This window comes from Gossypium arboreum, chromosome 3 (genome assembly GCF_025698485.1).
Source record: "Gossypium arboreum isolate Shixiya-1 chromosome 3, ASM2569848v2, whole genome shotgun sequence".
Classification (NCBI taxonomy): Eukaryota; Viridiplantae; Streptophyta; class Magnoliopsida; order Malvales; family Malvaceae; genus Gossypium; species Gossypium arboreum.
In genome coordinates this window covers 136,507,762-136,651,940 of record NC_069072.1, presented here as the reverse complement: position 1 = coordinate 136,651,940, position 144,179 = coordinate 136,507,762, and the positions used below count along the sequence as shown (strand labels likewise).

The 144,179-nt window shown below is 31.8% G+C and overlaps 12 protein-coding genes, 2 long non-coding RNA genes and 1 pseudogene across 20 annotated transcripts; 10 read left to right on the top strand and 5 right to left on the bottom strand.

Annotated features, from left to right (window-relative positions):
* Positions 1 to 6,240: 6,240 nt before the first annotated feature.
* LOC108475342 (receptor-like protein 7) lies at positions 6,241 to 9,642 on the top strand. The gene has a single exon (XM_017777305.1). It carries the CDS (start codon positions 6,241 to 6,243, stop codon positions 9,640 to 9,642), a length of 3,402 nt encoding a protein of 1,133 aa, XP_017632794.1.
* Positions 9,643 to 19,866: 10,224 nt separating this feature from the next.
* On the bottom strand, positions 19,867 to 21,702 carry LOC108475341 (cytochrome P450 CYP749A22-like). Its single transcript, XM_017777304.1, has 5 exons — positions 21,510 to 21,702; positions 21,202 to 21,425; positions 20,876 to 21,108; positions 20,387 to 20,765; positions 19,867 to 20,316 (listed from the first exon to the last, which is right to left on the bottom strand). Exons 1-5 carry the CDS (start codon positions 21,700 to 21,702, stop codon positions 19,867 to 19,869), a joined length of 1,479 nt encoding a protein of 492 aa, XP_017632793.1.
* Positions 21,703 to 38,919: 17,217 nt separating this feature from the next.
* LOC128290664 (ATP synthase subunit a, chloroplastic-like) lies at positions 38,920 to 39,727 on the top strand (annotated as a pseudogene).
* Positions 39,728 to 48,107: 8,380 nt separating this feature from the next.
* Positions 48,108 to 50,366, top strand: LOC108475340 (uncharacterized). Its single transcript, XM_053026346.1, has 2 exons — positions 48,108 to 49,344; positions 49,726 to 50,366. The coding sequence occupies exons 1-2, from the start codon at positions 48,108 to 48,110 to the stop codon at positions 50,364 to 50,366; spliced, it is 1,878 nt and encodes a 625-aa protein (XP_052882306.1).
* Positions 50,367 to 62,557: 12,191 nt separating this feature from the next.
* On the bottom strand, positions 62,558 to 63,833 carry LOC108475574 (uncharacterized). The gene is made up of 2 exons (XR_001869989.2): positions 63,625 to 63,833; positions 62,558 to 62,874 (listed from the first exon to the last, which is right to left on the bottom strand). It is a non-coding gene; the product is annotated as an uncharacterized LOC108475574 (long non-coding RNA).
* A 15,991-nt stretch (positions 63,834 to 79,824) lies between these two features.
* LOC108475339 (probable inorganic phosphate transporter 1-5) lies at positions 79,825 to 81,414 on the top strand. Its single transcript, XM_017777302.1, has one exon. The coding sequence runs from the start codon at positions 79,825 to 79,827 to the stop codon at positions 81,412 to 81,414; it is 1,590 nt and encodes a 529-aa protein (XP_017632791.1).
* Positions 81,415 to 86,929: 5,515 nt separating this feature from the next.
* LOC108475338 (probable inorganic phosphate transporter 1-5) lies at positions 86,930 to 88,528 on the top strand. Its single transcript, XM_017777300.2, has one exon. The coding sequence runs from the start codon at positions 86,939 to 86,941 to the stop codon at positions 88,526 to 88,528; it is 1,590 nt and encodes a 529-aa protein (XP_017632789.2). The 5' UTR covers positions 86,930 to 86,938.
* A 5,210-nt stretch (positions 88,529 to 93,738) lies between these two features.
* On the top strand, positions 93,739 to 95,392 carry LOC108475583 (probable inorganic phosphate transporter 1-5). The gene has a single exon (XM_017777566.2). It carries the CDS (start codon positions 93,739 to 93,741, stop codon positions 95,332 to 95,334), a length of 1,596 nt encoding a protein of 531 aa, XP_017633055.2. The 3' UTR covers positions 95,335 to 95,392.
* Positions 95,393 to 98,143: 2,751 nt separating this feature from the next.
* LOC108475488 (uncharacterized) lies at positions 98,144 to 98,829 on the top strand. The gene has a single exon (XM_017777460.2). The coding sequence runs from the start codon at positions 98,334 to 98,336 to the stop codon at positions 98,676 to 98,678; it is 345 nt and encodes a 114-aa protein (XP_017632949.1). The 5' UTR covers positions 98,144 to 98,333; the 3' UTR covers positions 98,679 to 98,829.
* A 2,952-nt stretch (positions 98,830 to 101,781) lies between these two features.
* Positions 101,782 to 102,732, top strand: LOC108475822 (uncharacterized). The gene has a single exon (XM_017777798.2). It carries the CDS (start codon positions 101,956 to 101,958, stop codon positions 102,610 to 102,612), a length of 657 nt encoding a protein of 218 aa, XP_017633287.1. The 5' UTR covers positions 101,782 to 101,955; the 3' UTR covers positions 102,613 to 102,732.
* A 7,386-nt stretch (positions 102,733 to 110,118) lies between these two features.
* On the bottom strand, positions 110,119 to 111,159 carry LOC128290667 (uncharacterized). The gene is made up of 2 exons (XR_008280454.1): positions 110,889 to 111,159; positions 110,119 to 110,424 (listed from the first exon to the last, which is right to left on the bottom strand). It is a non-coding gene; the product is annotated as an uncharacterized LOC128290667 (long non-coding RNA).
* A 2,215-nt stretch (positions 111,160 to 113,374) lies between these two features.
* LOC108476365 (uncharacterized) lies at positions 113,375 to 121,371 on the bottom strand. The gene is made up of 16 exons (XM_017778563.2): positions 120,839 to 121,371; positions 120,174 to 120,275; positions 120,006 to 120,072; positions 119,627 to 119,808; positions 119,103 to 119,363; positions 118,652 to 118,735; positions 118,502 to 118,549; positions 118,354 to 118,418; positions 118,135 to 118,183; positions 117,084 to 117,327; positions 115,971 to 116,092; positions 115,584 to 115,664; positions 115,365 to 115,439; positions 114,631 to 114,797; positions 114,384 to 114,534; positions 113,375 to 113,954 (listed from the first exon to the last, which is right to left on the bottom strand). Exons 1-16 carry the CDS (start codon positions 121,241 to 121,243, stop codon positions 113,757 to 113,759), a joined length of 2,301 nt encoding a protein of 766 aa, XP_017634052.1. The 5' UTR covers positions 121,244 to 121,371; the 3' UTR covers positions 113,375 to 113,756.
* A 1,734-nt stretch (positions 121,372 to 123,105) lies between these two features.
* Positions 123,106 to 127,269, top strand: LOC108474602 (alkaline ceramidase-like). 2 transcript variants are annotated; one of them, XM_017776580.2, is made up of 3 exons: positions 123,106 to 123,471; positions 125,221 to 125,551; positions 126,462 to 127,269. In XM_017776580.2, exons 2-3 carry the CDS (start codon positions 125,301 to 125,303, stop codon positions 126,973 to 126,975), a joined length of 765 nt encoding a protein of 254 aa, XP_017632069.1. In that variant the 5' UTR covers positions 123,106 to 123,471; positions 125,221 to 125,300; the 3' UTR covers positions 126,976 to 127,269. The 2 variants fall into 2 exon arrangements, with proteins under 2 accessions (XP_017632069.1, XP_052882008.1); XM_053026048.1 differs by having other exon boundaries at positions 123,106 to 123,609.
* A 947-nt stretch (positions 127,270 to 128,216) lies between these two features.
* Positions 128,217 to 130,012, top strand: LOC108475425 (uncharacterized). Of its 2 annotated transcripts, none has more exons than XM_017777385.2 (3): positions 128,217 to 128,540; positions 129,436 to 129,515; positions 129,584 to 130,012. In XM_017777385.2, the coding sequence occupies exons 1-3, from the start codon at positions 128,472 to 128,474 to the stop codon at positions 129,840 to 129,842; spliced, it is 408 nt and encodes a 135-aa protein (XP_017632874.1). In that variant the 5' UTR covers positions 128,217 to 128,471; the 3' UTR covers positions 129,843 to 130,012. The 2 variants fall into 2 exon arrangements, with proteins under 2 accessions (XP_017632874.1, XP_052882007.1); XM_053026047.1 differs by having other exon boundaries at positions 129,426 to 129,515.
* A 705-nt stretch (positions 130,013 to 130,717) lies between these two features.
* LOC108476201 (uncharacterized) lies at positions 130,718 to 136,425 on the bottom strand. 5 transcript variants are annotated; one of them, XM_017778331.2, is made up of 6 exons: positions 135,456 to 136,425; positions 134,617 to 134,840; positions 132,793 to 134,445; positions 132,543 to 132,715; positions 132,089 to 132,257; positions 130,718 to 131,982 (listed from the first exon to the last, which is right to left on the bottom strand). In XM_017778331.2, exons 2-6 carry the CDS (start codon positions 134,765 to 134,767, stop codon positions 131,363 to 131,365), a joined length of 2,766 nt encoding a protein of 921 aa, XP_017633820.1. In that variant the 5' UTR covers positions 134,768 to 134,840; positions 135,456 to 136,425; the 3' UTR covers positions 130,718 to 131,362. The 5 variants fall into 5 exon arrangements, with proteins under 5 accessions (XP_017633820.1, XP_017633823.1, XP_017633821.1 ...); XM_017778334.2 differs by having other exon boundaries at positions 132,543 to 132,706; XM_017778332.2 differs by lacking the exon at positions 135,456 to 136,425 and adding an exon at positions 135,264 to 135,428.
* Between the last annotated feature and the right edge of the window lie 7,754 nt (positions 136,426 to 144,179).

Genomic DNA, 144,179 nt, shown 5'->3' with positions numbered 1-144,179 from the left:
CTGGAAAAGCACAACACTTCAAAAGAAAAAATTAAGCAAACCTCACCTATATGCACTCAAAAAAAAATTCTCAATGAGGTAAGAATTAATCTTGTGAGTCTTTTAAAAGTGTCTATATCAATCAATCAAGATGTTTTAGAATCAAACTATCAAAGCAAACCTAATAGCACTATGAGTCCAAAATTTGCTTAGACATCAAAGAATTTTGTTGCACGGATGAAGGAATATGCAACGTGCTTTAACCTACTAACACAAGAAACAAGAAAGTGTTAGAATGCGTAAGGAACAAATAAAAAGGAAAACAAATGAATACTTAAAGCTAAGAGTCAATGAAAATTGTTAAAACCGAAAACTCAAAAAGCTCATGAAGCAACTTGACAAACTTCGTTCAAGGTGTTCCCGATTTCCAAAATCACAAAATTTAAACTGAAGCCTCCTCATATAATGTAGATTTGACCTGGAAAGTTTAGGCACAAAATTCAACCCACAGAATTTTTTTTATTTATTTTTTTTTCGTATTTTATTTTTTGTACTTTTTTTTATCACTTTTTTTTGTGGGAAATATTTTTTTATACTTTAAAATAGTGCCAAGAAATAGTATGCAAAATTTTAGATCATTTGAAAATCGTTTACCCACTGAAAAATATTTTTTTTGAAAACTGTAGGGGTAAAATTTGTTTTGAAGCTGTTTTCGAGAAATCAATTTAAAAAAGAACACCTAAAACGCCCAAATCTGATAACAAATGATAAAGGTTGAGAAGGATGAATGCGAAAGCAGATCGTAAAGTTTGTCAAAGTCGCGGATTTGACTTAGGGCTCTAGACGTTTAGAAAGAAACTTGGATTTTTCTTGACACAACCTGAAATGAAATTAAATCCAAGTTAGATAAAATAATTAAAACAAATAATAAATCAAGGATTTAGGAAGTGAATAAAGAAGATAAATGGAAAGATAGAACGTGGCGTGTAGAAGTCCTAAGAAGCCTTGGAAATACGAAGAATCCACAACTCCCTTTAAGCGGCTCTAATTTCCCCTCCAAGATAAAAACCTTGGCAAGAAAAAGTTTGAAGATGATCCCCACAATCTAAAAAGATTGTTAAAACTCTTCTAAAAGAAACTCAAGAGAAATTCTTGAAAAGAAAAAAACTCAAAGAGAATTTATTAAGTCAAAAGAGAAATAGAATAATAATCAATTGTCTCCCTGTGTACAATGCAAAAGCCTATATATAGGCTAGATAAATAAATCTAAATAAAACTCCTAGGTATACTAAACTCTAATTTAATCTAAACAAGAAGTAGTTTTAAACTAAACTTTCTTGTTAATATAAAATTCCTAAATAACTTAAAATACTTAATAATTATCAAAAATTCAGAATAAAATAATAATAAAATAATAAGAGCTAATAAACAAAATATTGTGCTTATATATAATAAAAATTAAGCCTAAAACTTAAACCCAATATGAAATGTCTAAGCTTGTAAGATCAATTGGGGTTCTTGAAGTGAAATGCTTAAGCTTGTTAGCATTTTCCACATGGGCTTGTCGTCATAGATTGAGAGTTTAGGCCCACAAACATAATTAGTCTCTTCTAATTCATCATTACTCCAGAATTTATTGTCTTGAAACTTCAACTTTTCTTCTTGAATTTTTTTTGTGATAAAGTCTTGAACCACTAAGTTGAGTTTTGACTTTATTTGTTTGGATTTGGATCTCGTAATTGGGCCTTGAGGAAAACTAAACTCATTTCTATTATGGCCTTTGAATTGGGCTGAGTTACTCGTATCAAATTTGGTTAAGGAAAATCATGACAGACATGAACTTGCACCAAAGAGAAGCAACAGAGATCAGATGTGATAACCAATCTGTTGTTGCAATTGAAAAGAATCCGGTATTTCGTGGGAAAACAAAGCATTTTAAGATAAAGTTTCATTTTGTTAGGGAAATGGAACAATCTCAAGAAATCAAACTAGTTCATTGCAATTCTGAAGATCAGTTAGCTGATATCTTGACAAAGCCTCTTTGTGTGTCAAGGTTCAAGAATTTGAGAGCCAAGCTAGGAGTTTGTAGCATGCAAGCCAATGAGAAGTGTTGAAGATGGTTTCTATGCAGACCAAGGCAGTTTGAGGTATGCAAGTTGCATTTCGAGCATATGCTACTGTTTTGTTATTTCAGCTAATGTTTTGTTGCTTAGTTAGATTTGAACTAAGTTAGTGACATTCTTGATGTAATTAGGTGTTGATAGATTGATAAATCAGCTTTACCAAGAGTGCAAGCAAGGTTTTATAAGTTTCAAGATTCAAGACTTAGTTAGTGGAGTTAGGTATGTGTTTAGGTAACATTTCTCATTTTGACAAGCTGATTGCTTGGTATACGTAATGCCGTTGTGCTTTCATTGAAATGTAACGAAATCTTTCAGAAAAATTCTTCTTCTTTTGGTCTTTACTTAAGCATTTTGTTCACAAAGATTTGGCTGAATTTTCTTGTTTGTTCAGCAAGACATCGAAGCTTAAAGCTTAAGTTTCTGTCAAATTCTCTTATTTTGTTTTCTTAGTTCTTACAGTTTTCTTTTTTGTTATATGTTCATTTTACATAATCAAGACATGATTTTATTTTCCCAATTTTGTTGCAGGGACCAAACTCGCTACTGTTATGGCTGCCAATCTTCTTATTTAATTTGAACGAACTACAATCATGGTAAAGATTAGTTTTGGAATGTTCTATGAATATTGTAAATATCCCCTATGAGATTCACTTTTTCCTTTCCAAACTGCAGTGATCAATCTGCACAGACTCAAAATTATAATGGTTTTATGTAAATGACATGTTTTTGGTACTGATTATAGTAGGCAACGACTTCAACCATCATTCCAAGTGAAGTTTGAACAAAAACTATCAGAAAATTGAGAGCTAATATCATTTGAGGCAATCTTTCTCTATAAACGAGGATCATGGTTATCATAGCCTTCTTTAATATGCAATTTTCTTTATTACTTCATAATTTATTTCTGCAGCTGAGAAGATATTTGATGAGTTGATGCAGATGAAAGCCATAATTGACAGAGTGGTTATGCAAAGAGACACCGCTGCTGCCAAATACATCTCTTTGAAATAAAATACTCATAAAGGGAATGATTTCAATGCATTGAACAGTACAAAACTTAGATTCCTAATGTAACTGTCATTGATACTCCATGCATATTAAAAGGTGGCTTCATAAGAGATGAAGACTTTACCGAAAAGTTGGAATCAAGAATATGGTTGTACCCAACATAGATGAGAAACTTTTTCTTCTTTATTTTCTTAGTGTAGGAAGCATCAAATAGTTGATTGCTCATCATTTTCTCACTGATGGAGCCATAACAGAAATTCAATTGGATTTTAAGGTCAGCAAATTGAACGTTAATAAATGTACAGATGAAGAAATTGGATTGAGGTTCTCCTTTCATTTTTATGTCCCTCTTCCTTATCTAATTTCAACTCTCTGTTGTTGGTTGTTTTAACCTTATTTCTATCCACTCTTTTTCCTTTTTTTTTTCAGCCATTAAAAGAAAATGGCAGGAGCTTTAGGAACATGAAGGAACAAAATTTTGATACCTACTGAATATCGAAACAAAGATGAAATATGTTTAAGAAGATAATAGAAACGAAGAGATTGATTTAATGGATTTTCTTATACGTTCTTCTTAGGAATTAAGATTCTAATTAGGATTTTTATGGTCCGTTGTCATAATTTCCATCAAACATTGCTTTATGGAGTTTATTCATTTTTCTTGCAAGATTCATGTTCTAACACTTATGTTGAACCATGTCTTTGAAGAGTTTATCCCATACACGAGTCTATACATATTAATATTATATATATATATGACATGAGTATTTTAATAAAATTAAGTGTTTTATACATTCTGACATTATTAGTTATTTGGATGTCAAATTTGTATGTTATTTATTATTAGGATTAAAGGGGAATAAATGTGATTTTTTTAAATAATTTCTTTCAAGCTTTTATTCTTAATTTAGTATGATGATTGACTCTAAACTAATGTTATTTTTAATGGTACTAAAAGCATAAAATTTTGCAGGATTTAGACACCTTTAATACTGCTGTTGTATGTCCTGTTTACTATGTCATGTTATTCTTAATGGTTATATGGTATGTGTACTTGGAAAATTGGGCTGATACTCGACTGGTAGTTGGGTTATGTATTGGATATACAGTGCTGAATGAGTTGGGCAACAAATGGGTTGACAAGTTCAAAAAGTGTGGGAAAAGAAATAGAAGAAGATGTAGGTGACTCCATCAGAATTCTTATTTCAGAATTACTCGGTAAGCCTTAGTCTTTCTAATTTGAAAAGATAGTTGTTGATATATATATATATTGATTTTCATAACCTGATTTTTTTCTGTCTTAACCAAGTTCACTATCATATCGTACTTGTAATTTTATGTTACCATTTAGCGATGCAGGAGGTACTTGAAGCAGGACATGAATTGTACAGTTCTGAGGTACATGAAGAATCTAGGCAATGATCCTAACAAGATCAATCTATTTTGCTTTTATATGCACTTTTTTCCTTTTGTAGTTTTCCATGAGTATATATAACTGTTTATTCATTTTGCATCCAGGTCCTGTGGATTTGGGGTATGCAATGTTTCACTGCTACTGAATTTCCATGCTAATAATGATATTATAAACAAGGAAATGGTTGTCCAAGCTTTCTTTTATATGCGATTTACTTTTAGTTCAATTTTTTTTCTTCAGAATATTTGTACAGCTGAGGAGATTTCATGGCATGATGTTGATGAAAGCCATATCTGATGGACATTGGACTGATTGTGTAAAGAGACGCAGATGCTGCTACTCCCATCCTTTGCTCTTCCAAACAAACATTAGCTTTATATTTTATCAATCACGTGTTGGGCTTTAGGTCCGGGTGTAAAGGGTGGACCTGTTGGTCCGGGTTTTAGTTCAGCCTACATTTGTTGTTATACTAGTCTATTTATTCTTTCTATGATAGTTTTAGTTCAGCCTACATCTTTTGTATTTTTATTGGATCCTGCTATATAGGAGCTTGGAGAGAAAGAGTATGTGCTCCTCATAGAGCTGCGGTGCCATGACTGTGCTGGCCTTGTGCGGAATGGTGCGGGGGAAGGTACTGCTGCAGGCGGTTATTTGCCAGTGTCCTTGTACAGGTGGCTGGCCATTTGTGGAGACCAACTGTCTTAAAGTTGTGTGAAATTTGGGCTGTAATTGTAAATCTTATGAAATTTAGGGGCTTTTTATTAATTTTCAATTATATATATATTGAAAAGAATATATAAAAACATTATACATGGAAAATCCCTAAATGTTCTAAAAAAAACTGTCCAAATCAAATTTATTAAGTCCAATTAACCAAGGTTATGTCAAATTTGCAAGTTTACCACTTCAATTTTTTTCAACATAACTCCAAATATCTCAATTTAACGAACATTATATGAAACGTTTAATAAGTTAGTGGTTTCCTAAATTTTTAAACTCCACAATTAAAATTGAAATGTTTAAATAATTATATAATTTTTTCAAAGAATTGAAAAGTTGCTAATAATATAAGATATCTCGTCAATCTCATTTGTCTTTGAAAGAAGTTTCTTTCAAAGAAATTGCTAAGAAGAGAAGAATTGTAAACATTGTATCATAAAAAATTCCACTACTTTTTGACCATTAATCCATCTCAACTACCTAAGAAATTTAGATTATTCATGTAAAACAAAGATGGAGCAAAAAGAGGAAAAGGTTGGAATTAATATGACTCATAAGAAGAATAAAATCTCATAATTCAAAATGAGAAAAGAAAGATGTAAAGCAAATTAAGTGTGAATGGAACATAAGACTAAGAATAAATGATTATTATCCCTTGCTTTAATATGTTGATAAAGTTTCATCACTTTTCATTCTTTAGGAATTGAATGTGATTTTACAAACATCATTGAAAAGTCCACAAAGTAGTGAGAAAATTCAGCCATCAATCTACCTCAAGTTTCAACCAGTTAAGAAAAATACCATCCTTTCATTTTTTTTATGATTGAGCTAAAACAAAGATTGAATCTTTAACATATGAATAATATTTAATTACCTTTGTTAGTCATTCTTTACATTTTATTTTTCTCGAAAATAAACCATGAATGTGTAGCTTAATGGTTAAATTTGTGTATAAATAACTAGTATGCAAACAATCTTCCTTCATAGCCAGCAAACATGAAGACTCTTCATTTCCTAATTTCACTCTTTTTACCTTCCTTCGTTTTCATTTCTCTTGTGTTGTCCTTTCCCCTTCCTCAAGTTGATCTCTCAAAGCAATGCCTTGATGACCAAAAATCTCCTCTGATGCAATTGCAACATCATCTTTACTATGCCCCTAATTTTACTTTCTCTTCAAATTTTGACCTTTGGGATCTCAACACTGATTATTGCTCTTGGGAAGGAGTCACTTGTGATGCTTATGGTCATGTCGTTGGCATTGATCTTAGCTACAAAAACCTTTCAGGCAGCTTTCACTCCATATTCAATCTCCATCATCTTCAACACCTTAATCTTGCTGGAAACAACTTTAATACCACTCTGTTTTCATATGGGTTTGATAAACTCCAAAATCTAACCCATCTCGACCTTTCAAGTTCATGTTTCTACGGCCAAATTCCAATGAAGATCTCACACTTAACAAGGTTAGTCTCTCTTGACCTATCTTATCAAGATGATTGCTATTGGAGATATTACAAAGTTCTCTACCCTGGCTTCTACAACTATTTTTCATTGCCTTACGAACTTCAACGGCCCCTCAAATTAGAGAAACCAAACTTCAAGACATTAATCAAGAATTTGAGGTTTCTCACGGAGCTTTATTTGGATAGTGTTGACATTTCAACTCAAAGTACTAAATGGTGTGAAACCACATCTCTTGTACTATCCAACCTGCGTGTGTTGAGCCTGTCAAACTGTGGTTTGAAAGGTCCATTATGTTCTTCACTCTCAAGACTTCCTTTTCTTTCCAAACTTATCCTTGATGGGAACCCAATCTCTTATTTACCTCCCAATTTCTTGGTAAATTCCTCTCGTTTGGTTTCTCTCAGTTTAGTGAATTGCAATTTGAGTGGCCATTTTCCAACTCACATTCTCTTATTGCCAAAAGTTCAAAGCATTGACATTTCAAGCAATGATCGACTTATAGGTCATTTGCCAGAATTTTCATCGAACAATTCATTACAGAGTTTGTCGCTTTTGTATACAAAATTTAGTGGAAAACTACCTCAATCAATTGGAAATCTTAAGTTCTTGACAGACCTAACTATTACTTTTTGCAATTTTTTTGGACCCATTCCATCATCAATTGCAAATCTTAGTTCCCTGGTCAACCTAGATCTAGCAGGAAACAAGCTTTCTGGATCAATACATTCTTCTTTATTTACTCTTCCATCATTAAAGTCCTTATCACTTTCAGAAAATCAATTGGTTGGGAAAATTGATGAGTTCCCCAATGCATCTTCTTCTTTGATTCAAGAATTATATATAGGCAATAATTATTTAACAGGACCAATCCCGAAGTCAATCCTTCAACTTCCATGGCTTGAACGGCTTTTTATTAGAGGCAATAGCTTTAGTTCCGTGAAGCTTGACATGTTTATCCAACTCAAGAACTTAAGGTATCTCAACCTAAACAATATAAGCTTGTTAAGTGAAAGTGGCAACGGAAGTCTTCCTTTTCCCCAATTAGAGAGCCTAAGGCTAAGGTCATGCAATCTTACTGAATTTCCAGAATTCATCCAAACACAAGACAAGTTGGTTGAGTTAGATCTTTCTGGCAATCATATCCATGGTGTTGTGCCTAATTGGTTGTGGAAGAGCACTCTTTTATCCTTACACCTTTCTTTCAATGTGATTGATTTTCCAAAACAGCTTCCTTTAAATGATGCAAACTTCTTTTTCCCAATGTTAACGGAATTGTTTCTGGAATCCTGTAATGTAAGTGCGTTTCCAGAGTTCTTAAAGAGTCAAGAAAATTTAGAATATCTCGTCCTTTCAAATAATAAAATAAGTGATGCAATACCAAACTGGGTGTGGAAGAAACGTTTGCGTTATCTGAATCTTGCAAATAACCATCTCTCATCTTTGGACCAACTTTTACCTGACCAGAGTTCAACTTCTTCACAAACCTCCTTACCTAGACCAATTTGCAATTCAAGTCAACTTATGTTTTTCAACGCATCTCATAACAATTTGGGCGGCCTGATTCCAAATTGCTTAGGCAAAATGAATGCTCTTAATTTGTTGGATCTGCAAAGGAATAACTTCAGTGGAATGTTACCAAAATTTTCAAAAGCAACCCAACTACAAATTCTCAAAGTCAGTGAGAATAGATTGGAGGGGAAGTTGCCCAGATCATTAGCGGAATGCACTCAGCTTGAAGTTTTGGATGTGGGGAACAACATGATGAATGATACATTCCCTTTTTGGTTGGAGAAATTGCCTGCGCTAAAGGTTCTCATTTTGCGGGAAAACAGATTTTATGGTCAAATGAAACATTTCAAGCATAAATCTCTTTTCCCAAGTTTGGATGTGTTGGACATTGCGTCAAACCAGTTTTCTGGTGAACTATCCATCGATTTCCTTCAATCCACTCAACTAAGGTCACTCAAAATAGGTGGAAATAAATTGGTAGGGAGGTTGTCGAGATCATTAGCCAATTGCACAGCACTTGAGGTTCTGGACCTTGGAAATAATATGGTTCATGATACATTCCCATTTTGGTTAGAGAAGCTGCCTTCCTTGCAGGTTCTCATTTTGCGAGCAAACAGATTCTACGGTACAATTACAAAATTTGACACGGAACGTGGGTTCCCAAAGCTACGCATATTGGACATTGCTTCCAACAATTTTTCAGGTGACTTGTCCATTGAATTTGTGCAAAGCTTGAAGGCAATGATGCAGATAACAAATGACGACAAAGCTAAGCTGGATTACATTGGAGAGAATTATTATCAAGATTCTGTAACAATTTTCAACAAAGGGATTGAGCTGTTTTACCAGAAAATCTTAACCACTCTTACTTGTCTTGACCTTTCCAACAATAGTTTCCATGGGAGAATACCAGAAGAAATACAAATGCTGAGGTCACTCAGAGTGATGAACTTATCCAACAACGGCTTCTCTGGTGAAATCCCATTAGCACTTCAAAATCTAAAAGATCTCGAATCTTTGGATCTCTCACAAAACAAACTTTCAGGGAAGATTCCTCCACAGCTTACAACTCTAACTTTCCTAGAGGCACTGAACTTGTCTTACAACCCACTTGAAGGGAGCATCCCGCAAGGCAACCAATTCAGTACATTTTCAGATGATTCTTACCGTGGGAATCCAAAATTATGCGGTCCGCCATTGTCCATGAAATGCAATGAAGTCGGTCTTCCAGTGCCTGCGGCTCCAGGGGAAGAGAAACAATCATGGTTATATGCTATGTCTACTTGGAAAATTGTTTTGATAGGTTATGGTAGTGGTTTGGTGGTTGGGCTATGTATCGGATATACAGTGCTGAATGAGTTGGGAAACAAATGGGTTGACAAGTTCAAAAAACATGGGAAAAGAAACAAAAGAAGAGCTAGGTGACTGTGTCAGAATTCAAGTTTCAAAATCAGCTGGTAAGCATTAGTCTTTCTAATTTGAAAAGATAGTTGTTTATATATATATTGGTTTTCATAACCTCGTTTTTTTCTGTCTTTACCAAGTTCACTATCATATCGTACTTGTACATTGATATTCATTTTTCAGACTCTATTGTAATTTTATGTTACCATTTAGCCATGCAGGAGGTACTTGAAGCAGGACATGGAAAGTACAGACAGAAGGTACTAGTTTCTTTTGACTATGAGCATTTTTTCGCTTAATATATATTGACAAAGTTCACCATCATATCGTACTGTATATGTTCTTGTAGCAACGACAAAGTTACCTTGATGAAGTGCATAGGTACTTGATCCATGACATGGAATGAACAGATATGAGCTACATGAAGAATCTAGGCAATGATCCTAACAAGATCAATGCACTGGTTTGTAATTTTGCTTTTATATGCACTTTTTTCCTTCTGTAGCTTGGCATGATTATATAACTGTTAATTCATTTTGCATCCAGGTCCCTGTGGGTTTTGTTGTTGATCACTCAGTCCAGGTTAATGTGACAAGATCTAAAAATTCTGTTCTAGCAACCATGGAATTTGAATTCCAAAGGAACAAAGAGAGATTTTCTTTGATTAAATGGGGTTCATCTGCTTCAAAAACGTGCTTGTTGAATTATAGGAGAGGGTGTGGTTGTTGAATTACCATTGGGTTTCTATAAATTGCAGAAGTTATATCCTTGGTGGTTTGACTTTTGTATCATATTCTGTCATAGGTAAATGACCTCTATCCCCCTAAGCTTCAAGTGATTGCATGTAAGTGGTGGCATTTGAAATAGAAACAACCCAAGTATGATATGAGAATTGTAACAGGTGTCTAAAATCAGAGATGGCGGTTCACTGTGTTCGCATCACCAAAAGAGTCTTTGAACAGATAGATGCAAGAGGTGACAAAGGGTCCTTGGTTGGTTATTGTTCCTTCTGGTTCTGAAATTCTTCACCAGGTAAATATATATACATACAAACAAACATACTTACATGTTTTCAATTATTTGTTCAAATGAATGAGACTTGGGCACTGAGTTTGTCTCTGAATAAATTTGAAGGTCAAACTGCAGTACCTCGAATGTTTCGTCTTTCAGAATGTTGGAATATTATTTCCTGATAGTGAGGTTAGTTCTGATTCACATACAACACTAAGTTGGGGGATTTTAAGCAAAGGCAGCAATGCTAGCTGAAGCCTCTTTTTTCCTCCTGGGAATTGCTATGTAGTTGAAAAGCTTATTTTGCAATTTATGCAGCCCCTGAGCATGGTATTGCTTGGTGTTGGTAGATTCACATTGTCCAAGAACCTACTAGATGTTATGTTATAAGATGGTAATGCTTTATTTTGTATCTGGTTTTGATTCTGACGCAGACGTTGGAAAGCATCGTCTTAAATCTTGACAATGGAATGTTTTACTATCAATAGTATTGTTGGATCTTGAAGCAAAGCAGCAATCAAAAACGTGAAGCTTGTGCAGCAAGCCTCGTGGCTTGTGGAAGAAACAAAGCAGGATTTAAAGAAGAAAACAAGAACAGAAATGAAACAAAGAAAAAAAATGGAGCATAAAAGATGAATGAAATCTAATAATTTTCATTAACTTGAACAATGGCATAATGCCAATACATAAACCAAGCTTTTTGCTTGTCAAAATCAGCATAAAGTCAACTAATCTATATGTTGAGCGGAAGCGTGTGAAAGAGTAAAATTATTGTACTGAAAAATCACACTAAGTTCAATTCCCAGGAAAGAGAGGTAGATCACGAAGATCACTTAAATACCAAGTCTTTCCTAGCCAGAATATCCCTCTATCGTAATTTAATAGCACAATAAATCACTACAATCACATTCACAAAATATGCAAAACAAATAATAAAGAACACCAGAATTTTAACGAGGTTCAGCAAATTTTGCCTACATCTTCGGGCATTACCAAATATATTTCACTCCAAAAATTACAAGTGAAATTTACAAATAGAGAGAGAATAATGCCTTAAGTAGAGAATGGCAATTATGGGATGAAGAAAGTAAGCAATGGTTAGGCCTATTTATAGTTGAGGTTCAAGGATCAACTTGCAATGTCCTTATACAATTAGGGACCAAAATTGCAATTATCCCATGCCAACTTTTAACCCAACTTGCCAACCAATATTACTTTCTACTTTCGGTGCCCACCCCATTTGACTTTTCAAACAATGGTGGGTTCCAATAATCTCCACCTTGAAGATTTGATTATGATAATCTTATCTTCACACAATTCTTTCTGCTTTTGACAACAATACTTGATAGTGCCTTCTTCAACTATTAAACTTGCAGGATATTAATCAAGTTCAAACAATGTTCGAACTTGGTTGCTGTTACCACCTTGGTCATCATATCTGCGGGATTATCTGCAGTCTTGATCTTCTGAAGACAAATTTTCCCCTCTTCAATAATTTCCCGCACAAAATGGAATCGTACGTCGATATGTTTTGTACGTGCATGATAGACTTGATTCTTTGCTAAATGAATAGCACTTTGACTATCACAATACACGTTAATATGCTCCTGAACCAACCCCAAGGTTTTAGCCATACCTTGTAACCAAATAGCCTCCTTTACAGCCTCTGTTACAGCCATGTACTCGGCTTCTGTGGTTGACAATGCAACTGTAGACTGTAGTGTAGACTTCCAACTTATTGGTCCTCCAGCAAGTGTAAACACATAACCGGTGGTTGATCTTCGCTTGTCCAAATCACCGGCATAGTCAGAATCAACGTACCCAATAACACCTTTACCAAGTGTATTATCCCGCTGAACAAGAATCCAACATCCACGGTCTTTCGAATATACCGTAGAATCCATTTCACGACTTGCCAATATCCTTTTCTAGGATTATGCATATACCGCTCACTATACTAACCGCTCGTGAAATGTCGGGTCTTGTACACACTATTGCATACATCAAGCTACCATCGCATTAGAATACGGAACTTGCAACATGTATTATCGTTCCGTATTCGTCAAGGAGATAGTTGTGCGTAAAGCTTGAAATGAGAAGCCAACGGGTACTTACAGTGTTTTGTCCGCTTCGCTCATGCCAAACTGTTGTAGTACCTTTTTCAAATCGCTTCGAGACAAGCTAACTCTATCATGAGCTCTATCTCTCCATATTTCCATGCCGAGAATCTTTTAGCTTCTCCTAGATCTTTCATCTCAAACTCGAGATTGAGTTGAGTCTTCAATCTTTCAATCTCAACTTTGCTCTTAGATGCTATTAGCATATCATCAACATATAAGAGCAAGTATATGAAAGTTCCTTCTTGTAGCTTCTGAAAATACACGCAATGATCAAATTTACTTCTTGTGTACCTTTGCCCTTTCATGAACTCGATCAAATCGCTTGTACCATCGCCTCGTAGATTGCTTCAATCCATAAAGCGACTTTGTCGGTTTGCAAACCCAATTTTCTTTTCCAAGAACCTTGAATCTATCTGGCCGAGTCATATAGATTTCCTCTTCCAAATCACCGTGTAAAAACGCGGTCTTCACATCAAGCTGAACTAGTTCAAGATCATATTGCGCAATCAAGGCTAGCAAAATCCGAATAGACGAATGCTTCACAACTGGAGAAAACACTTCATTGTAGTCTATTCCTTCTTTCTGAGCGTAACCCTTTGCTACTAATCTAGCCTTGTATCGAATTTCATTTTTATCAGGAAATCCTTCCTTCTTTGCATATACCCATTTGCATCCAATTGCCTTCTTTCCCTTGGGTAGTGTCACCAACTCCCAGGTCTTATTTTTATGAAGAGACTGCATTTCTTCATTCATTGCTTGCTTCCACTTTACACCATCAGGGTTACTTATTACTTCTGTGTAAGTAGAAGGAACATCATCATCTGTAATTGGAAGTGCATAGGCCACTATATCATCAAAGCGAGCAGGCTTACGAATCTCTCTTCTTAGCCTTCTATATGCAATTGAATCTTGTTGCTGTAGAGGTTCTTGGGTAGGAACCTCTTCATCATTTGTCCCTTCAATATTAGCTGGATCATCGTTAACCTTTTCAAGCTCCACCGCCGCAAAGTACTCTGGTTTTGTCATCCTTTGTGAATCCTTGTACTTCAACATGGTTGATTCATCAAAAGTCACATCTCTATCGAAAACAATCTTCCTTGTATCAGGAAACCAGAGACGATATCCTTTTACTCCATCGTTATACCCAAGAATAATGCTTTCTTTGCTCTTGGGTCTAACTTAGATTCTTTACATGATAATATGCAAGTGGAACCAAATACATGCAAAGAATCATAATCGAGTGCATTTACCATCCACATCTTCATAGGAGTTTTTCCATTTATTGCGGTGATGGCAAACGGTTAATTAGATGGCACGCATATGTAATCGCCTCATTTCAAAATTCTTTGCCCAATCCAAGATTGGACAACATACATCGAACTTTCTCCAAGATAGTTTGATTCATGCGTTCGCCACCCCATTCTCATTGTGGTGTATCCCGAATAAATGAAATGTTGCACAATGCCCTCATCTTGGCATACTTGTAGAAATGGATCGTTTTTGTACTCAGTACCATTATCTGATCGAAGTCGTTTGACCTTTCGACCAGTTTGAGTCTCCACCATCTTCTTCCATTTCAGAAATGCATCCAAAACTTCACTTTTTGTTTTCATTAGATACACCCATACTTTTCTTGAATAATCATAAACAAAAGTAAAAAAACAGTGCATACCTCCTAAAGAAGCTACTTTGGTAGGTCCCCACACATCACTGTGAACGTAGTCCAGAATTCCTTTTGTATTGTGAATTGCTGGACCAAATTTTACCCTCTTCTGCTTGCCCAAAACACAATGTTCACAGAATTCCATTTTGCAAGAATTTGCACCTTTCAATAAGCCTTGCTTCACCAATGTCTGCAAAGCTTTTTCACCAGCATGTCCCAATCGCATATGCCATAATCTGGTAGCCTCTGAATCTACATCTATTGTAGAAACTGTTGATGTTGATCCAATAACTGTACTTCCATTTAAAAAATACAAGTTATTTCTTCTTGTGCCTTTCATCACCTTCAGTTGCCCAGCTACTACTTTTAGTAATCCATCTCTCAAAGTGATTGTAAGCCCTTTAGATTCTAGGGCCCCTAATGAGATGAGATTTTTCTTCTGGCTAGGTACGTAGCGAACATCTGTCAAGACTTGGATTGAGCCGTCGTGATTCTTCAATTGACTGTATCCACTCCCATTGTCTTACAAGCACTATCATTGCCCATAAGAACAATTCCACCTTCTAGCTCTTTAAGACTAGAAAACCGGTCCTTATTAGGACATATATGGTAAGTACATCCCGAATCCAAAATCCACTCATCCGCTTGACATGCCATTGCCATGCCAACCAAGCTAAAGTCGACTCCTCATCATGCTCGCTACACATGCATTAGAAATAGCCTTGCCCTTTTGTAACTTAGGACAATTCTTTTTCCAATGCCCTTTTCACAAGAAAAGGCACATTCATCTTTGGCGGGTCTCCTTTGGACTTTCCCTTCTACCGTTTTTCTTGTGTGAACGACCTCTTCATCGTTAAGACTTCTGCGGTTGTATCTCGTGATCTCTTTTATCTTTCTTTCGAGTCTCAGATCTATACAACGACTACTGATCGCATCAAATGTGATCGTGTCCTTCCCATGAAGCAATGTGGTGGTAAGATGATCGTATTCATCGGAAGGAATTCAACAATAATAATGCCTTGTCTTCATCTTCAAATTTCTCATCCAAATTTAGCAAGTCTGCTAAAATTTTATTGAATGAGTTCACATGGTCATTCATCGACATACCGGTGCATACGTGAATCGATAAAGTTTCTTTTTCATATAAAGCCTATTTTCAAGACTTTTCGTTAGAAACTTTTCTTCCAGTGTATCCCATAACTTCTTCACGATGTCTCCCTCATGATGAGTACTTCGCTCTTTGGCCAAACATAGGCGGATTGTACCACACACTGTCTATTGATCTTGGCCCTCCTTGTCATCCATCTTGTCGTTTTTCTTCAAGGGCTATATCTAGCTCTTGCGACATAAGACATCCAGATCTCACATTGCCACATACCAAAATTATTGGTACCGTCAAATTTCTCTACTTCAAATTTTGCATTTGTCACAAGAGTCCTTGCCGATGACGATCTGTCTGCCATTTTCTCCTCAATCCCAACTCATCAGATATCGTGAACAGATCAGTATACATGAATAGTGTCAGATACGTGAATAGTACCGTAAATGTCGTATTCCCCAAGTACGAATCGCTCTGGTACCAATTGTTGCGGAAGCGTGTGAAAGAGTAAAATTATTGTATTGAAAAATCACACTAAGTTCAATTCCCGGAAAGAGAGGTAGATCACGAAGATCACTTAAATACCAAGTCTTTCCTAGCCGAATATCCTCTATCGTAATTTAATAGCACAATAAATCACTACAATCACATTCACAAAATATGCAAAACAAATAATAAAGAACACGAATTTTAACGAGGTTCAAAGAAATTTTGCCTACGTCCTCGAGCACTACCAAATATATTTCACTCCAAAATTACAAGTGAAATTTACAAATAGAGAGAGAATAATGCCTTAAGTAGAGAATGGCAATTATGGGATGAAGAAAGTAAGTAATGGTTAGGCCTATTTATAGTTGAGGTTCAAGGATCAACTTGCAATGTCCCTATACAATTAGGGACCAAAATTGCAATTATCCCATGCCAACTTTTAACCCAACTTGCCAACCAATATTACTTTCTACTTTCGGTGCCCACCCCATTTGACTTTTCAAACAATGGTGGGTTCCAATACTATACCAACTACCACTAATACATTGGAACTTACAAAACTAAACTTGTACACTTAAGTAAAGTTGGTCATCAGCTCCTACATCATCAAATTACATCAAATGTAAACTAATCTAAGTTTAAAATGAACTAGAACACATTACACAAACTATGGTTGCAAAAGAAACAAAATAAACAGCTTCAGCACAGTGGCTTGGCAGCTTCTGGTCTTGGCCTGCTCTGCTAGGTCTGATGACTGGTGCATGAGCTGCATGGAGGGCCACATTCTAACAAGTATCAGGTTTATAGGACTTTAATGTGCATATAGTAGAGGATGTGGTTGAATTATCATTGGGCGATCCTGATTGAGCCACAGTTGCAGATATTTGAAGACATACAGGATGATGGAATGCCATGCTTCAATTCACAAGCCATTTGGGGTATGTAATGTTTCACTACTACTGAATTTCCAAGCTTTCTTTTATATGCAATTTACTTTTACTTCAATTTTTTCTTCTTCAGAATGTCCGTACAGCTGAGGAGATTTGATGACATGATGTTGATGAACACCATATCTGATGTGTAAAGAGACGCAGATGCTGCTACTCCCATCTTTTGCTCTTCCAGAGAGACATTGACTTTATATTTGATCAAACACGTATTGGGTTATAGGTCCGGGTGTAAAGGGTGGACCTGTTGGTCCGGGTTTTAGTGCAGCCCGGCATTTATTTTTATACTAATTTATTTATCCTTTCAATGATAATTTTATTAGTTTAAAAATACCGTCCAATTAAACCTTGTATGTAATAATATGATAAAATAATAATTAAAATATCATGAAAGAGATGAGGTCTTACAATCTAATATTATTTTCTTTGTTAGTCCAAAATTAAAATTTTCAAATTAGAATATTATTTAAAATTCGATGATTTAAATATTTTTTAAAGTTTAGATATTAATTTAAAATTTAATCTATAATTTAGGGACATCAAGTGAATAAACCTTTTGATAAATCTTAATCTATTTATAAATTCGATACTCATTAATAAATTAGGCCTAAAAAACTCATTGGTAAATTGATTTCATATATAAGTTAATTTGTTCTTTTGGTGCAATACCAAACTTTAGAATGAGTGTCAAAAAATGACAGTGGGAGAAATAAAAAAACACTAGAAATGTAAATAAAAATCAATGCAAGAATTAACTCAAAATAATAATAAAAACAAATATCCAGAAGAAAATGTGTTAAGGTTAGAGGATCCAATTTTGGTATCATATTAAGATTAAATTTTAATACCTAATGTTATTCCTCAATTAGCATCCACACAAAATGGAGGTTTCAATCGGATAATTTAGCAATATATGTCTAATAATTAAGCATATGAATCTATAAGCAAAGATATGCCATCAAATGAGTGTCCAATATGATTGTCCGATATATAAGCCCAAGAGTTCAGCGAATGAATCCATAAACAAAGTATGGTGCAATATGAAAGTTCAGCTATTTAAGTGCAGTCCAAAAATATGGTGTTATAATAACTTAATAACTTCAAAATTTATAAAAAAGATTTCAAATATTTATTATATCAATTTTTATATGTCTTTAACAAACCAAAGTTAATTTATCCAATCATTCATTGTTCCATCTATTGTCTATAACAAATAAAAAAAAATCTTACTTTACAAGTATGATTATAGCAAGTTATTGATAATTAATTTTAGCTCAAATAATAATGAAATTTACCTTAATATTTGCCAAGAGTCTCACCCTTTCACCTCAGCATTGAAAACTTAAAATAACGTAACAAAATTAAACAACTCAAACTTAGATAGAAAGACATAATAGATATAAGAAACTTGAGATTTTACAAGGATAAAGAAACAAACAAAAATTAACAGGAAAATGTTCTTGATATCAATTCCAAGATGCCTCCTATTTTGAAACTAAAGGTTGTTTATAAAGATTTGGGAAGAGGAAAATGACAATGCAAAAGAGTTGCTAGTAATAAATTGCCAGGCTCACTTCTTTGTCATCTTTTGGAATCATTTTTTACATATTATTCGATGACTTCTTTTGTTCAAGTTAACGACTCCAAAAGCTAAAAATCAAAGAAAGTTGATTGAATATCTGCATCTTGTACATTCATTATAGAAATTTCAACTCCAAACTCCAAGTATGTTAAAGAGATATGACCCAAACATGAAAATGCGTCAAAATTGTCCATCAATGTGAAGCTTATAAATTTTTCTTTACTTTTGGATTCTCCTTGATGCATTTTAGCATTGGTGTTCCGATATTTGAATAGATCTTCAAAATCCCTTTCCAATGATATAAAGTATACTAGAGTCTTGGAGCTCGAGAAATGATTGGAACACTAAGTAGTGTTCTGATTAGAAGTTCTGAATGTGTCCAAATTACAAATTTTGAATCTTTGAGCATTGAATTGCCAATCATCACATTGGATCAACTTTAGGCTAAGTGTATTTAATTTCATGGTTCCATGTATTGACATATTTCCAAACCTATTTTACTTGCAAATGCCACATGAAATATTTTATTAAAACTAAATGTGTGAAAAACACCACCATGTTTACAATGCAAACATAAACAAGAAAGTCAAATCAACTAAAATGAATTTAAAACATATAAAAACACTAAAAAAAAAAAACTAAGCAAATGTAAGCAAGATATGGTCCAAAATAATCATATGATAAAGAGTCATTAAATTTCATACTAAAATGAATTTATTGTGTGTTTCTTTAAACACACATTTGTGTTTTAAATTTGTGACTTTTACATGCAAACACGTGTGATAAGATTTTTAGTATTCCTTAATCTCATTGAATTTCAATTGATTTGATAAAATTTGAAGGAAAAAAAGAGAGAAAATTTTGGAATTGGAGTGCATTTTCTAAAGAAATGAAAAATTTATAATATTGTAAGACATCTTCATTGATGACCAAAATTCAAATAGGAAATTTAAATATGATTCTTTCAACGAAATTGTGTACAAGATCTTTTTGGCTTGTAAAAGGGGCTTTGTAGAAGGATAAGTCCTATATGTGCTGCTAGAATCTAGTGTATTCGTCTTTGTATACTTAAACATTTTTAACGAATTAGTGTAATAAAATATCAATTAAATACATTAATATCTTTTTGTGTATTATCCTCAATGCTTTTTACGTGTAAAATAAAAGAGGAGTAAATATTGGCTCATTTATTATTAAACTTTTAACTAATACTAGGTATTATTATGTGGTCGAATTACGGAAAGACACTTGAATTAATAGATAACTTAAACATGTCTTTAATCTAATCAGAAACAAACATAAACCAATTATGCTAAACCCCTGTTTCTTAACAGCTATGTACTACAAGCATTATTATGCAGTGACTCAAGAATTACTTGAATTCCATGTTGTGGTACAAGGGAGATAATAGGTATTGGTGAGTGGACATAGGTGGGGGAGAGGGAAACGCTGTAACGTTGTAGAATCATGGAGAGAACAATCTTGGTTTCTATCATTGCAAAGGTCATACCAACACAAGATCGAAGTCCCAATCCGAAAGGGGAAAATGCAGCAGCGTTGTAGTTGGTAGCTTTGGCAATCCCTTCGGAGAATCTCTCCGGTTTAAAAAGATGTGCATCATCACCCCACAAATAAGGGTCACGATGAAGTCTGCTGTTTAGAACCAGAATATCTATATTAGCAGGCAAGACTAGCTTTTCTAACTGAACTTCTCTTGCAACTTCTCTTGGCAGGCCATTTGTTGGACCATACAATCTTAGAGTTTCGTTGATGATCATAGACATCTGTTTGAAAAATAGAAATGTGTTAGTGTAGCGATCACAATTTAAATTCTTGGTTTTATAGTTTACTTACCGTTTTGAGTTTGGGGATGCCTTCAAGATGCGGATTTTGGTTACCAAATATGTCAATCACCTCTCTTCTTGCTTTTTCTTGCCAATCTCCATGGATTGCCAAATGTAGGACTATCCATGAAAGCAATGAATTAAGAGTTGATTGACCAGCAAAGTAGATTGTTTTGCATTCACCTACCAAGTCTTCTAATGAAAGCTTGTTTTTATCGTTCAAATCATGATAAGCATTTACAAGTAATCCCAAATAATCATCACCGAAGCTGTCAGCTTCTCCACCCACAACTTTGTCTTCTCTTTTCTTAATTATCTCCATCACACAATCTTGTATGCCTTTTTCAAGTTTTTCAGACTCTAGCAAATCAGCAGATTTCCATAATTTGCTGTGAAAGCAAACCAAGGTCAGCCATATATAAGGAGAAAACTATATCCATGGGGATTGAGAACACAATCAAGGAAAAACATGGGATTAACAGATTTAGAGGGAACATACTTAATGAAAGGAATCGTAGTCTTGGAAATATTTCGGCTCACAAGTATGTTCAACTTTTTGAGCATGACAAAAATATTCTCCCCTTCCAAGTAATTGCTACCGAAAGCTGTTTTTGATATCACTTCTGAAGTCAATAATCTGAATTCTTCGAATACTTCAATCTCTTTGCTTTCTTGAGCTTTCCACTTTTCTAGCATTGTTTCAACACTAGCAATTATTGTTGGAGTCATGTTCTGCCCAAACAATCCTCCAATATGTTAGTGCTCTGATTATATTGCAGTACTCTATGTATAATTACAACTAATTTATATATTTCAAGGATTTACCTTTAGCCTTTCCCCATGGAAAGCTTTATCGGCCAGCTTTCGATGCTTTGCCCATTTTCCCCCCTCAATGAACGCAAGCCCATTTCCCAACAGCTTCTCACCAATATCTGAAAGCTTCCTTTTTGGAAATTTTTTTTCACTATTTCTTAGAACCTTTTTGACAAGTTCGGGGTCTGAAATCACCAGTTCAGCTCGAACACCGCTCCAAGAAAGATAATTCTTCCCTAATCACATAAAAGAAAAAAGGATCTATCTTTTCTTGGAGCCATAAAATAGAAACCATGATGAAAAACATGCATGGATCTTACCATATCTGTTGATCCAGGTGTAAAAATGTGGCTGTACTTTGGGAAATATATCATCTGTTAAGGCCAAACATTTGCTTGATGCTTCCATTCTCATTTTGGTAACTTGTTTGTTGTTTCCATAGATGAATTTGTAAGGAGGTCCTTTGATTCCCTGCGAATTCATCATATGTTCTATACGGAGAGGTATCCACATGTACTCATAAAGGAACTTTATTAAAGCTATGAGGAAGAAACAACATGGGACAAGAATTACAAGCTCCATCAAGCCACTCTTTTTTTTCTTCTCTTACCCCTGAATCCAGATGTTCCATTTGTATTTATATTGTGATTTCCATTTTGAACGAATACACATGAATTATGAGGATATCATATTTTAAAATTTAATGTTTTACTTAGTATTTACATTAAAATAATAATATTTTTTAAAAAATTGATGGTTAAATTATATTTTTTTAAAGGTTAAAACTAAATTTAGCTAAAATTAATGACTAAAGAGAAAAGATTTTATGAAACAGGGTGTCATGCACGTCATCGTATATCTCTTTCCAATTACTTAATGACATTTCAACAATTTTTTATATCTCATTAATACATAATTTTGGTAAATTTTAACCTGAACCTTGCACTTAAATCCTGAATCCCGAACCCCGAACCTCAAACTCAAAACTCTGAACCTTAAATTAAAATGCCAAATTCAAGATTCAGGGTTCAAGATTCAAGTTTAGGATTTAAGGGTCGAGTTTAAGGTTTAAGGTTTGAGTTTGAGAGTTTATAGTTCAAAGTTTAAGTTTAACAAATTACTAAAATTATATATAAATAATATAAAAAATATTAAAATATTAGTTAATAATTAGAAAATGAAACAAAATGACGTGACCATCTTAATTGATAGGGTTTTTTATTAAAATAGGACAAAAAAATAAAAAAAAATGTCAAAATAATACAAAGCAAAAACTATGTACCAAAATGGTACATTTGGGGTGGTGCCGCCTATGGCAGAGGCGTGACCACCCCATGTCAAATCAAAAATTACTGTTGCTGTCTGTCAAATTGTGGCACAGGACTGAAATGTAATAATATAAAATATTTAGGGACCTGTTATGAATTGTTTCATTTAGAATGGCTGCTGAAAAAAAGGAGAAAGGGTGCTGCCTAACATTGTGGCGGCACCAAACTTTAAATATGGCTAATTGCCTTGTTAGCCCTCCTTATTTATTATTTTCTTTTTATTCCCCTTCAACTCACTATATTGTTTTTAAACAAGCCCTTAACCTATTTTTGTAGTTAAATAAGCCATTAACTTATGGTTTTTACTCATATTAGCCATATTTAAAGTTTGGTGCCGCCACACTGTTAGGCGACACCCTTTCTCCTTTTTTTCAGTAGCCATTCTAAATGAAACAATTCATAACAGGTCCCTAAATATTTTATATTATTACATTTCAGTCCTGTGTCACAATTTGACAGGCAGCAACAGTAATTTTTGATTTGACATGGGGTGGTCACGCCTCTGCCATAGGCGGCACCACCCCAAATGTACCATTTTGATACATAATTTTTGCTTTATATTATTTTGACATTTTTTTTATTTTTTTGTCCCATTTTAGTAAAAAACCCTAATTGATACAATTTTTTCTCCTTTGCGTTTAACACGTTGAAGTAAAAACTTGCCAAATAATCTGTATCCGATTGCAGCCCCACATAAAGTGGGAAACATTATTGCAAGGAACTTTGACAAAAGAGCAACTTTACCAAGTGGGCTTATTTTAAGAATTTTATTTTAAAATTTTTAAATATAATTTAATATTAAATTGAAAAATAATAATAAATATATTTATAAAAATATTAAAATTAAATAAAACTTTAATTGAAATGATAAATATATTAAATTTATAATATTTTAGTTCAAATATAATGAAGCATATTTTTCTAGATTTTATATTATTCAAATAACAAAAATCCCTACAATAATTTTAGGATGTATTTCTATCTTGTTTATTTTCTAATAAAAATCAATAAAAAGTTACAATTGTTTAGATTTGAACAAATGTTAGTAACATTTATAAAATTATCTTTTACTAGTTCAAACAAAGTTTTATTTTGATATATTTATACTTTTCAATGTTAAGGTAAACTGTATTAGTAGTTACCCAATTATTAGTAAATTTCTTTTTCATCACTTAATTATAAAAAGTTACAAAATTATTACCCAACTATTTAATTTTGTCCTTTTTAGTCACTGGTTGGGGTGACATCTTTTAAAATTCACATAATAGAAACTTTAACCTTCAACATTTCTACATTGTGTTTATTTAGTCTTGATTCTGAAAAATCTAGCCCTCCATACTTATGCATTATGTAATTTGATTTTTTCTTTACAATTTTACTTTTCTTTGTGCCCATTTCACTTAAAAAGTAAAAATATATATATTTGCTAAATTTGATAAAAGAAATACAAAAATAGAAACACCTAAAAATTTAAGGTAATTATAACTTTCATACTATCATTTGTAAATGTTGAGGGTTGAATTTTTTAGATTCAATACTAAATTGACATCATTTATAAAGGTTGAGGTTAAAGTTGCTATTGTACCAAATTTTAAAAGCTACCACAGTTACCCAACTAGTGGCAAAAATGATAAAATTGAATTTGTAAATGTCTTATTGATGTAAATAATATAGGTTCAAATTCAATCACATGCAAATTTTTTATTAAATTTTATTAAAAATTAAAAGACTAAATATAATTTATTTTAATTATAAAAGATATTTCTATAATTTTACTAACTAAATTGATGCCCGATTGATTCGTAATAGTAATTCAATCATGAACTTAAATTATTGTATAAATATAGTAAAAACACTCTTACAATATAATAACTTTGTATGTAAAAAATATTTTAATCACTTTCTGTACATAATCTACTACTAACAAAATCAAACCCATCAGTCCCTCTACCCTGTAATCTAATTTGGACAACTCTTTTTACATTTATAACAATTAGTTGCTCATTTTAATATTATATATCTTATAATTTTGAAAGGGTTAAATCAAAATTTTATCATTTTCAAAGAAATTAAAGTATAATTTTATCATTATTAATTTAAAATTTTATAAATTATAAAGGATTTAAATTACAATTTTACTATTTTAGGGCATCCACTACGCTTCACCACTGTAGTTGCTCATTACTAGACAGTCCCCTAAATTGCCTTTGGTTCCTTTCCTTCCAAACCAAATAAACAAAAGAAGTACAAGCTAGATTCAAGATACGGTAAGTAAACTCTTCTCTTTCAACTTGGTTCAAGCCCATTGAAGTTCTTGATTTTGTCCATAACATCCTTCTGAATATGATAGAGATCAACGGTACTTTTCCAAACTATCTTTCAGAAACTACATCCATAGAACAAGTGAACTCTTGTTTCCATCTCCTTGCAACAAAGTTCGACATTCCTTTAGCATCTAGAACAACAAGTAAACACTCCCAATTAAGAGACTTATAGGCTTTTTGAAGGTCGATCTTAAAAGCACATCTGGGGGAGAGAGTACTTCTACCATAGGCTTTGACTAATTCATGTGCCAATAACTTGTTATCAATGATGCTTCTACCTTGTACAAATGTACTCTAACGAGAAGAGATCATGGGAAATATGGAGAGAGTCTTTTAACCATTATCTTGGTAATTCACTTGTAAACCATTGAACAACAAGAAATAGGTCTAAAGACTTTAATAGAATTAGGACTTTGACACTTGGGAACAAGAACAGCAATGGTAGAATTGAAAGCAGGGAGAATTTTTATGTTTGGAAGAAGTATCTTACAATGAAATCTTGCCCAACAATAGACCAAGCTGCTTTGGAAAATAGGGATGAATATCCATCAAGGCCTAGAGCCTTGTTATTACCTTGCTCAAATATAACATCTTTAATCTCCTCATTAGTAATTTCCTTTACCAAATTTTCCCGAGCCTCAGCTGGGAGAACATACTGTAACAATTCTTCTACCACTGCCTTTGAAATTCCGAGGTAACATGCTAATCCAATGCGGATTCACCAACACCCAGTCCAACTTTTTTTGCTACAAACCTCTCCTACTGATTTTTAGTCCATGTAAAACCAGACCTACTACTACAAGCATGATCTTGAACTTCCAAATTGTCTAGGCAAATTTGAAAACCCTCATACCAAAGGTAATCGAATGGGCACCATCAAAATTAGAGCTCTCCTCAGGTCTGGCAATTACATTGAAATCTCCACCCCCCCCCCCCCTCCCCCCAAGCAACCAGAGACTAGAACCAATTAATTATTTACTTCTCTCCAAGTGAGCCCACAAATTCCTTCTCAATCTACCATCATTGTTTCCATAAACAGCAATGAAAAAGATCTTTCTATTCTTGTAAAGAGTACTACAAGATAAAACATTGGTTAGTAACAGCTACCAAAACTAGACGAATACCCTCCATCCAGAGAATCCAAAGCCTACCAAATATTAGGAGTTGCCAAATATAGTGCTGATATTTGATAACTTTTGTCTTGTTAATTAAAATGATTAAATTTGTAATTGTTTAATGATTTTAATACTTATGGAAAATAGTATGAAAGGGTATAAGCTACGTTTTCAGTTCATATTATGAGGATATCTTACATAATTTAAATAAATTTTGTTTGTATATTCATTAACTATTATTGTCTCTCTTTCATTCTTAACGTTATTGACAAATTAAATTTTAGGCGTTTGTTACAGGATTATTCATCGATAAAAGAATTAATCAATAGTGATTATTTTGATTATCCAAAAGTATGAAAAGATTGGTTGTTATGCATTCGTTAATAATTATAACCAATTTATAATAAAATATTAAAATTATTTTTACATCAATGATTAAACCTATAAATCGAAACTGAAATTTTGCATTCAACTAAATTTTCAACGTATCGATTTTTCTTAAATTCTAATTGTGATTTTCTTTTTACATAGTTTTAGTTTTAGTTTTAGTTTTAGTTTTAATTTTAATTTTAATTTTCATTTTCAGTTAAGACTTAACCCTAATCATTGCTATTTAAAAAAATTATTTTTAAATAAAAATTATTTTTGTTAGTTTCAACACCAATTCTTATTGAGCATAACATTTATAAACCTAAGACTAAATTTGCAAAAACCACAACATAAACATTAGCATATGCCAACCTCTGTTTAAAAACAATAAGCCCATACATGTATAAGGGAATGCCACAAACACTTGCAATGTAACTCAATCCATTCTTAATAAACAGTTCTACAGGAACCTGCTTGAGATGAATCCATACAGGGAACTTTTTCCAAACCAAAATCCAATCATTTCATATTAGTTTCCCATTCTCACAAAATAACAGGCTTATTCTGAAGATGCCAGGGACCATGCTCCAAAAGTAGTCTCCGGCTTCAGCATTAGAAAATTTGAACAATAAAAGATTATTCCCGTCAAGACTCACACAAACATTTGGAGACCTTCTAAGAAATTGCCCCATTAAAGAGTACTGCCAAACTCGAATCCCTTCCTCAATTACCCCAGTTGGAGGTTTAACCATTGATTGATCTATCATGACTCCCTGGTGGAAAAAATTCAAGGGTTTGATCCGACATGACCCCGAAAAGACCTCTCTAACGTGTCAAGTTTGTTTGAACAGATTGTTCCATGTTCTCAGAATTACCAAAAAACAATCAATGTAAGAAATCTACAAAAAATAAAAATTTAAAGAAACAATGGAGAAATTTAAAGACCTCTCCAATCTGTCAAATTTGTTGGAACAGATTCTTTTTACTTGATCAAGATTTTGGCAAATTTTCTTCGTTTCCAAGAAAGGCTCTATTAGAGCTACTAGTTGAGTTTGTAAAAATTTTATTCTTAAAGGGTTAAATTGTACACTCCTTCAAACAAATCAAAATTAATCTGAAGACCAAAGAGGCCATAAAGCAAACCCCAAAAACTCCATAAACACAAGCAGCGTTTGCAGCTTCAAAAAGCACAACAAATCAACCTCTCCCCCCTATCTCAACAACACACCACACCAAAAAATTCACTCATTAAGTCATTTGATCTTCAGCAAAAGACCATCTTGAACAAAATAATACACCAACGTTAAAGAGCATCCATCACCATCAAGCCAAGATCACACCTTCAATTGGTAAAAAATAAGAACTCAAGACCATCTAGTTAAGACTTATGACCAGAAAGCCACTTAAATGGAAGATTCAGTCCCCATCAAAAATAAAAGAAGGAAACCTTAAAAGTAACAATGGAAAACAATTTCAACCAAAACCAAAAGCAAATTTTATCATTGAACGACTCAGTACATATAATAAAATGAAAATCACACTGACACAAACATTGCGAAAGGGAAACACAACCCATCAACATTTATTGAATTAAACATAACATTTTGCTGCAGATGTCACTCAAGCTGGCTCATTTTTTTATCTTCATCTTCATGTTCTTCTCCAAAATGAAACTAGCTTTGGCCTTCTTTCTTCATGTTTTCCTCAAACTCCTGTCAAACAATGATATATACAAATGAATAATGAGCCAAACTACATTTTAAACATATGTGTAAATAATCATAATAAATAAATATGTATGCATTTAACATTTTCTAAACAGGTTCACAAGCCAGGTCTTGTTAAGTCAAATCAACCTAAATTCATAAAATTTTTCGATCAATATTAATCGAGCTACTTCAAAAGAATATTATTTATAGGTAAACAGTTTAATTATTTATTATTGATTCAGGTTTATTCAAATTTGAAAATCTCTTATCCAAGGCGTTTCTAGTTAATTATTTTGAACCCATTTTATTAATTAAAATTTTAAAAAATAATAATAAGGAAAATAAGAAGTAAAGACTTACAGGACTGTAGATGGAAAGCTTGGCAGCTTTGGCATACCTCACGTATCTCATAAGATCTTCATAAGTGTAGAATTCTTGCTCAGTGGCTGGACATAAGTAGGTCTGCAATTTTCTCAATAATTGTTATTGTTAATTAATCCAAACAAACTGTTAAAATTAATTAATCCAAAAAAAATTTATATTATTTAAGGACAACTCACATTCCGACACATATTATTAAACTACCGTACGGGCTATGATGTCGCATCTAATAGATGAGATGAACAACATATCCAATGCTGAGTTCATTAATCCAAATTATTTGATGACTCAAATATACCATATTTTTCTGTAAGAACTATCAAATATAAATATACATATACTTATATTTTATACCATATTTTTCAATATATACCTTGACTTCAATACCATTTTTGAACTTGGTATGCGAAACCCAACCTTCAGGGATAGGACCAGGTGAGTCCTTGATGTCCTTGTTGTCTTTCTGGTCAGCCATTTCCTGCAAAATTTCAAAACCCCAAAAATAAAACTCTCTGAATAAACCTTTTGTCTGCACTGTGCATCTAAAAGAGGTAACCAAAGGGGATTATATAGCAGTCTAGAAAAAAGAGAAAAACATGGGTTAGAACACACGTGCACTGTGTTGTTTTGTCAAAGAAATAAGAATTGGGTTTGCAGGGAAGCGAGTATAATGTGATGTTTCTGTTTCATTTTCCTTTGCTTGGCTGGTTTTTCTGGGTTCATGCAAGAAATGACAAAATTAAATAATAGCAGACCTTTGGAGTTTGGTAAGAAGAAAAGACAGCCGTTTATTATAAAATAAAATAACAGTCATTTTATCTTGAAACAAGAGAAAAAGGAAAAACAGCCGTTTCAATATTTGAGAGTTAATTAGGTTGGCTAAATTAATTCTATATATGGTAAAAATACTGAAGGTTTCCTAGTTGGCAACTTTAATTCTTCAAATTTTTTTCCTAATGTTTTCAAGTGGTATTTAAAAAATTAAAATATGAATAAATAGGATATGTTGGAGATTTTTAACACTATTTTTGAAATTAAAAATCATCAATCAAGCATCAATTGAGTCTTAATTTGATTGGCATAAGCATTGTTGTTAATGTTGGATTATAGATAATTTTAGGCATTGTGTCAAAAAAGAAAAAAAAATTATTTCTAAGGGATAGCTAGTCCAAGATACTAAAAAACAAAGTTTGATTTTAGAAAAACACCATCATTTTGGGAATGTACACGCGGTAGAAAAATTAGGATTACTGACATGTTTAACTCAGTCCATATAATGTCTTTTTCAGGAGGTAAAGAAAATGCATCTCACGTGCGCCAATTAGTGGGAATGAGAGGACTAACGTCTGATCCCCAAGGAAAAATGATCGATGCGGTAGAAAAATTACCCCAATCTATTGAGATATGGTTTGCAACAAGAAATGAATCTTAATTTTAGGATGATTGACCTGTTTAACCCAGTCAATATAATGTCTTTTTAGGAGCTAAAGGAAATGCATCTCACGTGCACCAATTAGTGGGAACGAAAGGATTAATGTCGGATCCCCAAGGACAAATGATCGATGCGGTAGAAAAATTACGCCAATCTATTGAGATGTGGTTTGCGACAAGAAATTAATCCTAATTTTAGGATGACTGACCTATTTAACCCACTACATATAATGTCTTTTTCACGAGCTAAAAGAAATGCGTCTCATGTGCACCAATTAGTGGGAATGAGAGGACTAATGTCTGATCCCTAAGGACAAATGATCAATGCGATAGAAAAATTACGCCAATCTATTGAGATATGGTTTGCGATAAGAAATGAATCCTGATTTTAGGATGACTGACTTGTTTAACCCAGTCCATATAATGTCTTTTTCAGGAGCTAAAGGAAATGCATCTCGCGTGCACCAATTAGTGGCAATGAGAGGATTAATGTCGGATTGTGATTTTCTTTACATAGTTTTAGTTTTGATTTTAATTTCCCTTTTCAGTTAAGACTTAACCCTAATCATTGCTATTTAAAATTTTTTTTATTTTTGAATAAAAAATTATTTTTATTAGTTTCTACACCAATTCTTATTGAGCATAACATTTATAAATCTAGATAAGACTAAATTTGCTAACACAACAACATAAACATTAGCATATGCCAACCTTTGTTTAAAAGTAATAACCCCATCCATGTATAAAGGAGTGCCACAAACACTTGCAATGTAACTCAATCCATTCTTAATAAACAGTTCTAGAGGAACCTGCTTGAGATGAATCCATACTGGGAACTTTTTCCAAATCAAAATCCAATCATTTCATATTAAATTTCCATTCTCGCAAAATAACAGGCTTATTCTGAATATGCCAGGGACCATGCGCCAAAACTAGTCGCCGGCTTCAGCATTAGAAAATTTGAACAATAAAAGATTATCCCCGTCAAGACCCACACCAACATTTGGAGACCTTCTAAGAAATTGCCCCATTAAAGAGTACTGCCAAACTCGAATCCCTTCCTCAATTACCCCAGTTGGAGGTTTAACCATTGATTGATCTCCCTGGTGGAAAAACTTCAAGGGTTTGATCCGACATGACCCCAAAAAGACCTCTCTAATGTGTCAAGTTTGTTTGAACAGGTTGTTCCACGTTCTTAGAATTACCAAACAACAATCAATGCAAGAATTCAACAAGAAAGAAAAATTTAAAGAAACAATGGAGAAATTTAAAGACCTCTCCAATCTGTCAAATTTGTTGGAACAGATTCTTTTTACTTGTTCAAGATTTTGGCAAAATTTCTTCGTTGCCAAGAAAGGCTCTATTAGAGCTACTTGTCAAAGTTTTATTGTTAAAGGGTTCAATTACACACTCATTCAAACAAATCAAAATTAATCTAAAAACCAAAGATGCCATAAAGCAAATCCCAGAAACTCCATAAACACAAGCAGCGTTTGAAGCTTCAAAAAGCACAACAAATCAACCACTCTCCCCAACAACACACCACATCAAAAAATTCACTCATCATGTCATTTGATCTTCAGAAAAAGACCATCTTGAACAAAATAATACACCAACGTTAAAGAGCATCCATCACCATCAAGCCAAGATTAAACCTTCAATTGGTAAAAAATAAAGACTCAAGACGATCTAGTTAGGATTTATGACCAGAGAGCCACTTAAATGGAAGATTCAGTCCCCATCAAAAATAAAAGAAGGAAACCTTAAAAGTAACAATGGAAAACAATTTCAACCAAAACCAAAAGCAAATTTTATCATTGAACTCAGTACATATAATAAAATGAAAATCACACTGACACAAACATTGCGAAATGGAAACACAACCCATCAACATTTATTGAATTAAACATAACATTTTGCTGCAGATTTCACTCAAGCTGGCTCATTTTTTTATCTTCATCTTCATGTTCTTCTCCAAAATGAAACTAGCTTTGGCCTTCTTTCTTCATGTTTTCCACATACTCCTGTCAAACAATGATATATACAAATGAATAATTAGCCAAAATACATTTTAAACATATGTGAAAATAATCATAATAAATAAATATGTATGCATTTAACATTTTCTAAACAGGTTCACAAGCCAAGTCTTGTTAAGTCAAATCAACCTAAATTCATAAAATTTTATCGATCAATATTAATCGAGCTACTTCAAAAGAATATTATTTATAGGTAAAAACAGTTTAATTATTTATTATTGATTCAGGTTAATTCAAATTTGAAAATCTCTTATCCAAGGCATTTCTTGTTAATTATTTTGAACCCATTTTATTAATTAAAATTTTAAAAAATAATAATAAGGAAAAGAAGAAGAAGTAAAGACTTACAGGAGTATAGATGGAAAGCTTGGCAGCTTTGGCATACCTCACGTATCTCATAAGATCTTCATAAGTGTAGAATTCTTGCTCAGTGACTGGACATAAGTAGGTCTGCAAATTTCTCGATAATTGTTATTGTTAATTAATCCAAACAAACTGTTAAAATTAATTAATCCAAAAAAAATTTATATTATTTAAGGACAACTCACATACCGACACATATTATTAAACTGATGTCGCATCTAATAGATGAGATGAACAACATATCCAATGCTGAGTTCATTCATCCAAATTATTTGATGACTCAAATATACCATATTTTTCTGTAAGAACTATTAAATATAAATATACATATACTTATATTTTATACCATATTTTTCAATATATACCTTGACTTCAATACCATTTTTGAACTTGGTATGCGAAACCCAACCTTCAGGGATAGGACCAGGTGAGTCCTTGATGTCCTTGTTGTCTTTCTGGTCAGCCATTTCCTGCAAAATTTCAAAACCCCAAAAATAAAACTCTCTGAATAAACCTTTTATCTGCACTGCGCATCTAAAAGATGTAACCAAAGGGGATTATATAGCAGTCTAGAAAAAGAGAAAAACATGGGTTAGAACACACGTGCACTGTGTTGTTTTGTCAAAGAAATAAGAATTGGGTTTGCAGGGAAGCGAGTATAATGTGATGCTTCTGTTTCTGTTTCCTTTGCTTGGCTGGTTTTTCTGGGTTCATGCAAGAAATGACAAATTAAATAATAGCAGACCTTTGGAGTTTGGTAAGAAGAAAAGACAGCCGTTTATTATAAAATAAAATAACAGTCATTTTATCTTGAAAAAAGAGAAAAAGGAAAAAAACAGCCGTTTCAATATTTGAGAGTTAATTAGGTTGGCTAAATTAATTCTATATATGGTAAAAATACTTAAGGTTTCCTAGTTGGCAACTTTAATCCTTCAAATTTTTTTCCTAATGTTTTCAAGTGGTATTTAAAAAATTAAAATATAAATAAATAGGATATGTTGGAAATTTTTAACACTATTTTTGAAATTAAAAATCATCAATCAAGTGTTGATTGAGTCTTAATTTGATTGGCATAAGTATTGTTATCAATGCAGGAAGACATGAGTTCGAGTGTGTTGAAGTGTATTATCCTCTAATTTATAAGTTGGGGAGGGGTTATAGATAGTTTTAGGCATTGTGTCAAAAAGAGAAAAAAATTATTTCTAAGGGATGGCTAGTCCAAGATGTTGAAAAACAAAGTTTGATTTTGGAAAAACACCATCATTTTGGGAATGTACATGCGGTAGAAAAATTACGCCAATCTATTGAGATATGGTTTGTGACAAGAAATGAATCCTAATTTTAAGGTTATTGACCTATTTAATCCAGTCCATAAATGTCTTTTTCAGGAGCTAAAGGAAATGCATCTCACGTGCGCCAATTAGTGGGAATAAGAGGATTAATGTCGGATCCCCAAGGACAAATGATCGATACGGTAGAAAAATTATGCCAATCTAGTGAGATATGGTTTGCAACAAGAAATGAATCCTAATTTTAGGATTATTGACATGTTTAACCCAGTCCATATAATATCTTTTTCAGGAGCTAAAGGAAATACATCTCACGTGTGCAATTAGTGGGAATGAGAGTATTAATGTCAGATCCCCAAGGACAAATGATCGATGCGGTAGAAAATTTACGCCAATCTATTGAGATATGGTTTGCGACAAGAAATGAATCATAATTTTAGGATGATTAACCTGTTTAACCCAGTCAATATAATGTCTTTTTCAGGAGCTAAAGGAAATGCATCTCACGTGCACCAATTAGTGGGAATGAGAGGATTAATATCGGATACCCAAGGACAAATGATCGATGCGGTAGAAAAATTACGTCAATCTATTGAAATGTGGTTTGCAACAAGAAATGAATCCTAATGTCTTTTTCACAAGCTAAAGGAAATGCATCTCACGTGCACCAATTAGTGGGAACGAGAGGATTAATGTCGGATCCCCAAGGACAAATGACCGATTTACCCATTCAAAGCAATTTACGTGAAGGATTGTCTTTAACAGAATATATCATTTCTTGTTACGTAGCCTGAAAAGGGGTTGTGGATACCACCATACGAACATCAAATGCTGGATATCTTGCGCGCAGGCTTGTTGAATTAGTTCAACACATTATTGTACGCAGAATAAATTGTGGCATCATCCAAGAGATTTCTGTGAGTCCTCAAAAGAGGACGCTTCTAGAAAGAATTTTTCTCCAAACATTAATTGGTCGTGTGTTAACAGACAATATGTATATGGGTCCGCGGTGCATTGCCATTCGAAATCGAGATATTAGGCTTGAGCTTGTCGATCGATTTAGAGCCTTTCGGACACAGCCAATAAATATTTGAACTCCTTTTACTTGTAGGGGTACATATTGGATTTTTCGATTATGTTATGGTCGGAACCCCACTCATGGTGACCTGATTAAATTGGGAGAAGTTGTAGGTATTATTATGAGGCAATCTATTGGAGATCCGGGAATGCAACTAACATTAAGAACTTTTCATACCAGCGGAGTATTTATAAAGGGTACTGAAGAACATGTACGAGCCCCTTTTAATGGAAAAATAAAATTCAATGACGATTTGGTTCGTGCTACACGCACACGTCACGAGCATCCTGCTTTTTTATGTTATATGGGCCTGTATGTAATTATTAAGAGCGAAGATATTATATATAAGTTGACTATTCCACCAATAGTTTTTTTTAGTCCAAAACGATCAATATGTAAAATCAGAACAAGTGATTGCTGAGATTTGCGCTGTAACATACACTTTAAATTTGAAAGAGAAAGTTCGAAAACATATTTATTCTAACTTAGAGGGGGAAATGCAATGGAATACTGATGTGTACCATTCTCCCGAATTTACATGTAGTAATGTCCATCTCTTACCAAAAACAAGCAATTTGTGGATATTCTCAAGGGATTCGTACAAATTCAGTGTAGTTCCTTTTTCGTTCCACAAGGATTAAGATCAGATAAACATTCATTATCTTTCTACCGAACGAAGATATATTTCTAGATTCTCAATCAATAATGATAAAGTGAGAGACAATTTATTTAGTTCAGATTTTTCTGATAAAAAAGAAGATAGGATTTATGATTATTCAGAATTGAATCGAATAATAGGTATTAGGTATTGTGATTTCAGATATTTTGCTATTCTCCACGAGAATGCTGATTTATTGGCAAAGAGGTGAAGAAATAGATTTATTATTCCATTTTAATTTATTCAACACCAAGAGAAAGAACTAATGTTGCATTCCCATTCTGGCATCTCGATGGAAATACCCATAAATGGTATTTTTCGTAGAAAAAATATTCTTGCTTTTTTTTTATGATACTCGATACAAAATAAAGAGATCAGGAATTACTAAGTATGGGACTCTAACTGCGTATTCAATCGTCAAAAAGGAGGATGTGATTGAGTAGGTTAAGCCAAAATACCAAATGAAAGTAGATTGATTTTTTTCATTCTCTAGGAAGTGCATATTTTATCTAAATCTTCTTCCATAATGGTACGAAACAATAGTATCACTGGAGTAGATACCCAATTCACTTTAAATACAAGAAGCTAAGTGGGCGAATTGGTCCAAATGGAGAGAAAAAAAAAGATTGAACTGAAATTTTTTTTGGGTAATATTTATTTTCCCGAGAAATAAGGTAAGATATCTCGTCACAGTGGCATCTTGATTCCACCAAGAACGGGCAAAACAAACTCTAAAGAATAAAAAAAATTAAAAAAATTGGATCTATGTCCAACATATCACAAATTGGATCTATGTCCAACATATCACACCTACCAAGAAAAAGTATTTTGTTTTCATCTGACCTGTAACTCCATATGAAATACCGGATGGTCTAAATTTAGCAACACTCTTCCCCTAAGATCCATTTCGGGAAAAAGATAATATGCAACTTCAAGCTGTCAATTATATCCTTTATGGAAATGGCAAACCAACTCGAAGAATTTCTGACACAAGTATTAAACTAGTTCGGACTTGTTTAGTGTTGAGTTGGGACCAAGACAATAAAAGTTATTCCACTAAAGAGGTATGTGCTTCATTTTTTGAAGTAAGGACAAATGGTTTGATTCAAGATTTCTTAAAAATGGACTGAGTGAAATCTCATTTTTTATATTATAAAAAGAAATGAACTATTAGGTTTATGATTAATTTCTGATCATAGGTCAGATCGTACCAATAAAAATCCATTGTATTCCATTTATTCCAACGCAAGGATTCAACAATCCTTTAGCCAAAATCACAAAACTGTTAATACGTTATTGAACAGAAATAAGGAATCCCAATCTTTGATAATTTTGTCATCATCTAATTTTTTTCACATGGGCCCATTCAACGATGTAAAATATCACAATGTGATAAAACAGTCCAACTAAGAATTTATTGGGTCCTTTAGGAACAACCCCCAAAATTGTGAATTTTTATTCATCATTTTACCCTTTAATAACTCATAATCATACATCAATAGTGAAATATTTAAGGCTTGACAATTTAAAACAGGCTTTTCAAGTACTTAACTATTATTTAATAGCTGAAAATGGCCAAATTTATAATTTCGATCCATGCCATAACATCTTTTTGGGTTCAGTCAATTTGAATTGGTATTTTTCCCATCATCATTATCATCATAATTATTGTGAAGAATCGTCCACAATAATTAGTCTTGGGTAATTTATTTGTGAAAATGTATGTATAGCCAAAAGCGGACTACACCTAAAATTGGGTCAAGTTTTTATTGTTCAAGTTGATTCTATAGTAATAAGATCAACTAAGCCTTATATGGTGACTTTAGGAGCAACTGTACATGGGCATTATGGAGAAATCCTTTACGAAGGAGATATGTTAGTTACATTTATATATGAAAAATCAAGATCTGGTGATATAACGCAAGGTCTTCCAAAAGTGGAACAAGTGTTAGAAGTGCATTCGATTGATTCAAAATAGATGAACCTAGAAAAGACAATTAAAGGCTGGAACAAATGTATAACAAGAATTCTTGGAATTCTTTGGGATTTGTGATTGGTGCTGAGTTAACCATAGTGCAAAGTCGGCTCTCTTTGGTTAATAAGTTCCAAAAGCGTTTATCGATCTCAGGGGGTACAGATCCATAATAGGCATATAGAAATTATTATACGTCAAATAACATCAAAAGTATAGATTTCAAAAGATAGAATATCTAGTGTTTTTTTTTTACCCGAGGAACTGATTGGATTATTGCGATTTGTTATCGATCGTTTTATTGGGAATAACGAGAGCATCTCTGAACACTCAAAGTTTCATATCTTAAGCAAGTTTTCAAGAAACTATTCGAGTTTTAGCAAAAGCTACTCTTCGAGGTCATATTGATTGGTTGAAAGGCTTGAAAGAAAACGTTGTGCTTAGGGGTATGATACCCACCGATACTGAATTTAAAGGATTAGTGCTCCGATCACGGCAACATAACAACGTTCTTTTGGAAACAAAATAAAAAAAATTATTCAGGGGAGAAATGAGAGATATTTTCTTCCACCATTGAGAATTATTTGACTCCTGCATTTCAAACAATTTACATGATACATTAGGTCACTCTTTTATAGGTATAGAATTTCATGATTCTTAAGATAATTTGTTGTGGTTATTTAAGTTGTTAATTTGTTAATAGTGTTAAAGAGAATAATGAATAGAAAGTAATGGCTTGGCTAGTGGATAAATGACTAATCCCCAGTAGAAGAGAGAGAGAGAGAGAGAGAGAGAGGAAGTGCAAAGAGAAATGGAAAGAAGATATTAGAACATAAATTTGGAAGAGATGTTGGAAGCAGGAGTTTGTTTTGGTCATGGTACTAGGAAATAGAATCCTAGAATGGCGCCATATATCTCTGCAAAATGTAAGGCTATTCATATTAAAAATCTTAGTAGAACTGCTCTCTTTTTTTTTTATCAGAAGCTTGTGATTTAGTTTTTGATGTAGCAAGGGCAAACAATTCTAAATTTTTGGTACAAAAAATAAAGCCGTTGATTCAGCCGCATAAGCTACAATAAGGGCTTGATGTCATTATGTTAATAAAAAATTGCTCAGTGATATTTTAACAAATTAGCCCACTACAGAAACGATGCTCCATAATTTCAAGGGCTTGAGAATAGAACAAAAGACGGGGGACTCAATCGTCTTCCGAAAAGAGATGCAACTATGTGGAAGAGACACAATTATCTCACTTGGAAACATATATGGGCAAGATTAAAAATATGACAAGATTGCCTGATATTGTAATCATCGTTGATCAGCAAGAAGGATATACGACTCTTCGAGAATGTATCACTTTGGGAATTCCAATAATTCATTTAATAGATACAAATAGCGATCTCAATCTCGCAGATATTCTGATTCCAACAAATGATGATGTTATAACTTCAATTTGATTAATTTTTAACAAATTAGTAGTCATAATTTGTAAGGGTCGTTCTAGCTATATACGAAATCCTTGATTAATAATAAGATAAGTAAATTATTTTTTGGAACTACATAAATCTATGGAATCAATTACTATATCCTGAATCACACAAAAGAGATAAAAGAAATTGTGAATATTGTGTGATTAGTTTCCTCGGTGTAAAAAATATTGCATTTGAGTAGGCAAGAGAAGATTGAATCAAAATAATTCATTTTTTAAAGTAAATTTCTATTTTTGTGAAAGGACAATATGAATGTTATATCATGTTCCATCAACGCACTAAATGGGTTATACGATATCTCTGGTGTAGAAGTAGACCAACATTTCTATTGTTAATAGTAGGTTTCCAAGTCCATGCCCAAGTACTTATTACTTCTTGGATTATAATTGCTATCTTATTAGGTTCCGTCGTTATCATTATTCAGAATCCACAAACCATCCCAATTGTTGGTCAAAATTTCTTCGAATATATTCTTGAATTCATTCGAGATGTAAGAAAAACTTAAATTGGAGAAGAATATGGTCCATGTGTTCCCTTTATTGGAACTATGTTTCTATTAATTATTGTTTCTAAATAGTTTGGTGTTTTGTTACCTTGGGAAATCATTCAATTACCTCATGGAGAGTTAGCCCACCGCCACGAATGATATAAATACTACTGTTGCTTTAGCTTTACTCACGTCAGTAACATATTTCTATGCGGGTCTTTCAAAAAAAGGATTGACGTATTTTAGTAAATACATTAAACACACTCCAATTCTTTTACCTAATAACATTTTAGAAGATTTCACAAAACCCTTATCACTTAGTTTTCAACGTTTGGCAACATATTAGCTGATGAATTAGTGGTTGTTGTTCTTGTTTGTTTAGTACCTTCAGTTGTCCTTATACATGTCATGTTTCTTGGATTATTTACAAGTGGGAATTAAGCTCTTATTTTTGCAACTTTAGATGTGACTTATATAGGTGAATCCATAAAGGCTTATCATTGACTAGTTTTTATTTTTGAAATAGTGTAGCCCTTTTCTAGCTTAGCAAGTAATATATTTATATCTTTATTAGAAATATGGAGTTAGTTTACAAGTGTGTTGGAAGCATGTGGATAATTAATAACTGAAATTAATTTTATTACACATAAATATTACACAATACACTTCTAGTTTTCTACCACACACATGCTACTATTTTCTTTTTCTCTCAACATACACACTTTAATTTTTCTTCTCTATATATTACTAACCTCAGGCCTATTTATAGTTAATTAAACCAATTTAAAGGTTGCCTCCACACTCCATTCTTATCCCTTTAATTTCATGAAATCCAGTTGTTACACATCCATTATTATGGATAATGCTTCCAATCATGCCTAGCCAACTCATCATGTTTAGCCTTTAAGTAATTATTAGCAAGCTGCCACGTTACAAATTTTTCAAAGTTACAGGCTAATATTTTCCAACTTATCATGACCATGTTTAGCTGACCTTGAGAAATTGGATTGGCGTCTAACACTCCCCCTCAAACCGAGCTTTTCAATTCGAGCTTTTCTTTGAGTTTATGGAATACATCCATTTTCAAAGGTTTTTATAAAAATATCTATCAATTAATCTTTCCTTCTGCAGTAAATTAACTTCATATTTTTATTTCACTTGCTCTCAAATAAAATGATACTTTGTATCAATATGTTTGCTTTGATTATGAGACACTGGATTCCTTGCAAGAGATATTATAGACTTGTTGTCAACACAAATTGTAATTGGACCTTCTTGTATGGTAGATAATTCACCCAAAATATTCTTCAACCAAATTACTTAACACATGCACGTAGCAACAGCCATATATTCTACTTAATATGTTGAGAGGGCTACTATTTGTTATTTTTTGATGAATGTGAAAATGTTATGGAGCCAATCTGAAATAAATATCCAAATGTACTTTTGTGATCATCCAAGTCACTACTATAACCGCTATCTAAATAACCGACCAATTTTGAACTTTGGAAGTGTGTATAAAATAAATTGTGATCCATTGTACCTTTGAAATATCTCAAAATTCTCTTTACTGCAATCATGTGATCTTGTTTTAGCTTCTCCATGTATCTATTAACTAATCCCACTACATACATGATGTCTAGCCATGTGATAGTCAAGTACCTTAAACTTCCAACGATATTTTTAAAAAAGTCAGATTTATCGGCTCTCTAGTTGAACCAACACTTATTTTCATGTCTAGTTTTGCTGGTGTGGCTACTGGCTTGTAATCTTTCGTTCTAAATTTACTTAATATATGTTCTGCATATGTAACACCCCCTACCCGTAATTATTGCCGGAATAGGGTACGAGGCATTACCAGAGTTTACTGAACATTTTCAAATAATTTTGAATTATTTATTATTCATATTTTGAAATAATCATAACGTCTCTCTATTGAGCCCTCGAAGCCCAAAGCATACATTAGAAACCAGCTGGAATAAAATCGAGATCATAGAAATTTTTTTTGCAAAATCTTAAATTATATTTTCATCTAAGTACTTACCATTTCAATGCTCCTTATAATTAAACATGTTACCATTCAATCAATAGCTTGGCACTTGTCTAAGCGTCAAACAACAACGTTGTTAGTATACTTGCACATATTTCATATAAATTCAACATTGATATACCTATTTTCTCAACATATCACACTTGAGTTTAATAATAGTCTCAACTTACATAATTTCCTTGTATCAACATACCAAAGATAATTATATATGTACATGTCACAAAATATATTATTCTCTTCCTGTTTCTTCATAAGCATATATCATTCATTTCGTTATATCAATATTTCATGCACCATCATTTCCTTATATCTTATATATATTTATTTTGGTAATAGTTCGTATTAAACTTAACATAAATTAAATTCCATGTACCTATACTTATTTCATTTATCTATCTTCTTAATTATTTCATATAACTATTTTGTACATATATTTCCATATGACCAATTCCTATAAACATTTCACACAACCATTCCATATAACCATTCCGTCTGATACATATTACCTGAATATCAATTGTTTAATAGATATCTTGGCGTCTCTCTTCCACGATCTTATTTATCTTCGACATGATGCCATAGTATCTTTCAACTATGGTTTTACTCGTTTTCTGTCATGTTGCCATGGTATCTTTCAACCATGGTCTTATTCATTTTCCCGTCATGTTGCCATGGTATCTTTCAACCATGGTCTTACTCATTTCATGTCAGGTTGCCATGGTATCTTTCAACCATGGTCTTATTCATTTCATATCACGTTGCCATGGTATCTTTCAACCATGGTCTTATTCATTTCATATCACGTTGCCATGGTATCTTTCAACCATGGTCTTACACATTTCATATCACGTTGCCATGGTATCTTTCAACCATGGTCTTACACATTTCATATCAACTTGCCATGGTATCTTTCAACCATGGTCTTACACATTCCATATCAGAGAGCACATTCCCGCGAACCTCATCCTTATAGTGGGATTACCAGTCCAAGCTAAATCCCTTGTAATATAAACTCATAGAGTATTGTCGGGATTACCAGTCCAGACTAAATCCCCTTCAACGACAATTACTCTAATGAGCTTGGATCTAAATTACCAGTCCAAGCTAAATTCAGACCCTAATTCGATTACCCGTCCGGGGTAAATCCATTTTACACATATTCTTTGGAACGGCTATATCAGGTTAGGATCACCCGTCCGGGCTAGATCCTTTTTACCGTCAATTCCTTTTCAGAGATCCATCGAATTTTCCTTTCATTCAACCGGGATTTCTTCCTCTTTTATCAAATATGTCAATGTTTCATAAAATTTCATACAATGAACATTCAAATCATATTCACATCAATAACATACAATCTCAAGCATTTAAGAATATAATTCAAGGTACACGAACTTACTTGGCGAAATTGCAGAAATATTAAGATTAAGGGGCATTTAGGTAATTTACCATTTTCCTAATTTTCACCTGATCTTAAATTGACAATTTCATTCAATTTATTAGTTTAGATAATAAAACAATTCATTCCCTTCAATTTGGTCATTTTTGACATTTTTACAAAATTACCCCTGAAGTTTTACTTTTATTCAATTTAGTCCCTAAGCCTAAAGCATGCAAATTAGCCATGCTAGGTGGATATTCATATATATTTTCCTCCTCCTCCTCTCCATTCCACATCCTTAATGTATATAACACACTTGTAAGTAACATTATCTATAATCTTTATTATTTACTTTTATGAATATTCAAGTTGTCCATCTGTGTCATAGTCACTAAATTATTTATATCTGGAGCTATATAACTCTAAATTAAGATCCGATAATTTTCCCTGAAACTAGACTCATATATCTTCTTACCATAAAATTTTCAGAATTTTTGGTTTATCAAATAAGTACAGTTTATTCTTTAAAGTTACCCCTGTTCTGCTGTCTAACAGTTCCGACTCTTCTTCACTAAAAATTAATTATATCCTCGTAAAAAATTCGAATGATGTTATCGTTTGTTTATCTTGAAAATAGGCTCATTAAGGATTCTAAACATATAAATTTACGCCCCTAATTATTTTTCTCCAACTTTTTATGATTTTCCAAAGTCAAAACAGGGGAACCCGAAATCATTCTGACCTTGTCTCATAAAATTTATTATATCTCACAATTCACAATTCCATTGCTTACATCGTTTCTTTTATAAGAAACTAGACTCAATAAGCTTTAATTTCATATTTTATTTATCCCCATTCGATTTATACAACTTTTGGTGATTTTTCAAAGTTACACTACTGCTGCTGTCCAAAACAGTTTTAGTGAAAAAAGTTGATTTCCATTTTGCCCCAAATTTCACAGTTTATACAATTCAGTCCTTGCTCAATTAACCCCTCAATTGAGCTAATTTTTCTAAATTGATACTTTATTCTATCATTTTAAACTTCTTCATAACCCCTAAAAATCAGAACTTTAGCACTAGACCTTCATTCCAAACTTTTTCTTAATTAGGTCCTAAAATGAATTTCCATCAATTTTACTTGATAAAATCATCATATACCAAAATTAAAGCTTCAATTCTATGATTATTCATCATATTATTTCAGCACTCATCCATAAAAACTTTAAAAATTAGCCATGGAATCAAAAACTAATGAAATAGTAAGTTGGACCCACTTGTAAAATTCCAAAAACATAGAAATTTCAAGGAGAAAGCAAGAATTAAACTTACATGAAGCTAGAGCATGAAAACCAGCTTGAACCCCCTTCCATGGCTGTTTTTCAGCTGATGAATATGAAGAGAAAATGAAGAGAATTCTAGATATTCCAATTTAGTCCTATTTTTATTTAGCTAATTTTGGTAATTTTCCAATTTTGCCCTTATTTTACCCATTTCTTGATTTTTCTCAGCTATTGCCGCCCAAAATATCTCCTTTCGACTTATTTTCACTTTAGGTCCTTCCTCATTTGACAATTGAGCTATTTAATCCTTTTAGCAACTTTTACACATTTTCCAATTTAATCCTTTTTATTTAATTGACCACCCAAACGTCAAAATTTTCTAACGAAATTTTAATACTTCCTTATTGACATTTCGTAAATATTTATAAAAATATTTATGGCTCAGTTTATAACATCGAGATATCGATACCTCTTTTTCTCAATTTCTTGACCAAATAAATCTTTATAAAACACAATTTACTATTCCAAAAATCTTTTAAAAACTACATTTGGCTCGTAAATATTAAATAATATAATCTACGAGTTCATTTGTCTGATTTGATGGTCTCGAACCACTATTTTCGACATCGTTGAAATTTAGGCTATTACAGCATACTTCTTTTAAGACACAAATATTCTATCTTTCATTTGTTTCACTTCGGCTCCAAGAAAGTATGACATTTCATCAATATTTGTCATTTCAAATTCTTAAATTCATTGAACATACTTGGATTGTTTCCTATAAAAATCAAACCATCCACATATAAGCACACAATCATGATATCACCAACTCCATTTTTCTTCCTATGTAAGGCGTGCTTATATAGACTTTTCACCAATTCCATGCTCTCAAGGCTTGATTTAGTCTATATAAAACTTTCTTCAAGTTATAGACTTTGTCTTCCTGTCATTGTTTGCTATATTTATGTGGTTGTTCGATGTAAACTTCTTCTTCTAGAAAGTCATTAAGGAATGCTAACTTCACATCCATCTGATAAATCTTTCATTTATTTTCTACTGCAATTGCCATGAGAAGCCTTATAGTGCCAACTAGCGATTGGAGCAAATACTTCATCATAGTCCATTCCATGTCTTTGCTTGTAGCCTCTGGCAACTAGTCTTTCTTTTTATTTCTTCACTTTTCCTTATTTGTTGGTCTTCATTTTGTCCACTCATTTGACTTCAATTGGATTATGTCCTTCTGGCAGATTTGTTAACTCCCATGTGCCAAATTTTCTTATTGCTGCAATTTTTTCACCCATTGCCTTCTATCATTTGACATCTTCATTTGCTTCTTCATATGTTATTAGATCACATTCTATCATTAAACAGAATAAGAAATATTCAAGTGTTGTTTCTATTAGTTTTGTGACATCATAAATATCGTGTAAAGTACACATTGTTGCAGGTGCTTCCTCTGAGCTGTTCATATTACTATTGGTTGATGATGACGATGTTGTAGGAGTTGTTGCAACAAGACTTGGCTGAATAAGTTGATCATCACCTTGTTTATCTTGATTGATGTAACCATCGTCTTTATCATCACTGAAAAACAATGATTCAATTTTCTTTTCTTCTTCACTCCATCTCTAGTAATCAACTTCACCATATTCAGCATCTCTTGAAATAATAACTTTATTGGTGAAAGAGTTGTATAGCCTATATGCCTTATTTCTTTTTTCATAACCAATGAAAATGCATTTCACTTCTTTTTTGCCGAGCTTCTTTCTCATCTGGTCAAGAACATGAGCATATATGATGCATCCAAAAATCTTGAGATGTCTAACTCCTGGCTTTTGATTGCTCAAACCTTCATTTGGTATCTTGTATTTCACAAGTTTTGTTGGACATCAGTTTAACAAATAAACAACACATTGTGATACGAGTAACTCAGCCCAATTCAAAGGCCATAATAGAGATGAGTTTAGTTTTCCTCAATGCCCAATTACGAGATCCAAATCCAAACAGATAAAGTCAAAACTTAACTTAGTGGTTCAAGATTTTATCACGAAAAAAATTCGAGAAGAAGAGTTGAAGTTTCAAGACAATAAATTCTTGAGTAATGATGAATTAGAAGAGACTAATTATGTTTGTGGGCCTAAACTCTCAATCTATGACGATAAGCCCATGTGGAAAATGCTAACAAGCTTAAGCATTTCACTTCAAGAACCCCAATTTATCTTACAAGTTTAGACGTTTCATATTGGGTTTAAGTTTTAGGCTTAATTTTTATTAGATATGAGCATAATATTTTATTTATTAGCTCTTATTATTTTATTATTATTTTATTCCGAATTTTGATAATTATTAAGTATTTTAAGTTATTTAGAATTTTATGTTAACAAGAAAGTTTAGTTTAAAACTACTTCTTGTTTAGATAAAATTAGAGTTCTAGTATACTTAGGAGTTTTATTTAGATTTATTTATCTAGCCTATATATAGGCCTTTGCATTGTACACAAGGAGACAATTGATTATTATTCTATTTCTCTTTTGAGTTAATAAATTCTCTTTGAGTTTTTTTTTTCAAGAATTTCTCTTGAGTTTTTTTTAGAAGAGTTTTAACAATCTTTTTAGATTGTGGGGATCATCTTCAAACTTTTTCTTGCCAAGGTTTTTATCTTGGAGGGAAAATTAGAGCCGCTTAAAGGGGGTTGTGGATTCTTCGTGTTTCCAAGGCTTCTTAGGACTTCTACACGCCACGTTCTATCTTTCCATTATCTTTCCATTTATCTTCTTTATTCACTTCCTGAATCCTTGATTTATTATTTGTTTTAATTATTTTATCTAACTTGGATTTAATTTCGTTTCAGGTTGTGTCAAAAAAAAATCCAAGTTTCTTTCCGAACGTCTAGAGCCCTAAGTCAAATCTGCGACTTTGACAAACTTTACGATCCGCTTCGATTCATCCTTCTCACCCTTTATCATTTGGTATCAGATTTGGGCGTTTTAGGTTTTTTTTAAACCGATTTCTAAAATGACCTCAAGATAAATTTTACCCCTACAGTTTTCAAAAAAAACATTTTTCAGTGGGTAAACGATTTTCAAATGATCTGAAATTTTTCATATTATTTCTTGGCACTATTTTAAAGTATAAAAAAATATTTCCCACAAAAAAAAGTGATAAAAAAAGTACAAAAAAATAAAATACGAAAAAAAAAATAAAAAAATTATGTGGGTTGAATTTTGTGTCGAAACTTTCCACATCAAATCTACATTATTTAAGGAGGCTCCAGTTTAAATTTTGTGATTTTTGGAAATCAGGAACACCTTGAACGAAGTTTGTCAATTTGCTTCGCAGTTTTTCGGGTTTTCGGGTTTCAACAATTTTCATTGACTCTTAGCTTTAAGTTTTCATTTGTTTTCCTTTTTATTTTTTCCTTACGCATTCTAAAATTTCTTGTTTAATTCTTCTGTTAGTAGGTTAAAGCACGTTGCATATTCCTTCCTCCGTGCAACAAAATTCTTTGATGTCTAAGCCAATTTTGGACTCATAGTGCTATTAGGTTTGTTTTGATAGTTTGATTCTAAAACATCTTGATTGATTGATATAGACACTTTTAAAAGACTCACAAGATTAATTTTTACCTCATTGAGAATTTTTTTTTTTGAGTGCATATAGGTGAGGTTTGCTTAATTTTTTCTTTTGAAGTGTTGTGCTTTTCCAGGCTTTCACTATGACTCGTGACACTCGTGCCCGTAAAAACCATGATGAGATACCATCTGACGACAAAGAACAAGATGTTACATTGGAGAATATTGTGGGGATGGTAAAATTGCAACATCAACAATTGAACGAGGTACGTGATACATTTGAGGCCAATTTGACTACGTGTCGAATGGAACTACAAGAGAACATTAATCAGCTTTCCAATCATATTCAATTGCTCACTCAAGCTGTTGCTCGTTTGGAGACTTCTTTGAATCGACGATCTCGTGCTCGTGATAGTGATCATGATAGGGATAATGAACAACTTCGTATTCGTTTTAATCCAGGTAGACACGAATATCGTCACATTGATGAAACTTTGGGTATTTCTAATCAAGGCCATCTTTCTGTCGCTAAACCAAAGTTCAATATTCCACCATTCCAAGGAAAGTAGGATCCAGATGCATATTGTGATTGGGAGGATAAAATGGAGATCATGTTCAGATGTTATAAGTGTCCAGAAGAGGAGAAAGTTCCATTAGCTATATTGGCATTTTCTGATTATGCATTGAGTTGGTGGACTCAACTTGTGTTGAACCGCCAAAGGAATCGTGAACGATATGTTGATTCATGGGAACAGTTGACACAAATCATGCGAAAACATTTTATCCCACCTCATTATTATAGGGATATTAAACGAAGACTTCAATGCCTTGTTCAAGGTAATCGATCTGTTGATGAGTACTTTAAGGAGATGGAGATGCTTATGCATAGAGCAAATATCCAAGAAGATGAGGAGACTACCATGGTGCGATTTGTAGATGGTTTGAACGTTTCGATAGCCAATGTTCTTGATCTTCAAACCTACATTGATCTTGAAGATACGGTACGCAAGGAAATTGAGATTGAGAGACAGTTTCAACAACGTCAATCTCGTCCATTTAGTACTTCACAATATCATAGAGGTACGAGTTCTAATTCTACTTTCAAGAATTCGAAATTTCCTTTTGCTACTAATAAGTTGCTGCCAAAACATGATGAGGCTAAATCTTTTGAGGGGAAAAGTGGGGCTCCTACAAAACCTTCTTCTTCATCTTCTAAGCAGCTCACTTCTACTACTTCACAAAAAAAAGAACGAGCTCGTGAAATTGAATGTTTTAAGTGCAAAGGGCGTGGGCACTATAGCCGTGATTGTGCCAACACAAGACTTTTGTTGATCAAAGAAGATGGTGATTATACTTCTGATTCTGATAAAACAGACCCAGATATGCCCGAATTAATTGATAATGTCAACGATTGTGGTAAATTTTATGGTGAAGAAGAGTTGGTGGAACCACTAACTCATCACCGTTGTTTAGTTGTGAGGCGCACACTCAACATCCAATTGAAGGATGATCATGATCTTCAACGGAGTAATATATTCCATTCGAGGTGTTTGATTAAAGGTACACTTTGCTCATTTATCATTGATAGTGGAAGTTATGCTAACATTGTGAGCAGCTACCTTGTGGATTCTCTTGCTTTGCCATGTAGCAAACACCCTACACCATACCATCTTCAATGGCTTAACGAAGGTTCGAAGGTCCGTGTGGTAAAACAGTGCTTGATCACTTTTAAACTTGGGACTTACATTGATGTTGTTTGGGGTGATGTCGTTCCCATGCATGCCGCCCACTTGTTACTTGGTAGACCATGGCAGTATGATCGTGATGTTATTCATCATGGTAAATTAAATTGATATTCTTTTATTTTCCATGGGAAGAAGTACACTTTCACCCCTTTGAATCCGAAAGATATTCACAATGATCAAATCGACATGATGAAGTTTTGTAAAGAGGTTATGGGAAGTAAGACACAAAATTCAAAAAAGGCTGAGAGAAAAGAGGTCTCTAGTGAAAAAATCCAAATTAATGATGACCCAATGGTGAGTGCATCCTCTTGTGAGAAAAAAAGAGTGGTTCATAATTTTTATGTGAGTGGAAAAGATGTGTGACGAGCCTTACTCACTAAACAACCTTGCATCATTATCCGATTTAGGCAAAACTATTTATCTTTGACTAACCTTCATAACTCTTTGCCTAGTGTTTTTGTGTCTCTTTTACAAGAATATGAAGATATTTTTGAAGAAGCACCTAAAGAATTGCCACCTTTGAGGGGCATTGAGCATCAAATTGACTTAATACCTGGGTCAACAATTCCAAATCGACCAGCTTATAGAAGCAATCCTGAGGAGATGAAGGAGTTACAAAAGCAAGTAGATGAACTTTTGGCGAAGGGTCACATTCGTGAAAGTTTAAGTCCTTGTGCAGTGCCGGTAATTCCGGTGCCAAAGAAAAATGGTTTTATAGTAAGTGCTCAAGGTATTCATGTCGATGAGGATAAAGTAAAGGCAATTAGAAAATTGCCCACTCCTAAATTAATTACTGAGGTGAGATCTTTCCATGGTTTAGCAAGTTTTTATAGACGTTTTGTGAAGGATTTCTCCACTATTGCTGCTCCATTAACTGAGATTATTAAAAAATATGTGGGTTTTAAATGGGGAGAAGTTCAGAAAAAGGCTTTTCAAACTTTAAAGGGTAAGTTATGCTCTGCTCCGATTCTTAAATTACCTGATTTTTCTAATACTTTTGAACTTGAATGTGATGCTTCAGGTATTGGAATTGGTGCCGTGTTGATGCAAGAAAAACGGCCAATCGCATATTTTAGTGAAAAACTGACAGGGGCAATTAAACTACTCAACTTATGATAAGGAGTTGTTGGCATTAGTTCGAGCTCTACAAGTTTGGCAACATTACTTGATGCCAAATGAGTTCATTATCCATACAGATCATGAATCCCTAAAATGGTTAAAGGGACAAGGTAAGTTAAGCAAGAGACACGCTCGATGGGTGGAATTCATAGAGACATTTCCATATACAATTAAGTATAAAACAGGTAGAGAAAATGTATTTGCTGATGCCTTATCTCGTAGATATTCTTTGATAACTACATTAAATGCTAAAGTCTTAGGGTTTAAACATATAAAAGATTTATACTTAAATGATATTGATTTTGAAAATGTTTTTTCTAATTGTGGGAATGGTGCCTTTAACAAGTTTTATCTTGTAGATGGGTTTCTTTTTCGCCTAAACAGGTTATGTGTTCCACAATGCTCTATGAGAAAGTTATTAATTCGTGAAGCACATAGTGGAGGCCTAATGGGACACTTTGGTGTCGCCAAAACACTAGATATTCTACATGAACATTTTTATTGGCAGCACATGAAAAAGGACGTTAAAAAGGTCTGTTCTAATTGTATTACTTGTAAACAAGCAAAATCTAAGGTAATGCCTCATGGACTTTATACTCCTTTACCGATCCCTTCTTCGCCATGGGTAGACTTATCCATGGATTTCATTCTTGGTTTACCACGAACAAAAAAAGGTCGAGATAGTATCTTTGTTGTTGTTGATAGGTTTTCAAAGATGGCTCACTTCATTCCTTGTCACAAAACGGACGACGCTACACATGTGGCTGACTTGTTCTTTCGAGAGGTAGTGCGCCTACACGGGATACCCCGCACCATTGTATCGGACAGAGACGTAAAGTTCCTAAGCCACTTTTGGAAAGTATTGTGGGGTAAGCTTGGTACTAAATTATTATATTCTACTACATGTCACCCCCAAACAGATGGACAAACTGAGGTAGTTAATCGAGTCTTAGGTGCTTTACTACGAACTGTTGTGGGTAAGAACCTTAAAAGTTGGGAAGAATGTTTACCATTTGTTGAGTTTGCATATAACCGATCTATTCACTCTACAACTGCATATTCCCCATTTGAACTTGTTTATGGTTTTAATCCACTAACTGTACTTGATCTTGCACCATTGCCTATAGAAAACATTTCTAGTTTAGATGGTGAGAAGAAAGCTAAATTGGTGAAATCCATGCATGCGAAAGCAAGACAACGAATCACCAAAACAAATGAAACAACTGCCAACAAAGCTAACAAGGGGCGCAAGCAAATTATCTTTGAGCCCGGTGACTGGGTTTGGGTCCACATGAGAAAAGAGCGATTTCCAACTAAACGTAAAATAAAATTGAACCCACGTGGTGATGGACCTTTTCAAGTACTCAAGCGCATTAATGACAATGCATATCAAATCGACCTCCCCGGTGAGTATAATGTTAGTGCCACTTTTAATGTCGCTGACCTTTCTCCTTTTGATATTGCAGATTCGAGAACGAATCCTTTTGTGGAAGGGGGGACTGATACAAGTAACTCAGCCCAATTCAAAGGCCATAATAGAGATGAGTTTAGTTTTCCTCGAGGCCCAATTACGAGATCCAAATCCAAACAGATAAAGTCAAAACTCAACTTAGTGGTTCAAAACTTTATCACGAAAAAAATTCGAGAAGAAGAGTTGAAGTTTCAAGACAATAAATTCTGGAGTAATGATGAATTAGAAGATACTAATTATGTTTGTGGGCCTAAACTCTCAATCTATGACGACAAGCCCATGTGGAAATGCTAACAAGCTTAAGCATTTCACTTCAAGAACCCCAATTGATCTTACAAGTTTAGACGTTTCATATTGGGTTTAAGTTTTAGGCTTAATTTTTATTATATATGAGCACAATATTTTATTTATTAGCTCTTATTATTTTATTATTATTTTATTCCGAATTTTTGATAATTATTAAGTATTTTAAGTTATTTAGGAATTTTATGTTAACAAGAAAGTTTAGTTTAAAACTACTTCTTGTTTAGATAAAATTAGAGTTCTAGTATACTTAGGAGTTTTATTTAGATTTATTTATCTAGCCTATATATAGGCCTTTGCATTGTACACAAGGAGACAATTGATTATTATTCTATTTCTCTTTTGAGTTAATAAATTCTCTTTGAGTTTTTTTTTTCAAGAATTTCTCTTGAGTTTTTTTTAGAAGAGTTTTAACAATCTTTTTAGATTGTGGGGATCATCTTCAAACTTTTTCTTGCCAAGGTTTTTATCTTGGAGGGAAAATTAGAGCCGCTTGAAGGGGATTGTGGATTTTTCGTGTTTTCAAGGCTTCTTAGGACTTCTACACGTCACGTTCTATCTTTCCATTAGCTTTCCATTTATCTTCTTTATTCACTTCCCGAATCCTTGGTTTATTATTTGTTTTAATTATTTTATCTAACTTGGATTTAATTTCGTTTCAGGTTGTGTCAAAAAAAAATCCAAGTTTCTTTCCGAACGTCTAGAGCCTTAAGTCAAATCCGCAACTTTGACAAACTTTACGATCCGCTTTCACATTCATCCTTCTCACCCTTTATCACATTGAGTAGCTTCAACTCAAAAGGTTCTTTGTAAATGCTTCTTTTTAACCATGCTTCTTCCCATATCAAGAATAGTTCAGTTCTTTCTTTCAGCAACACAATTTTGTTATGGTGTGTACGCAACTGCCAACTAGTGAATGATTTCATGCTCCTTGTAGAAGCTTTCAAATAATTTCGAGGTATACTCACCTCCTCTATCAGATTTGAGTATCTTAATATAATGTACATTTTGTTTTTCTACCATAGATTTGAACTCGATAAATTTGTCAAGTGCTTCTAATTTTGTTTTAAGAAGATATATTCAACTTTTTCTACTAAAATAATCAATAAAAGTAAGAGAGTACATGTTTCTGCCAAGTGTGAAAGTATATCAAAAGGACCTGCTATACCAGAGTGTACAACTTCCAATGTTCTCTTGGCTCCTTGAGATTTTCCAACGTCAAAACTTTGTCAGTGTCGTTTTTCATTAATACAAGGTTCACATAGTTGATCAAGATGATTAATTTCTGGCAATCCATTCATCATCTTTGCTTTTGACAATAGCTTCACGACAGAAAAACCAAGATGCCTGAAACTTAAATGTCGTAACCATGAACCATCTTTGATCGCATTCTTCATACACTTCACTTCTCCTTAGTTGCTGTTAGATGAGTGACGGAAGCTAATGTGGGTTTTTTTAATTGGCCTAATATAAAATTTAACCCTAATATAAAAAGGAGAAAATGGGTCAACATGAGAAATCAACACGGCCTGGACTTCCTCACATAGGTAGACCACACACCCGTGCCTATTTAACAGACTCTAAACACGATTTGAAGCAATCGCACACGGGCGTGTCACACGAGCGTACCCCTGTCAGGCCCAAGTCTAGTTCTAATCCGAAAAGGGCACTTTGGAGGGTTCTTAGGAATTCTAAAGCTTATATTAACACCTCAAAGGAGGAAATTAAATAGACACACGGAGTAGAAGGCAATGAATTACTCGAAGAAAGCTAATTGATTCATCTCAAAAGCCGGATTCTCCTTCAAGACTGAAGATCTCCCTTCAATTCCCTTCAAGAGTTTTTTTTGGGGGGTTTTCTTTATGTTTTTTATCATTATTCTTTTGAGATGTTTTTTTTCACACATATGATCTAAATCCTCTAAATACCTAAGGGGAATGAAACCTAAGACGAATCTTGTTATTATTTTCTAAATTATATGATAAATATTTGATTTGTTCTAAATTATATGTTCTTAATTCCTACTTTAATATTCCAGGATATTGATTCAAGTATTGATGTGCTTATTCAGAGGAGCAAAAGTCCCTGTCTAAGAGTAGATCTAGCATAATTAAGTGGAGTTGATTGCACCCATAGACATAGGGCGACATAATTTTACCGGATTAGGGGGAAACCTAATAAAAGAATCCATAGATCGAGTTAATGCAACACTAAGGGTTTTAATTAGAAAGGGATTTCAATTAATCAACCTAGGGTTAGACATTGTTAGTCTCGAGAGAGATAATAATATAAATTAGGGATTTCTACGGATCAAGTCAAGTGAATAAATCGTCTAATTCAGAGTCAATAACAAGTGAAGTCTAGGTGGATTTTTCCCTTGGGTATTGTCTAAATCAATCAGTTTTCCTAAAAGTAATTCCCCAACTCACTTCCTGTGCATTCTTAGTTTGGTAATTAGTTTAGATAAAACAAACTCCTTTATTTTTAGGCTAGATAATAAAAAGAAAGTTAATACTAGTACTTTTAGTTCCTTTGGGTTCGACATTCCGGTCTTGCTATAAGCTATACTACTGTTCGATAGGTGCGTTTTCCTTTATCTTGATAATAGTTGGTTTTCAAGTACTGTCAATTATAAATATAAAACTTATCACTTATCACGCAATTCAAATAGTTCAGTTCTTTATTTCAGCAACTCAATTTTGTTATGGTGTGTACGCAACTGCCAACTAGTGAATGATTTCATGCTCCTTGTAGAAGCTTTCAAATAATTTCGAGGTATACTTACCTCCTCTATCAGATTTGAGTATCTTAATATAATGTTCATTCTGTTTTTCTACCATAGATTTGAACTCGATAAATTTGTCAAGTGCTTCTGATTTTGTTTTAAGAAGATATATTCAACTTTTTCTACTAAAATCATTAATAAAAGTAAGATAGTACATGTTTCTGCCAAGTGAAAGTATATCAAAAGGACCTGCTATGCCAGAGTGTACAACCTCCAATGGTCTCTTGGCTCGTTGAGATTTTCCAACGTCAAAACTTTGTCAGCGTTGTTTTCCATTAATACAAGGTTCACATAGTTGATCAAGATGATTAATTTCTGGCAATCCATTCATCATATTTGCTTTTGACAATAGCTTCAGGACAGAAAAACCAAGATGCCTGAAACTTAAATGTCACAACCATGAACCATCTTTGATCGCATTCTTCATACACTTCACTTCTCCTTAGTTGCTGTTAGATGAGTGACGGAAGCTGATGTGGGCTTTTTTAATTGGCCTAATATAAAATTTAACCCTTCAATGTTTACACATTCTATGAATTTGATCCTAAATCTAAACAATTCAACAAATTTAATCTTCAATGATTTTATCATTTTAGTTCCAATTCTAAAACATTAATAAATTTAACCTCAAGTACATTTACAAAATCATCAATTTAACTCTAATTCTAAAATTTTTAAAAGAAAAATTTTTCAAAATTATTTTGGATAAAAACTTATAAAAATTATTTAAAAATCTAAAAAGTATAAAAATTATAAATAAAAAATATGTATTTAATAAAGTAAAAATTCAAACAAAATATATCAAATGATTCAAAACAAACGAACACGAAATGAATGGATAGGTATTAGAGAGAAATAAAGTTGCACATCTATATGAGACATGGAATCAATAAAGTTATCTCCATTAGTTCAATTTAGTTTGTATTTTCAATTCTTGGACTATATTTTTTTGGGGACTTTGGTCGTTTGATCGACATACTTGGACTACCAAGCTTGGGAGTTATGATAACATGTCCAAGTTGGAAAAAAACAAGATGGAAAAATCTTTTCTAGGTTTTTCATTTATTGAAAGATTTGACATTGCATTATTTTCTTTATTCAAATATTAGGTTTCTATATATTTTAAAATAAAAATTCAAAATAATTGTTATGTAATAGTTAAAAATTATTAACTTTTTAAAGAAATTTAATTAAATAATATGATATTAATCTAAAATATGATACTTAAAAGTTAAATTTAAGTGAACTTAATTTTTTTATCATATTCACAAAGTTGATATTAGCTTAAAATAAGTACGTTACGAAATTACGAATAATGTTAAATACTTTTCTTCAACTAATTTTAAAGTTACGTTAAAGAATATAAAAAAGTTAGCATTTTCAGTTTCAGTTTCAGTTTCAGTTTCAGTTTCCTTTTCCTTTGCTTCGCTGGTTGTTTTGGTTTCATGCAAGAAACTACAAAATTAAATAATAGTGTACCTTTGGAGTTGGTGAGAAACCCAGCCGTTTAATATAAAATAAAATAAAACGAAAAGAAAAACAGCCGTTTTATCTTGAAGAAAGCGAAAGGGAGAAAACAGCCGTTTCATGATTTGGAGAATTAATTATTCTGGTTAAATTAAGTTTATACATTATAGTAGATTGAATTTTAATTCGATTGACATAAGTATTATTGTCAATACAGTAGAATGTGAGTTCGATGGTGCTGAAGCACTTTATTCTCCTATTTATGAGTTGAGGAGAGGTTATGAGCAATTTTAGGCATTGTATCAAAAACAACAAATATTATCAAAATTTATAATGAAATTGTTAGAAATATATAGATAGTAAAAATACCTAAGGTTTCCTAGTTGGCAACTTAATGCTTCAATTTTTCCTTTCAAGTTGTATTTACAAAACTAAAATATAAATAAATAGGATATACTGCAATTTTAATTTTACTTGTGAAGTTAAAATTTCTCATCGTCAATATATTAATTAGTTATTCAAAGTATAATATATATAAGGTATTCACAAATAATACATATTTAAATAATTATATTCATAATCAAATTATTACAATGCACAAATGAATTGACAAACAAGATATATGTAGACCTAAGCAAGAATAAATCTGAATTATCTCCACATGTGGTGGTTGTTTATACTTAAACCACAATAAAATTTAGCCTGAGAACTTATACAAATTTTATACAATATGACTTTGGATCCCAAATTTCTATCTTACTACCTCATTGTTTGAGATTTCAAATTTAAGTACATGGAATTTGACATTAATTAATATACTTTTAGAATTGTAATTAAAAAATTTAGAGTGCATTTAGATGAGGAATTTTTAAAATGGTATTCTAAAATGCTAGCAACTATAATTGTTTTGTTTGAATAAACAATTATTTTAGGAAGAAATATGTTATTGAAAATACATAAATTATAAAATAATTATAAAATAAAATTGTTGATATTAAAAATATTTTTTTAAATAAAAAGAGTATAGTCATAGGCTAAACATATAGCAGTATTATTCTCCATCAACCATTATACGTATAGTGTGTTGGACATCTTCCTCCAATAAATCTCTCACATATGCCGGTAGATTCACATGAATAATCAACTATTTCATTCCTCCTCTAGCCTCTTTGGCAATGCGATCTGCCACCTTGTTACTGTCCCTCAAAATATGTTGGATTTTAACGTCCTAGTCTTTAGAACACCAGTCATGTATTAGCCAAATTTCACTGCAATTGCTGCCTGCTGCTAACCCGTTCTCTATAACGTCAATTAGCAAAGCATTATCACTCTCTAGCTGCACTTGACGGAAACCCTATGCCCAAACTAGCTTTAATCCTTCAAGCATTGCCCAAAATTCAACCTGGAAGATATTAGACATACATGTCATCATGTCGAAACCTCCCATCCATCCTCCATTTAACCCTCTCATCACTCCATCTATAGCAGCCTTTGGTCTAGTCGCTAACACTGAACCATCCACATTCATCTTAACCCATCCATGAGTTGGAAGTTGCCACCATCTCTTATTCATAGACTTACATGGCCAATGTTCAGTCGCTCCTTTGATATACAAAGAGCTCGTCCTAGCTTCGGCCAATGTTATAAAATCATGGCTACTGCCACTATCCTGATTGAATATGGAGTCATTCCGACTCTTCCAAAGGACCAGCTAACAATAGAAAAAAAAATTGCCCATTCACCATTCTAGAACTCTAATTTACCTTAATTCCTAATATTCCAAATAATCCAAAAAACGAGCGATAAATTAAAGAAAACATTCCAACAACTCTTGGGTACCACTGATTTCTAAACTGTTCGAGTAAACCCACAATCCCTAACCACATGCATAGTAGATTCTACATCCAAACCACGTCCATCACAGTAAGGATTATTTTTAATGATTTGGGAAAGAAAGAATAGGATTATATCTTTATGTTTGAGAATTTATGGGTGAAAATTATGGATGAGGCTTCTCATAGCTTTAAAAAGATCTTGTTTAATTGATTAATAAAAAATTAGGGGACATGATTTATATGAAATTGCAGCATGTGCTCCAATTAGAGAAAGACTTATGATCAGAAAACAACTTGAATGGAAGATTCAGTCCCATCAAAATTTATGAAAAAAACAAAAGAAACCTTGAAATTAACAATGGAAAACAATTTTAATTGAAACCAAAACCAAACTTTGATCATTAAACTCACTACATATAAATAATACGAAATTCAAACTGACCCAAATACTGCAAAATAGAAAGACAATCCATCAACATTTGTTAATTAAACACAACATTTTGCCACAGATTTCACTCAAGCTGGCTCATATTTCTATCTTCATCTTCGTGTTCCTCTCTAAAATCAATACTAGCTTTGGCCTTCTTTCTTTAACTTTTTATAGCCTTCTTTCTTCATGTTTGCCTCAAAATACTGTCAAGCAAGGATAAATACAAATGAATAATGACCCAAATAAATTTAAAACATAATCGTAATAAATAAATATGTATGCATTTAACATTTTGCAAACAGGTTCACAAGCCAGGTCTTGTCAAATCAATCGACCCAAATTCATAATATTTTTTATCAAAAACTCGACCATTATTGGTCGAGTTATCAAAATATGATCTATAGACAGTGGCGTAGTCAGGGGGCTGGCATGGGCCTCGGCCTCCCCTAAAATAGAAAATTTCATTTTAGGCCCTTAAATTTTTTTAAAAATTTTAAATTAGTAAAGATAAAATTACACTTTGGCCCCCTCTAAAATTATAAAAATTCAATTTAATCCTTTACAAATTATAAAAATATAAACTATAAAAATTAAAATTTCATCGCCCCCTCTAAAAATTTTTTCTAGCTTCGCCCTTGTCTATAGATAAATAATTTTATTTAGGGTTAGTATATTATTTAGTATCTATATTTATTTTAATGTTAAATTTAGTATATGAGTTTCTTTTTTGTCTCAATTTAATACTCAAATAAAACAACATCATGCGACCTTATTAATATTTGTAATGTGTGCTCTAGTAAAAAATTATAAGTACTTAATGGGAAGTACTTATATGGGATACAAAATTGAAATCAAACTCAAGTCTCAAATTAGAACAAAAAAAACTTAGGTACCTAATTAAACATTGAAACCAAATACAAATACCAAACAATATATTAACCCTTTTATTACTTATTATTAAGGATGACCCAAATTTGAAAATCTCTTATCAAATGCATTTCTAGTTAATTCTTTCGAATCTATTTTTTAATTAAAATAAAATAAAAAAGTAAATAAGGGGGAAAAAAAAGTAAAAACTTACGGGACTGTAGATGGAAACCTTGGCAGCTTTGGCATACCTCACATATCGCATAAGATCTTCATATGTGTAGAATTGTTGTTCAGTGGCTGGACATAAGTAGCACTGCAATTTCCTCAATTATTATTATAATTAATTAATCCAAATTATTATTTTTTATATTATTCAAGTACAACTCACGTACCTATACATGCACACTATCATACTACGACACGAGTTATGCAAAGTTTCCGATGCGAAGTTCATTACTCCAATTTATTTTTGTCACTCTAAAATTTTTATTAACAACGATGAAATATAAATATAAATATAGAGATAGTTATATTTTATGCCATATTTTTCAATATATACCTTGACCTCAGTACCATCCTCTTTGAACTTAGTATCCAAAACCCAACCTTCAGGGATAGGAGCGGGCAAAACCTTGATGTCCTTTATGTCTTTCTGATCATCCATTTCCTGCAAAATATCAAAGCACCAGAAACAAAAACACTATGATAAGCCTTTTATTTGCACTGCGCATGTAAACGATGCAAGCAAAGGGGATTAATATAGGAGTCTAGAAAAAGAAGAAAACATGGGTTAGAACACACGTGCCTTGGAGTGTTTAGTTGAAGAAATAAGAGTTGGATTTGCAAGGAATCGAGTAAAATGTGATGTTGCAGTTTTAGTTTTCTGTGCTTGGCTGGTTCTTGTGAGTTCATGCAACAAATGACAAAATTAAATACTAATGGACCATTGGAGTTTGGTGAGAAAAAAAAAAACAGCCCTTAATTATCAAATAAAATAAAATAGAAACAGCCGTTTTAACTTGGAAAAAGAAAAGAAAAAGGAAAAAAAAATAACAGCCGTTTCTTGATTTGGAGATTTAATTAGGTTGGCTAAATTATGTTTATATATGGTAAAAATCCCTCAGGTTTCCTAGTTGGAAAATTTTAATAGTGCAATGTTTTTAATATTATCCTCATAAATTTTCATATTTAATATTTACGGATTTGATTTAGTTGGAAAATGTTAATATTGCAACGTTTTTAATATTATCCTCATAAATATTCATATTTAATATTTACGGACTAGATTTAGTTGGAAAATTTTAATATTGCAATGTTTTTAATATTATCCTCATAAATATTTATATTTAATATTTATGAACTTGATTTACGAAAATGGGATTTCGAAACCGTATTTTTCGATACCACCGAAAATTGGGCCGTTACACCTTAACTATTGAAGTTTTATTGTTTTCTTCATTCTCAAAATTCTCTAAGTGTTGTTCTCTGTTTCCTCTCACCGCTCTTTCGCCATCGTCGTTTCTTGTTCCGTTCAAGCTTCTGTTGAGGGTAAGGGTTCAATTTCTTTGAAGTTTTGTATTGTATTTTCTAACTAAGTCTACAACAATGGTTGGGTTAAATAGGGGAGGACATATCAATACTTCATATGGGGTGACAAAGAAGACGAAGAGCCACCTTGGTTGGAGAAGGAGGTGGAGGTGTTTTGTTCATTTGAATGCACCACCAAGAAAAGGGAAATGCAGTGGTTGCTCCGCTACATGGCACTGGATTCAAACCACTATCGACATGATTTTAACATATTTGACAATGTGTTTGCCCTAAATGCAATGAGGGGGCCTAATCACGGCGAGGGAGGTCTAGGTTCTACTTGCCCTTATATGTGTTGGAGGTAGGGTTCCATTTCCAACCCCACCATTTCGTATGTATTGTGCTTAATTACTATGGGATAGCTCCAAAGCAACTAGCAAGGACTTGTGTCATGAGTGGGATGAGGTCCCCTATATGATAACCTTTCAAAACTTGTATGGGCTATCCCAATTAAATTAGACTACACACCCTATGTTATTTTTGTTTGCTAGACGACAGAAGTCCCCTTTCATGGAAGATATGTTGTGTGGGAGGGCTAGCAACTTGAGTCTGAATAGGCATAAGTATATACTTGTGGAGCCGAAGTTTTGGCACATTTTTTATTTTCTCCATTGAGTGGACCGTGCCCCTTGAAAACCTATGCACCTTTGAGCCATTTGTACATAGTTGGACTATCTTTCAAAGCACTACCTTGTGGTCAAGAGAAAAGAGATAAGTTCTCAAGTGCCTTGGAGAAATCCTCGGAGGAGGTAAACATGTTGAAGAAAGAGGGACATAGAGCAGGAAGGGAGGTGGTTGACCTTTAAAGCTGAGGTAGAGGTTATCAGTGCTAGGGCTCGAAAGGAAGGTAAGACCTGAAGGGCCTAGGTTGAATACTTTGAGGAGGGATGACTTCACTACAGAATGAAAAGAATAACTTGAAGGACCGTTGCGAAGGGTATTTGGCTGACCAGAAAAGGGATTGTACCCAAATTACAAAGCTGGAGGAGCCCTATGTAAATAAGAGGAAAAGGTGAAGCAGGTTGAGGAAGAACTTTAGTAGGAGAGGGGGAATGAGACGACCCATTACACTTCCATGTGGAGACCACTAAGGCGTAACAACCTCGTACAACCTTAAGGACGAGAATGTTAGATGAGGATCACACAGTACCCCACATGGCAACAACTGACCTGTAATAGCCCTGCCATCTGGCCAACATGCACAACCTTACAAGATATTGCATTGTCAGCTACATGGCACTATAGGACAAGGGGTAACCCCTATATAAACTTTAGAACACGAGGGACCAAGGATCACCTCCTTAAACCTTGAAAAACCCTAAACAACACCCATAACATTCTCTTTCTCCTTCTCTTTCTTCTCCTCTTCCTCATCCTCATTCTCATTTCCCTGACTTTGACTCTGACTCTCCGCTTGTCTCTCCACCATCCTCTCTGTAGTTAACCAATTTTGCCCGGGCCCCTATTTTATTTATTTACTTGCAATAAATAAATAGTCAGACAAATAAATCCAAATGAAAAGTCAAGTAAAGTCCAAATAGTCCACTTACAACCTTTAATAAACACTAAACTTATACTAGCCCAAAAATAAAAAACAAATCCGACCCAATTACATTTGAACCAATGCCCGAATAGCCCAAACCCGAAAAGACCAAAAGGAATCTCAGCAGAGTGCCAGAAACTTCTAGAATACGCCAGAATAGTGCCAGGGGGTCGGGTTTCCACGAGCCGTTTCCTCGCTCTCCGTACGACCGTTCCTGCAAAAGAATGCACGAGAAGAAATGGAATAACAGAATATGCAGATGACAGTAGGAAAATATTTTTATTTTTCGCTATTTCTTTGTAAATTCAAGCTATAAAAAGCCTCACTTGTACTCCATGTATTTTTACGCGGACTATACGCATACATAGGCAAATCAAATTGAGAGAAATTAGTCAACATTTTAAGGTGATTTTAGCTTTTCTAGTTTTTTTTTACTTCTTGATTTATTTTCTGGAAGTGCTTCATCACTGCATTTTAAAAAAAAAAAGTAGAAAGAAAGGAAACAAGGGAAAGGAAGTGCTACCGTGCAAAAATGCCATGGATTTCTAATCTTATTCTTGGATCTTGTTCGTGAAATTGATAAAAATCAATATTTTTATGTATTTTTCTAATTTCTATGTGTATTAAATTACTATAGTCTGATATATTTCCTTCATTTTATTTCTTTTATTTATTGTTATTGTTTTCTTTCTCATATTTCCTTTAGATGAATATAAAACAAAAAAACTCTAGAGGCTATTTTTTTCATTTCACGGGTCGAGAAATCCACTTCGAATCTTTTTCTGATATACATAAAGTAAATAGAAAAAGATTCGAAGTTCGAAGTTGAAGGGAGATCTCGAGGCTAATTCGGGCTAAAGTGGATGTTCTTTTCGAACTTCATTTTGCTTTTGGTAAAATAGCATAGGATTTTAAGTTTTTTTTTTTAAAAAAAAAAAAGAAAAGGGAGAAGGAGTGCACTTACCAGATCTCCATGGGCGTGGCTTCCGTTGGCAAAATCCGGTCACCATTGGTGCTCCGTTGGCCATCAAATAAATGATGGTTTGGGCGGCTGCATGTTGAGCCAAACCCTAGTGATAGGGGATAAAATTTTTGTTTTAGGAAAATGGAAGGTTAAGTTGAATTTTGAAAAGAAAAAATGAAGGAAAATTAAAATGTAGCATTAGATTTGGAAACAGCATCATGTAAAAGAGTGGGCCTGCGCGTGTTGACCCAATCCGAAAATTGGATCCGCGTGCTTTTGCTTCAAATGGGTTAATAGCGCATTTGGTCCTCCTATTTCACGCCTATTTTCAATTGGCCTCTGTTTATACTTTGTTTATCTTAAAAATCTTCCCTAAAATTTGTATGCCTTTTCATTTTAGCCCACGTCTCAACGCAATGTTTCAGGATCAGGGATAATTTCAATCTTGGTCCCTGTGAATTCACGCGTGTTATATATGGGTCCTTATTTTATTATTAGTAGTTTATTTTATTTGTAACTTGTTTTTTTTTTATTTTACTTTGATTTCAATTAGGTAATTTGTTTAGATTCATTTTATAGTTTTAAATTGAACTTATTTACTTGTATATTTTGTGTTACTTTAGTAACTATTTTTATAAAATTTATTTTTATCATATCATTTATATTATATGTAATGTTTGTATTAATTGTATCATTTGTATTATTGGTTTACTTATTTGTTGTAATTTGGGGTAATTGTATTTTCACATGTTGTATACTATTTTATGTAATGTTTTATACATTATTATACATGTATATATATACCTTATAATAAAATTAGCTTTATTCTATGAATATTATTAATATTAAATTATTACATACATCTAACTGTTTTTGAATTTACTCGTATATTTATATATATATATATATATATTTGTATGACATCATTCAGTATTAAATTTGTAATTTATAATAACTATTATTTTGAAGTTAACAATATTTTTTTGACAAAATCATCGTTTTAAAATTCTTTTTACATTACAATGTAATACCTTATTATAAATTTTTGTTTAAACGTTTTTGTATATATTGATACATAAATTATTTTAATAGAGTTTTCTATTTAAAATACTTTGGAATTTATGACTCACTCAATATTTTTGAGTATATATGACATTATTTTGGGAACTTCATTTTGTATTTAAAAATTATTATTTTGAAATGTTTCTCTACATTATATTATCTTAGTATTTTATTTAGTCTCTCTTTTAAATGTTTTTATGTATAATGGTATGTATATAAGATAGACTAGCTAAATTTTATATCGTTATTAATTTCGTACTATTTCTACAAATAATTATTCTTAAGTTTATTTATATATGCATGTTTTATGAGTCCATTATGTGTATTATACCTTATCATGTATGTTATTATTCTTTCATATTTTATATTATTTTTAGTTATCATGTACATTGTTAATTTTTAAAATAAATTTGTGTTTAAAATATTTTGCATATAATTTGATACAAATATTTATTCTATAATATCTATTTCAATAAACATATATCCTTAGTTCTTATGCAAATTTGTCAACCTATATATTATACATATTATGTGCTCATTAATTCATATATCATTACTTTGAAAATGTCTTGTACCACATTGACTATTAATTTCCATTTTATTTTGTACATATTTTGTGGATTGTTTTATATTGTGCCATATTCATTGTTATTGTACATTATTTATTCATTATTTTATTTATTGTACCCAATTGTTCTCCATACATGATTAAGAATTTAGTCACATTTTACTTAGAATCGTTGTATTTAAGTGTTGGATTTGTTAATTGTGGTTTATTGTACTTTAGGTATGCGTATTATCTCATGTTTATTCATTTTGTCTACAAATGTTTCTTTATAATACATTAAATATTCCATCCTATTCTAAAATAAATAAATGCGTTTTGAGTTAATTTCCAATTTTCCTTATTACTCAAAGATTTTGAAATAAAGCAATATTCAATATTTGGGAATTCGGGGAAATCGTGCCCTACTGTGCTGGGTATGATTTTTTCCGTTGGACTAAATATTCGGATATCTTTTTATAATTTTAACGCATGAGTTTTTACAAGTCAAAAATCAATCGTATTTTTGAAGGTATAAAGGATCGTGTCCAATTGTGCTGGATGTGATGCTGCATATATTTGAAACGAGAGAATTTTGACCGCTAATTTGAACTAGTCAAACATTTTAAAAAAGAATTATACTTCGAAAAATCTTTTTTTTTTTTAAAAAAAAACCTTTGATATAAGGATAGCATCGAATCAATTTGGTATCAATTTTTGGGCGTAATGAGGGTGCTCACCCTTCCTCATACATAACTGACTCCCGAACCCATTTTTTATTTTTACGTGAACCAAAATTGCCTTTAATGGAACAAAACGTTTTAGTAGGTGGCCCAATCACACCTAAACCAAGAGATTGGTGGCAGCTCCACATTCGGTTTTAAGAAGTCGATTCCCGTTTTTCTTTCAAATAAAAATGGTTTCGGCACTCTCCTTCTTGTTGGTTTCCTATATCAACAAAATAAAAAAAAATTATATACAACTTAATAAATTAGGTTTCGTCATGTTAGATCATCAATAAGAAAAAAAAAACAAATGCAAAAGTGTACTGAAATCCATCAATATGTTGAAATATTCGAGTCTTATGATTTTAATTTTCCAAATTAGCACACATCAAATTGATAAATAAGTATTTTAGAGAAGGTGATTCTTTATTTTCTAAAAATGTGATGTTAGAAAAATTATGTATGTTAATTTGAATACTATATCTTTAATATATAACTTTTGCACAATAATCTTATTTTCTATTTAGCCCATCATTAATTAAAAATTAGTTATTAGAATATACACACATGTTTTGCTCATACTTTATTTAATAATTGAAACGTAATAAGTCATAATTATGTCTGATCACTAATAATTTGTGCTAACAATAGTAAATAATATGCAATTATTTTATCTTTTGTGTGTGCGATGTCCATATTATTACTTAATCCAAACAAATTGTTAAAATTGATTAATCCAAATTATTTTTATATTATTCAAGTAGCCAAATTATTTTTATATTATTCAAGTAGAACACACATACACACCCAAACTATTAAATTGTTACACAAATCATTTGATGACTGAAATAATTGGATATTTCAATTTAAAATGTTAGTATATAAATATATTTATAATTTATGCCATATTTTTCTATCTATACCTTGATTTCAGTACCACCCTATCTGAACTTGGTATCCAAAACCCAGCCTACAGGGATAGGACCAGGCGAAACCTTGATGTCCTTTTTGTGTTTCTAGTCAGCCATTTCCTGCAAAATTTCAAAACCCCCAAAAGTAAAATCACCATGATATGCCTTTTATTTGCACTGTGCATGTAAAGGATCTAACCAAAGGGGATTATATAGGAGTCTAGAAAAAGAAAACATGGGTTAGAACATACCTGACTTGGGGTGTTTCGTTGAAGAAACAAGAGTTGGATTTGCAGGGAATCGAGTAAAATGTGATGTTGCAGTTTTAGTTTTCTTTGCTTGCCGGGTTCTTATGGGTTCATGCAACAAATGACAAAATTAAATAATAATGGACCATTGGAGTTTGGTGAGAAAATAAAATAAAAAAAAGCAGCCCTTAGCTATCAAATAAACCGTTTCTTGGCTAAATTAAATCTATAAATGGTAAAATTACCTCATGTTTCCTTGTTTGAAATTTTAATGTTTGAAATTTTTCTTTTTTTAATGTTTCAAGTTGTATTTAAAGAAGGGCTCTAGGATTAATTAAAATTTCTTTCTAATCAAAACCCCTATTATCGTATTAACTCAATTTATGAATTTTCTTATTAGATTTGACTCTAATCTGGAAGATTTATACCGTCTTATTGCTAAGATTGCATTCAACTTCACTCAATTACACTAGATCTACTCTTAAACAGGGTCTATTCCTCATTATTTAAGCACATCAAACATGGATCAATAGCTTACAAATATTAAATCAAGAATTAAGCACACATAATTGAGATCAAGATCTAAATCTTTATTACGTAAAATAAAAATCAAAAGACAGAATTCATCATAAGGTTCATCTCCCCTAGGTATTTAGAAAATTACTTCATACTTGCAAATAAAAACATCCAAAATACAATATAATCACAATAAACAAAGAAACTCATCATAATCTCAAAAGAAATCAAAAGAGAATCTTCAATCTTGATAAAAATCTACTTCAAAATCCGCTTCAATGGTATTTTTCAAGTTGTTTTCTTGAGTATTAGATGACGACTCATTCCTCTCTTCCTATTTTTGTCATATATAGGTCTTAAAATACCTCCAAAACCCTAAAAATTGCTTTTTTCCACTGTTCGAAGTGTAATTCGCAAAATCGACAACTCACACAGTTGTGTGTACAGGTCATGTGGAAGGGGTCAGCCTGTGTGGCTCTTGTAACTCACTCCGATTTTTCGATTTTCGCTCAACTTTCACTTCTTTTGTTCTCAAATGCTCTCCTTAAGTATAAAAACATGAATTTGAAAATTTAGGAGCATAAAATTCACCATTAACATTAAATAATCACCTCAAAAAGCATTAAAAATGAGGCTAAAAATAGGTTACATTTAGCTTTTAGCATCTATCAATCATACAAATGAAGTTCCACTCCTGTTTATATAGGAAGTCTCATATCTCTTCATAGGAACATAACTTTTGAATTTAAGAAACATAACTCATCACTAAAAATAATGACAACTTTTAGTTAATAACTAAGTAACATAATTTTTTATTACTTATAATTTTTCATTTGCAAACTTTGAAACACTATATATTTTTTTTCTTTTTTTTTTAAATGTTCCAAACATCTTCTATAATGATTCTTCTTCTATTGTGAAAGTCAGAATCCATAAGTGAAGCATTCACGATTCGATTCGACTTCGAACTAGGTATCGATCCCCCTTTCCTCTATTTCCACTTTTTCCTAGCTATTTTCTTCTTCTTCTCACATGATGTAAGGAATAGGTTCTCCATCTCATTAATAGACCTCGCCTTAGAATTTCCAGGAAGATCTTTATACTTGAAGCTCTGGACCTCATATCTGAATTATCTGATATTTCCTGTATTGAATCAGAAGCTACTTCTACAATCGCCACTGTACCTTCCAACGTATCACTGTTTAACATCCCTGACTCTATGTTATTACAAACGACATTAGAAAGCAGTCCAGCATTTTCTAAGCAGGCTAGTGTCCTTTACCAAACTGTCATTGTTTATACCGTCCTCCCCATGTGAGCCCAACACATTACCAGCTTTACATATGTTTGGACCATCACCTCTAAGATCTATGTAAGGCCCAAATTATGCCCAGGCCCGTATAATAATAAAAACAATAAATAAAAATTTAATGTCCTATTACAGTCCAAATCATTACAATATTCCACAGCCCAAAAACCAATCCATGACCCAAAGACTAACCCAAAACCCAATTAACCCAAGTAGCCCAAAGCACCCATGGCCCAAACGACCCAAAACTAAAACAATGACAGAACCCTAAGGTTCTCTTTCTCTTGCGCCGCAGCCGAGCCTCGGCTCTGGCCTCCATACCCTCCAGCGCTGTACACTCCTCCTGGCACCACGCCCACACCCCGCACGCCAGCACACGCTCCAATACACACGCCAGCGCGCACCCGTACCTGCAAGAAGACAAGCAAAAACAACAGCAAGTGCAAACAAGAGGAAAGGATTGTCTTTTTTATTTATTTCATGAATTCTTCCTCTTTCCTTTCGGATATAAAAAGCCAGATTTTAATCTTGTACATTATTTTTTTTTGGACGCGCAAATACGCAGCAAAAACACAAAAATAGAGACAATATACACATTAGCAATCAAATACAAAGAAGTTGAATATTCTTCAAAGGTTGTTCCCTGTTTTTATTTTTAGGCCTCTATTTTCTTTTTTTATTTTGAAATCTATCTCAAAAATAAAAAAAGAAAATGAAAGAGGAGCTTACCTTGCGAAACTAGCCGTCGTTCCCCCTTCACTTCGTCGAAATCGAAGTCTGAATGGGGGTTTCAAAGACGAAAACCCCTCCTTTAGGGCTCAGATGCGCAGACCGTCGCTCGTGGTGGCGCATTAGTGCTGAGAGGAGCACTTGGGGTCGATTAAGCAACAAAAGAGGGGAAGGGGCTAGGGTTCGGCCGAATGACTCAATTTTCAGCCCTTTTAAAGGGCCAAATACGACGCCGTTTCAAGCCCAGTTCAATGGCTCAAAAACGACGTCGTCTAGTGGAGCCCCGACCCGATCCGTTTAGCTGCCCCAATAACCCGCGCGTTTTCACGACGAGGGTCTATTTGCAGCATCGGTCCCTCCCCGTTGTACCATGTTTCATTTGACTTTCATTTGTATTTTTTTTATTAATTTAGCTATGTAGTTACACACGTTTGCAAATGGATCCGCGCCCAAACGTAGCATTTTGGGATCTAGTATATTACCAGTTTTAGTCCCTAGCTGTCTTCGCGCATTGATTATTGGTCCTTTTATTGCTATTGTTTTATTTTCGAATGGTCCCTGCTATTTTAGTTTAATTTCAATTAAGTTATTTTCTTTGTTTTATACCCATTTTATTCTTAATCAATTATTTTACTTTTTAAATCACTTTAATAATTGTTTCTTCATTATTTTAAATGTTTTTTTTGTAATATTATTACCACATTTTGTACACTTTAAATATTTACTTCCTTTGTATTATTGTACATATAAGTATATATTATAATAAAGTTAATATTATTTCATACACCTAATGATGTGTTGACTCTATCCATGCATTTTAACCCATATTTTTGTTATTCTAATATGTCTTATATGTATTGTGTAAAATTTAAATTATTTTTATACTCGCCTATGTTAGTACATACCTTTGATTTATATGCACTATTAAACCCATACATTTTACATATATAGTTTCCTTCATGCATATGTAGGCATATTCTTTATGTATATAATATATAATAAAATTAATTTAGTCATATACATATTATTGTTTCTATGTTAATTTACATGTACCCACTTTTAAATTTACATGTATATATATATATATATTAATACACTCATTACTTTAATGGATTTTTCTATTTTAAAACACTTTTTGCTTTGTGATTTATTAAATATTTTCTTTATATATATATATGAAATAATTCTTGAAACTTCATCTTTTATATAATTATAAAATTATTATTTTTGAGTGTATCTATATATATTATATTGCTTTTGTGTTCAACATATAGCTTATTATCTAAATATTTTGATTAAAGGGCATGTGTACAATTTTTAGACTATTATAAAAATTTATATATGTCTTATTATTAATCTCATGTTCTTTTATAATAAACTTGCATGTATATATGTTTCATAAATCCATTTTATGCATCTTTATCATTCTTTCGCATCATATTTTATCTAAATTATCATATACTTTGTCAACTTTTAAATGAATTTGTGTTTAAATTATTTTGCATATGATTTAATTCAAACTTTCATTTTCTAATATCTATTTCAATAGTTATGTATGTTCCTAGTTTCTATTCAAACTTGTCAACTTATATAGCACGAGTTTATTAATTTTATACCACTTTGACTTCTAAATTCCATTTTGTTTTGCATATACTTTATTGGTTGTTATATATATATACATTCCTTGCATGGTATCCATCTTATTGAATTGTTAACTACTCATCACACATGATTGAAATTAGGCTATAATTTCTAGATTAATTATATTTTAATTGCTTATCCTGCTAGTTGATTAATATTCTTGTTCATCAAGCATCGTACCATCATATGGGCCTTTTACCCCATATCATCGTTTCACTTGATTTTTGAAATGTGGTTCTATAAAACCCAAATTTTATGATTAATCCCGTCTTATTTCAAATCGAATTAATACGTCTTAAGCTAGCTTTATAATCATTCATTCAAAAATTCTTTAAAACGAAGACGAGATTTGATGTTTGGCAATTCGCGGAATCGTGCCCTAACGTGTTGGGGTTGCAATTTCGCGTTTGCTCAAAATAATCGAATATCACTTCAAAATTTCACTCAAGTCTTCTAAAAATCCTTTAAAACGAAGGTGATACTCGGTGTTTGACAATTAGGGAATCATGCCCTATCGTGTTGGGTTGTGATTTCTCGTTTGTTCAAAACAATTGAATATTCCTTTAGGTTTTCATTCATATTTATTAAAAACCTTTCAAAACAAAGGCGATGTTCGATGTTTGGCGATTTGAGAATCGAGCCCTATCGTGCTGGGTTGCACTTTTTCATTTGTTCAAAACAATCGAAGATCCCTTCGGAATTTTACTCGTATTTTCTAAGATGAGGTAATGTTCGATGTTCGGAAATTCGAGGAATCGTGCCCCACCGTGCTGGGTTTCGATTTTTCGTTGGACTAAATAGTTGGGCATCCTTTTGTTAATTTCAAATTATAGACTTTCGGACGTCGAAACAAGAAGATTTTTGGCAACCTACTTGGGTTATTCAAATGTTATTAACAAGAACCACATTTCAAAAACATTTTTAATTTTAGACATAAGGACAGTATTTAATCGATTTGGTACCAATTTTGGGCGTAATGAGGGTGCTAATCCTTCCTCATACGTAACTGACTCCCGAGCCCGTCTTCTCATATTTTCGTAGACCAGAATCGTTGTTTTAGTAAACCAAAAATGTTTTATTAAAATAATCAAATTCCTAGGTGACCCGATCACACCAAAATAAAAGGATCGGAGGCGACTCCATATTTCTTTTTTTCATAAGTCGATTCCCCCGCATTTTCATTAAATTTAAAATTTTAAAAATGTTTGAAAAAAGGATGGTTTCGACAATCTACAACCTCATCAACACCCCAAAAGGGAGAACCACTTAAACTCCTACTATACTTATCAATTCCATCATGTGAACAAGTGATGTTTTCTAAATTTTCAATGGTCAAATGCATCCATAGCCCATAGGTGAATTAGAAGTCTTTCACAGCTGGCCGTCATGTTTTCTAACTTTTTTGAATCCAACTTATTAGACTGAACAAAATAAGATTTTTTATCCATCTTGTCCAGCTCAAAACTAACAATACCAAAGTAATTGATTTGGTAATAAATACATTTATTTTGGGCTTGGAAAATGGAACGAGTTGCGTTCTATAACCGGTGAGTTGGGTTTTGTGGTTGCTAAACTGGATTATGCGGCATGTGAACTGCAAACATAGGTAAGTTAGTAGGCAGTGAAGCTTGTGCTCTAGTATGCTCTCCGATTCTTAGTATTTTGGTAGAGGGAGAATAAGATTAAAGATGATAATATAGTAGAAATATGTGTAGGTGAGGTCATACCTGAAACGAAGTTGAAGCTAATTAGCACTTGTAATAGATTTACAGGTTGCCCAAATGCTACCCAAATATGAATAGTACTGCTGAATGATTGGTCGGTTCTACTTTTCCTATTCTTTAAAGATGTTGGCTGTACATTTTTGATGTATTTTTCGAATTATGTAATATTTATATGATGATACAAACAGCCCTTTTAGCAACGTTTTGATACACTTTAAACACTTATTTCCTGTTTCATGTGAGTCTTCTTTTGCCCACCAAATTTTGATTTGGTTCATTTCTTAGAGAATCTCTTCATGCTCTTTGTGACTAAGGCTAATTGCTCATTGTTCTCATCAATAGCTTCCATTGTTTGTTTCATTGTTGGAACAACCTTTTAAATATTGAATGCTATATTCTTTTTAACATTCATTCGTTTTGCTTCCTTCAAATTCAGTTCAAAGGTTTGAAGTAAACCTATTAACTCATCCAGTTTTGGAGTGATAATATTTTTGTTGGGTGTGGGTCTCACTATGTGGGGAACCCTTACACCAGTCAACCCAGTTAAAAGGGTTGTTTATTTTTGTTTTTTGTTTGGTTACAAAAGTAAAAACTTCTCCCACATATTTATTGCCTTTTTGGATTTGTCAAAAAGCCTTTGTTTTTGGCTTTTACGTGTGGATGTGGGCAGCATTTATTTCAGAGCCAAAAATCAATTTTAAACATAGAGAGATTGAAGCTCATCCGAAAAAGAAAGAAGATAAAAATCAGTTTTTTCAAGTTTGGTGCAGCAGTGATCAACTCTTTGATCGAAGGTCCATCCGTGGTTCGATTGAGCTGATTTTTGGACAGTAGCTAGGCGATAAGGTGTTCTTGATTTTGTACGGTCGGATTTTTATCCGAGTCTTGTAACGTCGGAAATACCCATTTTTCAGCAGCTGTATTTTTAGCGATGTTCTCCCATTTTTCTCTCTTTTGCTAAAGATTACATATTGTTAGCCTTGTTGGAGTTGAATGCTTGTTGTAGGCTTGAAATTGCGATCTTGTAGTTGAACATTTGATGATAGTGGAGCTTTTGATCGGACTCTAAAGTCCCATAGTTTTTACCCTTGATTTAGAGGGGTTTTCCACGTAAAAATACCGGTGTCTATTTATTTTTATTGTGGTTGCATTAGTTGATTTGTGGTTGATTAAGGTTGCTAGAGAACATATTTTGTGCTATTTTGCCTGCCATAATTTTTTGACAGGAGTTATAGGGAGAGAAAGAACACCGGTTGTGCTTCGCTTTGTTTCGGTTGTTCGGTTTCTTCCCAACAATTTTTTATTTCTTCTATTGTCATGACTTTAATGGTGAACCATTCTGGTAAAGACCACAACAATTTACGTACCAATTTATCCTCGAGAAAATGATCACCAAGATAGAAAGTCTTATTAGAAATCTTAAATAATATTGCATAAAATGAAGGATTTTAAAATTTTCAAACCTGGTTGTTCAAATCTGAGACATGCATACAACATCATTTCTTTCATGTTGGTTTTGCAAGATTGTTCAGGCCTCCTTGGTAGATTCGCACATAGAAATGACGTTAAGTTTATCCAAATTAACTCTACTAAAAATGACATTTAGAGCTTGGGAATTTTCACGACTAACCTTTCTTTCTTTGGTAGTGTATTTGCTTCTTTCTTAAGAACATGTGATTCCATCATCAATAGTTCACAAAGAGACATAAGCCCTCATACAACCCTTGCAATATGCATAGTTTTTTTAACCAAGTAGTAACGGTGGTTGAGTAATCAAACTATCATCCTTTATGGATTCCAAAATGAAAAACTGAACTCAGGATCTTCATGTATATCTAAAGTCTGCTCTAATACCAATTGAAAAGCCTCAATTTGCACTCGTTCAAAACAGTTTCGTCCAATCTTATGTTGGAAAAGAAGTTGAAAAGAATGAATTTTTAACAAGGTAGAACAAGATGAAAAGTAAGGAAAGAAATAACATGTAATATTTGTTAATGCAGTTCGGATCAACAATCCTATGTCTGCAAAGCCTCGCTCACAGAAAATAATTTTATTTAGCAATTTGTCTGGTACAACTATTGGCTAAAACTCAAACTACCATTTACACACATGGATATTTGCAACCCAATATTGAACCTAAATTGTTACAAACCTCTCCCAATTACCTCACTTACAATCAATGTAAACTCTCTAAAAAATACCTAAAAGGAATGTCAAAATACACAACCAAAAAGATTCAACAAAACAACCGAAAAACACTCCAAAACCTTTCACCAATGTGCTGCAATCAAGCCTATTTATAAGTAGATGCAAACAGCTCTTTCAATCAAACATACCAATCAGAAAAACATTAACTGCACTAGAGCTTTTGTTCTATCAGTTGTGTTGTTCGAACATGAAATGGAACAAGTAGTCCTTTTTGGAACAATAAATTAGAATTTTTCATTTTTCAAAATTAAAGGAAAATATAATTCCTATATTTTTTTAATCCAACCGATCTAACTAAAAAAACATTCTTATCTACATTTCCAACCCAAAACTAATTATATCAAAGTATTCAATTCGGTAATAAATACATGAATATTCCATTTTAGAACAGCTAATTCAAATCTTTCTCTCTTTTCTTCAAAATTAGAAGAAAATAAGATGTTGGACCCCATGCGATGTGATGGCTTGATAGTCAAGGGCATTCACTGTCTCATATATGACTTGAGTTCAAGTCGCACTAGTTACGTTTGTTGTTTAGGCTCTACCTTATTATTGTAATTCACCAAAAAAAGAAAAACAAGATTTTAAAGTTTTTCAATTAAACCGAATAAAATAACTCATTAATGAATCTAATTATATTAAATTATTCGATTCATATACTTTATTTTGAAATATCAAATTCGAATTGACACGATAAATCGCAATCAATAATGAACAATTTCTTCAATTTTGAGTATGCTTATTTTTAAGTGTAATTTCTTTTGTGAAAATTTAAAAATTGTTACTATACGTTGATCGACTCTTAATTTGATTAGTATGGGAATTGTTGTTAATATAGGAGGACATAAATTCAAGCACTCTGAAGTGTATTATCTTCCTATTTATGGGTTGGGGAGGCTATGGGTAATTCTAAACATTGTGTCAAAAAGAGCAAATATGATTAGAACCTATAACAAGATTATTAAAAAAAATTTGCTGCACATTTAAAGGATTTTTACTTAAAGAGATGTTGTAATTTGTGATTGAGTTAATGCAATTTTTTACACAATTAGCATGACTCGAACTTAGGCCATACCTAGAACGGTGAATACCCTAACCATCGATTAAACATAAAATTCATTTTTTTTCACTTTATACTTAAATTAAGTTCATTTTAATATATAAATTTAAATACAATTAAGATTAGTACTCATAAATTCAAATTTATGAATACTAAAAACATATAAATATTAAAATAATCTTAGTTACCAGAATTAATAGGTTTGGATAAAAACAATAAAATGTTTTTGTCCAAATCTGGTTTTTGTTTTTTTTTGACAATTCAGTCCATGTTGTCTATTTATGTTTTAGAGACAACCTTGTTTACAATTGCTTGCAATTTGCATTCAACTATTTAATATTATAAACATATTCCAGAAGTGTGAAAAACAATACGCTAGATGTTGACATTTTCGTCGATTAATTTAATAAATAATATTTAAGAGTTTTTTTCCCTTAAGAACAGAATACAATGGATTAAGACTTAAGAGTCGTCGTCAGTCTCATGATTAGGTGAGCCGATCGGGCAAATTTTATATCTTGACCGACTAATTAAGGAATTTCTTTTCGTAAGATGATATCTACGGTTTAGTTTGTGTTTACTCTAGGAATAGTTGTAATTAATAAAAACGATTGAATATTAGTTTGATTGTATGAATATTATTGTCAATATAAGAGGATATGAATTCGAGTATTCTAAAGTACTTTTCCCTCCTATTTATGGGTTAAGGAGGGATTATGAGTAGTTCTGAGCATTGTGTTTAAAAAGAACAGATATTATCAGAATCTATAATGAGATTCTTTTGAATTAGCGTGTTTATCAAATCACCCAAAAGAGATGAAAAAAATTAATATTTGTTTGCTTTACTAACGTGACAATTCAGGTGTATACTATATTAGTAACGTAAATAAATCAATTAATCCTCTTCTATTACGCTAATAAAACAGTTTTATATGTTGAAAACCCCTTTACTTGTGTGTTTGTATGTCTAAGTAAAGCTTGATAATATCAAAATCCGAATATCCAATATTTTTGGCAACTCAATTTTCACTGTCAAGATATGTTCTAGGAATCAAATTTGCGTATGCACAACTTCTGTATATATTTGCATTGAACATATTAAAAAGGCTTCCAAAATAACTATACACCATAGTTTTTGTCATTAGTAGCTGTTGATAATAAATAATTAAATAACCACTGAGGTTTTGATTTAATGACAGTTTTGTGATCTCAAATTTCAGTTTCACTCTTAAACCATTTATTCTAATTTAAATTTCGCTATCCTGATTATAAATTATTTAATTATACTAATTATAATCAAAATTAAATTTCATGATGACAATGAATCGAGGGGATATTGGATATTGCACACTTTACAGTTAACACACTCTGCTCCATCGTTTACTCCACTCCCTTATGGATGATAAAATCAAGGGTATAGTGCTTTAGAATTTGAATTTGAATAGGTAATTGATTTTAAAAATAATAAAAGATGTAATTACCAACATCGAGAATCTCATTATAGGTTATGATTATATTTATTATTTTTAACCTAAAACTACACATAGTCGCTCATCAATCCATAAATAGGAGGATAATACGCTTCAGTGTACTCGAATCCACGTCCCTTGCATTGGCAACAAAGCCCATACAAATCAAGTTAAGACTCAATCAACATTTTGAAGAATATTCTTAAATATTAATTAAAGTAACATTCGAATGGCAAGGACCATTGTATTTTTAAAATTATTTTTTTTAACAATCTCATTATAAGTTCTGATCCTATATGTTTTTTTTACACAATACTTAAAACTACCCATAGCCACCCCCAACCCATAAATAAAAGGATAATACATTTCAGCACACCCGAACCCACATCCTCCTACATTATATCATAGTAATATATCTACTTCACCTATCCATTTTTTCACGTTTTGATTAAAATAACGACATATTTTTCCTTAATAAATTTTAAAATTAACTATTTAAATGGTAATTCCATATTTTTTTAAATTTTCTACTATTAAATCTTAATTATAAATAATTTTTTCAATTCAAATTTTAATTAAATAAATTAAATAAAAATTTTGAAACAAAATATTATATTAAATATTTTAAAAGGCTTATCTTTCAACTTTTAAATATTAAATTTTGTTTTTTCTTTTGGATTTCAACTTTTAATTATTAAATAAAACTTGTTAAATCTAAACGTATTTTTTACTTTTTTCAGAAATTAAATATTAATTTAAGATTTAAGATATTAAATTGTTTCAAAACTAATATTTACTTTTCATATATAAATATTTGTTAAAGATCTAAATTTGACACTATAAAATTAATTTTAAAACTAACTATTCAATTCATAATTGAGAATCGAAATGATTCAAAATTAGAGTCAAAGTGATAATAAATAAATATTAACAACTAATTTTATTCTTATGATTTTAAAATTATTTTAATATGTAATTATTCAAAAATTATAATTTATATGAATTATTTTAAAATGATAGAAACCAAATCTAACTCACCTAATTATTTTATGTTATTAAATATTATTATTAATTCTAGTAAGTTTTTCTAATATTTATTATGTTCATTAGGTAAAATATGCACCGTGGGTTAAAATTAGTATATATATATATATATATATGAATGAAATGGTAATTTTATATAATAGAATAAAGCGAATCAAATAATTGTGAAATATATATATATATATATATACTTCAACAGATATGGTTCGAATTTTGACATCTAATTAGGTGAGTCAGATTTAGGGGCAAAATTATTTTATTCATTGGCCGTTCCCTATGAACTTTGCTTGGAAACTTCCATCGAAGCTAAACAAATATATTTATGTAAGCTGGTCATCATCAAGAACTTTTGTTATCATATATATGATTTTGTAGTTTCTGTTTTGTTTTCCATGGGGAAAAATGGTATATTATAATCACAATATATTCTATAAATATTCTTGTTAGACTTATTTTCAATTTTCGTCCAATTTAACCTGTCCCTTTTGTCTCTGACATCGTCTAAGATTGTTGCTGTGTTGAGACAATGGATAATGTAATGACATATTGTATTGCTATACAGAAGAAACAGCAACGCAATTGTTATCAAATTCCATTTATTTTCTTGGTATTAATGAAAGGAATGAAAATGGTATATGCCATTTGATGCCCAAAGCTCATATCTTGGGGACTTAAAGAGATTATCTGTATTTAAATACCTTTGGTTCTGATCACCGTTGGACCACAAGCTAAATCAATACCTTTGGTCTGTTTTCTAAAGGTCAGGCAGTTCTAAATCTTTAAGAATTTATGTAATAAAATGATCTACTAAAGACCGGTGCATGTGAAAAATGATGTTGCAGTTAACATCCCAGAATGAAAAGCTGAAACTGGTTGCTTTAATGGCTGAACCAGCTGCTGTGGCCTTCACAATTTTTATTTGACATGGGATTGTTTATTCAGAGAAAACCCAGAATTCCTATGTTTTGTTAATTTCTTATTTGATTTTGTTTCAGGTAAAAAAGACATAAATGGAAAACCAGCTTGGAGTTCTTAATGCGTTAGATGCAGCAAAGACACAATGGTACCATTTCACTGCAATTGTGATTGCTGGAATGGGTTTCTTCACTGACGCTTATGACCTTTTTAGCATCTCTCTTATCACAAAATTGCTCGGTCGTATTTACTACTTCGATCCACTTTCTCCAAAGCCTGGAACTTTGCCTCCTCGTATTGCAGCTGCTGTTAATGGTGTGGCCTTTTGCGGAACTTTAGCTGGACAGCTTTTCTTTGGTTGGCTCGGTGATAAATTAGGCCGAAAACGAGTTTATGGACTCACCTTGATGCTCATGGTGATCTGTTCCATTGCCTCTGGACTTTCCTTCGGAAAGTCTCCAGCTGGTGTAATGGCAACGCTTTGCTTCTTCAGGTTTTGGCTTGGTTTTGGAATCGGTGGTGATTATCCCTTGTCAGCGACAATCATGTCTGAATATGCCAACAAGAAGACTCGCGGAGCGTTTATTGCGGCGGTTTTTGCAATGCAAGGATTCGGAATTTTAACAGGTGGGATTGTTGCCCTGATTGTGTCAGCTGCATTTGATCATGCCTACAAGGCCCATCCATATAGTGTTGACGCAGAACACTCAACGGTACCCCAAGCCGACTATATTTGGCGGATCATACTGATGTTTGGTGCAATTCCAGCTCTTCTCACTTACTACTGGCGAATGAAGATGCCTGAAACAGCTCGTTACACCGCCCTCGTAGCCCGAAATGCCAAACAGGCAGCTGCAGACATGTCTAAGGTCTTGCAGGTGGATCTCAATGCGGAACAAGAGAAGGTGGATAAGATAGGGACAGAACAATTTGGTCTATTCAGCAAGGAATTTGCCAAACGCCATGGATTACACTTGCTTGGAACAACTTCAACTTGGTTCTTGTTGGACATTGCCTTTTACAGTTCCAATCTGTTCCAAAAAGATATCTTCAGTGCAATTGGTTGGCTCCCAAAACCTGAAACCATGACCGCAACGCATGAGGTTTACCGAGTTGCCAAGGCTCAAACACTTATTGCACTCTGCGGCACGGTCCCTGGATACTGGTTTACGGTCGCTTTCATCGAACACCTCGGCCGGTTCACAATCCAATTGATGGGTTTTTTCTTCATGTCTGTGTTCATGTTTGCTCTTGCCATTCCTTACCAGCACTGGAAAACTAACAACACAGGTTTCCTCATCATGTATTCATTGACCTTTTTCTTCGCAAACTTTGGACCCAACTCCACCACATTCATTGTGCCGGCGGAAATTTTCCCTGCCAGGCTGAGATCAACCTGCCACGGGATATCAGCAGCGGCCGGAAAAGCTGGTGCCATTGTAGGCTCATTTGGGTTCTTGTATGCTGCACAAAGCACACATCATGATAAGGTTGATAGAGGTTACTCTACTGGTATCGGAGTTAAAAATGCACTGCTGGTGCTTGGAGCAGTCAACTGTCTGGGCATGCTTTTCACTCTTTTAGTACCTGAAACCATGGGGAGATCATTGGAAGATATAACGGGTGAAAATGAAGAAGATAATGGGCACCAGCAGACCTTTTCTGTTGAGAAAGTTCCTGTCTGAGCTATAGCAAGTTCAACTAGGATGTTTCAGATCATAAACTAAATAAGACCATAACAAGGACAAGGAACTGAAGCAGTTACATATCAAAACAATAAATTGTAAACTATGATATCATTGAACATCCCACAAAGTTAATCATTTACTATCACCTTTGAATTTTATAACTTTTAAAACCTTTCAATTTTTGATTAAAAAAAATACAAGAAAAAAATAATCAAAGCAACATTTTATTTTGCAAATGAGAAAGCAAATTGTTTCAATCAATGTTACCTAAACCTCTCTCCTCACTCCCACTATACATATTCTGTTGCTGTCTCAAAAGCAAGTTCCAAAAGGATGAAGTTACTGGCAAATAAAAGAACTCTATTATTGTTGTCTCAATAGCAAAGAAACCTAATTTAGCTGATATTGCAAGTTACTAAAGGATGAAATTAATGGCATAGAAGGGTTTTATCAATGAGAGAAATATTTAGGTGTCCGGATTCATCAAACATGGAATAATATCTATGCTGATGATATAATCTCTGGTTTCACATATATTAGTGCCAGGGGAAAGCTTTGTTGAGATAATCCTAAAGGAGTCTAAGATGAGTATGGTAGGAGAATTATCCTACTTCATTTGTTTTCTGATCAAGCAACTTGAGAACAACATCTTTCTGTCACAAGAAAACTATGTCAAGCACTAATTTAAGAAATTTAGGATGGATAATGTGAAGCTTGCAAGGACTCCAATGTCACCAAGTCATGACCAAAAAAAAAAAAAAAACAAAGCATAAATGCAGAAGGAGTGCCCACTTCTCTTAGCACTTGAGTTCTACATAACATTATCTTCATATAACATAGTTGACATCTTTTTCTATAAAGACAAATCACATATCTTTTAAATATGTCGGGTCAACAACCTTAGCCAAACGCACTCTTGGCTTTCCTTATGCATGACAATTGTTTTTGCATAATTGGAAGAGGTAGCAGCTCATGTTTGTTTTATTGAACATTATGATATGACAGTATCTTCACATGTAAATAAATATCTCATTTGAGATTGACCTTCATGTAGATTTGATAAATAATTAGCATCAGCATAACCAACTAATAATGATCTTGAATCACTTGAATAAAATAACCTCATTCCAATTGTTCCTCTAAGATATCTAAATATATGTTTAATTTCATTATAATGTCTGTGTTGGAGAATATAATTAAATTTTGCTAACAAGCTTACAGCAAATGTTATATCAGATCGTGCATTGTTTGTAAGTTACATTAATGCCCATATCAAGACCAAAAGGTTCATCATTCTCACGAGGAAAAAGAGTCTTTGTTTACATCTAATGATCTTACAACCATTATGGTACTCAATGGATATGTTTTATTTATGTAAAATTTCTTTAAGATCTTTTTTGTATAAGTTAATTGATGGACATGAATTTCATCATTTAATTGTTTAATCTCCAAGCCCAGACATATTTTTTTTCAAGATCTTTTATCTCAAATTATTTCTTTAAACAATTTGTTGTACTTTGAAGCTCTTCAATAGTTCTAATAATATTTAAATCGTCAACATAAACAAATAATTATCACAAAATCTAATTTGGACCTTTTTATAAAAACACATACAAATTTTATTATTTTTATAACCTTCTCTTAACAAATATTCACTAAGACAATTATACCACATATATCTAGATTATTTTAATTCATATAAGGATTATTTTAATCTAATATAACAATTTTCTTGGGGAACACAATATCCTTTTAGGATTTTAAATCCTTCAAGGATTTTTATATAAATTTCACCATCCAGTGAGTCATATAGGTAGGCTGTAACAACATATATTTGACGAGCCTATTAAGTTTTTCACCTACTGTCAGACTAATAAGATATTTAAACATGATTACATCCACCAACTTTACATTTTTAGGGCTTTTGTGAAAACCATTGTGCTAAATGTCGCACTTTATATCCTATAACTTCATTTTTCTTATTTTGTTTTCACACATATACCAATTTATATCCTACCAACTTTACATCCTTAGGTGTTTGGACTATAGGTCCAAAAACTCCATGTTTAGCAAGTGAATTCAATTTTGTTTGAATTGTCTCTTTTCAATTTGGTCAATCTTTTCTATTTCCACATTCCTCGACAGATTTAGGTTCAGGATCCTCATTTTCTTTTGCTATTTATAGCAACATTATAAGTAAGAACGTTGTGATAATTTTTTAATTCCGGTTCCATATTTTCTCGTATTGACATAACTTTTCGAGATCTCTTTATTTTTATCATTTTCAGTTTCAGTTTCAGTTTCAGATTCTTGAATCTTTCTTGAGTTTTATAATTAGTTATGTCTTGAGTATCTTTTCAGGAGCAACCGTCTCCACTATATAACCATCTTAACTCATTACTTTCTTTTACGAAAATTTTCATTTTTGAAACTAATTAATCTATCATGCTTTACGCATGCATTACTTTCATTTATTCTAAACGGTTGCCTTGTTGGGACTTGCGATTGAAATTAGAGCATTTTTCAATTGGTTTGTAAGATTTGTTTACTTTATGCAGGTTAGCAAATGCATCAGGCAGCTAATTTGTAAAATGGATTATCTTATAAATTTTTAGTTCACATTGTATTGTACAAGGATATTAGATAATAATACTTCACTCCAAATATTTTATTCATTCAGATGTTTATTCTCTCTCCATAATGTTGGGAAAACTATCTCATTGTAATTAATAACTCATGTCGTAACTAAATTTACAATTAATAGCTCAAAAACATTTAATAATATAAGGAGACTCATATCAATGTATGATTCCGACCTCTTATGAGGACTCATCTTTGTACGTTGTGGTCGAGTAATTGAAACATTATCTCACATCCAAAAAAAAATTAAAATTGGAAAATATTAGCTTCTAGTCAAAGGGAAGTATTTATTATTATTTAATGGCTTGATGTGTGCAAGTGTTGTAGTATCTAAATCAACATAATCTTATGTTGGAATAGGAAGTTTCGTTCTCATAAATAATAGTTTAAATATTAAAAGGAGACATTCAATCAATAATTTCTCTAAACTATTTTGCATATAAATGAAAAGCTTTGCAAATTTTGTTTTAATTTATACGCAACAACCATTAAAAGCCTAAGATATTAACTCATTAACATTAGCAAGAAAAATTTTCTTAATTACATATCAGAAAATATAATTTTTTTCAACAAACAAACTCACAAATGACAAGTTACGAGTTGATAACACATATGTGATTATCATGTAGATGCATCTATCAAAACCATCAGCACACAACGGATGAATCGACCCATATTCATTTTATAAATGCAAGACATCCAATTTCAACTTTATCTAGTGAGTTTTTTTTTTTCGCTTAATCAAATCAACAGTATACAAAGCTGAAGAACAAACAACACATTAAAATTCTTTAATTTAAAGAATTTTCTAGTTCTTTAATAAATGTTTATACGAAGACGCAACATGTAATTTTTCAAGACATATTTTTCTCCAGATAAACTGTTGTAATTTATAGATATTTAATATTTTTCTCATTTTAGTCTCAATAGATATCCATTTCAACGAATATCTATGAAGCTTAATAAATTTCTTCAAAACTTATAGATGAAAATAATACATAATCCACAATAATTTGTTCTTGGAATAATATTATCGTACCTTCTAGAGCCTTTGATTAATTTTGCACTACTTCTATTAGAGACAGAATGTGTTGTTTCAGAATTTACAAAACAGGTGTCTTCATCATCGATTTTACCAAAGAATTAAATAAATCCATATTATTTATTAATAAAAAATATAAAAGGAAATACTATAAATAATCATAAGAAAATATATATAAAACCATTTAAAAGAAAAGGAAATAATAAAAGCATTCTTAAAACATAAAACAACCGAAACTGAACTCTAAGATTATCAAATGTCCTAATTTTTAGCTTCATGATTTCTTATTGATTTCTCAACTTTGATCTGCTATACTCTTCTTGATTTCTTATTTTTTGTCCTTCCTTTTGGCCTGCGTTTTTCCACCTTGAAAGAACCCTTTGCCCTGCGATTTTATTAGGAGTGTTGAGTGGATTTTACTAATACTGAATCGACTTATTATTAATCGAATTATCTTAAATGTAAAAATTTTTAGTCGTTAATCGAATCGAAATTTTTTCAAATATATTAACTGAACTAAAATATTTTAGTTAATTTAATTAGAAATTTATATATTTTTGTCTTTTGGTTAAAATAAGTATAAAACTTATAAAAATACATAGCTAATGTCCATTTTCTTTTATTTAATAGTTCAAAACACTTTAAATGGAGGTAAAAACAACAAATAAGATATTAGAAACACTATATAAGTCTTAGAAAGTTAACAATCAAACACTACATAAGTCTTGAAAATAACAAATATTTCGATTAATTGATTAATTCAGTTAATTACTTGATTCCGAACCGAATTAATTGATAACTGAAATTATAAAATATCATTAATCAGCCTCTAAACAAGCTAAATTCTGCCACCGACTAGTTAACCAAATTAAATCAATTCGATCAGTTAAATTGTTTTTATCTGAACTGTGAACACCCCCTAATTTTTACATCGTGAAAGAAAAGTTTACTTTTTTTACAAAAGTCACAAGGACTTTAATAAATATAATTTAGTTAGGTGGAAAATAGAAAAATAACAAGTGAGCATTATTGTTAATCATTTATCGGAAATTATTGTTAATCATTCATCGGAAATAAACTAAGAGTTATTGAAATATTTAATTTTAAATATTTGAGTGGAAAACGAAAATAATAATAATTAATTTTGTAATTTACTCGATTTTGTTATGTACAGGTAACTTGAAATAAAATAAAGAAATAATAAAGAAAACACCACCCACGAATCAGCGTTAAAATTATTAAGCTGTCCCTTTTCTCTTTGATATCATCTAGGATAGTTTCCGTGTTGAGCTGAAAATGGGCAATGTAACGAGACGAAATATTGTATAGATATATATACTGAATAAACAGCAACGCCATTGTTGTCAAATTCCATTGATTTTCTTGTTAATAATGAAAGGAATGAAAAAGGTATATGCCATTTGATACCCAAAGCTCATTCTTGGGTACTTAACAAATTATATGTATTTAAATACCTTTTGTTTTGATCACCAATGAATCACACAACTCAATCACTTTACAAACTCAGGCATGTTTCTCCCTTATGCATAAACCTAGCTAGGTCCCGATCTTCGGCTTCAAAAGGTTAGACAATTCTGAATCTTTAAGAATTTATGTAATACGATGAACAACAAATTAAGAGTGCTGCATCTGAAAAATGATGTTCCAGTAATCATCCCAGAATGAAAAGCTGAAACAGTTTGTTTTAATGGCTGAACCAGTTTTTGTTCAACTTGGTGCCTTCTCCATTTTTATTTGACATGGGATTGTTTTTTCAGAGAAAACCCAGAATTCCTATGTTTTGTTAATTTCTTATTTGATCGTGTCTCTGAGACAGAAATGGCAAACCAGCTTGGAGTTCTTAATGCGTTAGATGCAGCAAAGACACAATGGTACCATTTCACTGCAATTGTGATTGCTGGAATGGGTTTCTTCACTGACGCTTATGACCTTTTTAGCATCTCTCTTATCACAAAATTGCTCGGTCGTATTTACTACTTCGATCCACTTTCTTCAAAGCCTGGAACTTTGCCTCCTCGTATTGCAGCTGCTGTTAATGGTGTGGCCTTTTGCGGAACTTTAGCTGGACAGCTTTTCTTTGGTTGGCTCGGTGATAAATTAGGCCGAAAACGAGTTTATGGACTCACCTTGATGCTCATGGTGATCTGTTCCATTGCCTCTGGACTTTCCTTCGGAAAGTCTCCAGCTGGTGTAATGGCAACGCTTTGCTTCTTCAGGTTTTGGCTTGGTTTTGGAATCGGTGGTGATTATCCCTTGTCAGCCACAATCATGTCTGAATATGCCAACAAGAAGACTCGCGGAGCGTTTATTGCGGCGGTTTTTGCAATGCAAGGATTCGGAATTTTAACAGGTGGGATTGTTGCCCTGATTGTGTCAGCTGCATTTGATCATGCCTACAAGGCCCATCCATATAGTGTTGACGGAGAACACTCAACGGTACCCCAAGCCGACTATATTTGGCGGATCATACTGATGTTTGGTGCAATTCCAGCTCTTCTCACTTACTACTGGCGAATGAAGATGCCTGAAACAGCTCGTTACACCGCCCTCGTAGCCCGAAATGCCAAACAGGCAGCTGCAGACATGTCTAAGGTCTTGCAGGTGGATCTCAATGCGGAACAAGAGAAGGTGGATAAGATAGGGACAGAACAATTTGGTCTATTCAGCAGGGAATTTGCCAAACGCCATGGATTACACTTGCTTGGAACAACTTCAACCTGGTTCTTGTTGGACATTGCTTTTTACAGTTCCAATCTGTTCCAAAAAGATATCTTCAGTTCAATTGGTTGGCTCCCTAAAGCGGAAACCATGAGTGCAACTCAAGAGGTTTACAAAATCGCCAAGGCTCAAACACTTATTGCACTCTGTGGCACGGTCCCTGGATACTGGTTTACGGTCGCTTTCATCGAACACCTTGGCCGGTTCGCAATCCAATTGATGGGCTTCTTCTTCATGTCTGTATTCATGTTTGCTCTTGCCATCCCTTACCCACACTGGAAAAATAACAACACAGGTTTCCTCATCATGTATTCATTGACCTTCTTCTTCGCCAACTTCGGACCCAACGCCACCACATTCATCGTGCCGGCTGAAATTTTCCCTGCCAGGCTGAGATCAACCTGCCACGGGATATCAGCAGCGGCCGGAAAAGCTGGTGCCATTGTAGGCTCGTTCGGGTTCTTGTATGCTGCACAAAGCACACATCATGATAAGATTGATAAAGGTTACCATACTGGTATCGGAGTTAAAAATTCACTGATCGTGCTTGGTGCAGTCAATTGTCTGGGCATGCTTTTCACTCTTTTAGTACCTGAAACCATGGGCAGATCATTGGAAGATATAACGGGTGAAAATGAAGAAGATAACGGGTATCAGCAGAGATTTTCTGTTGAAAAAGTTCCAGTCTGAGCTATCGCAAGTTCAACTAGGATGTTTAAGATCATAAACTGAATAAGACCATAACAAGGACAAGGAATTGAAGTAATAGTATAATACTGTTTTTAAAATATGTATTTATAAATTATTTATAAACATATTTTTAGTATATATAATTCCTTAATTTTTAATATATTTAAGGTATATATATTATTCATATTCATATGATTTTATTATATTTTATAATCTATCGAGACTATACATTATTATTATAAGAATTTTTTAATTTAAGTTGAGATTTTATCACGTATCCTTAAATTATATTTAAAATTTTTAAAAATAAATAAAATATATGACAAAATCTCAACCCATTATTATTATTAATAACTAACTCTAAAACATAAAATAGTCAACGCCCTTAATAATTTTTAATTAAAACCAAATAATAATAACTTTTTTATTTTTACTATTATTATTATAAAATCCTTATTAAATTATATTTTCTTAATTAATTATTAAAATAAAATTTCTTATCTAAATAATTTTATTAAATTGAATATAGACTAAATTTTCTATTTTAAAGTTTAAATTAAAAATTAGCTATTTTTAAAAATATTTATCTGAATCAAATAATTTTTTCAATTATTAATCAATTATTTTTGTTAAATTAATTAATAAAATATAAAATAATTTTATGAATGGATTAGTATTTGGTACATTGACAGTATGTTTTTTACTTACACAAACAAAATTGAAAATTATCATGTGTATCATTTTTTTACATATTTTTAATATTTTAATATTCTCTATGAACACTTGTCATCACCATAATCCTTCTTGTGGAATCCAAAAACTCTATTGCTAATACACCAAATATTTTCCTTTATTAAATTAAATGTTAAATTGTTTTGTTTTTAATTTATTTATTGTATAATTAATTTATTTATTGAACTTATGTTCTGTCTCCATTTAAATATTTTTCATGATAATTATAATATTTAGGTAAATATTTTAGTTATTAATTATTATATTTCTTAACTCAGATTGCAGGTGAAGTAATCAAAATATATATTAATGTAAATAGAAAAAAATGTTTAATGTAATAAAATAATAAATTAAGGAAAATTTTGTGCAAAACTTGTTCAAGGGTTAATGCAACCAATGTTGAAGAATGAAAATAGATATAATGCCTCTGGAATTAATGGAGAAGATAGTGAATTAGTGATGGGTTGACTCATTGAAGAGAATGAGGGTACACTTTGGTGCAAAAATGTAAATGAGGCATAAAGTGTCGCTTAATACATTAGTATTATATAATGATAATTCATGAATTTATTTATGTTATGTGACCTAAATTCTTTGAGTGCTAATACAACTAATAATGAGGTCATGATTGAACTCTTGAAGAATAAAAATAAATATAATGACCTTAGAATTAATGGAGCAAATAGTGATGGGCTAACTCAAAAAATAGCTAAAGAGGATAAGGATTCATAATTAAAAACAATGAAAATGAAAACTCTTGAATAGATCAACGATGCACTTTAGTCAAAAGTTATTGTTATGGAGGAGAGAGTTCCAATTTCTGATTAACAAATGCGAGAAACACATTAACGTTGTCTCTTGTTGATTCCAAATTTCAACCCATAAAAGAATTTGTATAAAAAATCAGAGAAGGCAAGGAGGGTCAACAAACTCAGTGGTGGATGTATTCAAGAATGAAAGGAATTAGGCAAGGGAGCACCATTTTCCCCTACCTTTTATAGTTATTAAATCGTTAGCATTGTATAAAAACATTCCTTCTAGAGTAATTGTTAATACAAATTACAAAAAACTCTGCTATAGCCATTTTTGTACCTTCAATGTATTCTACGGATAGAAGAATACATAGAGTTGAACATTGTAAAATAAAAAATTGAAAGATTTCGTTGAAATTGTTCATTTGGAAATTTCCTGAAAAGCAAATCATACGGTTTTTCTCTCTATCGGAACAATAGGGTCGTTATGCTCATTACTAAACTTGTTGAAGAGATGAAATATAACCAAGGTATATCTTTTTTATCAAAGGTTGAATCGATCATCAGAAGAAGAATTAGGTCAAAAATTAGGATACATTCTGGGAAAATAAAACTTCCATCGAAGAGAAGCAAATGAAAGGCTTTCATAAAAATTCTCGTAGAATCGAGAATGAATTTATCATTCTGTACATGCCAGATCATGAATTAGTAACTGCATCCAATCTCTAAAAAAATCAGAATTGTTTCGAACTTTCTATTTTTGGAATGGGAATATTTACGTAATCCCCATGAACAGGATCAAACCTTATTCCATGGTATTTACATGAGATTCCTCTTTCTTATTCTTAAGCAAGTCCCCAAGAGGGCTTAGTTGATCCATGATTTATGTTTCAGCTTTCGTTTCCTTTTTGTTTGTTCCGAGAAATATATCGATCAATTTCGATATTGCTTTATAATTCCTTTACAAATTGTAATTAAATTACAAAATTAATATATTAATAAAATTATATTTTAACTCTCAAATTTATCACTTTCAAGAAAAATTTTGACTCTCACTTCTACCAATACCCAAATCTTTAAGATTACAAAATTAATAAATTAATAAATTTGTGTTTTAACTCTCAAATTTATCACTTTGAAGAAAAATTTTGACTTTCACTTCTACCAATACCCAATCTTTACAGGGGGATTGCCACCATTTTTAATTTCATTGAAAAATATTCAAAATGGACTGATTGTTCGAGTCGTAGCAATTTGTATCATACCCGACAAGTCAAGTGTGAGGTAACACAAAATTTTAAGTAAAATTCGAAAACAAAAGCACTTGAATAATACAAACAATTCATCAATTAAACCTATAAAAGAAAATGGATCAATTAAATCAACCCTTTATCAGTGTATTATCTATAATTTTTAGAGCCATCATTGGCCTATGGCATTAATTAATGATCAATTAATCCTCCACCTAATAAAACAATTTTATATGAAGTCCAAACTTTAATGCCCCTCTCATTTCTTTTGTATTCATATGCCTAAATAAACTAATCCCAATATTGTTGTCTCTTATTTCTTGTGTTCGTGGATCTATGTATGCCTTGACAACCTCAGAAAAAAATATTATTCTTGTCGATGTCCTATTTTCTTGGTCAATTCAATGTGCACTGTCAAGATAAGGTCTAAGTAAATAAACCCTTGTATACAATTGTCAGATTAAAGCATATTATAAAGGTTTGAAAAGAACTATTGTCCTTAGTGGTGAATAATAAATAATAATTAACTATTTGTCCTTAAGTAGCAATTGCTAAGGAATTCAATGTCCCTTAATTAAGCTATCGGGTTCAAGTCTTGTGGGTGAAGAGATAATTTTAGGAGAGCTTTGTACCCTAATTAGAGATCTAATCTGGCTCGACTCAAATTTTAGTTGAAACCCAACTTAATCTCAATAGAAAATTATTAAATTCTATCATCAGTCCCTATATTATACATAAGTTATGAATTTAGTCTTTGTACTTTAATTTGGTCATTTTTAGTCCCTGTACTTTATGAATTTTAAAATTTCAATCCTAAACAAAATAAAAACGGTTAAATCCATTAAGTTCTACTATTTCCAAAATTTGATGTGACAAACATATTATCATATATATATAATGTCATGTCAGCTTGTTATTTTCACGTATTATTTACAAAAAAAAAGTCAGTTATGAATTTAAATTCGACTGTCATTTGTATCAAGATTGAAATTTTAAAAAAATTAAAAAAAATAGTGACTAATAATGATCCAATTCAACAACTTCTACAAAGTATAGAGTCTAAATCTATAACTTATACAAAGTTCAGGGACTAACAACAAAATTTAACCCAAAAAAAAACCATCAATTTCATGATTACAAATAATTAGGTCAATCAGGTGGACTAGATTTTCCATCTTAGGGGAGCAAAATTACATGATTCATTTAGCTGTTTCCTCAGAACTTGCTTGGTATTTTCCATCAAAGTTAAATAAATATATTTATTTAAACTTTTGTAATCATATATATGATTTTGTACTTTATGTTTTGTTTTTATGGATAAATTTGGTATCTGATGGTTGCAATATATTCTATGATTCATCTAATATTGTTTAACCTACACCATATATAAATTTTAATACATTCCTTTCGTGTTCAATTTGGAAGGTTTAATTATACCCCAATCCCTTTATTTTTGGACTTTAAAATTTAGTCTCTTTACTTTTAATTTCAAGAATTTAATCTCACTACTTTTCTGATTTAATAATTAAAGTTAAATTGATAATTCTATGAACTAAATATATGTTATCAATTGAACTTTAATTTTTAAATCAAAATTTGAAAATTAAAATGTTGCATATTTAAATTTAATGAAAATATATTAATAGTGTTGTTAGTTAGATTTTAATTATTTTCAAATCAGACAAGTGGATAGATTAAATTATTGAAAATAAAAGTAGAGTGATTACATTTTAAGTGCTCAAAAAGTATAGGGTCCGAAAGCAAAATTAAACCATATTTCGAATCGCTTTCATCCGCTATGTATAGAAGAAATTTAATTATGTGCTAATAAATTGACATAAAATAAAGAAATAATAAAGAAAAAAAAACACCCACGAATCAGTGTTAAAATTAAGCTGTCCCTTTTGTTTTTGACATTGTCTAGGATTGTTGCCGTGTTGAACTGAAAAATGGGTAATATAAAGACATTATACAGAAGAAACAGCAACGCCATTGTTGTCAAATTCTATTTACTTTCTTGGTAATAATGAAAGGAACGAAAAGGGTATATGCCATTTGATGCCCAAAGCTCATTCTTGGGGACTTAAGAGACTATATGTATTTAAACACCTTAGACTTCTCAATCACCAATGAACTCACAACTCAAATCACCTTACAAATTCGGGCCTTGTTTTCCCTTTTGCCTGTGCCTAGAAACAGGTATTTGTCTTCTAAAGGTCAGGAAATTCTGAAACTTCAAGAATTTATGTAATAAGATGAACTGCAATGACTACAGCATGTGAAAAAATGATGTTCCAGTTAACATCCTAGAATGAGAAGCTGAAACAGTTTGTTTTAATGGCTGAACCAGCTTTTGTTCAACTTGGGGCTTTTTCCATTTTTATTTGACATAGGATTGTTTATTCAGAGAAAACCCAGAATTCCTATTTTTTGTTAATCTCTTACTTGATCTGGTTTCAGGTAAAAAAAGACAGAAATGGCAAACCAGCTTGGAGTTCTTAATGCGTTGGACGCAGCAAAGACACAATGGTACCATTTCACTGCAATTGTGATTGCTGGAATGGGTTTCTTCACTGACGCTTATGACCTTTTTAGCATCTCTCTTATCACAAAATTGCTCGGTCGTATTTACTACTTCGATCCACTTTCTCCAAAGCCTGGAACTTTGCCTCCTCGTATTGCAGCTGCTGTTAATGGTGTGGCCTTTTGCGGAACTTTAGCTGGACAGCTTTTCTTTGGTTGGCTTGGTGATAAATTAGGCCGAAAACGAGTTTATGGACTCACCTTGATGCTCATGGTGATCTGTTCCATTGCCTCTGGACTTTCCTTCGGAAAGTCTCCAGCTGGTGTAATGGCAACGCTTTGCTTCTTCAGGTTTTGGCTTGGTTTTGGAATCGGTGGTGATTATCCCTTGTCAGCGACAATCATGTCTGAATATGCCAACAAGAAGACTCGCGGAGCGTTTATTGCGGCGGTTTTTGCAATGCAAGGATTCGGAATTTTAACAGGTGGGATTGTTGCTCTGATTGTGTCAGCTGCATTTGATCATGCCTACAAGGCCCTTCCGTATAAGGCTGACAGAGAACACTCAACGGTACCCCAAGCCGACTATATTTGGCGGATCATACTGATGTTTGGTGCAATTCCAGCTCTTCTCACTTACTACTGGCGAATGAAGATGCCTGAAACAGCTCGTTACACCGCCCTCGTAGCCCGAAATGCTAAACAGGCAGCTGCAGACATGTCTAAGGTCTTGCAGGTGGATCTCAATGCGGAACAAGAGAAGGTGGATAAGATTAGGACAGAACCATCCAACTCTTTTGGTCTATTCAGCAAGGAATTTTCCAAACGCCATGGATTACACTTGCTTGGAACAACCTCAACTTGGTTCTTATTAGACATTGCCTTTTACAGTTCCAATCTGTTCCAAAAAGATATCTTCAGTGCTATTGGGTGGCTCCCAAAACCTGAAACCATGAGTGCAACTCATGAGGTTTATCGTGTTGCCAAGGCTCAAACACTAATCGCACTTTGTGGCACGGTCCCTGGTTACTGGTTTACGGTGGCATTCATTGATCACATCGGCCGGTTCGCAATCCAATTGATGGGCTTCTTCTTCATGTCTGTGTTCATGTTTGCTCTTGCCATCCCTTACCAGCACTGGAAAACTCACAACGCAGGTTTCCTCATCATGTATTCATTGACCTTTTTCTTTGCGAACTTCGGACCCAATGCCACAACCTTCGTTGTGCCGGCCGAAATTTTCCCTGCCAGGCTGAGATCAACCTGCCACGGGATATCAGCAGCGGCCGGAAAAGCTGGTGCCATTGTAGGCTCATTCGGGTTCTTGTATGCTGCACAAAGCACACATGAGGATAAGGTTGATAAAGGTTACCATACTGGTATCGGAGTTAAAAATGCACTGCTGGTGCTTGGTGCAGTCAACTGTCTGGGCATGCTTTTCACTCTTTTGGTGCCTGAACCTAGGGGGAGATCATTGGAGGAGATAACGGGTGAAAACGAAGAAGAAAAGGGACAGCAGCAGGCATCTGTTGGGAATGTCCCTGTCTGAACCATGGCAAGAACGACTAAGATGTTTCAGATTAAAAACAAAAACAAAATAAGAGCATAACAGGAGATGGAATTGAAGGAGTAAAATAATGTTAGCATGAATTGATGATCATTTGATAGTACTTGAATTGCAGAATTATGTATTTGTAGTAATGATTTTGATTTGGGGCCTCCCACATCAAATTAATAATTTGATATATTATCTGTAACTGTGTTTAAAGTTTGGCCTATTTATATAACAACCGTTAAAAGATTGAATAAATAGACAACTATTTTCACATATTATTTGAGTTTAACTTCAAAAAATTTTCAAATACAATATTCAAATGGATAATTTTTGTGCTAATTCTTTCTAGAATAGTTTAGGAATGTTAGAAGATTGAGCAAGAACACAAAGAACTTATTTTTGTATTTTTTTATTATCATGCAAATAAAAGTTCACTTTTATTTATAAAATTGTAATACCTCTTTATATAAACACAACTATTCAATAAATATATTCTAAGAATGAACATGTTTTAAGTGATATAACTTTTGTATTCAAAAGTATAACTTATCTCCGTGTAAAGTGACAACTTTTGACCAAAAGTTCAAACTTTTGGTTATTTACATTTCATATGTAGCCATCAAAAACTATATATGTTTTGAAAATATTCAGAAAATTCATTTTAATATATTCTAGATTTTGATAATTTTAGAAATCAATTGTATAAATGAAGATATCTTACAATTAAACATTCATTTAGTAAAAACATGTAAAAGTTAATCGAACTTGTATGGTATACTATAATTTGAACTAATTATTCCATTTGATTAACCGAACACATCTTATATTGCAAATAACTCCCGCCACAAGTGAAAGTTTGGTTGTTATTCGCAACACTCCTCAAATACAATCGATTGTTAGACAACCAATCATTGAGCTCCTACAAGTTGTTGATGGTGGTCCAATACATCATGTTGTTCAAAAATTACCAGAAACTATTGAACAACCAATAATTGTAGAATATGTCCAAGAAAATATTAATACAAAATTATAAAGCTCAACTAGGACTAAAAAATAAGCAATACCTGGTGACGATATAATGCATCTACAAGAAGTTAACCATAACATTGAAGCTGAAAATGATCCTGAAACATTTTCACAAGCCATGAGTTGTAGATAATATGAGTTGTGGCACAATGCCATAAAAGAAGAAATAAATTTTATGGGATCTAATTACATATGGGATCTAGTTAAATTGCCTAAAGGTGCAAAGGCCATGTAAATGGCTCTTCAAAATAAAAAAGAATTCTTTAAGCAATATTGAGAAATATAAAACAACACTCGTTGTTAAAGGATTCAGTCAAAGAAAAGAAATAGATTACACAAAGATATTTTTTCCCGCATTTAGAAAAGATTATCTTTGTACTATAATGGCATTGGTCGCCCATTTTAACTTGAAATTACATCAAATGGATGTGAAAATGAAATTTCTTTATGGAGATCTTGAGGAGAATTTTTATATAAAACAACTAAAAGGGTTTTCAAGTAATGATAAGCAATTGATATGCAAGCTTATAAATTCATATATGTATTCAAACAAGTCTCTCATCAATGGCATTTAAAATTCCATGATGTCATTTCTTCATTCGGTTTTGTGAAAAACATCATATATCAATCCATGTACTAGAAGGTTAGTGGGAATAAAATTTGTTTCCTTGTTTTGTATGTGGGTGGCATTTTACTTGTTACTTATGATAAGAGTTTGTTATATGAAGTGAAACAATTTTTCTCTAAGAATTTTGATATGAAAGATACGGGTGGAGCATCTTATGTTATTGGCATTATGATCTTTAAAAACAAATCTAAAAAAGTTGTGAGTTTATTTAGAAAAACCTATATCGATAAGGTTTTTGCATTTTAGATGAAGGATTGTTCACTTAGTGTAGCACTTATGGCGACAGGTTCAACTTGAGCTTCAAATGGAATAAATGCAAAACATTTCATATGCTTTTGTTGTTGCAACTTAATATATGCTTAGACTTGTACTAGACCTGATAATGCATTTTATGTTGAAATTTTAAAAAGATAAGTAATCCAAGTTTAAACTATTAAAAAGTTGCAAAGAAAGTGATGAGGTACTTTAAAGGGAATAAGGATTACATGTTTATGTATAGATGAACTAACAACTTAAAGGTAGTTGGTTACTCAAACTCAGATTTCACTTAGTGTGTTAGTTTACGAAAATCAACATCTAAATGTATTTTTATGTTAGTTATCGGAGCCATATATTGGAAAAGTACAAAGTTGACCTTGGTTGTTACTTTTACCATGGAGGTTGAGCTCGTTTCTTGCTTTGAGGCAACCTCACATAATGAATGGTTGAAGAGTTTTGTGTCAAAATTTAAAATTATTGATTTTATTTTTAAGCCATTAAAAATATATTGGGATAATTCAGCTATTGTTTTTTTGGTTAAATAACAAAAGTGATACTTGAAGACATCAAGCATTTAGCCATAAGGGAACACGGAAAACAAAGTAATCATTAAACACACTAATATTGAATTAAAATTATCGATCCTGTAACACTTAAACTCATCTTACATTAATTAATTTCATCATCACAACTATTTTCAATTTGGATAATTATTTGATATACAAACAATAAAAAAATTTTAATTCCAAGCAAAATTGAAATTTTACCGTATGTTAATTTATTTATTAATTTTTTAAAATAATTTAAATATACATATTATCCTTTTTTTTACTATCAATATATTAAATAATTATCCTTTTTACTTTTTCGAAACTAATTTCACAATCCTTGTGATATTATAATTAGGTGAGCGCGTACGGGCCACGGATTGGCAAATCCAAAAGTAATACAAGGAATCCAAATTCGATTGGGGGCATTCAAAACCCTAAATTGAAGGAAAAGGAATCCACACCGAATTGCAGGTAATTCCAGAAAATCAATCATCCAGAAAGAAGAGAAGAAGCAGATTCGTAGCAAAACGATGTCGGATGCATACGAGAAAGTGAAAGGAGGTAGATTAACCTTCAAAGGAGGAAGCTTAGCGACTCGCAAATCAATCGACAAAAGCAAGAAGAAGCACAAGAAGAAAAAGATCGCCGAAGATGATTCTCAGCCTACCCTCGACGCCTCCGTTTCCGTCGAAGGTTCTGAATCTGGTGGAGCCGATATCTACACCATCGACGCTGCTAAAAAGATGAAGTACGAGGAGCTGTTCCCCGTCGAGGCTAAGAAGTTCGGTTACGACCCTAAAAACCCTAAAGCCACATCAGTGGAACAAGCCCTCGATGATCGTGTTAAGAAGAAAGCTGATCGTTACTGTAAATGAGGTTCTCTTGCTGTTGAATTACTAATGTATTGTATTTTCATACAATTTTTGTAGAATTTAACTCGATGATTCCGGTATGGGGTTTCAACCAATTCTGACGCTTAAGTAATTTTGTATGCTAAATTTTAATTAATTGGTCATTGTTTATGTATTTTTCTGCATTTAGATTCATCTGTTGAAGTGGTGTGCATTGTTCTGTAGTTGATTTGTTTAAGACCCTTTGATTGTTCTTTTAGCTAACAAAATTAATGGGTTGCTTCAATTGCTTTGAGAAACTACTAATTCAATTCTTGCTTGACTATGAATACTTGATATTACATGACCACCGTCACAAAGTTCTTGCTTCGACCATTAGATTCATCTGTTGAACATATGCATTCTTTTGTGTTCATCTATTTGATACTCTTCATTAGCTAAACAAACTTAATGGGATTGCTTCAATTGCTTGCATCCCGGGATTTCTGTAACTATTAATTTAGCTCTTGCTTTTCACATCATCAAGCTCTTCAACCATTAGGTTCATATGTTGAAGATATGCACTGTTCTTTTGTCTTGCACTCTGGCTATGGCTATGGATGCAGTTTCTATGTTACATCCATTTCGTACTCTTTATCGGCTGAAGAAACTCATCGGATTGCTTTAATTGCATTCATTCTGATTTTGGAAACTAATAACTAAACTTGGATCTCTGGATGCTAATTAAGCATCCAGGTTATAACCTTGACTACAATTTTTTTCAAGTACACTTGTAAGTAACCATGTGCTATGCCCCTCATTAACTAAAACCCTAAGCAGAGTTCTTTTATTTAGCACCTACATGTGCTTTCTAAAAGCTTATAAGCATATTTCTCTAGGTTGCTCCGCTTTTCATTTTTCCTAAAGCACTCATGTTTAGTACTTATGTTCAGAACATATTCATACATGGTTATTATCCTTCCCAGGATCCTTCAAATCTATTAAAGAACATAAAAAAGAATTTAGCATACTCATGTTGGGCACATATTCATATTTGATGTGGATATTGTTGTTTTAGTCTTTTTCTTTGTCTTTTGTTTTTGGGGTTTGGAAGAGATTAACTAATGTAGAGCTTGTTCTCTCTCCTTCCCAATAGTTAACTTCCAAAAGTTGCTCCCTTTCAGAATGTGTGTAAGTAATCTTTCAAAAATGAGAATGGCTTGTGGATTTTGGAGTATTGTTTTTGTTTTGGATGCCCTGATTTCACATTCTTCTTACTTTGATTCAAGCAAACTTGGCTGAGTCCTCAAATAGTGTGGGAAATCTAGGGGGTGGGATACAGTGGTAATGCTTGCTGAAATTTGTCATTGAGATGATGATTTGTGTGGTGGAAAAAGAAAAGTAAAGCAGAGATGCTACTGTTATACCTGTCCTTAGCTCAGTTGGGAATTGGATAAGGTGAATTTTAATTTGATACAATTTGAATTAAATTTTTAAAATAAAACTGATATTTGTTACTTGAATTTAAATGTAAAATAATTTTAATATTTCATTATTTTTGTTATAGTAAAATGGGTTAGGTAAGAGATTTTAAAATGTTTCGAACACTGAATTATTTCGACCCATAAATACCTTCAGTCATGATTAATATCAAATTTTTAAGCGAATGTTGCAATTGGTAAAGGTGTTGATATCAAATTTTTAAGCGAATGTTACAATTGGTAAAGGTGTTGGTAAAGGTGTTGAGTACACAATGAAACAATAAAGTGATATTTTGAAATTAAAATTTATATTTACTTGAAAGTAATATGATAATAAAATAATATTAAAATATTTATTATGAATTTTTCTTAAATATATAAATTTGAACTCATCAAGATAAAATATTCTTTTTTTTTTGTTGTTGTTATGCGTTCTTAAGAAAAATTGAGGTCAAGTAAATTCAAAAGAAATGAAAAGTTACGTATCAATCTCTAAAATTAAGTAAAGCATTCAAATTATATATAATCACGTGATATTTTAATAAAAAATTAACAATAAATATAAAAATTAAATCACAAATTTAAATATATTAGAGAGATTAAAATTGAAATTTAACTACTAATTTATAATAAAAGAAAACACCATAAGAGGTGCCTGTATCAATAGAAGAAAGATCCTTTGAACCTTCCTTTTATATATAGTTTATAGATTTTGCTTTGGTGTTCTAATATAATATATATTGATATTTATAATTTTCTTTTCTAATTACATAGTTTAAATTTTGGTACTACCATGCATGTTAAAATTTTCAATCAATTTCTTTTATTGTTCTAAACATGACTAAATTTAAGAGTGAAAGATCAGATATAAAAGATATGAGAGAATGAAAAAGAAAACCATTAAATGGGTAGAAAAAAATAGTTCTACAAGTGAGATAAAAGAAAAACATTTACATATGTCAAATTTAAAAAAAAAATCCTTCACCAATGCTAGTAAAAGAACATGCTTAAAAAATCTTAACCTAAAATAGAAAAGGTAAAAATACAAATATTAAAATTTATTTGTAGTCCTTTTAAAAGTAATTGCATGAATTAATTATCTGGTTAAATCCAAATGTAGGTGTTCATGTGTGGTGTGTCAGGCTTAGAATTTTATAAATTCCTTATACAACCATACCCATTTAAGTCAGATCGGATCGGATTAGACTTGATTAGGAATTGGGTCATTCTTTTACGATCGAAAACTCACTTGAAAAATGAGGATTTGGACAAAAAAATAAGACCCATTTTTTGAATGGGTTAGGCCTTAGGTAAATTTTTTTATCTAGGCCCAGTCCAACCCAAATCACATACTTATATTTGAGAAATTTTTATTTTAATATTTTTAGTATATTTGATATATTATATAAAAAAACATAATCTAAAAATTTATTATGGTCGGGTCAGATTGAACTCGAGTTTAACATTTTTTATATGAGTTGGACTTAAAAAAAAAATTAGACTCATTTTTTGAATCGAGTTAGGCCCAAATCGAAAAAATAGACCTAAAGTTATATATCAACCCGACAACAATGTCTAGGTTGGATAAATTTCAGTAGCCAAATTTACATCATAAAATTTTATTTATAATATTTTAAATTAGGCCATCCCGAATAGAATTCACCTTATCCAAATCTATAAGCTCAAGTTTTGCTAATATGTACATGTAATCTTAATTCAATTTACTAGATTTGTTTTCAATCAAGCGAAATTAGGGTTAAGAAAGTTTTTCCTCAATCAAAACTTTTGTTTTTCCAATCAGAACAGCCATTTGTTTTTGAAGAAAATACCAGTGTTGATCAATGGCTAATAGGCAACCACAATTTCAATTGACGGTACATCATTGTCTAACTCCAAACAAGGATCGTCACTTATCAAAAATCGGATTTCAGCTTCAAATTCGTACGTTTCTCGATGATGATTGGCAAGGGGATTACCAGGATCAATTCGTTTTGCCAGAATTCGTGTTCGGCTCCGATCGACACCGTAATTACGTCAACCGTCGTTTACTTGAAGCCGGATGGGTCGATCCAGGCAGCCTCGAGAGGATATTGGATATCGCTTTCTCCGACGGAAAGTTGATTTTAGAGAAAGAGAAGAATGGATTTGACAACATGGTAATGATAATTTTTCGAGTTAAAAGGATCGTGATGAGGGAAGATGACGAGATAGCGGCAACGGCAGCAATGGAATTGTCAATGCGAGAAGATCCGATGCTCATTCCCGCGACGAAAGAATCGATCCAAGCTTTAACAAAAGCGAAGCTTGGTGAAGGTGATGGCGATGGCGATGGCGATGGTTTCAAGTGCGTGATTTGTATGGAAAAGTTGGTAGAAGTCGTAGCTTGCATGCCATGTTCTCATATCTTTCATGAAGATTGTATCAAGAAGTGGCTCAATAATAGTCATTTCTGTCCATTGTGTCGTTATCCGATGCCTACCGATGCGAAAAAATGTTAGGGTTTGATTTTCGAGAAATTTTAATAATAAGAGTAATTCTATTAAAAAACTTTTTTTGAATTATCACAGGCAATTTTGTTCATTTGAATTTGTTTAATGTTTGTATTTATAACATAATTCCTAATAAAATTATTATAATGATTTTAGTTTATCATTTCAAATATTATTTTTTTATTGGAGTGAATGCCTCAACTATTTTTCTATTTTCGTATCTTCACATATTTTAATTTATCATAATTTAATTTATATTTTACAAAATTGAGAATTATTTCAATTTTCGCAAATACATGAAATGTCAATTTTGCTGATTACCTAATTGGATTAATTTCTTAATTTTCATGAAGTGAAGATCAATTTCTAATAAATTAAATTAGGATGATTAATTTCTTTTTTTTGGTAATATAAAGAGATAGAAATTCCTAATTAGATAAATTTCTTTTTATAAATGAAGGTATGAGAGAGTTAATACCATCCATTGAGGATGATTAACTTCATAAAAAGCTTGTCCCTTTTGCTGCATAGCTTTTCCATTGAGGACGATAAACCTGATTAATTGTGCTGGTTTGCGGCAAAGGATAGGCATTGCTCTCCATAATCATTTTGTCGATACATTGATGGAGGTAATTCATCGGCCGGAAGCTTTTGGAATCCGGTTTGGGCAGGACTTGCACCCCTAAAGTTGAGCTACTTGTGAAGCGTTTGTTGAGGAATAAAGTTGCTATAAAGAGAGGTATGTTGCTAGCTTAATTTTCCCTTTTATTTTTCCATTCTTAGTTTTATGCTTGAGTTCAATAATTACCTCTTTATAACCGCATGTTGTTAAGGTGTATAATAATCACCATTATAACAAGTAAAATTTGGATATGTAAATCGGGCTATTATAGAGAGAGTTAATTGTATATAAAAATAACATAATATATTACAAATTAAAAAATAAGTCGAGTCAGGCTTGAGCCTTGAATGTTCAAACCAAGCTTGGCACATATTTTAAATAGACTTTTTTCTCTGAGCTTATTTTTCAAGCTTAATATGTTTGCTTAAACCCTCGCAAATTTCAAACAAGTCTTCGAGCTTAGCCAAATAACCTAACCTTTGAAATGATCTACTCTAAAGGGAAGTACTCTCCTAATTCTCATTTAAATATTTAACTAAGACATATCATGTTATGGTTGAAGGCTAAATTTTGTTATTAATCCTCATACTTTGTAAAAGTTGTAGATTTAATCCTTGTTCTTTAACTTGATCATTGTTAGTCTTTTTACTTTCCAAATTTTAAAATTTTAGTCCACACCAAACAATAAATGTTAAATTTATTAAGTTCGCTATTTTGAAACCTAAGTGCCAAACATATGATCATATGTGTAATATGTCAAATTGTTATTTCCACATATTACTTGTTAAAATCCAATTAATAGATTAATAATTATCATTTACGTCAATATTGAAATTTCAAAATTCAAAATATACATAACTAAATTAACAACTTCCATAAAATATAAATACTAATAACAAAATATACTCTACAACAAATATATGCACCATCAAGTAAGTTTTACGTATTTTTAAGACATCTAAGTGGTATGAAAATTCAAATTTAATAATGGAAACAAATTGCAATAAAACTGTTCAAGTGACTTTACACTTCATGCTACTTATGACATATAAGCCTCATATATTATCAAAGAATAATAACATAATAAATTATCATTAAATTAAATAAAAATACCAACTTAATTATGTGTGCTACTATAGCTTATCTAACTTTTGTACTCCATGTGGGATCATCATTATAAATTTACTCTTAACCATTCAAAATAAATGTACTAAAGAAGATGGAAAACATAAAACATGAGTAGAATTAAAACTCTAAAACATAAATTTATTAGATAAAAACTAGATACCAAAAACATAAATACAACTATAGAAATAAGACCCAAAAATAATCCTAAAGGGAAATTAATTATTAATTTTCTTAAATAAATTAACAAGGATGACGACACATGCAAATATCATTTGGAGTTTTGATAGTGTAGCAAAATCCATGAGCATCTTGTCCCAACTTGGCCCTACATGCATTAAAGCATTCATTTATTTCACACCCTCCACTATGCCCAAACACTAGACAACTCCCTATTGCATTTGCCACCTTTAACTCAGTGCCTGTGCCCAAAAAATGTACATAAATTAGTAACTTAAAATATAGTTTAAAAGAAAATAAGGGTTGCTTCATTAAAAAAAAATGTCTAATTAAGGATAAAGGGAGGGATTCCAAAATTGTTAAAATTTAAAGGTATAAGTTAATACAATGGTGAAATTGATGGAAATGTTAAAAAAATAAGGGTTGCTTCAAAAAAACATAAATATATTCATAAAATCTTAAACTTAATATATGGTAAAATTATAGTTTGATCCTAAAAATGTTGGAATTTCAATTTAATCCTTTTAAAAATCATAAAGATATAAGTCAATACAGAAGTGAAACTGCATTTTAGCTCTCATAAAAATCTAAAACTTAAACACAACCTAATAACATTTTCAGCTTCAATCTAATTATATTCAGAGTTACAACATAGAATTAAGAAGAAGAAAATGAACACATAATGATTAATAAAAGAAATTAAAAGATTACCAGCAGAAATGAAGAGAAGAACAAGCAAAATGGCAGAAAATGAAAGGGTTTTCATTGTGTGTGTGTGTGTGTTTTAATGAGTGGAATTTGAGAGAAAATGATATGTGAGAGAGATGAGTAATTTTGTGCTCGAGTGATGATGGTATTCATAGTGATAAACTGATGATTTTCTTTGTAATTTTCTTTGGGAAAAGTGTGTAAATGGTAAGTACTTTTATTTATTTCCTAGTTTAATAATTATTTTTGGAAGTTGTTTTCACAAAAGGATGGAAATTGAGGGAAGAATTTCCTTAAGTGAAAGCTTGCCCAAAAATCAACAGGAAATGTTCTGGAAAATTTCCCCATTATATTGACAATCTTCCGAGAACCTACCTACCCAATTTCATGGTTCAAAAGGGCTTAACAATTAGAAATTATTTTTTTAATGTTGTTAATGATTTTTTTTAAATATTTAATTTCTGATTATCTTAAAATTTGTACATTTATCATATTTTCATTATATTATATTCTTATATTTTTCTTAATTTTTTTCCTTCATTGATTGATTCTTCTTTCACTTTCATATTTTTTTATTAAATATGTTATTGTAAAAGGCAAGAAATCTTAAACGAAATTTAATCCAGCAATTAATTTGTTGTATGAAAGGGTGGAAAAGGACAAATCTCAAATGAAATTTAATTTATGGTATGAAATAGATTTATTTAGGGTGAAATCTGATGAAGTCAATTATAATTTATTTAAAATTTGTTTGACCTAATTTAGACATTTTTTTGTCAATTACCGATTTTTAATAGGTAAAGTATAAGAATAATTATCGAACTATGCAATTCATTCTATTTTGATCATTTAAAATTTTATTATCTCTTTATAACCCGCATATTGTTATAGGTGTATAATAATCACCTCTATAACAGGTAAAATCTGAATAAACAAATGGGGTTATTATGAAGAATGTTAACTGTATATAAAAATAACATAATATATTATAAATTAAAAAATAGGTCAAGCTAGGCTTAAGCCTTGAATGTTCAAATCAAGCTTGACGCATATTTTAAATAGGCTTTTTTTTCCAAGCCTATTTTTTAAGCTTAATATGTTTGCTTGAACCTCATAAATTTTAGACAAGTCTCCGAGCTTAACCAGGTTACCTAACCCTTGAAATGATCTACTCTAAAGGGAAGGACTCTCCTAATTCTCAATTAAACATTTCATTGAGACAAATCATGTTATGGCTGAAGGCTAAATTTTTTTATTAATTCTCATACTTTGCAAAAGTTGTGGATTTAATCATTGCTCTTTAACTTGATCATTTTTAGTCTTTTTGCTTTTTAAATTTTAAATTTTAGTCCTCACCAAACGATAAATGTTGAATTTATTAAGTTCTGCTATTTCCGAAACTTGATGCGCCAAACATATTATCATATGTGCAATGTGTTAGCTTGTTATTTTCACATATTACTCACTAAAATCTAACTAATAGATTAATAATTATCATTTATGTCAATATTGAAATTTCAAATTTCAAAAAGTATAGAGAATTAAAATGATTCAATTGAAGAATATAAATCTACAATTATACATATAGTACAAGACTAATAATTGAATTTAACTAATATTATTTGGGTCATAAAGAAAATTTTAAAATTTAAAAAGTACAGAATTAAATTCACAACTTCCATAAAATATAAAGACTAATAACAAAATATACCCTACAACCGATATATGCGTCATCAAGGAAGCTTTAAGTGTTTTCAAGGCATCTAGGTGGTATGAAAAAACAAATTTAATCATGGAAACAAATTACGATAAAACTATCCAAGTGACTTTACACTTCATGCTACTTATAACATAAAAATTTCATACATTATCAATAAATAATAACATAACACATTATCGTTAAATTAAATAAAAAAATATAAACTTATAAAAAAATACTAATAATGGTGATGATGTGTGTAGCCATAGCTTATCTAACTTTTGTAGTCCATGTGGGATCTTTATTATATATTTACTCTTAACCATTCAAAATATAAATATATGTACTAAAGAAAATGGAAAGCATAAACCATAATTGTAATGGCCAATTTTTTGCCCAAGCAAACAAGCAAAAAAATAAAATCCACATAACCAAATTCCAAGTCCATTTACAATATTAAACAGCCCAAAAATCAAAACTACCCAATTACAATAACTAAACCTACCCAAACCCAATACCCAAAACCAGCCCAAATTAGAACTACCCAAACCTAAGCAATTTTCAGCAAAGAAAAGTGGTGATGAACCCTAGCCGTCACCCTACCTTGGCCACCTACGCCACTACCAGTTGTCTGCCACCAGCACACCCACTTGCCTCCACCACTCTATACCTGCAAAAGAAGACAAAAAAAAAGGACAGCAAAGAAAAACACCAAAAAATAAAATTCCTTGTGCCAGGCGGGGGAATCGATTGTATTTTGGAGAGAAGAGATTGTATTAGAGGGGGTTGTATTACAGAGATTTTTTAGAGAAATCAAAAGGAGAAAACAAGTTCAAAAGGTGTTTGACCTTATTTTTATTTATTTATTTTTTTGATCTTCTTTCTATTCGTTCGTTTTATCTATTTTACAAATATTTTTAACAAAAAAAAAACTTGCAAAAAAATATAAAAAAGGGAAAGAGGGAAGGAACTTACCGGTGTTCAGTTTTCCAACATCGTGGACGACCAAGGAAGCCACCGCCGAAGATCGGTGGCCGAAAACCGAATGGATTCTTGAGTTCTAGGGTGCTTCTCATTAATTTTTGAAGGTTTTTGGGTCGTTTTAACCCCAAATCCGGGCTCTACTTGAGAAGAGAAGCGAAAAAAGGCCTCAGAAGATTTTCCGCCCATGTGGTGGGGCAAGCGCCGCCGTCGGTGGCCGGTGACCGGCGTGACGATTGATGGCCGGTCCCATGACCGGAGGAGGGGAAGGGTTGAGAGAGTTGAGAGCCTTCTCTCTATTTTGAAAAATGAAGGTAGGGTGGTAGGGTGATGTTTTAACTCTTTTTTTGTTGTTTTTATAATAATAAAACAAAATGGTATGAGGAAGTAGTTTTAATTAACAATAAAACAAAATAGTATGGGGAAGTAGTTTTAATTAACAATAAAACAAAATAGCATGGGGAGTGGTTTTGATTAATAATAAAACAAAGTAGCATGGGGGGAGTGGGATCAGCTTTTTTGCTTGGGACCATGCATGTTACCTTTAATTGGATAATTTACGCAATTGGTCCCCTCCTTTGTGCTAGCCTTCAATCGGGCCATATTTAAGTTTTTTATATTATTTTAAATTGGCCCTGAAATTGTGTGCTATTTCAATTTGCCCCTTTGCAAAGATTTTAAGATTTGGGGCATTTTAATTTTAGATCTCGGACATTTATACATAATTAATTTTAGCCCAAATTCTTTCAATAATTTGTTTTACTTGTAAGTTATCTCTTGGATTTTGTTTCTTCTCTCAATTAAGTTTCAGTTATTCTTTTAGAATAAACATGTTTCTACATATTATTTTGATTTCATACATTTGTAATTATTATTTTCTCTTTTCTTTTTTTTTTTCACGTGCATACTGTTTATATGAAATACCTTTATATTATTATTACTACTATATGTATATATTTATAATATTACTAATAGTTTATTTTTACATTATTATGTATATACCATGTAAATATTTTAATATTATATTATGTATACATTTATATATATATATATATATATATATCTTTTAATATTGTATTTTATTGTTTTGCATATGCCCTAATATTATATCGTTTATATATTTTTTTATTTCCCATATTATCTTACTTTATATATTTTTAACTATATCATGTATATGCTACTACTATATATCCTTTTATGTAGTATTATTAATAGTTGTTTCTAATATTATGATTATTTCTAATATGTATATATTATGTATTTACCTTCAATATTATATATCGTATATTTCTAATACTATTACGTTATTACTACTATTATATTATTATTATATTTTTACCCATTACTCTTTAAATACACTTATTTTACATTTTACTCTTCACTCACTATATATATTGTTTACTTATCTATATATTCACATACATATATATAATTTCACACATCATTCCAAAATTTTTACTTGTATTATTACTATTAATATTATTATTATCTTCACTATACTATCATTCTTTAGTCTTACATAATGATTGTTTATTTATTACTAGTTTTTTTTAATCTCGAATATTTCCTAGCTTATTCGTTATTATCTTTTTATTCGTTTTATTCATTTATTTGTTACCTCGAAATAAGATTTTTTGCAAATAAGGCAATGCTTAATGTTTGAAAATTTCGAGAAAGCAGTACCCTAACTTATTCAGTTGCCACTTTTCTCGTTGAATTCGAATAATTAAGTACTCTTCTAAGTTTTTTTAGAGGTTTTTTAAATGCAAGCCACTATCTTGGAATTTCAAAGCAATATGTCCTAACTTATTGGATATAGCGTTTTGCTATTTCGAGATAGGAATTTCAAAAAAGGGACAACTTAATGTCAATACTTTGACACTAGTGAATCCCAATTTTCAAAGTTAAAATATTTTAAAGAGACATCTTAATTTTTTTTTCTTTCGACATTAAAGACATTTGATAATCAATTAGGTACCAATTTTTGGGCGTTATGAGGGTGCTAATCCTTCCTCGTACGTAACCGACTCCCGAACCCGTTCTTTTATTTCGTGGACCAAAACTGATGATCTTAAAACAAAATGTTTTAAAGGTGATCCAATCACACCTAAAAAGATTGGTGGCGACTCCCGTTTTCGTTTTTAAAATAGATTCTCATTTTCCAAAACTCGATTTGAAAATGGTTTCGACAATAGTAGAATTAAAACTCTAAAAACTTAAATTTATTTGATAAAAACTAGATACCAAATACATAAACACAACTATAGAAATAAAAACCCAAAAATAATATCCTAAAGGGAAATTAATTATTAATTTTCTTAAATAAATTAACAAGGATGACGACACATGCAAGTATCATTAGGAGTTTTGATAGTGTAGCAAAATCCATGAGCGTCTTGTCCCAACTTGGCCCTACATCCATTGAAGCATTCATTTATTTCACACCCTCCACTGTGCCCAAACACATCACAACTCCCTATTGCATTTGCCATCTTTAACTCAGTGCCTGTGCCCAAAAAAATTTACATAAATTAGTAACTTAAATATAGTTTAAAAGAAAGTAAGGGTTGCTTCATAAAAAACATAAATGTCTAATTAAGGATAAAGGGAGTGACTTCAAAAATGTTAGAATTTAAAGGTATAAGTTAATACAAGGGTGAAATTGACACAAATTAGTAACTTATATATAGTTAAAAAATAAGGGTTGCTTTAAAAAAACATAAATATATTCATAAATCTTAAAACTTAATATATGGTAAAATTATAGTTTGATCCCAAAATGTTGGAATTTTAATTTAATACTTTTGAAAATCATAAAGATATAAGTCAATGCAAAAGTGAAACTGTATTTCATCTCTCATAAAAATCTAAAACTTAATCTCAGCCTAATAACATTTTCGGCTTCGAATAGAATAATATTCAGAGTTGAAACATAAAATTAAGAAGAAGAATAAGAAAAGAAAAGATTACCAGCAGAAATGAAGAGAAGAACAAGCAAAATGGCAGAAAATGGAAGTGTTTTCATTGTGTGTGTGTGTGTGTTTTAATGAGTGGAATTTGAGAGAAAATGATAAGTGAGAGAGATGAGTAATTTTGTGCTTGAGTGATGCTGGTATTTATAGTGAAAAACTGATGATTTTCTTTGTAATTTTCTTTGGGAAAAGTACTGTGTAAATACTAAATATTTTTATTTATTTCCTAATTTAATAATTATTTTTGGAAGTTGTTTTCAAAAAAGGATGGAAATTGAGGGAAGAATTTTCTCAAGTGAAAGCTTGGCCAAAAATCAACGCTGATGTTATATTATTTAAAACAAGTTTTTTATTATTTTAAGGAAATGTTTTGGAAATTTTCCCTATTATTTTGACAATCTTCCAAGAACCTACCTACCAATTTCACGGTTCAAAAGGGCTTAATTTTTTATGTTGTTAATGATTTTTTTTAAATATTTCATTTCTAATTATCTTAAAATTGTACATTTATCATATTTTCATTATATTATATTCTTACATTTTCTTAACTTTTTCCTTCATTGATTGATTCTTCTTTCACTTTCATATTTTCTTAATTAAATATGTTATTGTAAATGGCAAGAAATCTTAAACGAAATTTAATCCAGTAATTAATTTGTTGTGTGAAAGGGTGGAAAAATCTCTAAGGAACTTTAATTGAGTATTTAATTTATGGTATGAAATAGTTTTATTTAGGGTCAAATCTGATCAAGTCAATTATAATTTATTTAAAATTTGTCTGGATCTTGATCTAGTTTAGATTTTTTTTTATTTTGTAGAAAGGATTTACAATGTCATTATCGACTTTTAATGGGTAAAGCATAAGAATAATTACTGAACTATGCAATTCATTTTATTTTCATCATCTAAAATTTTATTTTCTTGATTTAGTTATTTAACTTCTTAAAATTAAATATTTTAGTCACTCGTGTGAGACGAAAAGCTTATGTGAGCTTTTTTTATTAGCTTAATAATAAATTTAACCCTCCAATATTTATGCATTTTATCAATTTAATTTTAAATTTAAAAAATTCAACAAATTACATCAATAAACAATTAGACCCTCTCTTGCTTTTGACAATACACCCCCCTCAGCCATCTCATCTACATATGAAAAAACTAGATTTATGATCAGATTGATAAAATGTATAAATATTGAAGAACTAAATTAGCTATTATATCAATAATAATAATAACCTACATCAGCTTTTCATCCTTTTAACTAATGAAGAGTGACAAAAATATTTAATTTTGAAAAACAAAGTGATTAATTGAAAATTTCATAGCTCAGTGATCAAAATAAAATGAAGTGCATAGTTGAGTGACTACTCTCGTACTTTACCCATTTTTAATATAAGTCAATAGTCTACGTTATTCGTTTACTTCAATTCAGCGTAACCGCATAAGTCCACCCATAAACGTACTTCGTTATTTAATAAGTACTATCGTATGAACAAGAAACTAAGTGGAGAAAATTGAAATTAAAATATAGTTGACTTGCTGACCCTTTGATTTTCTTCTTAACATGAATGTATTTAAGTAGTTGTCATTTTGTAAGACCATAATGAAAATGCAATTTTTGTTTTTTCTTTTGAATAAATATAGTATTTATATTTTGTACTTGTTTAAGATAGATAGGCTTAGTCTCGATAGAGCCCCAAGACTGTACTTTTTTTCAAAACAAGACTCTTAGAAATTTCATAAACCAAAATTAAAAATGAAGTGAAATTGACTCATGAGTTGGATCAATATCCATACTTTTTTTCTACAAAAAATAGAAATTAAAACATATATAATATAATAATATCATACTTAAAATCCAATCCAAAAACAAAAAAGGTTTACTATTACAAAGTACATTCACAAATACAAACCATTGCTTCAAACATATATCCCATGCTTAACATATGCACTGAACATAATTATGCATGATAAGACTTCTAAAATTAAATAAAATTTAAATTTTATTAATTTAGTATTATATGAATCATATTACAAGCTTGATCTTAGGCATGTTAGTTTCCTTCTTCCTTCATTTCCATCCTCACGATCAAATAAAATCGGACTCATGTTAGTCCATTTAATATATATATGTTAGCGAACATTTATCAAGTTTATAAACATATATAGATTATATCTCAAATCATATAGACTACACCCACAGCAGTTGTTTGTTGCTATCATGGGAACTTCATTGCAATTTAAAATATTAACATTTTCATGTCCTTCAAGTTCTAAGGCAGTCACAAGACAGGGAACTAACTCTACCACTGAAGAAAATGGGAGTGGGAAAAAAATGTCAATAGTCGTAGAGAAGAACCATGAATCCGGTATCGGTTATCTACTAGAATTCTCCTAAGTGTATAAATATTCGCACCACCGAATGAATCTAGCATGTTTTTTGATACTAGCACTTAGTTATTCAAGGAAAACAAAACATGGCAATGGTCTCAAATCTCAATGAATCGATTAAGTCAAATAAAAATCCTGTCTAAATTCGTACACCCAATGGTGTGATTTACAGGTTAATACTATTACATATTGAAGAGGGTATATTTTGAATTCGGGCCTCTGACTGTAATGCTTAAAATGTATGCAAGAACGATGCAAGACGGAAGTATTAAGACATCGAACAACCAAACTGGAGATGATGCAGAATGCATACCATTCAAAGAAAAGAAATAAAAACCAACCTCAGATTTTTCATGTTCTGTGGCGCAATCTTCAGTCACCCAGTTTCAATGTCATTTGCTTCAAAATCTGCAAAAGCTTGCTCTCGAGTTACTTGAGAATACATTAAAGGGGAAACTTTGTTATCAAACAGTCTTCACTTTAAACGTTTGAGCTTCTTTGCTGCATCTGTGATGCTCTGGCTTATCTCGGGATGTTCGGACTTAAGCAATTTATCAAGTTTAAGGGCAGCATCAGGTATGCAATCCTCCTCAATGCGAGACTCCGAACAAAGACCAAAAAGTACTAGGTTGACCTCTCCCTCCAGTTGAATGCAAAATAAGTGGCTAAAAACCTGAATGATGAGCATAACATAACCAAATTGCAATCAGATTTGCATGGTTCGATGCTACATAAACGTCGTAAGCATGGAGAACGAAAAATTAGTTAATGCCAAGAACTACTGTAAGCTTTCTAAATTCTTAAATCCACATAACAAGTTCCCAATGGTTAAACCAATCAACGAAGTTAAATTTATCAAAATAAATAGTAGCATCAGACTACATGGGATGCAGTAAATATTCCTAGGAGGGTCATATCCTTGAATCCATGTAAAGATAAAGGTCGGACATGGGTACTTAAGGAAAAAAGAGTTGGATCAACATAGAAATAAATAGTAAATAGAAGCTTTTAAATATATTTACATTAGATTTATAGAGAGAGTATAGAACCATGAAACAAGATATGAACTTTGATTAGCGAGTATTTATGTTCTTAATGTCACCTCTTTCATCCTTGAGACAACTGCATCCTTGATGGCAGGAGACCTTGAGACCAAATTAATAACAAAGAGACCTTGCTCGGAAAGAGTATCTTTTACGTTTTGAAGAAAAGACTCTTCCACAAAATCAGCAGCAGGACATCTCAGTCCAGAGCTATAAAGACAATACAACAGAGTTGATTAAAAAATGTATTTAAAAACTTTCCGCTTTGCAACAACAATTGTTGTAGCCGTTAATAGAGCAATTCACCTTGAGTCTGAAGAGTCCACATCAACAATAATTATGTCAATAGCGGTACTTCTGCTTTCAGCATCTGAAAGTTTGCAACTTCCATTGGAAGAAAGGAGCACTTCATTGCCAGCTGCATATAAGTTTCTGTAGTCCCGGACAAACTGGATGCCATCGGCAATATGTACCTAAAAAGTTGGAAGGCGTAAAATTTTTGAAGCTCTATTTAAAATATATATTATATCTGTCATCTTACAATTCTTTTACAAATGCATTCTTGAAAAGGTGAAACAGATAAATTTCCTACTATATTCATTCTATCTTTTCCACCTTTTATTATTATACTTAAGACATCGAAAATACTTCCTATACGGCTGACATCTTGATAATAACATAAATATTCGTGTGTAGTTAGACAATTGACCTAAGAGGGTTTAAGAAAAAGTTCATAAGAAACTTTCAGGTAAGGCTTGATAATATTCAGGGCCTCACAGGTTTCCTAATTAGACCAAACAATCCAGCCTCTAATGACAATAATTGGAAGGTTTGGCATCATTGACTATAAACGCCTATGAAGGTCAAATTATGAATCAAGAATATTTCCCAAGGTGAGTTATACTGAAGCCAGGTTTAAGGATGAAACAAAAACAATTTGATAATTATTGGAAACAAGCTATTCAGTGACAATGGTACTAATTTTTCAGGAAAGGATTAATCACTTCAAACTAAAAATGCACTGAGATACAGTCAGTTACCTTCATCCGTTTATCTTCAGTAAAACCAAAATAGTCTCTTGCAAGGTTAAGCATAACAGGATCTAGCTCCACTGCCTGTGCATAAAAATTCCATTGCACTATTTCCATCAAGTGAAGTCAACTTCAAAATCAATCAGAAGATTCAATAAAATTTTTAACAAAGCAATTCCTTTTGAAAGACAGTTTATCATATCTTTGACAGGGTAATGTAAGAATTACCTCAATTTGCATAGATTGCATACATCCATGAAGAAACATAGGAAGTAAGCCCGCACCAAGACCTATCACAACTGCTTTAACCTGAGAAAGATGACTTCTAACATGAGCAGTGGTGCAGTGCATCAAAGAAAATAAGCATCAACGATTTGAAACAAGACAAACATTATGCTACAAAGATTAGACCTCCAAATCAGAAAGTTGGCTAAAGTAGGTCTATGCCCAATACACAACAATCACATCCAATGACCACCAAATATACTTAAAACTGGCAACCATAAATTTTCAACATCCGATGAAGACAAGCAAAACAGCAATTACAGATATCTAAATAGGTGGGAGGACAAAAATCTACCAAATATTCCACAAAGAAAAGAGAATGAGCGTTACCCTATTCCCTGATGATGCCACACTTTCCAAATAGGATGAAATCAGAGAAAACCCAGAAATGATCGCTGTATGATAAGAACTGGCCAAATATCCATGATACACCTTCATTTTGCTGCTTGATTCTACATATCATGTAAAACAACATCAGAATGACAACCAAGTAGTGGAAAGGTGACGGATTCAGCATTCTAACAATTTAAAAGTTAAGAAAAGTCTTGTAGATGGAAGGTAATTTCAGTACTTTGAATACAAAATGTTGCTCAAAAACATGATAGAAGTGGCTCTGCTTTTATAAACAGTGACTAATAAAAAACACAAAGACACAACTCAGAATTTTGCTCATTCAATGATTTCTGTCCAATTTTCTTGAAAATAGCACCATATTTCCCCCCTTTACCAATAATAATACACCAAAAGAAACAATAGTTCATTCAATGCACAGGAATCAAATAAAATGAAGCATACGAAAGGAAAACTGCCCAACACCATAGGTCTAAGACATCAATAGGAGAGTAGAAATTCATAAGAAATGAGTCTGCAAGACCATTGTCTTCCAAGACAGTAGATTATTTCTCAAAAAACACATCCATCCAACTTGGTAACAAAGTCAACCAAAGTTTAGGAATCACCCAAAAACCACCAAAGAACAAAAAAACAATGAGCTAGACATGACCAAATGAACAGTGAAATAGCAAACGATCAACTGTTTGACAGCCTAGCATATAAGCACAAATTCACTACTTGTTTTTTTCACCGTCAGGACACTATGGTCCAAGGAACTGTTTTACCTCCACTACTGAAAACTTCATACACAGAAATCATATTAAAAACTTGTTGGAACAAATATCTAACAGTCCAACATGACTTCGCATTCCAATGCACAATTTCAGATTACAGAAACAGTAGCAGAAAGGCATTCCCAGAAACTAATTCCTAGTTCTGCATCTTGGTCTTATCTCTTAAAGAAAGTAATTAAAAAAAACAGTATGGTCTAAAAGAATAGTTTCATGGGAATCCACATGTCAATGTGAAAGAAGTTTTACAACTCAAACAAACTCATCCAACATTATATAAGAGTTATTCTACCCAAAATTTTCAAAGAAAACATATTACCATTATTTCTTTTGAGGGCTCCTCTTCGTTTGGATTTGGAAGATGAACTGGCTTTCTTCATCTCTGTTCCATAAACACTTTTGTCAAACAACCCATCCCTAGTTAGCAAAGCTTCAGACTGTACCAGGCCCTCAGTTCTTTCAAAGATAAGGCGGCGGAAGGGTAAAGAGTGACTGACATCATCATCAGTATTTTCATAAACAACATCTTCAATAACAACGGGACCAGTTAAAGAAGATGATCCCTGTACAAAATAAAAGTAAACAATTCAATTAATAAGAAGGCACCAACCAAGCAACACATTTTGAAAAAGAATACATGTTATGCACAACATTGCAAATGGCTTAGCAGCCAAGGTAGAAAATTTAGAATTATAAATAGAGACAAGAGAACCACCCACTAAAACACTATTAATTATTTTATCACATACTTGACATGATGGTTCCATTTAATATTTTGTAAAACTACAACACAACGATTAAGCAAGGGAAATGACTAATCACTACAGACTCAGAGCAAGTGACACTAAATGACAAGATACAATGCAACATTTATGAATTAGGACAATAAAGCCCTTTGATGCACTTTGATATCCCTATGCAAACTCTATATGAATATAAAACCATCTTAACAAGTGAAATTTTTTAGAGTGATTTATGCTCTACCAAGCCCTCAAATCCAAGTTTCAAAGCTTTTAAGTGGTCAAGGAAGGGGATTAGCACGTATGGAAGCTATAACATTGGAAATAACTCAATTCAGTACTTTAATCTACAGCTCCAAATATGGTTTATTCATATGCTGCTTTGCACTTCAAATAACAACAAGAGCAACAAGGAAATACACCAAAGATGTTAAAGAAAGGACTATTATGCAATCTATCTAATCCAGTAAGAACATTGGATAACACTTATACCAGAATTCAGATAATCACCAAGACTTTGCCCTTTTATATAACAATGAAGAAAGTAGATAATAACAAAAACTCTCGTAGATGGTGCTGAAAATGCCACAAACACATTGTAATAGAAATAACACTGTAAAATCACTAAACCTGGTAAACAACGCTTCGCTGCTTGATTCCATCACTTGCTGTCATAAACCTGGTTCAGGAAGACAACAAAAATCCCTCACAGAATGAATAAAGAGCAGTGAAGCATAAAAAATTGCCACAAGGTAAATTAATAGGCAAACAAAATTTAGCATCCATTGCAATAAAACATAAACTGGGTAATAGCTAATGGGAAATGTTATGAAGTGAACATGAACATACGGAATTTGATTTCCTTTATCATTATCAGCAGGTGCCAATGGTTTCACCAGAGGAGACAAATCCTTCTGAAAGGGATAGCAATATCATCTAAAGATATTAGTAACCAATAATGGAGGTTGACAACAGAAGCTATATCTCTGTAGCATACCTGAATATCTTCCATATCAGCATTAGCATGGCTGGCCTCTAATAGAACCTTCATTCATTATACAAAATTTAGCTTAGATACTTCCATTGGACAATGAGTCTCCTAAAAGCTGACCTTGAACCACGTATTAAATTGTTCTAAGAAAACTACCATTATTAGACGAGCAGCCTTTGAGCTTTCAACCACCTGCCATTGTCCTTCTTCTGAAGAGAAGAGCCACTCATGAGACCGAGTCTGAAATCTAAGATTGAGTTACATATTTCGAACAGAATAATATACTTGGCCCAAATTGGGTACGCATGTTAATATGGTAAAACATATTCCAAGAAACACAAGTGCAATATTGAAAAGGTCCAACTCCTTTAGCTTTTTTCTGCATACATGTTTATGGGTGCCTGGAAGAAAAGATATGCTGACTGCCTTTTATATTCAATAATACAACAATATTTTCCATTTCCCAGGCAAACATAGAAGAAGAAAGAAAAGTGGAAGGCCCTTAATATGTGAATTTTATGTTGTATTTATTATTATGGATTCTATCCACAACTTCCCTATACTCTAATTTCTCATGTTAGCAAGTATTTACAAGTCAAAATCATACCTTAGGAACAATAAAGACACCACAGTGAAAAGAGAATGCCCCAGACTGTTGTTTAGCATCAAGCAATACAGCTTTGTAACAAAAGTGTGAGACCCCTTGTTCACCCAGAGTAAGCAGAACTCTACGACCAGGGCTAAGTTTTTGCAGATCCCCCTTAGCTCCAAGTTGCAGATCTTCAAGAGAATATAGTACATCAGAGCCACTCAAGTATTCTCCACGTATTTGATTCTCACTTTCAAGGGCTTCAAGAAGACCAGAAGCCTAAAAACAGATTCATAGATTTATATCAAAACCTTTAAAGGGACTTGGGCTCCAAGATTTTACAATGGAGATTGCATTGGTAACGAAATATTATAATGAGGAAATTTATTTGCCTATTTCCATTTTAGTTAAACATGAAAGAAGCCATTACAGGAAGCACGATCATTATTACATTTCAATAGTTGACTACTGCAATTTTACTCAATTTATGTTACAAAATGCTTTTATTAAAATAATAATAATAATAACTAGACCCTGAGTACCTGATTTGGATTGCAAGCAAGGGAAGAATGATCGAAAGATGAAATGATCTGGTGAAGTTCATTGGAACTTTCCTTCTCAGCAACCACCATAAAAGTTTGAAGATCCGGCTTAGTAGATGGTTTCTGAGGTATAGCATAAAGGCAAACATTCCAGCCAAATCTGAACTTTGGAAAAAGCAAACCTAAAATTATAAAAAGCAACATGTACCTTAGCAAAGCCAGTAATTGATTAAAAAAATGTAGGACAAATATAACTAAATAATAATAATAATTAAGCAGGTAAATGAATGGTTAATATCCATCTCCACAACAAGACAACTTTTACTTCTATCTCTTCAATATAAGCAAAAAATTTCTTTTTGTATTAAGGTCAAAGTACCTAGAACATGGGATTCTGCCAAGGTAAGACAAATGAACTTTCCCCTGGACTTCAAAACTCTTTTGACCTGGATAAATGCAACTCTTATGAATCCAACAAAAAATTTGAACCCACCATGACAATTATAGTATGTTATATGAAATAAGCTGAATCAGAACTCCACAACACCTCTGACAAATATTTAGTCCCTAGCTGAGGGCCAAGTTCTGGCTCCATCAAAGCATCCAATCCACCTTTGTCGAGAACAACATTGAAAGTGTCATCTGGGAACTGGTAAACATAGTAATATCAGGTAAATGGGATGTTAAAGGAAACCATTAAATTATGGAACTAGGACATTTAAAAAAAAATTACTCCGTTCATTAAGAAGCATCATAAGCACTAAGGCAATAGGTTGACAAAGCACTAAGGCAATAGGTTGACAGACATCAGTCCATCTGACTCAAAACTTTCCATCACAAGAGACAATATTGTTATGGGAATTCAGACTTCAATAAATGTTATAAATAACAGTAATGCAGTAGTATTCCAGCTGATATCATGTAAGATGAAAACCATAAAGTTCTAAATAATCTCTAATCATCCCTGTTCTAGATGCACAATATAACTCAAGAGTTTAAAACGGCATATAAATTCTTAATTTGATGGATATTTAGTATATACCATTGAACGTGCCCAATGCACCTTTATAAGTTAAGTTTCAGCTAAGAAATGCTACTCCCTGTTTGAGCACCCCAAAGGGAGAAACTTCCATAACATTAAAACTTAGTAGCAAACAAATTCAAACAAATTAAACAAGTAAAACAACCCAAGTTAAGAAAATAAGAAAAAACCTGCATTTGGGTCATGTCCATAACCCGCCAACGCATGTTGGGTCGGTCCCTTACATTACGTCGAAGCATGCCGGAGATGACAACTTTGGAAAAATCGATATTGGTTATATCACCAAATCCGGCGTCGTATAAATGCTCCGATAATCGGGAGTTGCCACAACCAGGCACCAATATTTGCAACGAAGAAGAAGGAGAAAGGGAAGAGGGTGATGGGTGTTGTTGAATACGAGGGAGAAGTGAGTCACGAAGCTGAGGCCACTCAGCGTACCACTCGAACGAGTCATCACTGCCACGGATGGTAAAGAAGCTATCCCAGTTTTCTTTGCTGGTGAAGTCTCCGAGTGTATTGAGAAGATCGTCTTTTGAGGCTGATGGTTGCTGCTTTTGGTTTTTCTTCTTCCCCATTTTTGTCCTTCAACGTTTTGCTTAGGGTTTAATTTACAAGGGTTTTTGTTTCTGAAGTTTATAGTTTCTTCATTTTTCCCTTCCTTTTCATTTTTTGTTTAGATGCATGAACCGGCTTGGTCGATTTTTTAATTGAGAAAAAATTAAGATTAAAATAATAACTAAAGATAAAAAAGTAAAAATAATCCTCTTTTGGAAAAAACCTTAAAAGTAAAACTATCAAAATTCTAAAGTTTTCATAACCGGATAAATGGTCAAATTAATTAGATCATTAAATCTTATTTTGATTGGTTCAATCAATTCATCTAATTTAATTAAATAAATTGTTAAAAAAATTAAAAATAAAGTAAATTGATTCAACTAATTTTACAGTCGATTCAACCATTCTGACTGGTTAATTTGATCAATTCACGGATTAAACAATCTAACCCTTTCTTCTGATTGGTACCTTTGGTCCTGATCCAATTGACTTGTTCGATACAATTCTAAAAAAGTGAAAAATCAAAATTTTAATTATTTTTATGATTAAAAATCAAAGTATAGTAAAAACCTAATTTTTGAGTTTTTTTTAATTTCTAGCTTTTAGTTTTATTAGTTAAGATCAATTTTATTTGGGGAAAATGTCAATTTCACTAAATTATTAATAAATTTATTTTTTATTTAATTAATTTAAAATTTTAAAATTGATTGTTAAACTATCCAAAATATTTCATTTAAATATTTAATAGATGATTGATGTGGTCACAATAAGTATTAGATATGGCTGACTATGACGATTGCTTGCAGCCCTTTTAATTAGGTCAGTTGTGGCATTTTCTCTCTCAATCATCTATGATTAAGTCTTTCTTAATCGTTTTCTAACCTTATAACCACTTATTCCTACATGAATAGTTATTTTAATAAAAGAAAAAAGAAAAGTTGAGGCTTGGAAACTTTGAGATCTTGAATTCTAATTTCACCACATGTATACTCTAAGCAGTATTGTTCATGAGTTAGACTGAAATTCGCTAAAAAAATAGGAGGGTTTTGGGCAAAATATAGGTAGGAAAAATACATTTGGATAAGAAAAATAAAGCACGTTTTCTAATTGGGTTGAGCCTTGGGTAAGCCTTTTTTTTGTCTTAGGCCCAACTTGATTCGACCAATTTGTAAAAAAAAAAAGTTACTATTGTTTTTTATTGTTTTTCATTATTTTGTTATTATATTATTATTATTTTGTTGTTATTGTTTAGATATTATATAACTTTTGTTTTATTATTAATTTTACTACTATTTTAGATGTATTTGTTTACTAAGTTGCACCGTGTTATTCAAGTATACTTTTTTAAAAAATATTTTCGTTTGTTGAAAAATATTTATTTTAATATTTTTAGTATATTTAATGTATTGTATTTTTAATTTTATTTTCATATAAAAATAATAATACAAAAAAATTTAATACAGGAAAGTTGGGCTAAAGTTTTAGCATTTTATTTAGATCGATTTTGGCCTAAAATTTATACTTGACTCAGCTCAAACTTAGCCTGACCTGGCTCATGGACAACTCTAATCTTAAACTGATTCTGGCTAGTTTTTATTCTAATTTATAAATATCAACCCTAACTAAATTTATTCTAGACTCGAATATATTTTGATTATTCACTCGAACACAATTTATTATTATTAATTTTAATTATTATTGTTTAAATCATTAGGTTATAATCAACTTCTTAAAAATATATATATAATTTTCGTTTAAAAATTATATAACTTCTTCTTGAAGAAGAAAAGAAAAAGTATCCACAGAGTCAAATTATAACTACTAATAAAAGTAAAAAAAATATAAAAAGAAATCATAATCCAAACTTAGAATAGTTAAGCAAAAAAGGGAGATTAGTTAGATGAAAACTAAGAAGAAGCCAACTCATGGAAGTAGAAATACCTTTTAGTAAATCATTAATCAATCAAAATCCTCATAGACTGTACGATACTAACTTTCTGGGTAAAAATCTCAACCCTTCATCATTCTGATCCAACGTTCACAATTTGCCTTTCCCGTCAATATTCCATCTTCCCAACTCGCATCTTTTAGCCTCCTTTCGCGAATCTTTTTCTTTTTTTATTTTTTATTTTCCCTTCATTAACATTATATAAAAAAAAAAATACCCCAAGAGAAACCCAAAAAATACTCCAAAAGACTGTGGTTTAATTGATATCTTTGAAACCCCAGATCTGATTTCTTATAAAAGGTTAGTTTCTATATCACTTTCATGTCCATTTTCCATTTTTTTCTGTATTTTTTTGTTTCATATCTTATGGTACAATATGAGTAATTTTGCTGTTGAAAATCCTTTTTGATTTACTTTTTGAGGAATGGGTATTAAAGGGTAAGGTCAAATTTCAATGGGATGTTTTGTCTTTCTGTTTAGGATTTTCAAGGGTAGTACATTACGATGTTATGGATAGTTGAGAGATGTTTTATTTTCTTAAATTTATAATTGTTTTATACTATTTTTCTGCCAAAGTTGGATTTTTGTTTTTTATGATAGAAAAAATAAAATAGAATCTGATTGATAGGCAATGCTAGGTTTTTAAAGAGGGAATTTAAGTGCTATAAATTTAGGGTATCTTTTCCTGAGGATTAGGTTGGATATGTTTTTTTTTTTGTTGGGGGGTGTGTTCTTATGAGATATGCAGTATTCTGAGGCCAGTTTTGAACTTATGCTCAAGGCATTGCTTGAAGATTGGATGAACTTTGAAGTTCTGGATCTTAAAGAAGATAGCATTGGCCAGATTCTTTAGGTCAAAAAGGGTTTAGGGGAGGTTTTAAGGAATGGGATTTCGGTCGGTGATTGGGATATTTATTAGTTAATTTCTTATGTTTCTTCATTTGCTAGAGGTTTAATGCATCTATTCTCTGAGTTAAATTTTTAGAATAGACAGGTTCGAATGGGTAGTAATACTAACTAGTACATTGATCTCAGAGTTCATGTTGGGCCCCTTGAACTAAAGTAAGATGCAGTTGAAATATCTGCTTTAGTATCTAAAGTTTATTGGAATTTGATAAGATCGGTGTTCTTGCAGGCTTATAGGAGTCTGTTTATGGGCCGAATTGTCTAGATTATCTTGGATGTGCTACGTAGTGATGTCACTGTTTCCATATTAGATAGCGATGTTAGACAGGACATGGACGTCAAATTTATGGTTCATTCCATCTTTAGAATAATATCTATAGGAGGATAAGTAGTTTTACCTTTAGTTCTGAACTGCTGTGGATTATGAAGTCGTCTTTTCTCACAGAGAAATCAGTGGACCTAAATAGAGATGGACAGCTAGAAACCAAGTTAAAATAGTTATTGTATTGAAAATTGAAAATCATGATGGGGAATGCTGGTTTTACATGGATTCTAGGTAGTATTTCCAGTGTTGCTATTTTTTACATTTACTCTAGATATATACCTGGCTTTGGATGCAAATTTTTTGGTGATTTCTGTGAAATAGAAGAGACTGCCATTGAATAAGTTGAAAAGGGGTTGAAATTTAGTAGTAACTTTAAAATTGCATCAGATAAATGCAGGGAATCTAGAATATAGCTGGCATAAAAGAATTTACAAGTTCCTTAATGTGGGGATCTGCGGAAGCTGATGTTAAAGATTTTACCTTATATTGAGAGTTGTTGAAAACACTTTTCTCTTGGGAAACTAGAGGCTTGAATATCAACTGCTTTGATTCTTTCTATTCTTATTTTCCCTTTTTTCTTCCTGTGCGGGTATGCCCGAGGGCCCTGGGTCATTTGGCCAACTATTAAAAGGGTTGCTTTACGTGCTCATCTCAATTGGTGTAGTTAGCTTCTGTATATATCTCATATTGATAAAAAAAAAAAGGCATCCTTCAGCTAATTATTGTGCATCCTTCAGCTAATTACTGTTCTTCTTGTTTATGTAGTTGTCATTTTTATGTTATCTGTAATCTTAGTTCTTTGTGGACTCTAATTGCAGGGTTTGTGACAGTTACTCAACATTTTTCCAAAAGGTGACTCAGTTGAACAGTCATACATTTTTGGTATATTCAGTGTAAAATGGAAGATGGATTGTCAAGCTTTTGGGGTCCTGTCACATCCACTGACTGGTGTGAGAAAAACTATGTTTACTCATCTTACATTGCCGAGTTTTTCAACACAATATCCAATGTCCCAGGCATTCTTTTGGCACTCATCGGCCTTGTAAATGCCTTGAGACAACGGTTTGAGAAGAGATTTAGTGTCCTTCATATATCTAACATGATACTTGCCATTGGGAGCATGATATACCACTCCACATTACAGCATGTGTAAGTATTTTTTTTCACTTTATACACTTCCATTATATTCCCTCAAAAGCTTCTGATATTAGATGTAGGTCTCTCCAATAGAGATTCAGTTTTAGAAAATTGTTACTGTGTGTCTGATCGAAGATAATTTTATTTTTCTTGTTATAATGGTTTTGTTTTTGGAGTTAGTTATTTTACTTGCAGCAGTATGCTGACACCAAAGTTAACAAATACAACAGTAAGCAAGTTTTTCTGTTCCTACTCCCATTTTTGAAAATAAATATTCCTCCTTTTATCGCATCAAGTACTCTGGGAATTCGGCAAAGAAATGTTATGTATGGTTAATTTTGTTTTATGGTTTCTTTAGCACATATATCCAAGGATATGTATTGGACTGGACTAATGCCTAATCTTTTACCATTCCCACAGTTTCTAATGCTTGGATGGCATTTTAGCTTGATATGTAGCTGAAGGTTTTGATAGGATGAATGGGTTATGTAGAAAATATATAATCAAATCAAGATGTTCTTTAATAATGTTAAGCCTTTTCGTTTGATATGAATTACATATTAAGTTGCAAATTAGAGGGTCTATCTTAAAGGGGCACTGAATATGCAGATCCTATAGACGCATTTATATTTACGTTTGTGGGTTCATTGCACTCAGGGATGATTGTTGCTGGGCAGCTAGACCAGTAAATATTCTGTTGGCATGACTTCATGTCTGCAAATAAATAATTTCTTTTACTCACAGTTTTGTTTATTGTTGTTACTTAAAGCTTTTACTCTTGATGGAAAATTGGCACCTATGGAAAGTGAACTTGAGAAAACATTTCTCTTGTTATGTAGCTCAAAGAATTAAGAACTTTACAAAAGAATAGTTATCTATTTGCCAAGTTGATTTGAAATGTGAAAATCTCAACTTATTTCAGGCAACAGCAAGGTGATGAAACACCAATGGTGTGGGAAATGCTTCTGTACTTTTACATCCTCTATTCACCCGATTGGCATTATCGCAGTACAATGCCTACTTTCTTGTTCTTTTACGGAGCTTTGTATGCAGTGGTCCATGCTCTCTTCCGCTTTGGATTTGGCTTCAAGGTCCATTACGTCATTCTCTGCCTTCTCTGCATCCCTCGTATGTACAAATACTACATCTACACTAAAGATGTCTCCGCAAAGCGACTTGCAAAGCTATATGTAGCAACCTTGCTTCTGGGGAGCATGTGTTGGCTATCTGACAGAGTCTTCTGCAAAGAGATATCTCATTGGCACTTCAACCCTCAGGGTCATGCTCTATGGCACATCCTCATGGGCTTCAACTCATATTTCGCCAACACGTTCCTGATGTTTTGTCGTGCTCAGCAACGAGAATGGAATCCGAAAGTTGTCTACTTCTTGGGTGTTTTCCCTTATGTCAAGATTCAAAAACCAAAGAGCCAGTGAAAGCATTTGGTGCATATTCAGGTGAGGAATTCTCTCTTCGACCATGTTAAACTCCCTCAAAGTCTGATTTTGGAACTAGCTGTTGTTTTTGGAAGGTCACAGGCATAGGATTCACAATTCTTTTTCTACTTTTGTGTCTTTAACAAGGGAAAAATTATATATATTTGATGTAAATGATAATTTAATGTTGATATTGTTGGCGGGGCTTTCCTTTTTTTTTTTTTTTTGACTGTAACACTAGTCTTTTTGCTTAGCAATGGAGAATGAGAAGTCGTTTGGTCCCATATTTTAACACCTTAACTTCTTTATCAAGCTTTCATCTCCTCCATCTCTTCAAATCAATGAATGGCTTTCATGGTAATGTCCTGGATTTTTGGACACACTATCATTTACATAAGTTAGTTTAATGTTTTTGTGCTAGAAATGGGGACAGTGTTTTAAGTACCTCGCCACCCTTGCCTAGCCGGTGATTACCAAGTCAAAGGGCATCACTTAGTCAAGACCGCTCTTCACGAGCGCACATATGCATAATATGCGGAAATTTTATGGTCTATCTTGCCAAAATCGGGTGGTGGATCCTTCTTTGCATGCTCATGTGTAGGAGTTTGTTTGATAAATATTGTGTATCCCAAGTGGTCAACTAAGATGAAACCTGTATTGTACATATATTAATATCTAAGGTTAAGAGATGATCATTCTCACTTACAAATACTCGTCTTTAGTATCGAGGAAAACTTGTGTCTTCTTCACCATAAGAATTAGACACCTTTAACTTACGAATCTTGGCATGTCTTCTGCTGTGTTAAAAGTCACATTTTTCTCCCGATTTAATTTTTCATCACCGTAAAGAAATATTTTTCGTTCCATTTTTAAATTTTACAATTGAATTTTTATCATGTTTATTTTTGTTTCGTGCATGATTTTTTATATCAAGCAATTATATTAAATTTAATTAAATTTGGAATCAATTTAAATTGGTTCATAAATAAAAGTTTTTCAAACACAAAAATCTAAGATATTGTTGAAGAGATATTGAATTCTATATCATTCAACTATTTAAAAATATAATTTTTTAAATAAATAATTTATTTATATATTTTTAATATCATATTCCTTTATTCTAATATTAATAGCCACTTTTTATTATTACCCTACAAAATGAGAGGAGTATAGGACTTCAACCTACACTATAAATAATATAAATAATATAAAACAAAATATTATTATTATTTGATGCATACTATATTTAACTCCACAAACCTAATCAAATTGGAATTCAAAAACCTAAATCCTAATCAAATATTATTCTAAAACAAAAGCCCAAGATTTTTTGGTCTAAAATCTTCTAAACAATGTAATTCAAAGAAAAGCCCTAATCTTTAGTTCGTTCACTTTGTTCTTCCTCATCTTCTAGGCTTCTAGCTTTGACTGTCATTGCCAACCGAACTCCTTCGCCGTCATATTGAACTGCCGCCGAGTCCATGTAAAATAGACCAATGGCCACGGAAACGCCAAAGAAATCTGGGCCTCCTAAAATAGTTACTCTGAATAACGCATTGAAATTGGTAAATATCTCTTTCGCTTTTAATTCTAATGGTATTGATGAATTTTTCATGGTTTTCGATAAACATGATCTGGGTTTCTTGTTTTGACTATGTTAAAAGTCGTATTCATCATTGAATTAATTAATTATCTGGGTTTGAACGGTTGCGATTGTCTGGTATTTGGAAAGAAAAAAGAATACTTTGTTACTGATATATGATATGAAGATGGCGAGATTTGGTAATATACTTAGATGTTTGAAGAAGACCTTGGAGTCTTTAGGATCCTATACTGGTTTACATTGCTTCAATCTATTTACTGGTTGATTGGGTTTCTCCATTGCTCACTAGATGGAATAATTTGCTGTGTTTATTGGGGATTTTGTGATTATGATAATAGTTTCTTCTTGTAGACATTAACTGATTGAAAAAGGAAAAAAGAAAAAAGCTTTGGATTAAAATAGAATCATGCATATTGGTCAACAAAAGAAAAAGAAGATTTAGCATGTTTTTGTGGGATTGAATTGGATCAGTATTATAGTTTATTATCATGATTATCCATCTTAAGCTTATTCCATATATTTACATAAGACACACATACAAAAAACACTTTATGTACTGCACTTCACTAAGGATGAGTTTGGATGGGCGATGCGTTTAGCTATGGTTAGTGTAAAAACAGCGGTGGCGGTGAGATTAGATACTGTAACGATATTGTAGCGTAAGACAAAAAGTAAGCTAAACGCACCACACCGCACCGCCCCCCCAAACAAAGCCTAAGTGAGCATATTTTTTTTACCCTGTTGTGTCTCATGCAATATAGGAGTTCTAGTGCCCTTGGTTGTTCCAGTTACGGTTCTTACTTTTTTGTGACCATCGACCAGTTTATTAGTTTAATATTAACTCAAGTGATATGCAGGCCGAACAATGGGTAAATAAGATGAATGGATCTGCAGAATATGAAGTAGTGGAAGCAGAACCAGAAGCTCGGCCAGAAAGGTCAGTGGGACTGTATTTATCATAGTCGTGTTATGTATTCATGCACCGTTCTGATGTGTTTTTAACAGGCTTGGACTCGGAGCAAAAGTTCCGCGTCAATCAAAAGTTGGACTCTCTAACGACCCAGTTGAGAGAAAACTATCTGCTAAGTTGGGTGTTGGAAAAAGAAAAGTTTTCAAAAACCAGGATTCTACCACCCCTTCTAGTAAAGACATGGTCGATGAAGATGACGGTGATGAGGATTTAGATAGTAGAAGTAGCGCATTTTCTAAGAAGAGAGCAGTTCCTATGACTTCCCAGTTACAAGTAAAGAAAAAACCGAAATAACTTGTAGCTTTGGAATGCTTGAATGTAGCAAAATTCTATGACCTTTCTAGTTGGATTTAATGACTTGTAAACACTTTCCATAATGGAAATATGCAAGAAAATTTGAAGTTTTTGTTCTATAGATTGCTGTATTAGAAAAAAATATATAAAAAGTTCTTATATGTTGAGAAGTTGCATTTATCATTTACATGTCATCCCTTATGGAATAAGAATTGAATTAATATCATTTCATTAAGACAACAAAACTATGAATAATGGATATGTCTTTGTGCATGGTGGAAAATGCTGCATCTCTTGAGGGCCTCTCCATTAGAGAAGGGTATTTGGTGAAATTTGACTTGGATCCTCTGTAAGTAGTTCAGTGGCGTCCTTTGTCGGTTTCAAATGAATGGTTATGTTTAAAAAACGTTTCAGATGTCACTTTCTTTCCATTAATGACTTGAATTTCATTATTCTAGTTGCTGACAATGTGTAGACAATGACTCAACGACCGACTATGGTGGTTGGTATAGTTTCTAGTAACTGATTGGCCTGCACTTCTCTGATAGATGACCGTGCTTGCCCACTTAAAGTTAAGTTTGGTTGACATTTGCAAGCCTTTTAGTTGTCAACGTGGACATGATGGCATGATGATGCTTTAGGTACGTACCAAAGTATAGACTTATTTAGGTAATAAAAGGATAAAAAAGTTTACAAATAGCTTAGGATTTTCTTGATAAAATAATTTTTTTTAAAAAATAATACATAATGTAAAAACCTTATTGATATAACATCAATGATTGAGGAATGTAATTAAAATGTTTTAAAGTTTTTGGACCAATTTAGAATGAAGGCTACAGTTTGGGGATGTATGGTAAAATTAACTCATGTATGCATTCTTTCAAGATGTTCAGTGTTATTATTTTCAACAATCATAGCTTCTACATGCATACATACATATCGGGTATATGAAATCTATCAAAGTAGTCAATCACTCCAAAGCACTCACAGGTCTAAATACCCCATGCTCACAGATATAAGGAAGAACACTACTTAACCAAACCCAAGAATAAATGAAATCAATCAGAGTTAACAACACACCATCCACACACAAACAAATACACACCAAAATCTACAAACTCTAACTGTAAGAAAAAAAAGTTTATCATCACTTGCACTAGGAGAAATGACACCATGATATAGTGTAGTTATTGATTAAACTAAACCAAGAAAGGCCTCCGAAATCAAGTGTTTGCATTGCAATGGATCTCTGCACATGAAATAGGAAGCTTCAAACTCACTTGTAAGAACTCCATGTTGATTGGTTATTTGATGAGGATAAGATTTCTACCATATTGACATGATTTGAATGGAAAAGGTTACAAAGAAGCATAAAACACTTCAAGGAGAGTTATATTAAGCCCTTCTTGCTAGGTTGAGACCTCGATTAGCTTGCTTTGTCCAATTCTGACTCATTGAAATGTGCATTATTGGTATGAAGTATGAACAAAATTGAGTCAGTCACCTCTTACAAGTTGCTGTCACTCTTGTAGCCCTTCAGCATGATATTCACATTCCAGACTTACATTTAAGAAGCTTGTTATAGTGTCTTCAACAAAGTCTTCAAATATGGCTTCGCTAATTTCACTGCCAATACAATCAGTGTCAAGTCGAAGATCCATCCATGTTCCAACCTTAGCCATGTCTTTTCTAACTATCTGGTCCAGAGAACGAGGCAATGGCATTGGGAGCATGTGCCAATAAACCCCTTGCCAGATCTCTTCAATGGTATTTTTCATGTTTGGGATAGGACGGATGTTGGTTTTAACAAACGATACGCCAGGGGAACCCAAATAGTACCCACAAACCTCCACCAGAACTTCATTAATGCAATCAAAGAGGAGGTTTTTGTCATGACAAAGTTGGTTGGGCAAGTATTCTACCTCATCAAGCAACAAAGGGTCAAGAAGCATGTCCGAAGAAAGTGACCTGATGTAGAATTCATCCCATTCGAAACTTGAGGCTTCTAGCACTGCCTTTACGTACTCAAATATTGATTCCTTATCATCCATACAAGTTTTAAAACGATTACTGCGATCTGTGGCTAAAGAGCCACCATGTTCTTCAAATCGAATTCTTAGTGGTTGTATGGATGTTTCACCTGAAGATTGGTGAAAAAATCCGCATCATCCAAAATGTGGCACAAGAAGGTTAAAAACAAATGTAGAATATGAAATAAAACAGAAGGCTTTACTCATATGTCTTACCAGAAATACATCTGATGCTAGCAGGGCTGATAACATCCTCCGAAAATATTGGCTCGAGAACAGAAACGGGACTTGGTCGCTCCTCTAGACCTTCAACCTTTTTGGTTAATGATGAGTTTGATGGAGAAGCTAATGGAGAAAACAGTTGTTGGTCCTCTTCGGTTAAATCCTGGAGATAGAAGAAAAGAAAATCAGTAGGATGAGACATAATACATGCAATGCATACAACAAATCGAACACCAGCATGGTAAACTGAAGAGCTTATATTTTCCTTATGGGGTTTTAACTCTGCCTTCAACATAATAATAGAAAACCATGATGATATCAAATGGGTGATATATTTTCCATATTCCTGATGGAAGATCAGATATTAATCGAAGGGCATAAGTAGCATCTGTTCATCATTACAATCTACTTCATAATTACAATACATAGCAAATGGCATTACTCTTACCTGTTTCGAGCATTCCGGATATTGCTTTTCATCATAAACTTCGGACATATCGACATTTTTGTCATCTCTAGTAATTGAATAGTCATTCGTGTCAGAGGAAGCATCCAAGAGCTCGGTTTCTCCTTCAACCGTAATTTCAGTTTCTTCAACAACAATGACTTCACCTGCATAAACTTTTATCAAGGTTAAATATTAATAAACCTCGATATTCATGATTGCCATCATAAATTAAATAACTATAAAATAATACCTTCGCAACTCGCTTCGTCTTTAGTAGAAGAATGACTTTGATCCTCTTTGTCATCATTCACACAAGCGTCGAGTTTGTTTAAAATTGCATTATCACCTCGGACTTCATCACCGTTTTTATTATCGGAAACGCCGGGCCGGCTCTCTGGTTCCTCCGCAGATTGACTTAGATTACTCACATTGTTTTGTAATTTCTGGAACTTGTCAGGGCTGGCAAATCTCGACTGTGCAGTTATAGAACTAGGCTCCGGGTTCCTCGCAGGGCTGCTGATGGGTGATGAGTTATAATCTGGGAGAGAGAGAATCCTCCCTAAGGTTTTCGGAACCTGTCTGCCTGAAAGATCCATAATGTCATCCCCATTGGTTAGCATCTCGGAGAGATGTTTCTTTGCCTCGATATAGATGTTTGAATGCCTGGAAAAATGAGTAGTCTCATATTCTGTACTCGATTCAGGGCCCTTTAGCTTGCTTGTCTTTTCTCCTTTCTTGACACTACTGGAAGGTTTCGCAATTCTTTCAATAAAGAAATGGTCTTTAGTAGGAGAATTCATCCCAATATATTCCTTTAATCCTCCATTGTCACTCGAACTTTGCCGCTCACCGGAAAGTCTTTTCGGTATTTCTTTTGCAGGGATTCTATGCTGCTCTCTTCCCATAGCGTGTCTCAACTTTCTTTTAATTTCAGACAGGAAAAAGTGGGAACCAACTTTCTCATTTGGCTCTCGATGTCTGATGATGTTCTTAGATTCGGGTGACGAACCAATGTTACTTCCAGTTTCAGCAGTTTGTGGGCATGTCGGTCCAGGCTTCAAAACTACAATTCTAGTTGAAGCTTCGGAAACCTTCTGTTCATCTGATAAGTCTCTTTCCTGAGACTTGGACTTTCTTCTAAAGAAATTACGCTGTTTTCTATTAACAGTCTCATTCGGTTGTCTTAAACCAGCAGGCTCTTGCTCTGAAAAGTTGGATCCAGAAAAGGGCTTAGACTCCTCATCTCGAGCATTTGGCGAGTTCTTAGAATTTTTGACCAATGATGAGTTTGGATCTCGTAGAAGTTTCAAAAACAATTCCTCATTTAAACTCAAAATTTGAAGAGCATCCATAGCTTCTTTTGAGGCTTGGAGTTCCCCACCTTCAGTAAGTTGGTTCCTATTAATAAGCTTTTGACTCACTAAGAACTTGATAGCCTCACTCACTTCTTCGAAACGGGAGCTCTTCATATTTGGCTGCATGTGACCTTCAACAGGCTGGTCACGATTCACACAATCGATTCTTTTTTGACCCATTTCCTGACAGAGCTCTTCTACAAGATTGTCTATGTCAAGATTGCTTGTAGTTTGTTGCTCAGATTTATGATAACAAGAGATTTCTGATACCAAGGTCTTAGCAGCATCAACATCAAGACTGCCACCGGAACTTTTCTTCCGAGTTTTGTTTCTTCTTTTCTGGCTCTTCCTTTCATTGTCTCCTTCACCCAAATCAAACTGTTTTGCTTCAAGTTCAGTATTGTTTAACTCTTCTTTTGTAGCATGCTCTCTTGACATTTCTTCTTCGAGAAGTTTCTTTACGCTTGGCTTACACGTATCCATTGCCATTGCCTTATCTTCACCCGAACTAGTTGACATGTCAATTTTATTTCCCGAATATCCCATACCTGCAAAATCAAAAAGGAAACTAAGAATCTATGCTGCTCTTGTTCTTCTATGAACATTCCCGTGTAGGACACATACTCGGGAAACCGATTTTATATTTAATGATACAAACAAGCTAAATAATCTTTTAACAATATAAGGGCAATCCAAAAGGCCATTTATAAATCACTTACCGACTACATTTCTTTTCCCACGCCTTCTATCCGAAAGCAGTCTCTGAGTTGATCGACCATGGCGGAAATCAAACATAGTAATCAAGCCCCACATACAACCCATTTGATCCCTTTCGTATCGAACAGGGCGTCTATTCGATCTTTTCGCCATGATAAATACAGTCTTTATTTGAGACTATAATGCTTTCGTAATCAAAAAAGTTTGCTGACAGGTGGTTTCGAATCTGATAAACAGATGGAATCAACAATTAAAAGGACATAATAAAGAAACATAAGCAAAACTGTTAAGACAGAAAAAATATAAATAAAAAACTAGCTCTGTAAATCAATGTTTCAGACAAGAAACCAAAGATAAATGTGGTAAATAACCATATGATTATCACTGCAATAAGATCAGCCCAAATAGCATATGAACTCATGAGAGACTCGTGACATTCATATGCAAAACCAGACATTTCCTTAAACAGATCAGGTTTTAAAGACATCAGTTCTGAACTTTCCTTAAACATTGCTAACCCTTTCCTTCTAACCCCTTCTTTTACACAAATATGGCTCTAATTTCCCTCATGCAACACCTAAATCATAGTCCAATAATGTCACAAAAAACTGTAAAATCAGAAAGCTGTTTGATGAAGAAATGAATGTACTTGAAGTAAAGAGTTGTTCAAAACCCAAAACCAGAAAGAACTAGGAGAGAAAATGTAGCTAATATGTTACCATAAAAGAGTAATATATATAACAATATTCCAATTTCAACAACTCAAGTTTCCCTAAGCAGTGTAAGCCACAAGCTTCAAAGGCAAAAACTTTCTTTGGATGCCAAGGTATCATTAAAATACCTGTCTTTTTGCCTTGACCAATGCCTCAAATTCCTCACTAAGGGACTCAAAGAGAATTGTGAAAATTCTCTCTTTTTTTTAGCCCTTTTTTCTTGGATCTTCACTTCAATGGAAAGATCAATTGAAACTGAAGATTACAGATTGAGATTTCCTTTTATCTCTAAACACTTGAAAATCAACAAAAAGACATGCAAAATCATCAACTTGGGGAAGTGATCAAAGCCTTGAACGTAGTAAACTCCTTGAAAACTGTGCCTTTGCATGGGCTAAAGCTGAATTCCCCTCCCAAAAAAAAAAGACAGAATTATACTATATTTGTACAATTGACATAGTTGAAGTACTTAAAAGAAAAACTGGGTAGCTTCTCTTTTTTGTCATTTTCAATGCCTTGAATACCATAATCTCAAAAGTACTTGAAACAACCAAATTTTCATTTCTTCCATTGATAGCAACCAAGCACAAAGCTTTCTATGAACACCCAAATCAGTTTTTTCTTCAAAATTCTGATAAAAAAAAGGATCAAAATCAGATTTTTTTTTCTGAAATTCCCACTTCAACCTCAAAAGCTAGCACCTTACACTAAGCTCCCATAAATAAAAAAACTGAGTAAAAACTCAGAAAAAACTGAAATATAGAGAGAATATAGGAAGAAATTGTGGGTGGTGATGCTGGTGGCATATTTTGACAACCAAAAAAAATGAAGAAAACAATGCTTTTATCTTGCACCGACCCTTGATTTTTTATCAAGAAAACAAGAAATGGGCAGGCATTATAGACTGGGAAAATAAAGTGAAAACAAAGAAAAAGAGCAAAGAGGCTTAAAAGAAATGAAAAATAAAAAAAAAATGAAAAAGAAAGAAAGAAAGTGAAAGTGGGAGAGAAAAAAAAAAAAAAAGGGAAGAGAGTTACAAATATTGTTGGCCAAAGACAAACGAAGTCGTCAATAGTTGGGAACAGGAGACGTGACAGTTGGGGTTTTTTTGTTTTATGGAAATGGACCCACTTTTAAAGCAAATTTAGAGAAATTTAAAAAAAAAAGTTTTAAGTTTGCTTACCATATATAGATAAGTAGATAAGAATAATTTAATATAGAATTAAATTTATTTTATTTTATTAACACTATATATATTAGTTTTGTATTTAAAATTTGATTTCAAGACTAAATAATTTTAAAATAAATAATTTTTATAAAAATATTTAATATGTATTGATGTATAAGTCTTGTGTACTATTTATAAATAAAAATAAGATAATTTATTATTAAATAAAATGAAAATTAATAAATAAAGAATAATAAATTTTATATTATAAATAAATGCTAAGATCATAAAATCTAAAGACGAGATCTTAAGACCCAAAACTTAAATTCAATATCTTAAATTTGAGAGTTATTAATATTTATTTATAATAGTTAATATTATTATTAATATTTATTTATAAGTTCTCTGTATTTTTGTTTAATTTAATGATTAAGTGTCATGTTATTATTCATTGATAGTGTATGAGACATATGTATAGGCGTTAGGGGTGAACAAAACTCGATTCGAATCGAAAAAATAGAAAAAAATTTAAAATTCAAGTTAATCAAATCAAATTATTCAATTTTTATAATCAACTTGAAAAATTAATTCGGTTTATCTAGTTCAAGTCAAGTTGAATTTTACAAATCGAATAACTAGAATAACAAATTGGTGTAAATACTTGTTTGGTCTTGCCAATTTTAAAAATGAACAAATTGATCCCTTTCAACGAAAATGTAAAAGAAATTCAAAAATTTTAAAATTTTAAAATAATTTGAAAATATTTATAAAAAAATTTAAAAATTTCATATATTTTTAAAAATATAAAAATTAAAAATTCTAAAGGATATATAATAAAAATTTAAAATTTCTAAAATACTTAAAAAGTAAATTATCAATTCAAATTTATCATATTAAATTATCGTGTTTTTCATCTTATTTTACTTTGAAAGAGTTCTCGAATATATATATGGATTCAAATTTATGTGCTCTAACATGACATTAACTATATTGTAACAATATTTTAACTTAACATGTTTAACTTTTTTTAATTTAACTAGAACAATTTTACTCAACTCGATTTGGAAAAAATTAAATCGAGTTAAATTATAAAATAGGATTTGTCAATTTTCACTAACTAGAAAATTTTTCACTTGATCCAATCGAACACTCACCCCTAATAGATGGTGTATCAAATATTATTCAAATTTAAAATAATCTAATTATATTCATACTTAAATTTAATTAATATAATAAGCATATTTTATAACTTAAATTTAGTGTTGAATCTTTTAACACTTAATTTTTTAATTACAATGTACTTAATTGAATTGAAAATTAAAGTTTAATTAATAAAATTATTAATTAATTTTCATTGAATTTAAATATGTGATATGTTAATATTCAAAATTTTAATTTAAAATTTAATTAACAATACCATATTTAAATTTAAATTTAAAGAAGTTATTTTTAACAAGTTTAAACTTTTCAATTAAATTGGTTGAATTCAAAACTTCAAGTTTTAAAACTATAACGAGTTAATGGATTGAAGGCATAATTAAATTAATAGAAAAATAAAACAATATTTAGGCATCACTATGAGTTCTTTTAATGTCGTTTAATTGACTAATGCATTAGTTGAATTAATAAACTTGATGAATATTATTTTATAGTATTATTGGGATCAATTTATGGTTATTTTTATGCACAATATTTTGATATATTTGATATTGGAGTACAAGCATGATGGGATCATGTGCTTTCGAGGGGTTCAAGTTAATTTTAAAAATATATAAACTATTTTTTATTGGAAATAATCGAAGAATGTCACTGAAATGTGTAATTTTCTAGATTAACAAGTTTTATCACGAGTTTTTGATTATTAGTATTTTTTTTTGGGTGAAATTGTTGAAAAAAAGTGTAGTTAAAGTGGAATAAATTGGTTAATGGAGTTTTCATCAAATTAAAGCTTTTGATTTATACTAATGTTCTATTCTTTCTTACTTAGTTAATTTCCTGGATTTTGTGATTTATACCTATGCCTATTAATATTAAAAGGTCATCAAAATCATTTATTTATCATTTCTTGATATTAATTTATATTCAACAATTAATTTTTCTATCTGTTTATAATAATATTGAATCTATTTTATATTTATATATTTTTAAATATCAATAAATCCTAATTAGGAATTTTTATTAGTTATACTAATTATGAATGTCGGTCCATTGGTGTCCACTTTTTCCTTCGCTAGAATGGAAAAAGATAAGTTAAGGCCTTGCTGGTGATGTTGAGAAATGTAAAGCCATAATACTATCTTCCATTTCCATTGATAGGAAATGTAAAGGTGAAAATTGTACAAAATAGATGTCACTATATATATATATATATATATATATATATATGGATATTCATATAACTTTTAAATATAATATAATTTTTATATAAATTATTTTTAATTCTGTCATGTCTTGTTTATCTAAATATTTACATTAACTTTTGTTATATTTTATGTCAAATTATTAGATATTTTAGTTTTTTATTACTTCATTGGATCAAGAAATTTCTCATAAATTTACTTCTATATGAAAAATACATACACTATATAAAAATAGAAAATATTAAGCACGAAGAGTTTTTATCATATTTGTTGTTTTTGATATAATACTTAAAACTACTCATAACTTCTCTTCAACTCTTAAATAAGAAGATAATACGTTCAACGCACTCGAACTCACGTTTTCCTACACTGATAACAATATCAATATCAATACAATCGAACTAAGACTCAATCGACATAATATAAAATAAATAATTCTAACTAGCTTAACAATAACTCAAATACTATCTTTATTTTATATTTTATCATTAATCAAAATGTTTCACCTAAAACGTACAATGAAAGGTAACCATTAGGCTTTCATTGAATATTATAATATAATATAATTAGAAATATTTTAGAATTTTTATTTTGCTTAGTCACGAATAACATGCCTACTTTAATAACAAGTAATAAAAAATAATTTTAAAAAAATACAAAACGCGTGGGACTACAACTAAAAATAAATAAATAATTAATTAATTTAAAAAAAAAAGTGGATATGAGAATAAATTTTGAGTGACTTCCACACATTTGTGAAAGGATAGATACCGTGTGTGCAAAGATTTGTAATTTATAGGTACTTTATATTAATTATTATAAAATATAATGAAGCTAATAATTATAATAATGTTTAAAATTGGACCAAAATAAATATGGATAATTAGCTTGAGGTTTAGTCTTATATTATATATATATAATATTTTCTTTTAAAGATTATACTTAGTTGAAAAAATAAAATAAAATAAAATTAAATTGTTATATAGAGTACAAAAAGAATATATAAGTGCAAAATTTATGATGGGATTATGGTGCTGGAAGCCACCCACCATTGTATGTAATTGTTTTAGTCAAAACCATGATGATGGTGATCATACTTTTGATTATTATTATTATTAAGAGAAAAGAAGAGGTTTTGTTGGCCAAATCTTGAAATCTTCCTTATGGCCGCCGCGGTTTGGGTACCAACTTTATTTAAAGAAAATAGTAGGGGAGATGGTAAAAATATTATAGAGATTTTTGTAGTTGTTTTATGATCTTTTATTTAAAAAATGAGTAATTTAATTTTTATATATTAGATAAAAGAATAAATTATTCATTCGTTCAAGTTTTATTCATTTTTCCTGTTAAAATTTGATTTATGTAGTCAATATATGATATATGTGGTATATTATGTGTTACTATTTAGTTATTTTATCAATCATACTAATTTTTAACAGTACAAAATGATGAATTGTTTAACAAAACGAACCAATTTGCTAATTAATCTTACGTAAAAGGATTTATTTACCCTTTTTTAAGTTTTGATTATATTTTTTTATACAATGCTTAAAATTACCTAACCCAAAAATAGGATGATAATGTGCTTCAGCATATTTGAACCCACACCCTCTTGCATTAACAATAATACGCATGTTAATCGAATTCAATCGACAATTTAAATAAGATTCTTAATCTCCTTAAGTGCTATATTGTATAAAATGTTTATCCAATAAAAGAAATAAAACAATATTATTAGAAAACATATGAAAAATAATATGAATATATGAATTTATTAAAATTTGTATAATTTATAAATTATTAATGTGCAAAAAAAATCTATATAAATATATAATATTTTAAACACAGTTATTACACAAATTATCCAACTTAAACAAAATATTAATGCACCTACAACAATAAATGGGAAAGGGAACCGAGGCATATGCTTAGTCCACTTTCCATTTCGCTTTGCTGAGTTATGCTTGCCTATTTCATGACATGTTGGTCATCATCATTATCATGATAACATATTGGGAGTAGAATGATCAATTTTGAATTTCAAAGTGGTGTTCATTTCATATCAAATTCAATGCAATTCGGATTGATTTAAAAAGAAAATTGAAAATCGAATTTGAAAATTTTCAAATACGAAACAATTAGAATCAATGGCAACTTTAATAAAGAAAACCCAACAATCTCTAAGTCCAAAAATGGGATTCAAAAGAATACCAAAAATAAAATATATTTTTCCATTATGAGAAGTAGATGTGAGTATTCGATCGAGTCGAGTAAAAAATTCCGAGTTAGTAGAGTTTACAAGTCCTATTTTAGCAACCGAACTTAATTTGAAATTTTTGCGAATCAAATAAAAAAAAATTCTGAGTCAAGTCGAGTTGAGTTAACGAATCTTATTATTTATACTAAATATTGTGTTTACATGGACTGATTGTTTAACTAGTAGACGAAGTATAAGATTATGTAACTATATAAGTAAGGTTGATGGGAAAACATTCATCAAAACGACGTTATTTTACCTTTTAACTTAATGATTTTAACTTTTAACTTTAGAAAATGTGAACATTTATTAAAACGACGTAGTTTTGTCTTTTCTTATTCGGATTTCGGATAACTTGAATTGTGTAATTCATATTCTAAGTTAAATAAAAATTTTATATTTTTTTATTCAGTTGATCCGAATAACTCACATTATTTATTAAATATTAGAATTACAAAATTATCTAAATTTGAACATTTGTAATTAGAATTAAAAAATATAAATTTGAGCATTTGTAATTAGAATTAAAAAATATTTTAAGTTGAAATCACGTGGGTTTCTAAAATTATATATAAATAACAAATCAGATGAAACAAAATTATTATTTTATCTAAATTAATCAAATCAATGAGATGGAATGATTAACGGATTAGGGTAAGGTTTTTAAAATTGGACCGAGAATTGAATTAATCACTCGATTGATTCTTTATTCAATCGATTTGATTAAATAAATTATTAAAAATTTAAAATATAAAATAGAAAAAATGATTCAATTTTTTTAAATTGATTAGATTAACATGTACTGATTTATAGGTTAATCAATCTAACTATTTTAATTAAATTGATACTCCTATCAATTTTAATTCAACTCATCCGATCAACTAATTCAAACAATATTAACACAAAAATTAAAACATGCAGATGCAAAAAGCAAGTTTTTGGAAAGCAATGGGGGGTTTTTAGGGTTGACGAAGGCGCATGTGATGTGAAGAGTAGTTGAGGAGCAGTTGGGCTCGGTTTCCCCCACTCTCACCTAAATCCTACGATTCATATATATTCAGATGATTTTTGTCTTTATTTTGTGTAATAATTATAATTACAGTATTATCAATGAATATTTGATAGATGAACTAGATTCTCGAGTTTCTATAAGAAGAAGCTAAATTAGAGGAGCATTTAAATTTGTGTTTCAGAGCATGTTTAAGTTAATTTAAAGGGATTTTATAACTATTAAGAATTAATTAAGGTATTGATTTAAAAAAAGATAAAAGATAATTGACTCAAGAGTTAATATAAATCGATTATATCAAATTAAAATGTTATTTTAAATAAAATTTTATAATTTTTAAATTTAAACTAAATGGACGGATCAAATTAAAAATTAGTAATTTGATTGATTTGATTAAGGAGAGAGGCTTCCTCCTAAAGACTAATACTCGTGGCTTCTGCTTCCTCCTAAAGACTAATACCCGTGGCTTCTCTCTTTGGTTTTATGTCGCGGCTTAATTATTTTTTGTCTTCAAATATCTTAACATAATAGATTAATTTTTGTGATGAACTAGTTGCTTAAAATCTATTTCTTTTACTATTTGCATTAAATCACGTAGTGTTACCATTTAAAATGAAATTAAATAATATTATTAGTTGACAATTTTAAAAAACATAAAACTACCATTCAATTTTTAAAATTAAATATTTAGTCATTTTACATTAGTTATTTAACGGAAGTTTAGTATGGACATTTTTTATTGGCCTAAAATAAATTTAGTCTTTTAATATTTATACATTTCATCAATTTAATCCTAAATATAAAAATTTAACAAATTTAACATCAATGTTTGCAAGATTTGTCATTTTAGTCCTAATTATTAAAAATTAAAATTTTTAAAAAGTAAATATAAAATATATAAAATTTAAAAGTGAAAATAAATTTTTAAAAAGATTTTTGTACCCCAAATGACTTTTAACAATATCTTCCAATTTGTTATTTCTTTCGTTCAATTGACGAAGTTGGAAAATATTAAATGCCATGGTCTTAACTTGCAATATCTCTTCAATGCTTGAGTTAGAAATGATAAAGACACGAAAACACTAAAGCTTAAAACTTGTACTATCTTTGTAGCAAAGAGTAAGGCTATCGGAGTTAATGTCATCAATCCAATCATTTCTCTAGGTTTACAAATTTGTTAATTTTGAGCTTCTTTTCAGGTTTTAATTAAGCAGTTGAGACAAACAATGTAGCAAAAGAAAAAAAAAAGACTACATCAAAAGAGATTAAATAAAAATAGTTTTAATTTTGGGTTTTTCACATATTTATTTAATGAGAAAATGTAAATATAAATGATCAAATTTTTAAAAAATAAATAAAATTATTTTTAAAAATTGTAATTATATTTTATAAATTTTAGAATTAGAATTAAAATGATAAAATTTGCAAATAATTGAGTGCTAAATTTGTTAAATATCTTAGATTTAAGATCAAATTGATAGAATGTGTAAATATTATAGGCTAAAATTATTATTAGGTAAATTAAAAAGCCCACATTAGACATCCATTACTAAGTTATCAACAGAGCGACTAAAGTACTTAATTTCTAATAATTGAATGACTAAATCGAAAAAGATTAGTCATCAAAATAGAACGAATATTTTATATTTTATCTAATTTTATAAGTTAAAAAAGTAAAATAAATAATAGATTAAAACATGAAATCTAACTTCAATATCCACAAAAGTAAACTAAATTTAAATAGTAAGTATTAAGCATCAATACTTATTTTATAAAAGATAAAAAAGGGAAAGATTGGTCCACCATTCAACAACCATGACTTGCCTCACGGCACTATCTTATGAGACAATAAGCTGCCCCCCCGGCAGCTTCGCTCCCCCCCACGTTTCTATTTTTGATAATTTGTGTTTAAAATTTTAGTTTTTATATTTTATTATATATTATAATTGTCTTTAAAATATTTTATATTTATAAAATATAATATAATAGATTCACGAGACAGTACTGTAACAAACATTGTGGGTTTGCATAGCTCAGAGACCGAAACCTGTTTATTAC

Coding starts and splice junctions, on each gene's coding strand:
- LOC108475425 (XM_017777385.2), top strand. CDS start 128,472: ATGGCCACGGAAACGCCAAAGAAATCTGGGCCTCCTAAAATAGTTACT. Junction 128,541..129,435: donor TGAATAACGCATTGAAATTG/GTAAATATCTCT, acceptor AGTGATATGCAG/GCCGAACAATGGGTAAATAA. Junction 129,516..129,583: donor CCAGAAGCTCGGCCAGAAAG/GTCAGTGGGACT, acceptor TGTTTTTAACAG/GCTTGGACTCGGAGCAAAAG.
- LOC108475339 (XM_017777302.1), top strand. CDS start 79,825: ATGGAAAACCAGCTTGGAGTTCTTAATGCGTTAGATGCAGCAAAGACA.
- LOC108475822 (XM_017777798.2), top strand. CDS start 101,956: ATGGCTAATAGGCAACCACAATTTCAATTGACGGTACATCATTGTCTA.
- LOC108475338 (XM_017777300.2), top strand. CDS start 86,939: ATGGCAAACCAGCTTGGAGTTCTTAATGCGTTAGATGCAGCAAAGACA.
- LOC108475488 (XM_017777460.2), top strand. CDS start 98,334: ATGTCGGATGCATACGAGAAAGTGAAAGGAGGTAGATTAACCTTCAAA.
- LOC108474602 (XM_017776580.2), top strand. CDS start 125,301: ATGGAAGATGGATTGTCAAGCTTTTGGGGTCCTGTCACATCCACTGAC. Junction 125,552..126,461: donor CACTCCACATTACAGCATGT/GTAAGTATTTTT, acceptor AACTTATTTCAG/GCAACAGCAAGGTGATGAAA.
- LOC108476201 (XM_017778331.2), bottom strand. CDS start 134,767: ATGGCGAAAAGATCGAATAGACGCCCTGTTCGATACGAAAGGGATCAA. Junction 134,446..134,616: donor TGGGAAAAGAAATGTAGTCG/GTAAGTGATTTA, acceptor TTGATTTTGCAG/GTATGGGATATTCGGGAAAT. Junction 132,258..132,542: donor ATCCGGAATGCTCGAAACAG/GTAAGAGTAATG, acceptor TTCTATCTCCAG/GATTTAACCGAAGAGGACCA.
- LOC108475341 (XM_017777304.1), bottom strand. CDS start 21,702: ATGTGGATACCTCTCCGTATAGAACATATGATGAATTCGCAGGGAATC. Junction 21,426..21,509: donor CACCTGGATCAACAGATATG/GTAAGATCCATG, acceptor TTATGTGATTAG/GGAAGAATTATCTTTCTTGG. Junction 21,109..21,201: donor TCCATGGGGAAAGGCTAAAG/GTAAATCCTTGA, acceptor TTGTTTGGGCAG/AACATGACTCCAACAATAAT.
- LOC108475340 (XM_053026346.1), top strand. CDS start 48,108: ATGGAGATCATGTTCAGATGTTATAAGTGTCCAGAAGAGGAGAAAGTT. Junction 49,345..49,725: donor TCGTGATGTTATTCATCATG/GTAAATTAAATT, acceptor CTCTTTTACAAG/AATATGAAGATATTTTTGAA.
- LOC108475583 (XM_017777566.2), top strand. CDS start 93,739: ATGGCAAACCAGCTTGGAGTTCTTAATGCGTTGGACGCAGCAAAGACA.
- LOC108475342 (XM_017777305.1), top strand. CDS start 6,241: ATGAAGACTCTTCATTTCCTAATTTCACTCTTTTTACCTTCCTTCGTT.
- LOC108476365 (XM_017778563.2), bottom strand. CDS start 121,243: ATGGGGAAGAAGAAAAACCAAAAGCAGCAACCATCAGCCTCAAAAGAC. Junction 120,276..120,838: donor TGGACATGACCCAAATGCAG/GTTTTTTCTTAT, acceptor TATGTTTACCAG/TTCCCAGATGACACTTTCAA. Junction 115,440..115,583: donor TGCAATCTATGCAAATTGAG/GTAATTCTTACA, acceptor TTTTATGCACAG/GCAGTGGAGCTAGATCCTGT.